General features: G+C 46.1%; 4 protein-coding genes across 7 annotated transcripts; 1 reads left to right on the top strand and 3 right to left on the bottom strand.

Moving 5' to 3' along the window:
- Positions 1-4,923: 4,923 nt before the first annotated feature.
- Positions 4,924-53,169, bottom strand: STK4 (serine/threonine kinase 4). Its single transcript, XM_050907281.1, has 11 exons — positions 53,099-53,169; positions 50,199-50,279; positions 49,211-49,339; positions 47,159-47,273; positions 46,453-46,617; positions 45,876-46,043; positions 45,158-45,295; positions 44,368-44,496; positions 41,877-42,063; positions 28,349-28,506; positions 4,924-8,181 (listed from the first exon to the last, which is right to left on the bottom strand). Exons 1-11 carry the CDS (start codon positions 53,128-53,130, stop codon positions 8,023-8,025), a joined length of 1,461 nt encoding a protein of 486 aa, XP_050763238.1. The 5' UTR covers positions 53,131-53,169; the 3' UTR covers positions 4,924-8,022.
- Positions 53,170-53,387: 218 nt separating this feature from the next.
- On the top strand, positions 53,388-57,737 carry TOMM34 (translocase of outer mitochondrial membrane 34). Its single transcript, XM_050907331.1, has 7 exons — positions 53,388-53,508; positions 53,611-53,710; positions 53,963-54,115; positions 54,782-54,942; positions 55,197-55,341; positions 56,003-56,129; positions 56,659-57,737. Exons 1-7 carry the CDS (start codon positions 53,388-53,390, stop codon positions 56,755-56,757), a joined length of 906 nt encoding a protein of 301 aa, XP_050763288.1. The 3' UTR covers positions 56,758-57,737.
- Positions 57,738-60,399: 2,662 nt separating this feature from the next.
- PABPC1L (poly(A) binding protein cytoplasmic 1 like) lies at positions 60,400-72,437 on the bottom strand. 3 transcript variants are annotated; one of them, XM_050907189.1, is made up of 15 exons: positions 72,244-72,437; positions 71,222-71,415; positions 70,587-70,702; positions 69,669-69,808; positions 68,737-68,831; positions 68,346-68,483; positions 67,708-67,803; positions 66,487-66,753; positions 65,840-65,930; positions 65,419-65,544; positions 63,903-64,042; positions 63,433-63,526; positions 62,389-62,519; positions 61,449-61,538; positions 60,400-60,846 (listed from the first exon to the last, which is right to left on the bottom strand). In XM_050907189.1, exons 1-14 carry the CDS (start codon positions 72,434-72,436, stop codon positions 61,455-61,457), a joined length of 1,905 nt encoding a protein of 634 aa, XP_050763146.1. In that variant the 5' UTR covers position 72,437; the 3' UTR covers positions 60,400-60,846; positions 61,449-61,454. The 3 variants fall into 3 exon arrangements, with proteins under 3 accessions (XP_050763146.1, XP_050763143.1, XP_050763147.1); XM_050907186.1 differs by having other exon boundaries at positions 65,419-65,547; XM_050907190.1 differs by lacking the exons at positions 60,400-60,846; positions 61,449-61,538; positions 62,389-62,519; ... (2 more) ...; positions 65,419-65,544; positions 65,840-65,930 and having other exon boundaries at positions 66,622-66,695.
- Positions 72,438-76,326: 3,889 nt separating this feature from the next.
- YWHAB (tyrosine 3-monooxygenase/tryptophan 5-monooxygenase activation protein beta) lies at positions 76,327-90,840 on the bottom strand. Of its 2 annotated transcripts, none has more exons than XM_050907301.1 (6): positions 90,777-90,840; positions 82,568-82,868; positions 81,435-81,558; positions 80,232-80,395; positions 78,802-78,897; positions 76,327-78,302 (listed from the first exon to the last, which is right to left on the bottom strand). In XM_050907301.1, exons 2-6 carry the CDS (start codon positions 82,859-82,861, stop codon positions 78,246-78,248), a joined length of 735 nt encoding a protein of 244 aa, XP_050763258.1. In that variant the 5' UTR covers positions 82,862-82,868; positions 90,777-90,840; the 3' UTR covers positions 76,327-78,245. The 2 variants fall into 2 exon arrangements, with proteins under 2 accessions (XP_050763258.1, XP_050763260.1); XM_050907303.1 differs by lacking the exon at positions 90,777-90,840 and adding an exon at positions 84,624-84,643.
- Positions 90,841-122,054: the final 31,214 nt, after the last annotated feature.

A 122,054-nucleotide genomic window follows, 5' to 3' on the forward strand; every position in this document is an offset into this window, starting at 1 on the left:
GCAGGAGCAGCCAGGCTGCTCCGGAGTGACTGCAGGTCCCTGTGAGCCAGCTCCAGGCGCCATCTCGGAGCACAGCGGGGCTCCCACCCAGACAGCCCCCACCTCATCCCTGCCCCGGATGGTGGGTGACAGCTAGTCCTCATGCCTGGACCACTGGTGTCATCCTAGCTGGATCATTTTGGATAACCCATCTCCCTGGAGACCCAATGAATGGGGCGTCCCCCGGGGTGCGAGGGAATAGGTTGGAGCCGGCGGGCTCCGGGAAGAGCTGCACAGGGAGCCAGGCGTCGCGGCTGGGAGGGAGGGAAGCGCAGAGCAGCTTTCAGAGGGAGATGAGAGGATCACAACATTAAAAATGCAGGATGATTCCCCAAGCAAAGAGCTTGCCCCATCCAAGCACGGTTCGTTCCTCCATCCCATTCGTTACACACCCAAGAAATCTGGGAAGCAGGCGGGGAGGAGCAGAATTTGCAGAAAAGCACACACTGCTTTTCAGCAACAGCAAGGGACACAAGAGGTGAGCTGCCGGCGTGAGCAAACCCAGCGCTGGGAGCCGAGGAGCAGCAGCCGGCTGTTATTCCCCCTAATAGCCGCTCTTGTTTTAAGAAGCTAATTTTAACCCCAGGCTCGTGGGTCATGTTTTGGACTAAAAGTAGAAAAGTCTCCATTTTAAATGAAAATATAGTTCAAGTAGCAAGCGTTCGTTGCTTAACTTGGTTAAACAACGTTTTAGGAGCGCCTTTGCCAGCAGAAGGCTGGAGGATGGGTGTGCGTGTTCCCTGCGGGCTTCCCAGCCGTTTTGCTTGCAGCTGTGGCTGTTAGCAAGGGCAGGGGATCGGTGCCCGGGATGAGGAGGGAACACAGCACCCTGCAGCTCCGGAGACCCGAGAGGAGCTGGTCCATCACACTGACAGCTGCATTCATCCCCCATTCATCCCTGCTGCTTTCATTAGCTCCAGGTACTAAAGCCAGGGGGGCTGAAGCCCACCCAGACAAATTCAGGCTAGCTCATGCAGGCCAGCAGCTGCTTGAGTACCACAGCTCTGTTTAAATCCCATCTCCTGGCATGGAGAACATCCCCTCGGCTTTAGTGGCCCTAATCACATCCAGCCTCTCCTGCTTTCCTTGCTGCAAAGGCAAAGCTCAGATCGGCTTCCAGCATCCAGCCAGCAAACCACCCGTGACAGGGACTGTGATCATCAGCAGATGAGAGCTATCACTAATTAAGCTACGTTATCACAGGCTGCCTCTGGCCAACACTGCTTGTAGACTTTGAAAAGTTCCGTAGCCCCTTGGGAGGTTTAGAAGAGCCCTAAGGATAGCACCGCACAGCACCAGCCTGCCTAAGGCAATACCTTTGCACCTGCAGAGGGTTTTAAGCCCCCAAGCAGAGGCTGCGCACATGAGGAGCAGCATCCCTAGCCAAGCTGAGCAAGCCCAACGCCAATTTTCTCTCCAGAGAGGAGATACCCCACCAGCGTGTCCGGCTACTTCAAGGGGGTGGCTGCTCTTTGGGAGCTGGCTCTCCTGTTTCAGGGGGTGTAGTTTGTGCTCTGATGCTGCTTGGGCTTTATCCTCCTTTATCCTGAAAGCAGCATAAAAGGCTGAGCTAGCTCCTGATGCTGTAAGTGGCCTCTCTGATGCTCTGAAATGAGGGATGTGTCTCTAGGCTGTTTGTCTGCAGGGGGCTGGCTGGGGAGGGGAAGACTTACTGCGGCTCTCCCTGCATCAAGTACATTCCTCTGGTAGATGTGATAGGATGGGAGGGTTAAAAATAGAGTTTCATCTTTATTTCTTTGAGAGTTTTTCCATTTAAAAAAATAAAAATCCACATGCTGCTAATCTTTCCAAGGCAAAAGCTCCCCTAACTTGGGGGTGAAAAGCAAGGCAGGACCTCCCGTGAGCCCCTCTGCTGCGCTGCAAACGGCGGCTGCCCTCAGAGGGGGGCTGGTGTGCGAGAGCTCCAAGCTCGGGTTTGGGAAAGCCACGAAAGACGTTTTCTTTTTTTAGCCTCGTGTTCTCTGTGAAGACATTAGGAACTGTATGGCTATGAGTAACTGCACTAGGAAAATCCTCCCACTGCTGTGCAGGCAGATCTAGCAGAGCTCGAGTTCTGCAGGGAAGAACTGGGTGCAGCAAGGTGCCCAGCACCAGAGGAGTGGGTGATCACAGCCCACGTTTGCGTTAGCAAGACACTTCTGTGCAGCGATGGGTTGCCAGGACTGGTCTGACTTACTATTTCTAAGGCAAGTAGGAAATTCATGTTCTTTTGCTAATCCCTAATCAGTTTTCCTGAGAGTGACTGCGTTTTCATTTGGTACAGTGGGTAAATCAATTAAACACTTTATCAGGTTATTTCTACAAAAGCTGCTCTCCACGCTCACAAAATGATTGATGAAAGAGTGACTCTCTTGCCTCCAGGGAATGGTGATTAAGGAGTGACCTTATTAAGCTATTTCATGCAGCTGAGAATTAGACAACTCTGCTCAAAGAGACAAAGTAAACTTCATTACTTCTGTTTAAAACTTTTCCTTTGCCAACTTTCAGATCCGTGACTACCCCGAGCGTGCTCTGCACTCGGCTGGTTATCGGAGAACTGGGAGATTTTAAAGGGCTTGATCTGTAGGAAGGAAAGACTCCTCACCAGCAGTGTTTCTGGGATCTCTCCTGCTCGTAGGCTCCTACAGCCCTGCTGATCTCAGCAGAGTTCAGGGAGTCAAAAATCAGAGCTGACTGCTTGAGTATGTACGCGTTAAATCAGCGTTACTCGTAATTCCTGTTATTTGCTGAACTATGTATGGAGACCAGTAAAGACAAACAGTGCTGTAATTCAAATTTTTCTTTACAACATTATGCTAAAACACTTTCTTCTGGTAGTAAGAAAGCCCCAAGGTCTGCATATACTCATGGGTTCACTTTAGCCTTTATCTGAATCATAGCTATTAACTTAGTTGTAGGAAACAAACTCAAGGCTTTCGTTCTAACCATTTGAGATAGCTAAATGAATAGCCTTGAAGATGCGGAATTAAGTTAACCAAATATGCCTAGACAGGTCACACCATTTCAGGAAATGAAAAACACAGGTCAGGCGTGCAGGGGAGCACAGCACCGGTGACGCACGTTCACAGCCAGACCTTGAATCTGATGAGAGCAGCAGAGGGGCAAAACTGCCCTGCGCCTTTGTTTCAAGATCACCCCCTCTACGGTCAACGAGTGATGGTCCAGAGCTTGTGAGCCTCTCGGGACTGAGGAAAGGCCGCCCTACGGCTCAGCCATCCGTTGATTGTGCAGAGGCAGGTCTGCAAGAGGCTGTTCTGCTGCTGTGACCACTCTGGATGGGATTCAGGGACTCTGGGCTCCCTCCGCTTCCAGCGCTATATTGATTTTAATAGTGACAACCTAGAGGGGAGCAGAACAGACTGTGCTTCATAGATGCAACTGAATTGTTTCAAAGTTTTTAAACAAGTTGGCTGTCTTCCTGGACTCTTAAATTAACAGGCAATTAAGTCACTTTCAGTCTGGAAAGAGCTGATAGGTGTTTCCTGGTTTGACACTCTAAAATTTTGCCAGAGTGATTAATGCAATGAAAAATTGTCAACTCCTAAGTCAGGGCTGTCAGCCAACTCTCAAAGCATTTATCTAAAGCACATGCTCAGACTCTTTCGGCCTGTGGACAGGAGGAAATGGGACAAAATGAGGGCATAGGAAAGAGTAGCTGGGCATAATGGACACTGGCACAGCAACACCCATTACCTTAGTACTGACAATTATTATGGGAGGAGGAGAAAAACTGCGGGTGCTATGGGCTTCGTGGAAAGTTGACTTTCCCCCCCCATGGGGGAGAAAAACCTGGCTAAATATCAGCCCCAGCTCGTGGCTACTTGTCAGTGTCGGTTTTATTAGTTATATGCAATTCATATTTGTGCAGCAGGTGCCCTGCTCCCAGCACGAAGGGGTGCACGAGAACTCTCCCCTGGTACGGCTGCAGTGCTGCTGCTGCGCTGGGAGTACAACTCTCCCTTCGTGCTGGGGCTCCGCAATATCCTGGTAACGTTGGTGAGAACATGCAAGAGCTCCAGGCTTTCCCAGTTACGAGAAATGCCCGCAGTCTCCCTCCCTTGATTTCCACGCTCCTTCCTAACATTTAAAAGCTCAGATCTATTTTGATTCTTCCGGGATTGCTAACCAAAGCTGACTCCTGAATGAATTCTGTCTCTGCTTCGGTTAGTCATCCCTTCAGGACAGATTTAGTAACTGCTGAGGGGAACCACGTAGAAGCCAACAGTTCACCGTTGGAAGGCAGCACCCACTCACTGTCAGCTTCATCTTTTTCCGAGCTAGAAAGCTGAAAGTACAGCAAGTCAGCCAGAATTAGGAGAGCGAGCCTCTAGCCTCGCCTGTTGTGTAGGAAGGTGGATAAATTGATACGTACCTAGTCCCAAACCTGACTGCAGGCTCCGGGAAGTCGCTGCAGTGTGAAATAACAGAGCAGGGATAGCAAGTATCTACAGCGGGGTTCACCGTCCCCATCTGCCAGAGCACCCCTTGGGGCAAACCAACCTCCTGTGCGATTGCAGCTCCAGGCTGCCCACGCTCCTCGCTGCGGGGAAACTGCCTGAACTTCCACCCCACTGCCTTCTGAACTGCCACAGAGCCGGCAGCACGCGGACCTGCCCCTGAACTGAAGCAAATCTCTCCCTGAGGTGCAGAATTAGTACCGTTTTAAGGCTAAAGAACTGCCTGTTCAAAAATGTGTATCTGACATGTTTACTGCTTGTGTTTATTAAAGCTTGTATGCTCCTCCAGAATTTTGCATAACATTGGTTGACTAGAGGCACGTCATGTTAAAACTTGTCCTGATAAGCAATAATACACCAGAGTATTTTAATGCATAAACATGAGTCACGACACTGATGCTTTCAGGTATGGACAATTTATTTGCCCCTTTTAACAAATAAGGCAAGATATTTGAGAAAGATCAAACAAAATCTCCTGTATCAAACTCAGAGGAATGCAATAAAAGTTACTATTTCATACATATACAAACTAATGACCGAACACTATTATATACAAACAGCCAGATCTTACAAAATAGCATTTCAAGTCAGCACTTTATGCCAGTGTTGCTAATTTCTTTGTTACAAAAAAGTTAAAGCTACAAACTTCACATTTTTAAGTCTCACATGACTGACATCATCAGTATCTCTGGGTTTTAGAAGCAAAGATAATGGTCTGTCCAGAACACTTTCAGCAATGCAGATGGACCCAAGGAGCACACGAATGCAGCTTCACAATTAAGCAAGCTTTTTGCTTAAAAACTTTGTCAGAACAGCTTTCCCTTATGGTACGAGCCTTGGTCTTAGCCCGGAGGACTCTGAGAAGTAAGAAGGTACTATGCTCCCAGACACTCTACAAAAGGACCAAAAAGGGAATTATTTTCTCTAACAGATTGAAAATCAGTGAAGGAGAAAATAATTCCTCTGCATTAGAGCTCCAAGTGCAAGCAACATCATCAAGTCTCAGCCACCACAAGCATTTAAGAAAGGTTCAAAGACAGTTAAGCCATTGGACCAGTTTTACTTATTTTGGTTCATTTGCTGTATTTTAAGACAATCACATCAGCAAAGCCAAGTATTTCAAGAGTGCTTACATTCAGTTACAGCAGTCACAGGACGCATATTCCGTCAATAAACACCACTCTGTGGTGTTTCACCTAAAACTTGGGTTTTCTAATGCCCTCCAATCACTAGGAAGTTACCTACATAGTGCAGAGGTAAAACTACTCCCAGTAGAATCTGCTTGATCCAAGCCACATGCAAGCAGTGCACAATTTACCATGTCACATATTCATATGTCTATCACACCAGAGGTGTTGGGCCAGATCCATCCAAGTGACTAATACAAGATCCAACACTTGACCAGAGAACTCCCTCCTAAGTTGTGGGAGTTTCTTTGATGCAAAGGACGCTCATGAATATTGCTCATAATAAACACATGATCAGGGCCAAATGTATTGCACAGATTCCAGATGAGCACTGTCTGAGCCCTGATGTTCACACAGCACTTCACTAGACCTCATTAGAGAGTCCAGACTAAGGGATTTCAGTCCGTTAACAACAATGAAGCTTTTAATTACCTGGCTTTCCCAATTCAAAACTTTCCCAATACTTGAGGCTATCAAATAGCTGGTTAGCCCAGGATGTACTCTTACTTCAGCACCCTAGATACACTGCTGACTGCCTCCCTTTTCCCTTGGGGACAGCCGGTTTGCTGACCTCTGAAAGAGCTGTGTTCGCACTGCGTATCAAACTGAGACAAACGATGCAACCAGATCTGCAGAGGGGGTAAAAATGGCTTGGTTCCTTTCACAGCAATGGAGTATACCTGTTAACAGCAGCCAAGAGACTGCTCCAAGGAGGAAAAAAAGAGCCTACGGAGGCGTGAAATGAACACTTCACCTCTGTAGCAGCATTTGATTCAGGAGACACTGCTATTTAGTTTAATTATCTAGGTGATGTACCAAGGCCTATTTCAGAAGAATGACATGGAAACTGTTCCCTCTATCAGAGCAAAATAAAAATAAATCGGCAGAAATACTTGCTCTGTCCAAATATTTCATCATATGCTAGATACATCTAAAACTACATACCTCTGCTGTTACAGCCCACGGGGCAGAGGCATCACTCCGTCTCTGCCCTGCAACTAGGCTCTTTGCTTCTTCTGTTTTAATCTCCACTCTACTGGTGTGAGTTAATTGCACCATCCTCACAGCGATTGTACATGCTGGGGCATTTTCGTTGATTGAGCTATACTGGGCAGGAATGGCAGGGAAATTTAAAGAAAGAACACAAGAGCATCCAGAGGAACTGGAAGAGAAGAGACTGAATCTCTTCCAGTAGGACATCAGTAGTTGTCTTCTCATCTAGATTAACTCTGCCTTTGCTCCACCACCATAAACACATATCTTTGTTAATTCAACAAAGTCTTTACTTTCAGTTCAACTTTTCTCATGTGCTAAACCTTGCAGAAATGTGAAGGATTGTGAAATTAAGTTTTATTCAAGCATCTAAAGATGTAAATCTGAAATGAAGCCTATAAAATATTTCACGAACTGTGGAGATTTTTAAGTCCTCTCAGACACAGCAGAAGTACCTAATTCCTGAGAGAGGTTCACACAACTTCCACCCATTCAAATACTGTTTCCTTTTCCCAGCACTCCACCGTCAGCAGGGTCTCCCTGAAGGACATTTCCAAACAGACAGACGAAGGGGAATCAGATCACCGATTGGCTTTTGGTTTTAAGTCGGTGTGGATTTTAAATTACAGAATGTAATTTCTGATGGAGGCACAACATGCTTTATCTACTCGTATTAATTCATAAAGTACACAAAAAGAGGACAAAACTGAGGTCTTGAAGAAACCACACTTGCTTAAAGCATACAGTGTAAGGCATGGGGCTTATTACAGGCTTTTTAAAAAATGAGATTTAAGTTTCTTTCAAAAGGCTGGAACAGTTTGTACATGTTCTCACCTGCTCTCTTCAGTGACCTAAAACTTATCAGTACCTTAACAGTAGAAAGATAGAGTTAACAGCTTGAAATTGAGTCTGTGCATTCACAAAGAAAAACAAAAACAAATCCCACAAAAGATGCAGCCGTTAAATACCACAATCCGTATTAACTTAAAACAAAATGGACTACTGAAAGTTCAGTTGAAAAGAGAGTAAGCCAACTTTCATTAGCCTATTTCTATCTGTTCCTCTGATTTAAAAACAATCCCTCTAAAACCAGTAACAAAACTCCTTCGGAATAATGTTTTAAATATATGTCTAACGTTAAAACATACCATCAGGATTTTCCACTTAATGGCATTCCTGAGTTCACAAAGGTGCTATGGAAAAATAAATGAGCAGAAGTATTGCCCTCTATTTTGCTAGCGTATTTCAATAGAAATCAATCTGTTTAGTAGTCATAAAAGCAAGGAGCTGATTGTTTGAGGATGGAAGAATATTCTACCAGTGGCTCAGAAGTTCTGCTGCCGCCGCTTCTTGGCTTCAATGGCATCAAGAATCGGCTGCCGCTTTGACTGGTACTTCTGGCGGATTTCTTCAATCTCCTGCTCCATCATGGGGTCCAGGGCTGAGAGCCTCCTCTGAAGTTCATCGACACTCCAAGTCTTTAGCTAGCCGGGAGACAAAAGAAGAACAGACATCGGCATCAGTACAGCCACCATCCACACATCTACAGGGATTCTGCTGCCCATCTGACGGTCACAACGCATCTTCCAGTAGGAGAAGGTGGAAGAGCTCTGCTCCAGACTGCTGCTCTCAGTGAGACTGGCATGAGCCTCAGGATACTGGGCTGCTTTTGCTCATTTTCCAGATACATTACACGCTCTGTTTAGTGACAGCGTGAGTGTATAAAACAACCAGTGAAATGTTTCCCCCCATTGAGTTGTTTTTCTAATGCTTCATTTTGCAGGCTTAGAACAGAAATACTGTATTGAGACAGAACAGAAGCGAAGTTCTCTCCCCCTCCCCTTTCCTTGCAACTAAACTTCCTTCTGCTAAGTGACAAAAGGAGACAGAACAGGAAGAAAAAAAAATCACTGACAAAAGTTGCATTTGAAAAAAAAGCATTTATGTACAATCAGGCTGAACCTCAATCATGGTGACGAAGTCAGACTCCTCTAAGCTAGAAATCCCAGAACACACACAACAGGTCACTTTGGGTCAGCCTCGTACTGACATAATATGCAAGTACAATTTGTATTTTACTGTACATGTGAAGACATCAGGCTCGTCTGGACAAGCTTCCCGTCACTGAAATCCCTATCTGCCTGCCCTTTGTTTAATTGGCTCTCTTGTGTGTGCCAATTTGCTGAGAACTGGCACAGAAAAGTTTTATTCTGTGATTAGAGATGCCAAGTGTGGCCTGGGACAGTCTAGATTGCCCATAGCTACACCCTTTACGTAATATTATAATATTATAACCTGTGGAACAGACAGGATTTTAGGGCAATGTTAAAAAATATGGACACTGGAAATGCTTCAAATGTTCACCTAAGCACCAGACCTTTTCCCATCTGAGCCCAAGTGACCCCCAGAAACACACGGCAGACACTGTTTTACAGCCACTGCAGCAGGATGGGAACGACTGCATCACCTGCTTTCAGTGACCGCCTGCTGCGGATACTAAGAACACACAAAATAATTCGGGGTTTTTTGTGAACAAAGAGGTGTCAATTTTTAGACTTTCAACAAATGTCGTAATTGAGTGACTTATCTTTACTTCACTTAAATGCAAGTGATGCTGCTGTCCTGGTTTAGCTGTTAATTAGTCAGCTATCGTGGTTATTCTTCAAGCCATTTCTGAACAAAAACACAGCATGAAATGCTTGCTGCCTATTACAAGGCAACAACTGAATTACTGGCTGTTTAACGGCAGTTTGCATCGGTCCTTAAAATGTATGTAAATACTAAAATACAGAAATCCTGATCCTTCTTCCTGAGGTGGAAGAGATACCAGTCCCCAAACCACAAAGTCATCTGCTAGCTGATTTCTCACAAGGTCTTTTGACATTCTTTAGCATATTCTGCTAAATAGAATACTTCCTAGTTGCAGTTACAGGATCACGAATCCACTTTAATAATCTAGGCACATGCAAAACAAAACCTTTCTTGCAAGAGTATACAGTCTTTCAGCCTCTCCAATCAGGCAACTGTTCATTAGAAAGACAAAGCACTTCCTCTGCAAAGATATACATTATTTATACACATTAATGCAACTTTACCAGACAGCAGTTTAAGTTGATGCATGGCACCAGTTGCCTTTTCACACTAATTTATTATGGAGCAGGTAATTATTCAACATCCCCTTCCTCACAGTCCAGGGAACTGAACAGTCAAATAAAAATGCAAAAAAGAAGAAAACAATAATTCAAGTACTGAACACATATACTAGGCAGCTATATCAGAGCAAATGGCTGTCAGCTCTCCCAGAGTACCCAGTACTAGCCTACTAAAAGAGTTTTGGAACAGATCTAAAACACCTCGCTCACGGCTTAAGCCAACTATTAGAGGTCAGAAATTGTCCTAGGGCTGCAATCTTCCACGGATGCCCTTTGAGCCTTCTCCACCATCCTCCCGAAGTGCTGGGTGCTGCTTACAGCCAGAAACAAATTGCCAGAGCAGATTTACAGCAATGGTCTCTCCAGACCCCAAGAACATGGCAGTAAGAAGAAAAAACTGCCCTATTAATGTTCTTGAACATGATCTAGCATCATGGGACATCCTCCATGGATACCGACACGCAAAGTCTTTCTCCTAACTGTAAGCAACTGCTTGCCAAGGGACGCAATGGCTTTGACAATTCCTGGGACTGTGTGTTTGTCAGGACAGATGGCTAACAGTATGGGAGATGCTTAGAGTATAGCTGAGTGGGCAAAAGCCTACAGATATATATTAATATGAACAAATCAGGAAGTGGGTTACCTGCACAGACGCGTGATGCAGAACAAAGCTGCTTAAGGAGACTGATCATGGGTTAAACAGAACGGGGATGGTGGGAGAAGGAAGGGAGGCAAGTCGATGCAGTGCAAAAAAATCTAAGAGCACAAAAACGCATCCTGCGCGCAATGCTGTGTGTTGATGAGGATGAGCTAATTACAGAGTTTTCATCTGGAATAATGTCAGCATGGCTGTGAATGCCACGCTACTCCTAAAAGAGGCAGAGAAGCCAAAGGGCAACACTAGTAAAAGGTTCAGAACGTGACTGTTCGCCACAGATGAGCTGATGAGAGACTAACAGGCGTCCGATTACTAATGAGAGCCCAGCACCCACGCAGAGGATGCCTAGCCCTCTGCTCCCACTGTGCTTCAGGCCCGTGACAACACGAGCCCTGGGACCTGGGCTGGGCTATTACTCAGCTTGTCCTTCCACTTGCACAGCCATCTTTAAAAGAAAAAAAAGAGAACTACTTAAAACGCAATGGCCTCCGTTTCACTTGCTGCATGGCATTTCACTGTAAGCCAACGCCACAGACAGACTTTCTCCCAGAAACGAAGTTTTTAAACTCTAGCATATCTTTCTCTGCAGTGGTAGACTCCTGGGATACTGACATTATTCTCTTAGAGAAACGCCAGAAGGAAAATCAGAAAAGAAGGACAAGGACAGAGCATCTCATGACAGACGGTTACTCAGGGTAAAGTCTCAGCGCTGAACAGCTGCAATTAGAGCTGGTTTTAGCCATGGGCTCAGTCCCATTCCTCTCCTCACTTCTCCTCAGCAATTCTTCTGTTGTAAGAAGTCTGTCTGTCTTTGTAAAAGCTATCTATTTTTGTCCACAGTGATCAAATAGCTAAGACAAACTTTTAAAGGAAGGAATCTCATTTCAAATGTAAAGACTGATATAAAATACTTGTTCTAAGGTTGGTCAAACACATCTATCAACAGGGATAGGCAGCAGTGCAGCGAAACTGTTCAAGCAAGGTTGTATGTGCAGAAAGCTAATTTTTAACCATTCGATTAACAGTTGTATTTTTACTCAAGGTTTTGAGAACGATCTTAACTCTGTAAAAATGCCCAACTGAAGACAAACGTCAGAGGTGCAAGTATTCACCTGAAAGCCTCTCACCCACGGCCATGCATGCTGTTCGTTGTTCTTCAGGCTGCAGAGACCACTGACAGCAACATCTTGTTTTAATATGCTGATGATTTCTACTATATAATTCAGAAGGACAGGTATAATTACGTCCTTCAGAAGGACATAACCTACAGCCTTTCCATGCATACGCAGTAATGATGGACAAATCAGGGACAAATTATTTGATATACAATTTCTTCCTCAAGAAGATTTGTAAGCTATTCATGACATCCCTTTGCCAGCATTTCAGACAGGCTTGTGGATAACTACTCTGCTGAACAATGTTCTCCTCAGCAAACTGCTTCTGAGTTGCCATCCTTTCAAATCAGCATTTTAAAAATAGGGGGAAAAAAAAATACCACTTGCATTTGTTACAGTCAGGTAAAGTGTGACTGCAACATGATATTCTACTGAATGTAAATGAATCTAAGCAGCAAAAGGAGAATAAATAAAGGCTCTCTGCAGACATGTTAGACATAGCCACAGGTTCGATATTCAAGGGCACCATGGTCTGAAATTTATACCTATGCAGTCTGTCCTGAGCAAGAAGCAGTCTAAAAACCTGCCACAGTATTTTTAAAGAGACCATGCCAGATTTGTGTTTCACACAAGATCTACTGTAAAACACAAAGCCTAGAGAATTAGCTCAGCCCCTTCCCTGTCCCCAAGGAAACCAAACAAAAACCCCAAACAGTGAAAACTTTTTGAATTAGAAGCTGATGCAAATGATTTATCACAGTTTTCTTGGCACCCATAGTCCATACACTGAAGAGCACCCGTGCCTGGTTTTCCTACAGCAGGGTCTGTAGCTTGACCGGTTTGGGACCTAGCATACTCCTCTGGTCCCTCAATGGCCCTTCAGCAGCACAAGGTCACCACTGACTCGGACCAGTCTGCACTACTGACATAAATACGATGTCATCCAGTAATCCCCGAGTCACTTCAGCTATCATTCTTATCTGCTCCTCTACCAAAACCACTGTCAGCAAAATCCTCTTGCTGCATGAATTACGAGCATCAAACAGAAACGAGCTGTTTCCCAGCAGCTTTCACACATTTCTCCCCCAACAAAGAGTTTCGGCAGAGCACTAACTCACCGGCTGCGCAGGAATCAAAAATATTATCTTGGAGCAAATGAAAAACATGTTTCTCCTGCAACTTTTTTTTTTACTTGCTGACACTGAATCTGATCCCTAGATTTAGCGCAAAGCCTTTTCTTTGCATCTTTGCATTTCATGCTATCTGGGCTTTGTTTTTAAATACTGTCTTAGAAGTTCTGAAGCTTGTGCCAAACATGAACCCTCCATCTCCAGGGAGGGGATGCAGTTGTTCTACCATCATCTTTTAAACATGCAGACATACCCTGACTTCTGGAACAAAATAGGAATATATATGACATTGGTGAGATGGGGTTATTTTCCTCACGGTGAAAGTATTTGAACAGTTTTGCAGAAGGAGGGTATTTTAAAGTCTTAATACTACAGCAAATCCTACAAATAAAATTAGGAAGTTGTTCTCTCCTTCCTTAGCCCTCTAGTCATACCCCTCTACCATAATTTCTGCGAGTCTGAACACTTGTCTTCCACGTGCTCACACAGAGTATTTTCTGAATATCCTCCCACCTTTACCACCAATAGCCTGTGGCTTTTTAGAAAGTAAACACCCAGCTGCACCCATCGGTCTGCCTTTCACCCAAATACTCCAGGTGGCATTTACTGCTCAACATAACTTGATGTCAAACTTTTAAGTCTTAAATAGCCTTTAGAAAAACTGGCTTTCGCAATTATCACTTCAGAAGGGGCAGTGGGAGTTTGAAGACTAAAATACAGAAGTAATAAAATTGCAGCTTCCCACGCTATACAGGGAAATAAAGTCTTAGTGGAAGATATATGAGCTAGATGGAAACTAAAGAAAAAACAAATTAATTGTCTATTTAGCATACCTTTTATTATCTTCCTTTTCTGCCTAGTTTTATGCTGCAATCTAACAGTTCTCGACTGCATGCCCAGTGATCAAAGCCCCCCAAAGAAACTCAAGACATCTTGAATCGTATCAGTAGGGTGCACAACTCTTCATTTACTTGTGTGTATTTAGACAGACAAAATCTAAACATGGCTTGAGAACGGTTTTTATCCAAACCAAGTTATCCAAGCTACGCTAAACATTAAATGCTAAATAGGAATTTGCTGCTAGAGATAATGAAAAATATTACCACTGTAATATAGTAGCAACAGGCTACTTTGGAAAAGCCAAACCAAACCAAAACAACCAACTGGGACTACAACTGTATGGAAGCACATCTGAGCCCCTCACAGGAGGCTATTGATTGTCACACTCGACATCAGAAGCGGCTACGTACCAGAGGTAAACAGAAAAGAATTCCTGCAAATAGTCTATTAAATGTTCAGATGTCCTTTGGGAAGGGAGGCTCTTCATGGAAGAGATTAATTAAACTCTTGCCTCACTTGACCTTGGCTATCAGCAATGCTATCAAGATGCTTCCCTTCCAATAGAACCAAGGGCACACTCGTACTTCCTCTCCAGGATCCTGCAGATCAGTTTGATGCGTATCCACCTCAACTTCTGAACTTTTCTTCTATCACCTCCTCAAGCAGAGTTTTATTTTTGGGAGGCGATCACCCATGGGGTACTACTTGCTGCGACTATTTGTAGCAACCACCTCGGAGTGTAATTCAGCCTGCAGCATGCGAGAGTGCATGGGTGCTACAGAAGACCACGAGCTAGGGAGAGGTGTCAGATCTCAAGGATTCATGAATGTGAGCTCTGACAAGTGTTAAGAATGAGATTATTCTGGAATTAGCCTTCTGTAACTTGAAAGACTGGTTAAACACGGTATCAATTAAATGCTCGTATCAAATATACTCTGAGGGAACAGATTACTGAATAGTACTACGCACTTTTTTTAAACCAGCAAAAAAAGCATTCAATTTCTCTGGCCAAAATTAAATGTAGAGGGTGATTTCTCATGCTAAGCAGTGCTCCAGACTTTAGGTCCTGAAAATGGTGATATAAATTGGTGTTGGAATAGCATGCCATTTTTTTCCTTAGCATTTTTCCTGAAATGCTGGCTCAATACCATTTGGCATACTTTCAATCACTGATCTAAAAATTAAGTGCCTTGTTCTCATTTATGTTTCTAGCATAAGGAGGCCTCAATGTAATGTATGAGCAGGCATTAACTATTTATTCACTCTAAGTTGTCCAATGCAAGGGACACAAGAATCTAAGAATCTACAGGCACTTACCTCCTGCTTCTCATCATGATTGTCAGGTCCCTACAACTTCACAAATCTGTCAAGCAGCCATGCTACAGAGAGGCTACAGTAAATCAGAACACACCCCAGTGCCTACACAAACATTAATTATCTTGATTTCCCCCCCTTTTAGCATTAGCATGTCAGTGACGTTTCTCACTGTTATGAAAGCAGTGGATGAAATGCACTCACTGTGGGATTTCATGCAAGATTAAAAATACAGATATTAATCTTTCAAAGGATTTGAAAAATAAGTCTCAGCAGCACAGGCTTCTGCTTTTAATGCATCTTAATTATTTAGGCAATGTGCTAGCAAAACACATCATGGGCTGCAGCATCCAGCACAAGTCAAAACAGCACTGCGGCTAGAACTTCCCAAAGAAAGTGAACAGGATCTGTGGTCAGTGTACATCTGGAGACAGTTGTTTCAGGCCACCTCATCTGGACAGCAGATGACTTCCCAGAAAGAAGTAACACTCTACTTTCAACTAGATCATCATATGCTCTAGAGGCCAAGTCAACTTAAGTCAGTGCAAGTCAAGCAGCTGAAACAGTTAAAGGAGTTTGTACTCACAACATCACTTTTTGTGGAGGAAAGACAGACACTAACACCCACTCAGCATCTGATCCCTAGCTGAACTGGAAAGAAGTATTTTAATAGAGAGTTGTACCAGACAGAGGAAACCCAGGCCTTCCCAGATGACGTGTTTCGGCTAGCTCTTACTTTCACAAATGTGGAGTTTTATGGCTACTGAAAGTGAAACATCTTACTGCTACAATGCCAGTAAGGATCCTAGCTATTTTCTATGTAGCTCTGCTTATTTGATTAAAATAAAGGTGCATGATACCAGACCATTGTATCTGTACTATTCCTACCGAATTACTGGAAGGCCATGTGTGCCATTCTCCTTCCTGCCCTGCTCCCTGCCAGACACACTGTGAAGATCACATCCAAACTGGAAACTTCTCTCTGTCCTGCATCTGCAGTAAGAACTACTGCCAAGACCTCTCTTTTCAGCTTAGCCTCTTGCTACTTAACAAGGCTTCTTCTCAAGCTGCCACACGATCGTGGCCTGACGGGCTTCTCGGGAAGCTGCCCCTCCACGCGAGGCACTGCTGGTCGCAGCACCAGTACCACTTCACTGACAGAGTCTCACTCCCCAGTGGCTGCCGAGGCCACTGCTCTTCTCTAGCATGAACTGCCATAGTTTTATTACTCAACTATCTCTTATTTCAGGCTGTATTTACACCCATAACATTTGATCCTGCTGATTCAGCAAGGACTTTCCTCAAGCGTACTTTCAGTAGCTAATTCCTGTGACCGCTATGGAAGAGACATACACACATCCTTTAGACACACAACTGCTCCTTCACCAGCTAAGAGGCATCTTTGCTTTGCTTTCTCACCCTCCCCACAGTTTGGAAGTTTCCCCCATTTCTGGAAAGCCTGTAAGAGCCAGGGAGGAGCTTTGCTGTTGGCAAGATGTCAGAAAATTCCCAATACCGAAACCGATTTCAGAGGATTATAGCAAACATCCAGACCTCCCTGGCTACCCAGACATAACTACGCAGCAATTATGCAGAGTGGTTACCCACAGAGCAGAGAAGATTGCACAACTGTGGGAACACCGTAGCCTGCATCAATAATGCTGGCATCTCTGAGTTGCACTTTATTAATCCTTACTGTAATCCTTAAAAGGCTCCAGAAAGTTTTGGTGTTATGGCCAGCACAACCATATAACCTCTGCATACTGTTATTACCCTTAGCATCATACAGAAGTTATATTATGGAAGAAAACCCATCCAAAGCTCTACTCATTGATATGAGTGGTCATAAAAAAAAGAAGTTTTTTTTAAAAAGAGCAATGCATTTTAATTTTCTAAGCTCCAAGATTAAATTTCCTTTTTTAGCTTTAGTATCAATTATGAGTATGAATAACCTTATTCAATTCCAAAATCATCCCAAGTACTGTACACACTTAATCTAAATAAAGGAAATGACAAATTGTGTCAGTATTACTCTGCAGCACTGAACTTCAAGAAGTCCAAACCTTAAAATCCTTTAGGGACTTAGAAAGTGGCTGACTAATCCTGTAACCACAAAGACAAGTTATCTCACTGTTTTTTTTTTTTTTTTTTTTTTTTCTCCCCAGGAACTGAATTAGAAACCAAGGTAAAAGGTGAGCCTGTCTGACCAAAAATTAAAAAAAAAAAAAAGGGGGGGGGGGTGTGGTGTGTGTGACGCAAAAAAGGAGCATCACTTGCTTATAAAAAACACTTGCTTGCCAGAGATTTGATTAAGGAAAAACACAGCAGAGGGTTTTTTCCTTCTCTAAGTGATTATGCTTTAATTTTCTTAAGTAAGAGTACCAAAATACCTCTGGACATGCTAAAATAAATCATGTCATTGGGCTTTGATGATCTGGCTAGCTGCACAACTCAACTGTAAAGTACACAGCTGACCAACACAGGGGTTTTTTTTTGCCTTTTTTAAGAAAAGCAATCTGTCAGAAAATGCTGATTCCTTTAAACCAAATAAAATTTTCTACAAATCTGAGAAGTTTAACTAAATCCTGCTAGGAAGGGGATGTGGGTCTGTAATGGAGCTTCCTTCCAATCCAACATACCCTTTCCTCCTCTCTCCCTTGCTCCTAAGGGCTCTACTCGCTTAAGGATTAACAACCAATTTATTTATTCAGGATCACTTATCCTGAATAAAGCAGAACTCCTGAAGAAGTAGAAGTAAGAATACCTGAAGTAAGAGCGATTCCTTCATACAATATTGCTCAGTGTACTATTACCATGAAACACAAATGTAACTGAAGTGGTAACCAATTAGTTAACACTAAATCAGTATGTGAATACAGTCTTCATTAATAATGTGGAGTGAGAAGTTTGTAACTGGTATATTAGCATCATTAACTTATCTGAAGACTTCATGCACTTAAATCTGCAATGCACAATGAAGGCTTAAGACACATGGTTTCAGCTTCAAAGGCTTAGGACTATATCATCCATGGTAAGTAGCCATTATAGTTTTAAACAGCTTTGGCCTATCTATCTTAACACTTAAGAGTATTAACTTTTATTCAACAAGTGGTTTTAATTTCAGTTTTAGTCTCCCGATTTATTTCTGACTCCAGAAGAGCTGCTGAAGGGGGGTTGTTTCCAGGAAGACCACACCAGTTCCCTACCTCGCGTACCCAAAAGTGAGGCTCATCGCAAACCCCGGTCCAATGCTGCTCTGCCTCTCCTCCTTCACCAAGGGAAAGGAAGCAATAGCCACAATTGAAGGCAAGGAAGACAGGAGAGAGAATTAAAAGCTTTCTGAGGAAAGACTGAATTACAGAGATTTCCAGGGTGTTTTGAAAAAATGAATAGCTGCATGACCATGGGAGAGGCTGTTGTCTTTAAAACCAGGGGCATATGTTTAATATCTCAGAGACAAATTTTTTTTGGACAGTCCCCCAGTGAACTGTCTCCATAAAATCCATGTCGCATGAACCTGCATGCCTCGCCATGCAAAGTTTTCTCAAGTGTTCACTATTACTTGGGCATCTATTTATAATGATCCTGCATGATGGCAAGACACAAAACAAAAAGGAATTAAACACTTAATTTCTGAATAACATTCCTTTCAGACTATATCAGTCTTTATGCATTAAGCTACTCTTTCTCCCTCTTTCCTGAAGGTCAAAGCTTGGGTTCTGAAGCTATCTGGTCACTGAGGTGACTGAAATAAGAGCTAAGGTAAACCTCCCAGGCTACTCTGGCCATTGGAAGCAGCCACAGCCAACTGCAAACTCCATTACCTTCTCTGTATGAGCAAGACCTCAAACATGCCTCACACATGATGAAACCCCCCCTGCAAAGTCTCCTGGTGAGGTAAGCAGGGAGACACCCAGTATTTACACACACCACATAACACTCGCAATAAGCAACATCTAGATTTTTCTGTAGGTTTTATAGTAATACAAGAAGAGAGTGCACAAAGGCAAATGCACCAGGTCCAGAAGTCAGAGCTGAGATAACTTTGCTCCTCCACAGTACATCATTTCAGGCACCTGTCTGGATAAGACCCGGCCCATTGGAAAGTATTCACAGAGGCTTGATGGAGACTTTATCCCCAGGCTTTTCCCTTATGGTCCAGAGACTCTATCCTCCAAGAGGCAATCCAGAGCAGCTATATTAGGCTCCTGATGCAAAGAGTCCCCAAAAGGAGCCCTTTTTGCTACAGATGAGAAAAACCTGGACAAGCTTGTCTTTTTAAGCTACATTACCCTTTACAAACATTTGTACTGACAGATGAGTTGCAAGAAGATTTTAGAAGCATTTCAAATAGATCTCGTTTGAGCAGCAGTGTTCTTTCTTTAAGGGAGATGCTGTGCCAAGAACACACCCAGCCTTGAAAACAGATCTCAAGGCATAACAAGGATCAAACAGGTTTTCTAAAGAATTCAGTATGCTCAGAGATTTTTCCAGCGTCACACCTTCAATTATTAATTCCTCTTCCCTTTCTCCCAAAGCAGAAATGCACATTGCAGCCTGACCTTAAACATACAGCAGTAGTGGAACAAATCCCATGATCAAAGACCCTGGATGAAGTTCTCTTAGTTACTTAGTTCATCCACAAAGCTTTCAGTCCATGTCTCAGCTGATTAAACGCTACAGTAGGAAACGGGCCTCCAAGATAGTCTAGGATGTTGAATTTACAAGTCTGAATACTCTCACATGAAGCTGATTTCAGGTTGCATTATTTCAGTCTCCATTAAGGGCTATGACCTAAGCAATTCAACACAAACAACAGCAACTCATTTTACTTCCCACTCACCGCAAGTTTCATTTAAAAGCCTTATGTCACAGAAGGCCTGCTATATACAAAAATATAGCAAAAATGAAATTTTGACAGCAAGTTGTGGCAGTAAGTGCTTTGCAATCAATGTCAGTATGCACCAAAGTGAAAGCAGGTGGTGAACGATGACCCTGTTACCAAACGGAAGACAGCAGAAATCTATTCTCTTCCACAGCAGATATAAGTCAAGCCACTGAACTATCTTTTTCAATTTCAAACATTGCTAACAAATTTTAAAACCAAATGTGGTATCTTCTGGGTTTTTTTTTTTTTTGTTATTATAAAGGGAATTTAGAAAGGTTTATAAAATCTACATACATAGAGCTTGCTGTAAATCACATCGGTGGTTTGAAGCAGCCATGAATTCCATGAGGTTTGCAGTAAGGTTCAGAGTGTCTTCCTCATGCAAATATTACAGAAGATTCAAGACCACTTAACAAACAATAAAAGAGATAAGCAAGCTGTTCCTGGGCTTATTTTTAAAATGACTGTATGTTTGATTACAAGGTGACAAAATGAACCATTTTTCTGTAATAAAGATGTCACAAGTTAAAAGTATTTGCTGGGAAGAACATACTAAATATGCTGAAAAGGTAATGCTTAAAAGAAACACAAACAATTAGCAGAGCTTTAAAAATTCTTGGCAGATGGCTGAAGGGAAAAAAAAGGAAATCCATTTAAGGGACATCAATGTTATGAATCAAGGCAGGTGACATTTAAAACCAATGAATAAACCATCACAAAACCCTGTCTCTTTTTATAAGTCATACTTCACAGTGGAAATTACATCTAGGTACTACACTTTGCTTCAAGATCTTCCTCAATTAGCAGGAGATCTCATGGGGCTACAATTTCAGGTTTGGAAATTAATAATTGTCTAATCTGGACTGCCTTCTGTTGTCAGAAAAAAATATTCTTTTTATTAGAGTCCGGTCATCTGTCCGTGTCGTCATCCCCCTCCGCCCGCCCCCCTTATGGTCTTAATGCTCTCCCACTGAAAGAAAGCTTTATTTTAGATCCAGCACAGCACAAACAAGTATCTCAAGTTCACTTGTTTCCCAGCTAGGAATCTGCCCTAGTTCCAGAGGACCTAGACAGGGATATCTATCAGCCATCCCAGATCTGACTCAAACTGATGAATGTCCTAGCAAATAAGTTCACTTTACGATCAAAGTAAGACTATTGGAAGAAATCAGTGCCTGAGAAGTAATTTTTATTCCAGCCACTGCTGGGAAAAAGGAGAGTTCATGACAGATGAAGGGAAGAAACTTTTGGACGGAGAAATCCCTGAAGATTCACTCAAAGTGTTTGGTTTAGTCTTGGAAAAAATGTTATTGAAAAAAGTTCTACTTTAACCAAACTTTCTTTTTTCTTCTATGCAAAACTCTACATATTCAAATGACTTTTTGGAACAATCAATCTTCATTCATCACACAAGGGTCAGAGAAACTTGCTCTCTTAGAAAAGAAAGGCTGTATTGCAAGTTTCATAATAATTCAATAAAAGTCTCAAGATTATTTGATTTTCAAATAATCCCATTTAAATGATCTGCAAATGTGCACACACTAATAAAGCTTTTTTTGCTCCTGTCCAAGTAGATAGACTTCAGAAAGGCTATCTTAGTAACCAGCTCGGATTATTCACTTGAGTAATTTGGATGGGAGAAAGGAGGAACAGAAAGATTAGTGTAGAGGCCTCCATCTGACACCTTTACCAAGCTGCTTAAAAGACAGAAGTAAAAAGAAGATAAAGCTCAGAGGATCACAGCAGAGTCAGGAAACACTATAAAATGATAAACTGTAAAAAGTCACACTACAGCAGCTTACCCATATAACGCAAGCACTTTTCTTCTAGCATCTGCCTTATCCATGTACCCTCAGCATGCCTTCTTCCTACTGCTAGAAAAGACCCAAAGACCACTTCCAGCAAAATGAGAGCCAATTATTTAGCCTGCCATTATTTTGGAAGCCTGCAACTGTACAGCAAATACTCCCAAGTTTTTAGTCGATTGAACTTTTAGAAGGACAAAAGGTAGTAAAGCTATAAAACATCAATATTAGATTGCTAATAAATGCTATCCAAATGAATGTTCAGAGAAACCGAAGACATTGAATGTTCCAGGTACTGGTAGACAACAAGCTGTTCACAAGACAAATGACACCTTCACGGACAGAATACAATAAATTAGAGACTCTGGTCATTGTAAAGCAGAATGTGTTTACGGTTATTGATAAGCAATAAATCACCTGCCCTCTAACAGTTCCTCGCTATAAATCACTTCCAATGAAAGAAACAGATGGTTCCAGTACGCAGCCATTCTTCACCACAATCTTGAGCTAGGAGAAGAAGTATACTGTGCTGAGTGACACCCATTTTTAACTGCAGTTGTTCTATAGTGGCGTAGGGGAAGCAGCAGGGTGATGCAAGAGACCTAACACTGTGCACCGTGAGATACCAGCTGCAGCTTTTGCAGATTCACGCCAGGGCCGAGCAGCACACAGAGCTGCAACGTGCATCGGTCATTGCACTTCCCCGGTTTGGGCTCCAGCCTGCAGCGATCCGTTGTGGTTGGCATCCTTACCGCCTGGACCACACCTGATATGCACAAGCAGACGCTGATCTGCAGGCATTGTCAGGCTGGTGTCTACCACCAGACTCAAAAATACAATATGATCCTAATGCGATTTGACTTGCTTTGAAAGAATTAAGCTTTCTATAAACTTTGCAGTAAGAACTTCCATCTCTTGCTATCACACCAATACCTAATTTGTCTAACTAGAAGGAAAAGGATTCACATTCATGATTTCACTGCAAACCAACAGCCATTTGTCCAACTGAACAAGCTGAAGACACCATTAGACTAACACACTTTCCTTCTCTGCTGGTAAAGATACCAGAAATGGTTTTACTTATTCATTTATTTTAAAATCTTTGTTTCCAATGTAATGTTTCAAACTACTAAGTAAAAGCATAGAAATGAGGATGTTAATAAAAACCAGTATATCCCAGATGAGAGCAGCATAATGAAATATTGTCTCAGTAAATAGAAAATTATATTTTCCTTACTACTTCAAGAAAAAGAATTACACCTCCACTCAGATAAGAGGAAGGCTTGCTTTCATTTATGTTATAGTTGTAAAAAAAAAAAAAAAAAGGTCTAAGCAGTAGCTGTTAAAAGCTCTGGCTAGAAGCTGCTTGCAGACAGACACAAAAAATATCACGGTTTCCTATCAAGTAAGTATAAATGGACATACAGTTATTCAAAGTTATTTAAAGGAGGCTGCAGTTGTGATATCAACTCTTGCAGTGCAGATAATTCAAGAACTCCAAAAGATGTGAATATACTTTTAGAAACTGGACTTTATTAAAATTTAAGTGTTTTCCTGATGTTTTGCTTCAACAGTTTGCCAGACTATTGCTTTGTCTCTCATCTGAACAAATTGCAAGTGTGAAATATGTTTCTATTGCTCACTCCTTTGTCCACTGGCTTGGCAAACCATCCAACTCCTACAGCTTCCTGCTCCAAGCAGCCCCTGGCAGGACTCTGTAAGGAAGAGGAACGCTGTCTGGAGCAAGAGCTTCTAGACAAAACCAAAGACCACAGCAAGCGGTCTATAGACACTTTTGAAGCAAAGATACCTCATTTCAAATTAGTGAATTTTAAGGAGCACAATCCACGGAGAAGTCAGGTATCGGCAGCAAACTGTGGACCAAGCACTTTGGAAGTGACAGGCTAGACAACTGGTTACTGGAAAGAGATCTGTAGCTGTGGGATCAAACCCAGCCCTTCCTCCAACTCCTGTAACTCAGCAAAGTCCCTTCTCTGCCCATCTCTGTCTAGCAGATGGTGAGGTGGAGACAAGAACTGTTGCTTGTACATGAGGGCTCTGACTGTGCAGCCCTGACAAAAGTGGCAGCTGATCAGCACCTTCATTCTTCCCCTCAATTACCGGCAATTAACACCTCCTGCTCGTCCTTCCTTCTCGTGCCCTGCAAAAATTTCAGAAGCAACAGTTCTCCTGCTTGCAGGACAGTCTTCCCCAGCAGCAGAGAAACAGACGACACTGTGCACTGAAGAGTGATAAAGTCTGTTTTGGAACTGGAAATCACACCAATCTTTCCTGTCCAAAGAAATTCCCATCAGCAGCCAACGAGACACTTCTCAAAGTGAGCTAAAAAGATGAGCTAGTGCAGAGAATAGCACTCACAGCATGGAAACACAAGACCTGAAACACAGGTTCGCTCACGGCAGACTGAAGCGTGCTGAACCTGTGAACAAAGGCCATGACAACAGCCATCTTCTGCAGTCCTTCCACAGAAAGCTGAGAACTTTGCCACGTCTACTCCTTCTACTTCTGCAAACCTTGACATTCTCAAGGATATACATTAATTTTATTTTTGTAAGGAAAAGAGTTTGGCTCCAAAGGTTTTTTTGCTTCTATGAGAGAACCTGTGAAGGCAGACTCTCTTCATTAAGCCAAGGAGTGAGAAGGAAAGACCCAAACTACGGGCTGTTGATGATTGTAGGAATAGGAAAGGTCTGATTCACCAAGACTTAGCAGATGCAAGCAAATCAAGGTCTTCCCAAAGGAAGCAGGATACTTCTTAGGAAAGAGACATAAACCTTGTTTCTGAATGTCAGCTTCCTTCCCAAAGCTGCAGCAGCAGGATGGAGATTGCCAGTGCAGACGACGACTGCTGATGGTTGCAGCTCTCCACTGAGGTCCTGCAGATGAATGGCAATGCTTTCCTTCAAAAGCTCAGCCATCACCTGGTGTTCTTCCAGTGAAGCACAGATAGCAAGAGCAGATAAAGACAATGTAAAAGTGTCTGTAGCAATTAAGCTCTTGACAGGCTGCCTCACACAGGCCAAGAATGGTCAGCAGATACACAGGTGCTGGAATCAAAAAAGCCTTGGAGCAAACAGCTTCAAGCCCTTGTGTAATGCCTGCGGAAAGACTTGATGTCCTGCAGTACTCTTGCTCTAGTGTCTGTTAAAAGTTCAGGTCCTATTTGGCTCCACATCCAAAATAAACCCCTAGGATACAGCAAAACCTAAACTTTACACTACAGGTATTAAAACAACAGCAGTTGCATCATGATGGCAAAATTCAACGTTGACAGGGGCACTACTGCCACTCACTTTCGCCAGTGAAACCACACTCATGAAATAAAACGGAAAAGGTTTCAGTATTGTCATAGTTACCATAAGCCATGAATGGCTGGAACCTGCTAACTTGCTAACAAAACAGGCTTTCAATAACATGATTAGTGATATAATACACGACATTCATGACTGGATGATCCACAAATATGTGCTACAATAGATTTGGCAAGACTGAAGGCCTGTCAAGCAGGGCCAGAATAAAAAAAAGTGATCCCACTTTAGCCACAAGTGATATTAGAATAGTGACCTGCTCAAAGCAGTTAAAAGGCTTTTAAAATAGGAATAAGCAAAGGGTTTGTTGTGTCTAAGGGCAGGAAACACTGCACAATTGATTTTGCCGTATGTTACAGTACTGCTGAAAGATTAAAGTGAAAAAATGTATGACTGTCTAAACAAATCTTCTAGCATTATTCATTTAAGTCTGTGCAACTGTATGTGACTAATGCTCACTGGCAAAATTAAATTCAACTACAAAAATTTTGAGATCTGATTATGGCAATTAGGAATTCTACACACAACGCAGCCTGCCCATTAACAGCCTACCCCTGCAGCATTTTCATATTAGAGTTTGTTATATTCTTCCTAAAAGTAAGAATTTTTGCCCATAATTAGTATTTTTGTCCCCCATGTTAAATAAATCATAGTGTTCTTGAAAACATTTTTCATAATCAAGCAGGGCTTAAATCTTTAGAGATCCTTGTTCAAACATGAGTGGGGATAAACATTAACACCATCGGGCATTGACTAATCAGTTAATAATAACTTCCACCTCAGAAATCCAAGGCTGGAAATACACTGCTGGAAATACACTGGGTTTATGCCATCTCCAACCACAACCAGGACATAGCCAGAGCATCGCATTTGGGAGGAATGGAGTTCATCACCTTTTAGAACAAGATCTCTGGGTTTTTAGCTCTGCAGTGGATGGGGCTGACTCAATCTAGCCCTTATCTAACATGACATTATCGTTGTGATATAAATAGTGTCTTATTTGCCTACTTCAGAGGAACAATGTTAGTCAAGAAAAGGTCAAATGGTTTTGCCACAGGGAAAAAGAGCAAAAATCTTTTGTAATTTAATATTGCCCCCTTTTTTTGTTTTTTTTGGAAGACAGGAGACTCCAGGTGCTAGTCGCAGAGGAGGGAGAGGAATACAGAAAAGAAGACAAGGCATATTTATCTAGTCTGCAGTAGCACAAAGCAATAATATTTCAATCATTTCTTAAGGCCCAGGAGGAACTAGTATTCACCCAGCATCTCACTGATCTCATGTCTACTTGGAATCCTGCAAACTCTATAGACAAAGTCTGCCCAAACCCGCCTACTTTGACAATGCCGAAATAAGTTATAGCTGCAGGCAAGTCTAGGACAGATGTACTTGATACACCGAATGAATATATTTTTTTCTTATTCCACAATGCTTATTGCATTGATGCTTTCAATTAATAAAACATTAATAAACATGACTTTTACCCACAGGCAGCCATCAAATTGACCCATTTTTAGCCAAATGGGAAAAATACCCAGTTTTAAGTCTTTGAATACATACACAATGTGAGGTTACTGCTACTAACCCTCAGATAAGGGCTATACAAATAGCCATGTGTATTTATTAAGGTTGCTTTCAAGCATTTTTCTTATCCTACAGAAAAGAAAGTAGCTCTGTTACAAAATTTGCATGCAAGACAGGCTGGTATATTCATACTCAGTTGAATAGAGAAATACATACAGCTGGAAGTGAAATTTCTACAAATTACTACATGAAGGTGACCCAAAGCCCAATTTATTGCTAGCTTTTATTGCTTGCTTTTATTGCTTCCAGCACACTGGTAATCTATGCACATGGCAATACTTCAGTACTAATGGAAATCAGTAAACAAGGTCACAAGCGTGTCAAACAGTTGCTTTGCACATTCTAAAAATACTTGTAGGTCCTGTTTGCTAGAACGGCACCGACCTTTCCTTGTGTCATCCGTGCTGTCTGTGCCACTCACTGGGTGTAGCCCGCACCTACAGCTCATGGTATGCAGGGTGCAATACATCCTACTCGGTGGAAATCAGGGTAATTGCTAAACTTGTTATCAACCAAATTAGAAAGTAAAATAATTACAGCAAATTTCCCTGTGGGCCATCTTCTGCAGACTACAAAAGACTTCTAAGATACTCCAAACCAGCCCATCTTTTCTGGGAAATACCACATATTGAAAAATAATTGTTTATCATTAAATTCAGTTACAGCATGTAAGCTGAATGAGATAAACGAAGTATCTGACTCAAGTGGAATTGTGTGTTTGGCCCAGACCGTGTGATAACCTGCAAGCTGCCTGTGTATTTTTGCAAAACATGTTTATACAGTGACTGTAAGCCTTCAGGCTAAACATAACATAGTGCAAAGGGTTACAAGAGAGAGAATGCAGCAGGTCCCCTCAGCTAGTCATCCTTTTCAGTCACAATAAGAAAATCTGAGATGCAGCAGCAAAGACAACAAAATATATGTAACAGCGGTAGTCTATACAATCTGTGTAAAGAGAATGAAAGGCTCCAGCTATTATTCCAGCCTTGAAGTAAAGCATCTCCTCAAGTCGTGACTAGCAGAGGGATTTCGCTTTCCACACTGTTTTGTGAAGGCGGAGTGAATCTCACCAACTACTGAATGCAGCGTGACAACCCGAACCACGGGCAACACAAACAGACATCGTAAGGGCGCACAATGTACTTAGAGCAAAAAGTGCTTGCAGTGAAGTATCATTGAAAGAAAATGCAGTGGAGGGAACAGTGTTCAGCAGAGCATGCATCTTCTGGCATTTTGAACTCAAAGCAGAAATTTTCCATCCTCACAAAAAAAATTAAATCAAATTATGAATAGGAGATCTTTCTTTGGACTTCTGAGAAGTTCCTGAAAATTCTGAGCACGTGAACCTTAGTTAGGAAGACTGAAATTGAGGATTTGAAAGAGAGATGAAGACAAGCTCGATGTTTATATAATAAAACAAAACCCCGCGAATTTCCTTGTTTTTCTCAAGCTTTGGCAATGGTTCTAACACTGTTCTTTGTCAAGCACTACACTTTCAGGATTTGCATTTTCCAACTGCCATCTGGAATTCCTTTTTTTTTTTATTTTAAATGCATAACGGGGAAGTAAAGCAAGATAGCTTGTACCTACATGTCCTCAGGCTTTTTTGTTTGTTTGTTTGCTTTTAAACAAGGAAAGCATACAGATGATGACTGGTTATGATTACCAAGAAATACCTAAAGAAAATTAGTTTTTCAAAATGCCCCATCCAAATGCATTAGCAATTAGAATCTCCTCAAGTTTCCATTAGTCTGTCAAAAAAAGAAACAACATTATAGCAGCTCTGACTGAAACTCTTAAAGATTGTCACATTGATTGAATTTCAAAGTATAGACTTACAAATTCGTAGTCTCCATCCTGTGGCACTTTCCAATCAGATGAATTTTTTGTCTGGCCAGACACATTCTTCCCAAAGCTATTGATTTGATTCTCCTTCTCCTTCTGCTCAAAATATTCAAGGAATGATGGTTTGGCTGGCTGCATCGTTTCATCCCTCCCTGGAAATATTAAAAATAAAAAAACCCAGTTGTTTTGAAAAATATATTTTCGGTTATACAGCCTTATATCATGCCCAAAAATGATTTTATTTTTTTAGCACACACTAAATCACGGAGTACTGCTAAAGTACTTGCTAAAGTACTATTTTTTCAGGAGCTTTTCAATCATAAAACTGACTGTACAGTGAGAAAACTGGAGAAGGGAAGCTTAAAGTCCACCACACAAGTGATTACAATGCTGGAGGCCTTGGCCTCTAGACCTGCAATCCATCCATCAAAGCACGCTACCAGGTAACTGAGCTTCATGCACTGAATGCTAGAACTAAACTGCTACCAACTAGAGAGGCTAGTTTTTCTTCATCCCAGCCAGGTTGCATGCACTGCAAAATATGCAAAGTTCCCAAACTAAACAGCATTGTTTTACAAGCAGAAACTCATCTTTATATTTATGAGTAGAATAGTACAAAAGCCAGGCTTTCAAAGACCACGTCTACCATACAAATATCACATAACTTAAGTAGTAAAGTTCTACATTTCTTGGGTAGAAAGGATTAATTAGTTTGCAAAGCTTCTTTTTTTCTTTTCATAAACAGTCAGTCAGTAAGTTTTCAAGTTTACTGTCCTAGGGGTTTTTTTGTAAGTTAAGTCCTCTGAACACACTTTCTTAGTGGATTACTCGAATAAGCCAGATATATAGATTAACCATTCAATTCTAGACTGCATTTAAGAAACTTGGGGTAATAAGAAATGGGCAAGGGTACAAAGAGAGACAGAGGAGTCAAAATAACCCCCTAAATATGAATACTTTCATTTTTAAGAGCAGGTCTCATAAGCCTCCCAAGCACCATTCTCAATAACAAAGAGTTCACCCGTACTGATGGGAGAAGAAAGGATATAGCCAAGAGCACAAAGCTTTAGCATAACTAGATTTACATTATTCTCATTTGTCTAAATTATTCTTTAGAACAAGCAGAAGTTAAAAGAAAAGGAAGAATGCTGCTGATCCATTAAGAGCAACGAGCTAGTAAAACTAGATTCTCACAGGGTGCCCAGATACGTTGGGTAGTTGGTGGGATTAGGGATACAAGCACTAAAGTATCGCTTCTTCCTTTAGCCGTCACACCATCTGAATCCCTGCTCATGTGATTTAAGTACCATTACATACATATAAATCTAGCAATCCATTCAGCAAACAGGTTTCCATCACTGAAGGAAGAAACACAGGGTCACAAGATCCCAGATCAAAGCAGACCCCCAGTGCTGTCTGGAGAGAGGAAGTGGGCTCCGCGAACGGAAGGCAGCTTCAGCTGTAGGGTGACGACAGCGCAATAAGGAAGTGATGAAGAGTGAGAAGATGAAAACACTGATTCCTAGCACAGACAGCCTAAAAGCTGATACAGGAAGAAAACACAAGATTTAACTTCACAGCAAGTCAAGACCGAGAGACTTTCAGTATCTCCAAAGGAAGATTTCTTTACTAGTGCAACTGGTACAGCATCAGATGCTGCCCAGACTGCTGACACTTAAAACTGGCCTGTCCTCTGAGTTACAGTGCAGCTAATATCTTGTGAAAAATCCCAATCTAAATGAAGAGGCAGGCTTGCACAGCAAACATGCTTTAACAGGGCTGCACCACAAGACCTTGACAGCTGCAAACGCAGCTAAAGACTACTTGCAGCTTAATGCCATTGTGCTGCTCTTTATGATAAAATGCTTCACAAAGATCTGTGAGCATAATGGAAGTAAGCACTGTAACAATACCCAGTAAAATGTTTTTGTTCTGATAAAAAATGGCTCTCTAGACACTGGAGTAGGTTACTCATACTTGAAACATATGTTTTAGGCAATGCAGAAACCATCATTTTCAGAAAGCAGGATTAGGACTAGAGCTAATAGAAAATGGCATCAGAATAGCCTACTTCTGGATGGTGGAAATAAGTTCACTGTCGAATGCCATACATTTGAAATAAATACAATCTGTCAGGCAGGCAATCAACCAAAAGTTTAGAGCTTCAGACAAGCACGCAGGGGTAGAGCCATCCTTTGACGGGTTTGTGGGGTCTGTGTAACGCAGAGACTCTCCTATGAGTTTGTACAGAAGGCAGGCTATCACAAGACAATCCTCACTAAGGACATTCAGCAGTGCTTTCCTCTTGAAAAAATATTAGCTACTCTGGAAACCCATTAAGATTTAATCACCGACTATTATTCTTGCACATAAAATTGCCATCCAGTGATCCAGAACTTCCCTGGCAGACTCTGTCTGATCCTCAGACAAGTGTATGAATTCCTTGGTCAGCTATGAGATACTTTAGGAAGTTATTTGTCTACAGACATGTTAAATACAGAACAAATTTCCGCAAAGTATAAGAAATCTTGGCAGGATATTTGGGTTGTGATACTGAGAGAAGTGTGGTTCTACACAGTCTGAAATGTCATGATGCATTTTGAAAAAGCACTGCATCGTACTGCCTCTCCAGGGGCAGCAAAAAGCTCAAGCATGAACTGAAGTGCTTATACTTTTGCACCATGACAACTGGAGCAAAGACAAATTATTCTACCCCTGGCAGTAGTTCCCCTTTTTTTAAAAACAAAAACCTTATTGTACAGAATTAGATCAAGAAAGACACCTTCAGACAGGCTGCGTGAAGGTCAGTCAGGGAACACGTCTGCAAAGTGGAGAACAGATTTGCTGTTGGGAATAATTACTGAAATACAATAGCAATCCAATTACTGCTAAGTGATAAAACATTTATTTAGAATGAAGTAAATACACCCCTTGTATTCTGCTGCAGTTCAGTCTGTCTGAAGCAGGAGGGAAGTTGTTATGACCAATCGTGGCAATGTTTAACACCAACAAATTTTGTAGAAATAAAGGAATTCCTAACTACCTAGGCTAATCTATACACACCTTACTGACAGCCAGCCTAGGTCTCAGTAATTCAGGCTTCCTAGGAAAAAAAAAGAAAATCTAAATCAAGCTTGTACTCTATGTTTTGAAAACAATTGTTTGCAGCGCAGGAGACTTTGAAAACAAGTGTTTCACTCCAGTGACATTGGCTTATTCAGTTCATTTCTACTTACTTTTTTTTTTAAAAAAAAAAAGACTGTTTGCTCATACCAGAGCTTAATTCAGACTGTCACTTAAAATAATCATGCTCATTTCCCCACACCTTGTATTTTACCAAGAACTGCAATATCTGTAAACAACTAGTAACATCTACTGAACAACAACCTATTGTAGCATCACTGAATTACTGAAAGGCATATCCAAACCCAAGCTTGATTTGATAAAACTTCTGTTTTCATGCAGAAATGAAACAGACAAAGAAGGAAGCACATGAAGTGGTGGTGGTAGTTCATAATCCTGAAGAGTACAACTGGATTTTCAGCCTCACCAGTACAAGTGACCGAAAAAACTGGGGGGCTGCAGCAGAAGGCTGCTGGGACACTGAAGGGGTCTCTGCCGTGCTGAGAGGGTGGGAGGGAAGGGGGTTTGTTCAGCAGGAGAGGCTCTAGCTGCAGTCTCCCACCCCAACAGGCCATCAGAGCCCCGCTCTCCCCAGCAAAAGGATGAGAGGAACTGTCTGAACTGCAGCAAGGGCAACTCGGCTGAACATAAGGAAGAAAGTTTTCACAACAGGGATGGTTGTGCAACGGAGCAGGGCTGGAGCGACTGTGCAAGGCCCTGAGCAACCGGATCTGCCATCGCACTTGGTCCCAGCCACCGCACAGGGAACTGGACTGGGGACCTCCAGAGGTCCCTGCCAAGCCAAGCTCTTCTGCAGCCCACGCTCTTCGCACTCGCTGTCAGACACCGCTAACCTTGCGGTCACCTCAGGCCTTTCAAACACATGCAACCTTTAGTCACCAATTTTAATGTTGGTGACATGTAACACTGCATCTTTATTTAGTGTTGGTTTGGTTTTTGTTTACACTGATTAAAATAGAGATTGCTAACTGACAAACAAAAATGGAAAAAAGATAATATAAAATGAAAAATAGCCGGAATACAGATCTAAGATGTCTGAAATTTTAGTTGCTGCTATGATCTAGTAGGGGTGCATATGCAGCAAGACCAACAGAAACGCTCCTGGAGACAGAAAGACATTATACCAAATCAATCATCATCTCAGCACAACTGCATTTCTTTTTGTCAATCTTGGCACTTAGCAGCAGTGTCATCTTTCCAAAAATGATCTGCTGTTAATTCAACACAGGAATCACACTGCTATATCTTTAAGATTTTGATAACAGGCAGCTGAAGACAAAAATCAATCACTGCTATTTGCAGAAGCAGATGCTGCTGAAAGATGACATCGCACTAAACGTGTCTGTGCCAAAAAGCATTTAACTTCCTAGTCTTATAGGGTTAGACTAAAATATGAACATTTGACAGAAAGTGAGATCACAGCTGTGGCAGAGAAGAGCCTTTTATGAGAAGGTCACCCTGCGGTGACAAGAAAGGGTTCACCATGCATTTATTTTGGAACCTAAAGAGTTGCCTATAAGGATGAGCCACGAGAGGTCCCTGGAGCCATTAACGGTCTACCATTTAGATACGCAGATATCTTTTAGGAGCTGTATTAATTACACAAATGGAACACCACAGCTCTGCTGGAGCCAGTCCAGCTGACTGCAGAATTGCAGGTTTGGGCTAGCTGTACAGAGCCACAGGCGCTGGGAGGACTGCTCATCGTTCAGCCTGCCGTGTGGTGAAGAGCAGAAGCCCTCTGCAGAAAACTCACAAGTGCTCTCTGGTATAAAGTCATGTTTAGAAGAGTATAGGAACATCAGTATTGTTGTGTGTGAGACCAGAAAAAGATGTGAAATTGGTAAGTCCAAAGGTAGAGAATGCTATAAATTGTGAACAACAAATATCCCCTTAGATTTCAATTTTTAAAGCAGCACCATGTTAAGCTTACTACTGGTTTCAGTAATAGTGTTACCCTTTCAGCACTGGAAAGCAAAGTCCAACTGCATCTGGTACCATGCAAGCTGGGACAGTCCTTACCGAAAGCACAAACAGCCCAGACAAGCCAAAAGACGACTGACAGATACAGGCAGGGCACTGCAAGAAGCCAGCGAGGCAACATCAGCAACAGCCAGTGGCCTCAGCATACTGGATCCTCTCCTCTGCCAGGCTACAGCAAGGGCAAGTTTTAAGGAAAAACTTAAACAACAATGTGCTCCCTCCCAAAAAACATCACCTATGTGAATACTTGAGGGAATGGAAGAGGTCAGTCTCAGCGGCTGACTGCAGCATACAGACCTCCTTACATCAAGCAAAAGATGACAAAAAAGGTGTGGAAAGCCTTCAAGCTATTTCTCTTTCCATATGATGCTGCAGAGAAAGTAGAATGATAAAGAAGAAACAGCACAGTCAATTAAATCAGCAAGAGATTTACTTTTTACCCCAGCAGTAAAGAATATCCGTGAAACCAGATCATTCAGTATCATCTAGTCCTAGAAATCAAAGCACTCGTTTTGTTGATTTTGTCAAATTAGCTCTCACAATTGAAAACTTTCAGAAGCTCATGAGCTTCAAAGGACGCCTTCAAAAGGAAAGTGGGATTTACAAAGTCCTTCTATCTGAACAAGCTTGCTGAGTAATGAAACTAGAATTTCTGCTTTTCTCTAAAATTATTCTTCTCTACTCAAACTTGACAGCAGAAGAATCCTTGTTTTATTATTCTTTCCTCTTGAAAGAGATTGCTCTTATCTACCTAGGGTGAATATTCTAGAGTCACAAAGCTTGTCATGAGAGGGAGTAAGATAACCTCAGGAACACACTTTGTGTGCTCTTTACTCAAGTCAGTTTATACAGTTAATACTTAAAATACCTATTCTTGAAGCCATAGTAAGAGATTTCCTCCCTTGTATCACAAAAATTGGAGCTAGAGTTGTGGCTGGGAACAGTCAGATCATGCTACAAATTCATCTACAAAGAAGATAATGTAAATCAACAACAATGAAGTGATCAATTACTACATTAGCAATATCAAACTAAAACGTGGTACTTGGTACACGTATATGTATTGGTCAAGATTTCAGGAGGCTGCAATCTTTAGAAATACAACTGGCCTCAGCTCTGGAGAATACTTGTGTTTAGAAGAATGAGGTGTCAGGAGCAACAAGACCAAAAATTTTTAAGTTGACTCCTGCTAGGAAAGTATCACGAATGCCCTGCACGAAGCCCAGGAAGTTGCACCCCTGTGAGCAGGAGCTCAAAACAGCTCTGCAGAGATGCAGTGAAGAGCACTCCTGTTAACTTTAAAGAAAGCAGATCTATCACTGCCTTTAGTCAGACATAATGCCAGAAAGGACCCACTGGGACAAGCAGCACAGTCTTCTGCTATTATATACAAGATTATATAGTCCCTTTCACAGAGGGATCAAGATCTATTGTAAAGCAATTGGTTTGCTTTGTCCTTGCTGTTGACAGGCTTGCTGTTCTCCTGGAGTTATAAACCCTCTCATTTCCAGTCTGAAGTTTATGGGTAGCCAGTGGATATGCACTTGTTCTTGAGCAAGCCTCAGTCAGCTCTTTGGCTTTCAAACCATCATCCTCTACAATGTTCACCTTCCCTCCTTGCCCTTTTTAAATTCCCCCCCCCCCCTTTTTTTTTTAGTTCTCATATCCAATGTCATCTTTCATTTTAGTGGTCTAAATAAGCATAGATCTTTCACTGACTTCTCACATAACAGGCTTAGTCCCCAGTTGTCTCAGTAAGCTTCTGTCTGCTTTAGATTGAATTATGTAACTTTAAGACTGAAAATGCACACGTATTTAGGATGCACAAAACAGTGCCTGATGATTATGTGCAAGCAACACTTCATTAATATTACATTTCAAATGGAATTGCAGTTTTATTTGCTTCAGGCTATTTCTTAGAGATCACAGATGAACTTTAGCAGCTGGACAGCCTAATTTGTACAGTATGAACAGGACTGAGTCATTTTATGCAGCAGAGCAGAGAGATGCCAATTTATTCAACCAGAGCAAAAAGTGCTCCATCATTAATGAATTCACCCCATGGCAACACAAGCTGAGATTTCCTCACATTAAAAGCAGACCACATAACACTTCATATCTACCGAAGCTTATGAGGACAAGTCTTCCCATAATTATGGCCTATCTCAAACTAAATCAAAGCAGAACATACCTGACAGGTCCTGCTATTAAGAAGGACCATAAAAATCAACACTAGGTATCCTAACTAATCTCTTTTAATGAATATAAGACATCAAAGTCATCTAAGGAGAAGAGTACCAACACTCATCCAAAGCTGTGGCGTATATAATTGAGGACTCTTTCTGAAAGAGGAGGAAATCCTCACAGTAATGAAAGCTGTTTAAGACCAGGTTACCTCCTTTTGGATCTCTTTCACATAAAAACTCAGAAGAGATTATAACTATATAGCAGCTTTCTTCCTCCATCACAAATTTTCAGTGGACACCTTACGTCTTTCACCTCATTAGCTTGAATTGCTAATTTAGTACAGCAAGCACAGTATGTGACACAGGCAGCAAGATGTGAAGGTGCATGAAGGAAGAAGTGAACATTTCATATCCTGCATCATCTGGCTCAGGTGCTGATGAATCTTAACAAGAAACAACCTCATCGACAGGGATGCAGTCTTCAGGTCCAGCACGCTGTGGGTAAACAGCTCCGGCTCCCCAAATGGCATATAACCAAGTAAGCATTTGCTAACACCCTTTCTATTCATAACCTGGAAACTCATTTGCTTATCTAGAGAGAACAGAAAACAACATGGCAATGAACATTTTTTTCCTGAAGCTTGAAAATCTGCTGGTAAAAACAAATTTGGTTTTAAACTTCTGCAATTAAGGAATTTAAAAGTTTATAGAGTTTTCCTCATTCCTGCTCAGGAGGAAGGCTTTCTCCAGGGTTTATTTTGATGCAGTAGGAAGTGAGTTTATTCTTAGAAGAGACAGGTAGGTTACAGTTTGCCTGTACGTGCAAATATATGCATGCGTATGGGACAGAGATATACTTACTAAGTGATTTACTACTACTCTGTCTCTTGGTTGAGTCTCCTGAAACATATTGCCTTCTGTATGCTATTCAGGACTCTATTAGTCATACTTCCCATCTTCCTCAAGACAATGCTTCTGTCCAGAAAAAAAAAATCCCCCTACTTCCTATCCCCAACCATCACAAATGCAGGAGTGCTTAATAATAAAGTGTTAGGAACAGCAAAAATAGCTGTGTTAAACACATATATCTCTCCAATTTCAGTGTCTCTGAAAATATAAATATTAACAGATTTAACTTTGTCTTAGCGTTAAAGCTTTGTCAAATATTCAGGACAACCAAAGGTGGACAAGTATCCAACTGAGATGCCGGACTTAACTTTTCATCATGCTTCAGTCTGCACAGAACCACTACTTCAATTGCTAGCACACTGCACAGAGGTCCAGCAGCCTACCACTATTCAAACAGAAAAAACAAAAGCCACAGCAAAAACCCCACAACAAAATGACAGCATATACAACTCCTCCCATCGCTCAAAAATACTGTCTGCATGTCCGCACAACTTGATATTCTTTTGTTTAAACTGTGCTGGCCGCTGTTTATGTCAAGGTTGCCAGCAAGGCTGCTATTAAGATAAAAGTCAAAATGTAACGCAGCTGGAAGACTTATCTGTGAAGGTTTGTATTCTCCACACCTCAAGTGTGGCAGTACAACGCTGCTTACAGTTCGAGAAGAATTTAATCAATGTAGGTGTTTCTATAAACAGTGTGGTATCGAAATGCATAACGCTAAGAGTGTTTTATGGTCCAATTATGTCTAAATGGACCAATTTATTTTAAACACAGAACTGTACCACTGGACATTAATAACACTAAGTAGTGGGAAGCTGCTACGAAGAGCTATTGTCTACAGAGAAAAGCAGACACAAAACACAGCCAATATCTTTGACGTACACATGATGTAAACCCTGACAAGATGCAGAGCTATTCTCTACCATACCTGCATCAGCTATTTGGATAACATGCATCTACACTTTTTTGGACAACTACTGATACTACACCACCTATAGCTACCTCAGCTACATACCAGTAAAACTTTATTCAATTATAATATTAATGCAATCACATAAACCTTCTGCCATCCATATTCATTCTGTTGTTCATGCTACAGCTTTTACAGTCATTGTTATACAAGAAAAATCACAGGTTAATTAGTGGGGAAAAAAAGTTTCCCAAGTCTTGGCAGTAACACTTCTCTGGTTTAGGTTTAAGTGTCACCCACTGGATGTCTCACAAAGCCACCAAGACTAACAAGCTTACTCTGAATCATTTTTCTAATAGGAAATTGCCAAGTTTGCATCTTAGCTCATTTAATTTGCTAATGAAACCCAATCTCCCCCCAAAAAGGGAAATATCTTTTTAAAAGGACACAACCGTGCTTAGCAGCATCGGCATGGTAAAAGCATAACAAAACCCAAACCACCTCTAACTGTATTATAAGAATGAAGCCTAGAATTTTTTATTTTAAACATTCACAAACTATTAAGAATTTTTACCTGCACATTACATTATCAAGGTAGAGGCAACAGTGGTATTAGAGCTTCTGGTCTACCTCTGCACCAAACGCTCTACTGAATGCGTGCTGCATTAACAAAAACCCCACACCCACAATTCTTCCACCGTCTCCAGATCCCTCATTCATCTTGACCCAAAAACCAGACAGCCCAACTCACACCACTGTTGGCAGTTCTACATTCTCCAGTGTCGTTTTATTTGGTGCTTAAACAAGCAAGAGGCATTTTAACATAGAAAATAGGACAGATTATAGTACTAGACAAACTAGATCCTATTTCACTTGGATCTGATTGTATTGCAGTGTCCAAGGAAGGCAATACATTTATCTGCTTTATTATAAAATTATGTTCTACTCTTTAAATTGAAGAGACAAACTCGTGCCAAGTTTCCACTATCTAAAGACCTACAGCACATAAAGCAGAAAAAGCAAAAAGAGTAAAAAATGCTGCACTGTTTACTAGCAGTATATATTCTCTCATAGAAAAATTGAAAAAAAAAAAATTATTTCAGACATATTAATGGTTCAAAAGTTATTCCAGCTCTCAAGCACAATGGAAATGTCTGTTATTACAAATCATTGTTCATCTATAGTTCTTCAGCTACTTCCAAAGTTTTCCTGGAATAGTTTAACTGCCATTCATAAGTAATCTGTTAGCAATCGATAAGTAAAATATGTCACAGTGCAATTTAGTATCTGCGGTTTCAGGCAATCACTTGAGTGCTTTCAAAATGTGTAACAGAATATCATAGTGACATTTTTAATGCTGCCTGAGTATTTATATTGAGTGCCCAGAAAAAAGCCAAGCAAATGAAAGAATTTAAGCAAACAGAATTACAGCTCAACTGACTACAAAAGAAAACTTCCCCTACAATGTAAAATACTGGAACTTAAGAATGCTTTTCCTCTGAGCCTGCAAAGTCATGAACTGATTTATGCAAGAATCACTTTCAAGGCTATTGGAAGTTGTTTGCTAGAGATTTCTAAGACAATCCTATCTAAAGCGTCATATTTCAATGCACTATAAACTCTTTTTAGATTAAAAAGAAATAAAACCAACCAAAAACTGGTGAAGACACGGAATTAAGTTTTTTAAATTAGGAGTAAGGGCTAGAACACAAGCTCAGAAGCCTGCAGTTAAAAAGCCCAAGACACCTAGGGAAGCTAAATTCTCCTACTAATGCCATGCAAGAAAAATCAGAACTTTTTTGTTGACTTAAAACAGGTTTTATTGCGAGTTGTAACACAAGCTGCCAAATGAAATATAGACATCTTTAAAAATATGAATCAATGAAGCTTCTTCAAACTCAGTAGTTTCCAAACAGCATTATTACATTTATATTTAAGATTACAAAAAGAACTTCCTCCAGAGAGTTCTGCAGCAGGGTGATGAGCTTTACAGTTCAATCAATTTAACTGAATGTTATCAGAACATGAATATGGAAATGGCAAGCTGAAAAGTGGAGCTATAGGCAATTCACATGAAGGGGAAGCTGCTCAAAGACACTGCCTTGCAGTGCATCCAAGAAGCAAACACAAAACTGCTCTGTGCAGCAGCCAGAATTTCAGAATTATGCTACTGGGGAAGGAGGAGAATAAGGCGTTAAGGAAAAGTTAAGTTTTAGTCTGGTACAATCATTTTCATTAACATCAGATTTCTTGGAATCAAGGTACAAGTTATTAAAATGCAGCACAACCTGCAGCAGAGAGTGCTGAGTGCAGCTGGGTTTCACTAGATACTGCTGGGTGAAACCCATCGACGTGAAAGCAGTACCAGTGCCAACCATCACTTGCACCCAGGATCTCAAAATGCTTCCTCCAGAAGGCAGAGCTGCTCAAGCACTTCTGCTGCACACTCAGCTTTGAATACTGTTACACAGCAGCAGTTGAAGAACAGAGTGTTTTTAAGAAGTCTGAAGTCTAAGGGGGGTTTAAAATAAAACCTCGGCTTTCTAGTCACAGAGCTCTAGAGCTCTTAGAGCTTGTTCTGGAGCTCCCTCTTGAGGTTAGATACTACACTGTATTAAAGACACTGCTATATCCTCATAACTGATTTTACTCAAAATGAGAGTATGTCCTTGCAAAAGAGATATTATCAAAGGCATCTCCTCAAACCTCTGTACACTACTTTGTAGTGAGCATCAGATGCTTTTGAGTTACAAGCGCTGCAATCTTAAAAAGATGGTGAGAAGATAAGCACGTGTTAAACACAGGAAGATAAACTGAAGAGGCACTTTACTTGCACACCTTTGGTAGCCAGTGCGGGAGCACCACAGACAGTAAAACCCCTGTTATTGTGAATCATGAAATGGAACCATACACACTGATGATGAGAAACTAACAGTGTTGTCTATTTGTAAAGAAACTGCAACTTCACTAGGTTTATTTAAGGCCGTTAACACGTCCCACTCTTTGGGTGACCTTTTAGCTGCTCTAAGCATCCGTCTCCTTGCTAGAGCTACCTTGTTCCACAAAACCCGAAGGCATTACTCCATCGTCTTTGTTGCCACAAGCTGCTACATGGGCTGACACCTCTGTTTCTTTAATGTGCTGAATCAGTGTTTGCCAAAGTTGGGAAAACTCTTTAAATGGGTTCTGCTGAAACTTCACTCTCAAAACCAGTGTCTTTCCACAAGCTCTAGAGGGCTCCCACATGGAAGAAGCTTTCAACACAGAAATTCCCGAGAAAAGCATTTTTCCAAACTCCTGTTGAGAATTTTTTCCTCTCCCACAATAGCTAAAGGTTCAAAATCAGATGGCCAAGGAAGTCTTTGGAAGCAGTGCAAGAACCAGAAGAATAAGCCTTGCCTATGATGGTCATATTTCACTACTGCTGAGCCCCCCACTTTCCTCAGTCCTTGAACAAACATCCATGCTGGCCAGCTGAGTCATCTACGACTACTTCTGCCTCAATACTGTTGAGGCTACCCAATCAGTGGGAATGGGTTTCTATGAGAATCCATCATTGAGAAAAGATTTTTTCTTCTAGTCATACTTTTCCAGGGAGGCTCTCCCTGCCATTTCTTTAATCAAAGAAACATTTTTAACCCTTTTCCAGCTCAAGCTGTGAGGTCTTCCACAGACTATCAGGGATCAAAGTCACATCATTTCAAATCTTACATCCTATGACAAGGCTTGTAGTTTTAGTAAGCTTTTCAATTTTAGGGCAGAACGGATTTCAACTCGATGTCTCAGAACAGCAACGCACAGTCTACTCATTTGTCCTTAGTGATTAAAGTGACACTAAAGAAACACCCAAGTCTAGAGAGATGCTAGCTCCTCCCACTGCGTGCCTTGCTGTGCTTGAAACGTGCAAGATACTTGTCATTTCGTAAACATAGCCCTTAATTTGATGCATCAGTTCTGAAACAGACTTGTTTTCAGATGCCAGGTTACAGCTAGATCATCTTCTAAAGCAACACAAATTTTTTGATTAACCCTATGCTAGAGTTTCCCTCCTCTGCATTCTGTGAAAAAGACAAAACAGACAAAAAAGAACCAACAAAATCCCCATACTAGCTAGAATCAGATCTTATTTAATCAGCACAGAAGCTTGTGGAAATTGTGCACAACTCATCAGCTATACCAAGTGCAAGACTAAAAAGAATGGCTTGAAACTTGGACCTAGAAAGGGTCTCTCTTCTCTACTGCCAGAGGGCATTGACCTACGAGTTTTAGCTCCCTACAACCAAAGCACATCACAATAAGCTACCAAAAATATCAAAGCAGGTTGGGAATATATCTCATAGCCCACATTAGGTCCTAAGTAATATTCTAGAAGTTAAACATATTTTCTTACTTTTCATGGTGCCCTCCTCCTCTTCCTCTTCTGTGTTTATGACCATTGTACCCAACTGGGATTCCAAGGTGCCATCATGTTCTATCATTGTGTTGGCTCCATCACTCATTGTGTTGACAGCTCTTATGGTACCAGTTTCATCTCCACTCGCCCTCACCATGGTACCCGAATCGGTTTCATCTTCTTCCTGTACAAGGGTGCCGTAAATACATTTTTACTGATGGTGGTGAAGTCCCACGAAGAATGCCTATATTCAAGGACACTGGCAAGTCTTACTAATTCAGAGATTTTCACAAATACACATAGAAGCGACATTTTGTTTTATGCACTTAGTTCTCTCCCTGTCATCTCCAAACAGGTAATGAAAAGTCTTCATACTTTTCTGTCAGCATGATAAATAAGAGAACAGATAAATAATCAGCAGAAGCTTCTCGATGCAAGTTCTATCTCATTTCTGACCTGGTGACCTGTGTGTAAGACTAGATTACAATACTCATTCAGTCATTAGTGTTTCTGTTCATGTTGCCAGCTTTAACCATTGACCTAACCCCCTATCTCAAGTGGTACAGTTCACTGAGGAGTCATTAGTTATTAGACAGCAACAGGTCAAAGCCTGGAGTGCATGTGGCACACTGAAGAAAAACTATCACCCTATTTTTTAGGAGTCTGTCTTTAACATTTAGGTAGTTTTACTTGCTATAAACTTCAGAAGCACTGAAGAAAAATGAACTGCATTTGCAAATCTTTAAAAAGGAATGAAATAAGTTACCACAGTCTAGTCATTTTTTTCAGATGAAAATTATTTCTTATCTTTGCATTTGTTAACAGGTACTAATATTACAGAAGTTTGAATTATTGCTGTCAAGGCTCAAGAGACTGACTCTGTAGGAAAACACAAGCTCCTGAAACAAATACTGGTAGGACAACTTCCTGGCAGACAGTTATGTTAGCCAGAGGTAGTAGTTTCATTAGGTGCTGCGTGCTTCACTAAGTATATATTGTAACTAGGATTTCATGAAGAACAAGGTCAAAATTTCCACAATCTATTTAGTTTCTTGGAAATGTGGACCAGCTACCCAACTACAAGAACAGAAGTCACTTCCTAGGTTTATAGGCGTTTCTAGGCATCTCACCTTGGATGAGATGCTCATGTTTTGTTATAAGGATTAAGTTCACAGTTCTTTATGTGTGACTATGGCTTACTGATCTGTATTCGTGTTAGAGGCAAAACACAGGCCTCGCACATCAAGCTGTAATCCTCCATCTCAATGTTATTGCAAGAAAGAAGTACACCCCTCCACATTCTGGTGTTCCGTGCATTTTAACTGTTTTGTCAAGGGTGTCCATATAATTTACTTCCCAACCTCAAAACCAATAGCAAGAGGAAGAGAAAACTACATGAGATGTTAATGGAGGAAAAGTAATTTTACATGGAGATGAGTGGGTGAGAGGAAGTAATAAATTTGTTAGCTACACATCATTTAACAAAGGACCACAGCAGAAATTTCCACAACACTTGGGAAGTGCTTGGGCACACTTTTCTGCCAGCAGACATGGAGTAGAGAAGCTTCGGAAAAAACACACACTGACGGAGACCACCCAGCTCCACTACATAGACACCATCTCCCAGCAATGTGACTCCAGATCAGTCAGAAATGAAGAGGAGAGGGTAGGGACAATACTCTTACAGTCAACATCATGGCACCATAACCAGTAAAGTTACTTCCACACTGAATAAATAGGCGGTCCTAAACTGGAAAACTAGATGAACAACGTCTTCAGCACAGATAGTGTGGGCCATGCTGTTCAAGTCTAACCTCTGAAAAGGACTGGCATACAATGCCTTTTGTTGCCCATTTCATTTATTCAGGTTGAAGCAGGCAGAGGCTCAAAAACCAGCTTTCAACATGCTTTCCATATTCACATGCTGTAACCACTGAAACAAAGAGCCCGAACTTAAATTCACAGCAATCCCCTGAACACTTGTCATGCCCTCACCTCAGGTTTCTGTCGGTTGCTCTTGTGTAGTAGAAAGTTTCTATAAGGGGGGTTCTAAAGCACACAATAGTAAACAACACAACATACTTATATAATAGTGCATCACAAATGATATTATTATTTTATACTAGGAGAGCAGTCTAAGACCTGAATCTACAATGAAAAATTCTCATTACTGCATAAATAATATAATCCAGCTGGGAAAATGTATCAAGTCTTTTGCATACACTACTTTGTAGACTTACTCAAGCACAGGTCTCGAGCTACACTATAAGCTAAACAGTAAGCCATACATGCTGGCTATCCCACTCAAATATAAAGACTGAGCAGGAACCAGGCATCAGGTTAAGCAGTCATAAAGTAGAAACTCGAGAACTAAGTCAAATCCCCAGGCAATTGGACAAAATATTGCAAAAACAAAAAACAAAGCAGCTAAGCCTTATGAAAGGAGCAAGAGTTTGGACTTTGTACATGGTTAGTATTAAATACTCACTGAATTTTCTTCATCATCTTGATCTAGTTCACGCTGTTGCGCCTCTTGACGTTTCAGCTTGATATCCATTGCTTCATTAATCAAGTCTCGCAGAATTGACACTCCCTTGGCACTTTTAACAAATGGATGCTGAAAAGTATTTTAAAAACAAGTAAGCACTGCATCCGAACCAAGATATAACAGTAAAACACTTACTATGGCCTACTTCCATCAAAATTAAAGTTTAACTCAATACATTACTAAAATAAAAATCCAACACTTCTGTTCAGCACAGGAGGGAGACCTCCCACCCTCCAAACAAGATCGTGCTCCAAAGGCACTACTGCTGGAGACCTTGGGCTCATTCCCCTCCCACAACTCTACTTACTTCTTTCCTTAGCAGCTTAGCTGTCGAGAACCAATTACACAGATCATCACCATGCCTAGGCCACTCTGAGCAATCACTTTCATTTAGCCTCCCCTTTTTAGTGTTTTAAGAGGCAGTTTCTTGGCAGTGCTGATGAGAATTTGAAAGTAAAAAAAAACAAAAAACCCACAACTCCAAAAGCCAAACAAACAAAAAAACAACCCAGAGAAGACAAAAAGATAGGAAGTTGAAGTTAGACAGGTTCTTAGAGAAGAACTGAAAAGCTGAAGTTGAGTGTAAGATTTTTACAATGAGATATTAAAAAGTAAAATCTGTAGTGAGCAGGAGCAGCAAGAAATGAAACCAACATCTCAACAGACACGCAGCACTGCCTACCCTAGCAAGCCTTCTCTAGAGCTTATGTTCTTGTAAGAAAAGACAGACCTGCAGAAGCTGTGTTGCAGTGGCACGCTGCTCCGGGCTCTTAACAAGACACTGTTTGACAAAGTCCGTAAAATTGTCTGACCAGAGCTCTGGTTTCCGGAATGTTGGAGGCGGATTGGTAGGAATCATGAAAATTGCCTGAAAACAGAAGAATATTCCAGATCTCCAAACAAAGTTTAAAGCTTTTCAACAATACAACATAAATACACACAAACATACACTGGTACTAAAGAACTATAGACATTTCAAGTTTGCTGCTTCTGAAGAGTTTGTGCTGATATTATACACAAATTTTCTCAGAGGGATCAAGTAGCAAGAAATCAGACTTTTCTCACGAGGTGCTTACATTCTGTCTGAGCCATTATGTGCCCCAAAAGGTGTGAATCTGCCATTTTTAAGTCTTAAAAATTTGTGCTTGTGTAAAAAAAACAAACAAAAAAATCACTTTGGATAATACAGCTGAAAATATGTTTCTTCACACCCAACACAGGGAGCTTCAGCTATGTCTTAACAGAAGAGGATCATGATTTTCCTTCCCATGGAGATTCTCCTTCTCAGAGACCTGTTTTTCATTTAATCAACAGTACAAAGAACTGACAGAAAACAAATCATTTATTCTAAATTAAAAGCAAGATGGCATGTTGATATGTTATTCAGCCAGCTACAATAGCAAATCCTTTCCATACAGCAATACATTTTAAAAGACCACAGTCCTTACCCTCATAGGATGAATATCTGCATATGGTGGTTTGCCTTCAGCCATTTCTATTGCAGTGATTCCCAGAGACCAGATGTCTGCAACACAATTATACCCAATTTCTTGAATCACTTCTGGAGCCATCCAAAATGGGGTCCCTATAACTGTGTTCCGCTTTGCCATGGTGTCCTGAGAAGAAGAGCAGGATAAAGATCCAGACAATGGCAATTGTATTAGCCACAAACATTCATTAATGAATTATCACCCTAATTATCTTCCACTTGCATGCACACACATTATTAGATTCAGCAAGACTGGGATACAGAGGGCTGCAAAGAGGAATTGAAACGTGCTTACAGAAGTTACAAATATCCTGAAGAAAACAGCAAATGCTACTGCAAACCATTACTTAGGTATAGCGGCTTCCACAGAGGAAGCTGTGCTCTAATGTGTTGCTGTTTTAGTATCTCATTATGTTGATGTAAAGTGCTAAAAACCAGTTTAGAACAATTTCTCAAAGTCTCCACAAGCACATCACACTCGCATGCAAGTTAAAAAGATAAACCGAAGTGCACACAATCATCTTGGTTTTACTTACTGTAAGTTGTCCTGCCACTCCAAAATCTGCAAGTTTCGCATGTCCCTCTGTATTTAGCAATATATTTCCAGCTTTGATGTCCCTGTGTATTTTCCTCATAAAATGCAGGTACTCTAGTCCTTTCAGCGTTGATTGCACTATTGTAGCAATTTCCTCTTCTGTGAGCTAAAGAAAAGAAGAATTACTGCCAACCTATCAGTTGCTGAGATGTAACACCATTGTGTTTCAGTCTGTTTTCCTGAAATTCTCTAATTGCCATTTAATTGCCTTCACTAAAGGTTGCCATACTAATGGGAAATTAGTTAGCGACTTACAGCATTATGTAGTAGAATTAAATTACAACCAGCATACACGTACACACGTACCATATTTCACATACCAAAACCCTTTCTCAACTAGTAATTCTTATCCTGCAATAACCAAAGTAAGGCAAAGTAGAGTCAGTTATTCAGAATCAGCCTGGGTTTTCAGGAAAGCCAACAAACCTAAATCTGCTCCACCAACTCCATTATCCAGATAACCAAAACTCGATCAACGTAATCAGTTTTCTCATTTTCAGAGGAACAAAGGACCCGCATCTCAAGTTTTGGCCAATGGTTGTGTCAGGCATTGAACACAGTGAGAATCATGCCCAAACTACTCAGCTTCCTTGAGCTGCTGGACACCCATATTTCCCATTCATACATTCAAAGGAGAAGGGACGTACAGTTTTATTTCGTAATCGAATAATATCAGACACAGATCCAGCGCCGCAGTATTCCATGACTATCCACAGGTCTGTGTTCTTAAAATAGCTGCCGTAATATTTCACCACATGAGGACTATGAAATGTGAAAAAAGAAGAAGAAAACAAAAGGTCAAATACCAGTAAGCAGCATAACTGAACAAGCAAAATACACTGCAGAGTCCCTAAGTAAGTTTTAGAAATTCAGAGTTGAAGTGCCACTAAAACCCTGATCAAAAGCATTCCAAAACAGTCTGAACTTGCACAGGGCTACTGCAGTCCTGCCAAGCCTCTTCCCCACAGCGGTGCTCATCTGACCCGCCAGTAAGTCAGTTCAGGGAGCTAAACCGTCTGAAAATAAATCCTATAGAAATAAGGAGCGAATAGCCTTCAATCTCGTTTAGCTCCCTGAACCAGGTTACAACAAGGTCAGTGCTGTGGCAAGCAAGGAGGCAGGACAAGGGAATGAGAAACAGACTGTGGCAGTCCCTGGTAAAGCTGCTGCAGAGCATTTGCCACCAAATGGAAACATTAAATAAGGTCCAAAGTTTGCTGGACAACAGCTATAATGTTCATTAAGAGGAATGTTCCCCCACTACCACGTGCACCTACTTGTTTCTACAATTTAGTCCAGGATGTACTTTAGGAATCCAGTACAATCTAAGACTGTCTCTCACAGTCAGCTATCTGGCTGCCCAAAAAGCAAACCACCTAGTAAAGTATATTGGTCAGAATAACCATCTGTCCTCTGGAAAAGGTAAAGCAGAAAACTAACAGAAAGACCGTTCCTGATTTTATAGGAATGGAGCTAAGGAACAAAAGTACACTTAATCTATTCTCTGCTGAATATTTTCTAATGAAAAAATGTAAAACTAGCAAGTCAGTCACACCACACAGCGTCCCTTAACGCTTGCACAGAAAAGATGATGCTCCAGTGATTCACTCCCTCTGCTGTTCGTAACTCTAACATTTCATTTTAGGCCTTACAATGTTAATATTTAATTTTTTTTAAGAAAGAGACACCTAGTAATGCTCCCCAAGTTACACAGTAAGACTTTTCATGAACAAATTCTTTTAAAGTTACATTTTGTTGTCTGCCACCAGTCACCTTCATTTAAAGATAGTGAGAGTGAAGTGCAATAGAGTAAGTGACTGGGACCATAGTTTTATATTGCTAATGTAATTTATTTTAAATGGTTTTCCATGCCTGAAGTCCATCAAAGTAGTGTTTCTTAAGGCTAGATTCATAATACCAGAAGAAATTAGTGTATTTTAAACTTTCAGCCTAGGACACTTTGAGAGGAGGTCTTCTGCACCCATGAGCTTTTCATTAGCTAAGTTAGTACATCATCTTTTCCCATAAGAAACATGCAAAGACAACCCAGAGAGCCAACCATCAGCCCGCAGAGCTGCCAGCAAGTTATTCTGGGGATGCTCAGATCAGCAGACAGCTTGTACCGCACTAGAACCTGCACAGGCAGAAAATGGCCGGGAAGGACAATTCTGCCACCCAAGCAGATGACAGCATGTAGATTATGCACATGCAAGAGCAGTCATGCATTAGTGGCTCTCATCCACGTGCCCCTTAAAAACAAACAAACAAAAAGCCTCTTCCAACAGCTTCCTATGTCCATACCAAAACTTGTTTAGCATTCATTATCCCTTCGGGCACGGGAACTGCTGTTTTAGCACACAATCAAGTTACCACTGTTCAACAAGTGATGGCGCAGGGGGAGAACCACAGTAACTGCTCACACGCTTGGCTCTTTGCTGGCGGCAAGTGCAAGGTTATTCAACTTAGCTTAATGCTCTCTTGTTGCAAGCTAAATTTTTGTTGTCTTACCTTTGCTTGGATTAACACTACCCAAATGGTCAGTTAACATGACTCAGTTGATACGAGGTAACTTGATCGTACAAGTCCAGCCTTTTAAAAAACATTTAAGGCAACATCATGGCTTTTATTTGATTAAATGCCAGATCATAGACAATACTTTTCTTTGCATACCAATAATGAGTTTTGCAGTATACATTTACCTGTCACATTGCTGCATTATGGATATTTCCTTTATAATCTCTTGCAGGTCAGATTCCACAGGAACTTGTTTAATTGCAACAACTTGACCCGTTTCTTTATGAATGGCTTTGAACACACTGCCATAGGAACTATGAAACAAAATATTAAACAAACACTGAATACAATAACATTCTACAAATGCAAATGTTATGGTTTTGCTTTTTGCAAGCGCAGCCATCAGGTAAATAACTAACTATCCTTCTGCTAAAAATATTTTGTATTTTAATGTAAATAATTGGTCCACTAGCTTCTAAACACTATAATAGTACAAATAAGTCACAGCATACCAAGACAGTCAGAAAAGAGCCAACCATCATTACACTGCCCGTAGCTTTGGAATGGCCTTTTACAGAAATCAAACAAATACGATTCTCTCTTTTTCCAGCATACAGTACCAGCTGAGCATCAGTAAGAACTACAGCTCTGGTCAGAGAGGTTTGCTTGTTCTTGTCAGATATCATCTGTCTTATTTCCAGCTTCTTTACTTACAGCAGCCAGGCAGATTTACAAATCAGTTTTTTCAAATGAACTGCTTAAGAAGGCAAAATGTCACTCACCGGGCGTTCCCATGCTACTCTGCCTTACCAAGTGGCAGAATGCAACAGTTCATTTCCACCACGTGGATCTTCCGCAAGAGGTACCAGGGATGAACTACAAAACCTCTTGAGTTCCCACAGAGCCCTATCAACTCCAGATCGGCATTTTTCAACAATGTTTTAGCTCCCTACTGCTGAGCCATAAGCTACTGTTTGGATTAAGATATCTTACTCTTGGGAAACAAATTCTTTAATCTGTTACTAACCAAACATTGTCACTACGTTAGTACATACCTTTGCAGTAACAGGATCATGACAAAAGTGAAAAATCAGAGACCACTGAACACATACTCATTACATAGATTTGTTCTCAGAGAAACGTACATTGGGCACATCGTAACAGAACACATACCCTTCTCCAAGCTTCTCCAATACATCAAATACTTCTTCAGGTTGTTTGGTTAAACTGTCTTCATCCAACTTCTTCAGCTGCCTGTATATGTAAGAACAGAGAAATTATTACATTTAATTTTACAGCAGTTTGGGCTTTGTTGAAACAGAAGAATAAATAGCACCGCTTAAATGTACGCAAGGCTTAGCATGAAGTAAAGCGATTATGAAGTAAGTTTATTTCACCTGACCAGGAGACTGAATATTATTAGCATCCAATAGCAAAAGAGGACTGGGAATTACAGAGAACAGAATTTGATCAGGCACACAAATCTACAGTTCCTCTTGGTGGAAACACACCTCAGGATCTATACACTGGTGGTCAAATCCCAACACAGCACTGCAGAGTCTTGCAGCCATTGAACATATCTGTTAAAGTTCAATATCTTGTACGGAAGGATACGTACTAAGGCCATGCAAAGGGAACATCATCTTCCCTGATGCCTTAGAGTATGTGTGGAATACATTTGTTGGGAGGAAGGAGGCAATACTGATCTCACTTGTACATTTTTAACATCAGAAGTTCAGATCTTGACTCTGTGGGCCTGGACATATACTAGGAAAATTCTATCAGGGGAAAAAAAAAAAAAAAAAAAAGGAAAGGAAACTGGTATCTGATTCTTTAGGATCTTAATGCTGCTTGGTCCATCCCTCTTTTAAATGGATTGCTAATAAAAGTCAGCTGAAATACTTCCTAGGGGAAAACAAACATGCTATGCACTGTGATCCTTCCCTTCACCCTCCTCGCCCCCAGTACAACTTTCAGGGAGATTCCGTACACAACGCAACAAGATCAAACGCATTTGTTTCAGTCCACCTCTACCACACCGGAGAGCAGTTCACCAAGAAATCTCCTGAAATAGCTAAATAGCTAAGGACTACATAAAAAAAAAGTTCTGAAAACAAAGTGTTTTACTGTCAAACAAACAGTATCCAATTGCCCACAAACAAGTGCTCTTTCATTTCCACGCAAACTAAAAAAAAAAAAAAAAAAAAAAAAATCTGAAACAGCAACAACAACAAAACCCCCACAAAAACCACCCAAACAAAAAAAACTCCAAACTCCCCAAACCAGCTCATACAAGTTTTTGAAACACAGAAACTTATTAGTCTTAGAGTTTTCAAAACTTACTGGTCTCACAGCGAGCAGTATTTAAAATGAAACGTGCGTGGTCACCTGCAACTGCAAGTTACTACTGAAAGCTCCTACTGCTGCTGTTAAAGATCACAACTCCAGCCACAGGCACGCTAATTTTGATACTAAATATGTAATTTCCCCCCCCAGTTTCTTCAGAAACAGAGTGAGAAACCACTCATTGATCCCTGGCTATTATGTTTATGTACAAAAGCCATACAGGAGGAGCAGCTCACACATGGAGTACATACAATGGCTTCCTGAAGCAAAGGAAACATTATAAAGAAGCAGACTCAGGAAGTGGTGAAATACTGAAAGTAGTCACTAGCTTCCCTGCAAAGATAAGCGTTAACCAACAGAATGTTACTTGTCCTTGTGAAAATGTGGAGGGAAGAAGGTGTGGAAAGAGGAGAAAAGGGGCGGGGGGGGGAAAGCATCAGTGACCACACAAGCCGCCATTTCCAAGGAGCCCAAAAAGTCGCAATGCAAGAGGCAGATCCTTCTTGCTGAAGTTACGATGATGCCTAAATTCTATTAACAAAAAAAAAAAAAAGCTTTTCACACACCCAAACACAATAACCAGACAACTATTGTGCTTGCATCAAACTACCTCATTTCTGCTACAGTCCAGGAGTGCAATTACTTTGCGCTGTCCAGTTCGTCCAGCACACTCGCTGCTGTCGAAGACACACTCTGCCTTTTTACTGTATGTTTATACAACACGGATATAACAGCAACACAAAACCAATCTCGCCTAAGTTGTTATTCAGATCTAATCTGAATCACCTTCCAGTTAAACACTGGCATAAGCAATTACAGAATAAAAACCGACTTTTTTTTTTTTTAGTAGAAGATACATTGCTGTTTCGTTTAATGAAAAAAAACTATGCCACTGAAGACCAGAGCCAGCAGCTTCCTTTGTTCGCTGCCGACAGCGTTCCCGGGGACCCAGCTGCAAACCACCGATAGTATTTTGACAGACCGACACTTCATTCAAACTGCCGCCGATCCCCAGATGACTCCCTCCGCAGACCTGCTCCGCTGCAGCCTGGCGTTCAGAGATAGGCGGCTCACGGCTTCGTCCGGAGGTCGCCCCGGAACCCCCCGATCAACCGGGCTCGCACCTCGCCGGCGTGACCGGGCCCAGCGCGGGGCGGCGGGCAGGCAGGCAGCCCCCGCGGGGTGCGCCGAGCCTGGGCACGGCACCGGGAGGCTAACAAACCTCCGCAAAACTCACCCGCAGAGAGAGGCGAGGGAAAAGCGAGCTCCTGGGGGCTCCGCCGCTCCACGGGCACGGGTCAGCACAGCCCTCCCCCGGCACGGCCGCGTTAGCCGGTGCGAGCTTCCGCAGCCGCCGGAGCCAGCGCCTTCTCCGCGGGCTCCGCTATTTCAGTTTAAGCCATTCTTCCAGTACCTGCGCTCGGTGCTGTCGCAGCACGGACCTACCGGCGCTGCCCCGTTCGTCCCGGTGCAAAGCGACTAAGGCCAGCGGCCCCGGCACTCCTCCAGCCGCTGCCTGCCAGCTCGGGGCGACGTGCGCTGGCGGGGCCCCGGAGAGGTGAAGGGGCAGGAGCTCAGCGCGGCCGGCTGCCCCGCTCCCGCCGACTCCAGGCCCCGCGCCGACACCCCTCAGGCCCGGGACGCGCCGGCGACACGGCGGCCCAGACGGCCCGGCCGGACCGCAGCACCCCCGGTCCCCACAGGGATACACCCCCCCCTCCACTTACCGGCGCGGGTTCCGCAGCTGCACCGTCTCCATGGCGCTGCGGGGCAGCGGTCGGTCGGTCGGTCGGTCGGTCGGTCGGTCAGCCGGCCGGCCACTCCCTCACCCCTCCATGGCAGCCCGCCGCGCCGCGCCGCCGCTTCCGCCCGCCGCCGGAAGCCAGCGGGGAGCGCCCGCCCCCGCCCTCCCCCGGCCGAGAGGGGCGTGGTCGTACAGGCCCCGCCCCGCCGCCCCGGCGGAAAGGGGCGTGGCCTCCCCGGGCCGGGCCCGGCGCGGGCGGCAGCGGCGGCGCGATGGCGGCGTCGCCCAGCGCCAGCGCCCTGCGTCGGGCCGGCAACGAGGAGTTCCGCCGCGGGCAGTACGGGCCGGCCGCCGCGCTCTACACCCGCGCGCTGGCGCTGCTGGAGGCCGCAGGTACGGCGCGTCCCGGGCTGGGCCGGGCCGGGCCGGGCCGGGCCGGGCCGGGCGGCGGGCGGCTCCCGGCTGAACACCTCTCCCGCTTGTGTCCCGGTGCAGGGGAGGCCGCCGCCGAGGAGCGGAGCGTGCTGCTCGCCAACCGCGCCGCCTGCCACCTCAAGGACGGCGCCTGCCGCCTCTGCGTGGCTGACTGCAGCGGGTGAGCGGCGGCGGGGCTGGGGGTGGCGGGGCCCGAAGGCGCCCGGCGGGGCCGGGGGGGTGCCCGTTCACTTGCTTCCCCACCGTTAGGTTAGGGCGGGAGGCGAGGCCGGGACGGTGACCGCCCCGGAGCGACACCGGCCTGGCCTGGCCACGCCGCGTCCGAGGCCGGGCCGTGACAGGGCTCCGCAGCCCTGCCCGAGGCCGCCCCGGGCTCACGCCATCCCGGGCGGCTCTCTCCCCTCTGTCGCAGCGCCCTCGACCTGGTCCCGTTTGGGATCAAACCCCTCCTGAGGCGGGCCGCGGCCTACGAGGCCCTGGAGAGGTACCAGCTGGCCTACGTGGACTACAAGACCGTGCTGCAGGTGGACTGCTCCATACAGGCGGCACACGACGGCGTCAACAGGTAACGCTACACCGTGCTCTCGGCGGGTGATACCGAAAGGCTTGGCAATACAGCAGCTTGGTTGGCTGCTTCTGCGAGCCTTGCGTTGTTTCTGCAACCGTGTCGGGAGCAAGCTGGGTCCCAAGCACACGAATGAAGCAACCGAGGCCTCTGATGCTTCACGCGAAGCCTGGCCATGCTCCCTTTGTCTGCTAGCACCCTTAGCTCCTTGAGGGGTTGAGGGCTGGGAATGAATTCCCTGGGACTGTTTCTGCTTTGCTCAGTGCTTGGTTTAAAGGAAATAATGAACTACAAGTTCCAGTGCCCTGTCCTTTAAGCCTCCCTATGCTGTAGTAGGTTTACAGGCTGCTGTAGTCCTTTTCTCTTCCTGGAGCTGTCTGCTTCACTGCATCGTTTGTCAGACCGAGGAGTGACATGCACATTTCTTGCTTGCCTGAGCACTGACAGTCCCCGCCCTTGTCCTATGATATTTTTAGCCCTGCTGACATGAAGAAGGTCCTTTCATTAATGTCCTGTCTGTAGAAAGAACTTAGCTTAGATGCATGTAAAGGGGTTAGCAGAGAGATGCTGTCCTCGATACATGAGCCAGGTTAAAAAGTGACCCTGCTGGGTACTGCACGGCCCATCCAGCCAACAGACAGGGTGACCGCCAGCCCTCTCTTCCAGGATGACTAAAGCCTTGCTGGAGAAGGATGGCGTGAACTGGCGCCAGAAGCTCCCGCCAATCCCCAGTGTCCCCGTTTCTGCCCAGACGAGGTGGAGCGTTCCTTCTGCCGGAGCTCCTGGGGCAAATGCTCCTCCTGCAACTGCGCCGCAGGGAGAACCAGGTGAGAGCGGGCCCTTGGGCCGGGCACAGGGCCCTGTAGCTCAGAAGGGTGATGAACAAGACGGCTGCCACGCCTGCTTGGCGTGTCTGCAGCTGGGGCTGAGGCCTGGAGGAACCTGGGCCTGGTTCTGCCACAGCCTTTTTGGTTGATTCTGGATCCTTTGCTGTCTCTGGTATGGGGATGTTTGCTTTCTGAGAGGCTGCGCTGATCTTGTCAGTTTTATAGCGTTCTGTATTCTTTCATGCTGTTTCCAGACCAGACTGCTGCTGGCATAGAGAGAGCTCGAACTCTGAAGGAAGAAGGAAATGAACTTGTAAAGAAAGGAAACCATAAAAAAGCAGTTGAGAAGTACAGTGAGAGTTTAAAGCTCAACCAGGAATGTGCAACTTACACCAACAGGTACTACTCAGCTCTTTGCCCAAGTACTTCTTGGCCCTTTATAAAACCCACCGTGGTGCTTCTGACAGAGCTATCTAATGTTTGCTCCCAAACAAATGAATAAAACAAAAACACCCACACATGTTCGCCCAAAGTGCAGTCTTCCCTGTAGTTTGTATAATGTTCTTTGATCAGGTACTGCAAAAACCCTTGGAGACACTCAGCTTAGGGCTGCTAAGGGATTTCTCCCTTTAATGCTTGTCTGCCAGGACTCTTATTTTGAGTAGTGTCTGCTGCCCCATGAACCATAAATTGCAGGCTGCTATACTTAAAGACTCAAAGTACTTCTAAGGCAATTGCAGCAAGCAGAGCATATTCTGGACTGGTATAGATAGGAACCTGCATCCTTGAAGGGCAGGTTCTTAGCTTTAGAGCAGGTTGCTCTAAAAATCCTCTCTTTTTTTTTTTTTTCCCCTGACTGAAAAACTGTTTCCTTTTTCCCCTCCTTTTAACTGAAACAAACTTGAACTCAAGAAGTAAGATGACATAACATATGAGGATAAATACTGTTTTTGGAGTCCAGCTTTGTGTTGCACTGGGGTTGGCTGAGATCTGCTACGTATGTTGCAGCAGTAGATGCTGCTTTTAGCCAAAGGTCTCTAACCAGGTATCTGTGTTGCAGAGCTCTCTGTTACCTGACTCTGAAGCAATACAAGGAAGCAGTACAGGACTGCACGGAAGCTCTGAGGTTAGATCCTAAAAATGTTAAGGCACTCTACAGACGTGCTCAAGCACTTAAAGAACTGAAGGTAAGTAAGTCAGGAGTTTTTGAATGGTTTTAGGCTAGGACTAGAAGCCTGTTCATGCATGATCAGGGCCAGAGACGCCCTTTAGAACTTGTTTCTGTGCTAGACAACATCTGCCATCAGATAGCTGAGACCTGTATGGATGGAGGGGGGATTTTCTTTCACATCACTATTTGCTGTTTGGATCTCGTGAGTTTCTCAGCATCAGGTCCTGTTTCTAGAGATGCTGAAAGCAGCTACATGTTGTGTTGAGCTTTATCTTTTTGTGTCTGGTGAGAGATTCTGTAGGCAGTACTGGACGACATACTGCATTGGTGTTGGACTCAGAACGCACTTGAGTGATGAAATTGTCTTCTCAGCCCTAGTTCAAGCATGTTTTAGAACAGCTGCATCAATGCCAGTGCTTAAGCGATTATAGAGAGGGAGTCACAGGCTTAGTTGTGTTGCCTTTGCCTCTGTTGCTGGGTAGTAATTCTGCAGCCTCAGACTGCATTTTTAATGCACTAACGCTTAAAAAATATCCTCCTTCTAGGATTACAAATCAAGTATTGCCGATATCAAGAGCTTGTTGAAAACTGAACCAAAGAACACAGCTGCACTGAGATTACTGCAAGAACTGAACAGAGCCTAGGGTAACCAAGCAACAAGGAAAGCTTTGTTATCTACTGCAGAAGAAAGCTTTTTCCCTTCTGATGTTGTTACAGGGACCAATCTTAATGCAGGATCGGTATTGAAATCTATCTTCCACTGCTGCTGAGATGTAACAGGTTCTGTGCCAGCACAATGAATGTTAAGACACACAATTTGTATCAAACTATTATCTGGCTCTAAGATCATTCAAAGTCTTAATGCCCCTCCCCGAGAGGCATATAGGTTAACTTCCCTGGTTGAAGTCAACTTGCCTATAACTATTGGCCTCAGGGACTCTTTCCATGTTGGCTAAGATGCATGTGAAGTGGCTATTCTCATTCTGAAGAGCTACAAACAGATTTTTTTTTTTCTCCTTATTCAGGTGACAGTTTTGCTGCGTTTGTGCTGCTATTACTTAAATAAGGTTGCTGCAGGAACTGCTGCAGTTGCCCTCGCACGACGTACCATTCTTGTAACAGAGGCACAGTTACTTGCACAGGGCCGAGCTTGTTCCCTCTCCCACTTGACGCCTGCTGGCCCTCAGCTGAGTTTCTGCTGCTTAGTGTGGCTGGGCAGATGTTTACAGTAGCAGCTTTCTTTTATTTTTAATTATTCTGCACATTTAAGAAAACAGCAGCAAGTTAAGCCTGCCTTGTTACACTGTGCACTACTTCTTTCAGATTCTGGGTGCTTGGGAATTTTACAATTGTTTTTTGTGTTGTTTTTTGTGTTGTTTTTTAAAAACCACTTTAGCTCATCTGTGCCTTTTGGAGCAGTTGCTACAGGGTGTTACAGGGAGGAGGACATGCAGTAACATCCCAGCTGAGGTCTGGCTCAATACTTCAATGCATGTTTATACTATTTGATCTTCTCCTTATCTGGTATTGATGGCACTGACTTAAAATGGTAAAGAGATATTTGGAGTTATTCTATGAACTGTTAAAACGAGTTCTCATTAAAGCCATGTTTATTTTCACTTTAGAGCTGTGGTTTTTTATGTGATGGATGGTATAGGGGAACTGGAACACTTTTTTTAACCACTTTACTGTATACTGTCCCCCCCTTTTCATCAGAGGACTTCAAGCGCTGCAGTACAGTGCCTTGCTCTGTCAGATAGTGACAGTACATCAGGGTTTCTAAACATTGCTTAGCCTTGCACACTGTGCATGGGTAGAGTGCTTTAACTAGTAAGGCAAGATGCTGGACAACACTAGACCTGAGCCAACTTACAGTACAGACCAGGAGACAGAAGCTAGCCCATAAGTCAGGGTTCAAATATCTTTGTTTCCCACCTTACTTCTCCCCGCAGTAAGTGTTTCAGGCAGGTACCCCACTGAACTGAATTTAGAAAGCAGACAATCCCTCTAATGCCATTAAAGACAAAGACTTCTTACCTTAGCCTGACATTAAGTAGCTTTTTCTAGGTCCCAGGGCTGTACTCCATCAGCTGTAATGGGCCAGGGCTTGAAACAACTCTTCCCTGAGGGGCACAAATGCTCCATTCACTCCACTCCCACTTCCAAGCGCGGCAGCTCCATTGATCCACTGATCGGCAACCAGCACTTGGCCGACCTCTTAGTGAGTAAGTGTGATGGATTTCAGGGTGGGGAAGCACAGGCCAGCAGTACACAGATAAGCAGAGCAAGGTCACAGAATACAGGAGGAAGACCGGCTTCACGTAGTTAAGAGCTATCCTTTTAACAGCCCTGCTGTTATCTGGAGTGGCAGATACCAGCACTGTTCAACTACAATTCATTATAACACCTCTAAGCAGCAGCATTCACCATCTCTTTCCCCTCTCAGCAACAGCAATGCATTTTTGTACCTTATCTCTAAGACTTTCCTCAGCTATACCACCAAGTAGACAAAGATCAAGCACAGCAACAAGACACGCTACTTCAAGCTCAGGGTCACTTCTGCTCCAGTCTCCCCTTCTGTTCCAGCAACGGTGCTGCTGTCCGTGCAGGATGCTTCCCAGGCATGCAAAGGTAGTGCTGTCCACGTGGGCAGCCAGAGAGTGTTTGTCGCAGAGGCACACCTTCATCCACGCCTTTCAAAAGCCACAGCAACTATTCCAGACTGGGGTCTCCAGATCACCTTTGCATTGCTGCTCCTGCCTCAACTCCCTAAAGGCTGAGACTTCCCCGAGGAGTTCAGCCAGAGACCTACTCTGAAAACTTTCCAGTATCCCCCAGTATACATGGGGATCCAAGCTCCAACTTCACCTTTCTGATAAACATTTTAAAGACCCTGGTCCTTGTTTACATCCTTTCTTAGGCTAGTCTGATGTCCCTGTGTTCCTTGGCCCCACTCTGCGTTCCCTCTAGCTTTACAGCTGTCTTCTGCAGCCAAGCCATCGAGCACTGTAGGTGGTGGCACAGGCACATCTGAACTGCCCTGTTACACCTGAAAAAAGGTTGCAGACAAGCTAGCCAACAGCAGAATGAGGTTTACCTGTACGTACAGTTCCATTCCAGCTCCTTATATGCATTACACTTATGCAAATATACATTTTTTTCCTCTAGACACAAAGCATAAAAGCTTCCAGCCAGTTACACTTTGGGAGAAACAACAACTCAGATGAAGGTCCTGTATATTAAGTGGATTAAAGTCCTTTATAAGCATCTCACGGAGAAGGAGATATCTAAATAGTGCACAGTTCAAGCTGAGGCATCTACTATGAGGAAAAGAAATATTTAAGGAGGTCAGAGGAAGAATTGACAAAATAAAGGCAAGAAAAAGGAATGATGAAAAGCCCCAGGGAAGAGTCCCAGCTGAGCAGAGCAGACACCATGCAGGAGCAAATATGTAAGTGATTCTATTAAAATGCTGGAAGGAAAACAAGAGGTAGGAGGGATGACTCAGCAGCGAGCTGAAGTGAGAGTATGATACAGCACAGAAGGAAGATTGAGACGGCAACGCCAGCGCACAAGTAGGACAGAAAGAAGGTGGGTGGTGCTGATGGAGGTGTGCTCCTGTCAGCTCAAGGAAGCAGTCAAGTAAGGTCAATATATTGCCAATCTCAAGTACCAAGGAGCCTCTACTGGTAGGAAATTCCTTTCCTAACTAGGAAGAGCAGAGCATTAAGGCCAGGATGATGACACGCTCTGGGAGAGGCCCAGAGAGCAGAACACAGTAATAATGGGTCCCAGCTACTCCTGCGAGCAGGGAGCATCCCAGTGGGACATGATGTAGTTATGAGTGTTTTCAGGCCCATCAGTGACTCCTTGAAACCAGTGGTCAGGAACACACATTGGAGAAGCAGCTTTTGATTTACAGCTACTCCACAATACCACAAAAGTTGGGTCTTGTGCACCCCAGACATACACACATGGTGTGGTGACCAGCAGAAGGCACTCGATGCCAGTACTCCTGCAGGTGTACAAGGCCCATTACAAAAGGAGAACCACAAGAAGATGATGCCTTTTAAAAGGAAGTTAAAAACAGCTAGCTAGAAAGGATAAAATCCAGGTAGATGGTATGAAATTTGCTTAAAGCCATCCTCCTAGAGAGTCAGAAAGGATCAGGAGAGCCTGTTGGTTGGCAATTTGTTCGTTTAATCCTATACATCCCTTCCTGTCAGCTCTCAGGACTGCCGCCCCACCAGCATCACAAACTTCAAACAGTAATTACAGCAGCCTGACCTAAGTCCATCCCTCCACCTGCGTGAAACAGAGAAAAAGTATTTGCTGTCTTTCTGCAAAGGGAACTAACCCATGCTTTGGGGGTGGAAGCATTAGTTCTTTATTAGTGTCAGCTACAGGAACAAATAAAACTACAGAACCCAATAAATTCACTAAAAATGATGATTCGTCAGCACTTGTCATTTCCTGGGCAACTGAACCAGGCTGGGTTCCACACTACATTTCACAAGATGCTTTCAGTGGTGAGAAGAGAATTAACGTGGGAATTTTTTTTACAGGTGCAGGAGGAAGCAATTCTGCAAGGTTTACAATACACACAAAAAAATAGGATGGGACATTTAAGACAAGCCAGGGTCACTGTACAGGCACGATTCCAAAGCACGGCGGGGTTGCTGCTGCTGTTCTTCAAAGGCAACGTTCTCAGGGCTTGCTTTCAGTCCTGAAGTCTACAAGAAACAAAGAACACACATATGCAATTTTCAACTGCTAGAGGAAGAAATTTTATCCAATCAAGATGAAATTCACCTGAACTTGGATTAAACACACAGTTTCCTTGAGATCACAAGTCAAGAAAATATTACCTTCAAAGGGGTATGTGCAAGTCTAAATTGCTTGTTAATGTGTCTGTCCCAGCCTCAGCAGCAGGGCCAGCTCTCCTGATCAAACCCACACAGGACCGCTAAAATTTTATAGGTTATCTACTGACAAGGTTCTGCAAAAAACACTGGCAAGTCCCAGGAAAGATTGTGCTGGTCCCCACTAGACCTACAGAAAAGCAACGTCCTTTCCTATCTTCCTTTCTGGTTGCACAGTCATTGCCCTTGTCAACATAGAAAAAAAACCACACAGAACCATGCCTCTGCAGTACAATTAAGTCTGGAAAATGGAGGATGTAATTTAAGAAATGGAATACTACAGTCAAAGATACTTACGTTGTTCATCAAGCCTTTCTTGGTCTAGACAAGAAACACAGTTTCAAGAGTCAGAAACCAGAGACCCTGAGCGCACCACGCACACGCCGACACCTGCAACAGCTCCCTGCACCTACCCGGAGTCACTGCAGGAATGCCGCGCCGCTGCTCTTGTGCGACGTCTCGGTAGCCTGGTGCGCTTGGAGAACAGCGACCGCTTCCTCAATCTTACAACAGAGAGCACAAGGGGGGGAGAAGTTGAGTTCCTCCAACATAGGCACACACTGTACAAGATATGCAATATTCCAGGTCCTGGTCTGGCCTCCACATAGACCCACTTCCAAGAGGTAAAGGACTTAAATAATAATAATGATTATAAAAATCCAAGTCTGCAGCTTCTGCAGGAGACTGACCAGCCCAAAGACCTCTTCTGTCTCTTCCCTAGGGAGATGCTGGGGCATCTCTCCTTTTCTATAGGAGTCAGAACTTGCCAGAGAGAAATGAGACTTCTCCGTAGGCGAAGCTGCCTGACACCACCCAGCAGAGCCCAGGCTCCTTCAAAAAAACGTCAATGAAAGGGTAAAAGTGAATCCTGTCTCCAAGGAGCAACAAGGAGATACAGTCAATTCACTGCAACTGTTTTGATGGGAACCAAAAGCTAAATATTCACCAGAATTAAGGAGGAAGCTGAAGAAATGCTGCAGAGAGGCAGCGTTTATCTGGTTTCTATTCTCAGGAAAGAGCATCTCCCTATCTCCTTCTGGGGAGCGACACCCACCCTGCTTTTCCCCCCTCTCACTTCCCAGCCACCTCCAAACCACCCTCACAGCTTGGCCCGTGCTTTCGGGAGCTGCTCCGAAGGCGGGCAGGCATTCAGGCACTGGGTGCCGTGCGATCAACTTGAGGCCCTTTCTGCTCATTTTTCACTTAAAAAAAAAAAAAAAAAAGCAGCTACTTGCTCTTCCCACAGCTGTCAACATCCTTGGCCCATCTTCTGGGCCATGATCACCTTTCCTTGCAGCAGCAGGTAGTTAGCCCTTTGGGATGCGATTTGTTTGGGCACTGAGTGCCTCCTACCTTGGAGCGCAGGGAGTCGGGGGACTCCAGGAGCAGCAGCAGCTCAGAGTTGTCTATCTCCAGCAGCATCCCAGTGATCTTGCCAGCCAGCGAGGGATGCATCGCATGGATCAGAGGGTAGAGGCGCTCACCTGCTCCAAACACCAGGGAGGACATCAGCACTATAGAAGACCTCCAGCATTTTCAAACCCAGTGCAAGCCCTCCTGCCCTCCCAGCTCTGTCCTTTCAACTGAAAAGGGATACAAGGGTGGTGATGGTGGTGGAAAAAAAAATCACTGCTCACAAGCAAATCTACTCCAGCATGTCACAGCAACAGTGTTTGCAGGCAGGGAAGCTGCTGGGCGAAGCCAGACAGCAGCAGGCACCTGCCCTGGGAGCAGGGCAGTGGAACGGCAAGCGCTGCCCATGCCTGCCCAGCAGCATCCATGTGAAGGGGCCTGCTTCTGCAGGAGCAGTTTCCTCCCGGGGAGGGAAGAGCTGGTCTGCGACCTGCTGTGCTTTTGCGGGGCCAAGCCTGCAGCAGGCAGAGCAGGGCAGCCTCCCTGCAGCAGGGTGAGCAATTCCCTCCCATGCCACGGGCACTGGCTGCTCCACCAGCGGGACGCCAGACAGCACCCGAAGCCCAAGGACTGTGCAGCAGAGCTGACTAGCCCCTACGGCCACCAAGCTGTTCAGCAGCACCTGAGAGCAGCAATGCAGGATGGCTCAGAGTTCAGGGGAATCACACATGCCCTGGTGCAGCCTGGCAGGCAGGCACAGGCAGGATGGAGCTCTGCCTCTCCTGCAAAGCTTCACCAGATGCTGTCTCACTGCCAGGCAGCTAATATAGACAGGGAGTGGTTTTGCTGCTTCTATACCCTTCCAACACAGCTCAAATTTATTTATTCATTTATTTTTTTTTAAAAGCAGCATAATACCAGAACAATCCCAAAGGCTTCTCCTAGCAGCTAAGTTTTCCCTGCTGCATGCAAGTCCACATGTCCTCACACGCACGCACAGCCCCACAGCTGGACCTACTCCAGCAGAGCAGCCGCGACACCCACCTATCATTTGCTTCTGCTCCTGAGGAGGGGCTGCTGCAAGCATGGATGCCGTCAGCGGCTCCTGCCCCTGGACATGCACAGCAGGTTCTCCCACCTGGAGAAAAAACAAGAGAAGAGCAGCAATCACAGGCTGGAAGCGATGTGCGAGTTACCTGGCTTGCAGGAATGTGCTGGTCCCCAAACCCAGCGGGGATTTCACCCTTCCGAGATGCTGATGCAGACTCTGGCATTGCCTGTTTGTATCCAAATGCCGGCTTCCAGGAAAGCCGGAGCCAGGCATCACAGCTGCATGGCTACTGGGTCCATAGCCCCAGTTACCCCAGCAGCCCCAGGAAAGGTCCCCATAGTACCAGTCATAAACAGAGCCATGGGGCTGCCTGGGGTCAGCAGTCGCGTTAACCCAGAGCAGGACCAGGACTGACGCACGTTGCGGTGGCCGTGCCGAAGCCGGGAGCCCGCAGAGCGGTTACCTGCGGGGCCACCACGGGTGGCACGTGCCCCATCGGCTGGACGTTCCTGACGGCCGAGGAGTACTTGTACTGCGGGGTGCCCCGCGGCAGGGTGGGCGAGGAGGGCACCCGGGCGCTGACCGTCTGCGTCCCGATGTTGGCTGCAATGGGAACGGAACATTTCTAAGGAGGAGCCCATTAAACTCATGCCTGCACTGGGGAGGCTGAACCCAGAAGGGCAGCATGCTCAACCAGAGGGCCCTGAAAAATCCCCTCATGGGCTCAAAGCAGCCCCCAGGTCAAAGGCAGCTTCCCCGGGACAGGCAGGGCCCTACCATCCTGCCCGCTGGGCTGGCGTGGTCTGATTTTGTGCAGAGGGCAAGAGAGTTGGCAAAGGCACCTACACCTTTTTGTCTCTCCTCCAGAAACGCCTGTCTGCATCAGCAGCCAGAGGACGGGGACAGCACCAAGGGGGGTGGGCTGCAAGAGCAAGTGCCCCTGTCCCGCAGCTCACCCTGGCTCCCCTCCTGCAGGGAAGCAAGGGCAGAGAAACGAGGGGACAAGGACAAAAGGAAAGGGGACTAGCCAAAGACAGCCCTCCTGGTCCCCCTGCTTGCTTCAGCTATAAGACACTCAATGCCAAAGATGACCTTGGGCTAAATTGCATGAAGCTGGGAGGCTTGTAGGTAGACGCTGCCCCACCAGATGGTCCTATGTTTTGGGGGACATCAGACCTTCACCCACTCACCAGGTGGGCAGCTTCCACCCTGCGCTACTTAAGCCTCTCCTCAAAGCCTGTCCACAGAGGAGCCTCAAAGGGGGCTACGCTGCGAGCCCCGGTGCGCATCCTCCTCTTCCTCACTCACACGAAAGGCAGAGGGGTGACGGGACAGACACGGGGCTGAAGCACTCTCTGGGCGAGAAGTGCTCTGGGCACCATGTGCAGGACAGCAGCTCGGTCACCACCCCGCCAGCCCTGCAGGAGCACAGCCACGTCACGCTGGCAAGGTGGAGGGGACACCCCGGGACACAGGGACAGCCCCAGCACAGCCAGGCACTGGGGATGCCAGCAAGGTCTGGTTCTCAGGCCACAGCTCCAAACACCTCCGACATGAGTGTTTTACTGGAGGCTTGGCCTTGGCAGCGGTTCCGCCAGAGCCTGTAAAAACCTCTGCTTCTGCCCAAGAGGTCCTTTCCCAACCTCCACCTCGGTCTGAGCACTAAGCCTAGGGTGCCGTGGCTGCATCATCATCATCTTTAATGAATGTATTCAAGGAGCAACAGCCAACAGGACCAATCTGCATATCAGAGACCTGTCCCATTACCTGAAAGACCACAACCTTCCCCAAAAGTTACACACTTATTTACTACAGACACTGCTCCAGTCTCATCACATCCAAGGACACCATCCGGACTCCTCCACGAGCAATCCCACAAACCGATCCATCTTCGGAGGCAGACCCAAGCTCGCAGCAAGCACCCTTGCCAACGCGCAGCCGCTACGGCAATGTCCGAGCCACGTCCTTCCCCCACTCACCCACTCTCTGGGTCTGGGGGGGCACACGGGGCACCTGGGTGGAGGCCTGTCTCATGGTGCTGATGTTGGACATCAGGCGCCGGGGCGGCGCGGCAGCCCTCAGGATGGGGGTAGCTGCAGGATACGCTGCTGTAGAGATGGAGCATGATTAATAAAGCTTCTTGGTAGCAAAGGCATGGAAGGAGACGTGGAGGGGAGTGACTGTGGCTGGGGAAAGCTCAGGAGCACCTCACCTCTGGGGTCAACCCTAACGTCTCATCCCTCAGTGCCCATCACCATGACCCCCGCACCAAACCCCCGTGCACTTCTCCAGGCAACAGTCCCCCGTGGCTACATGCTTTGTGCTGCTTTTAGAGACCCTCAGTCCCTAACCGAGCCTAGCTCGCACCGAGAGCTCCCAGGGAGAGACAGGCTGACTCACGGGGAGGCCGGGAGGGCTGCGCACTCCAGCGAGTGGCAGGACGGACTGGGACAACTGGGCTGGGGCTGTAGAAGGTAGCTCTGGTTTGTGGCTAGGAAAGGAGAACACATTATCCAAGGTGACTTGGGAGCTGAGCCACATCTAACCCAGAGCATCTCAGTGGCTGCCGCACACAGACAGACAAGCCAAAACCACACCCTGCAGCATGCCAGAGCACTTTAAAGATTGCCGTCCAGTCCTGCTGCCTGCGTGTCCTCCAGCAGCTCCACTTATCTCCTCCCCATGAGCTTTTGCACCTCTGTAACCCTTCTCCCTCCCCTTGTTTCATCAGCAGACTTGTTCTCCATGCTCACACCCTCCCACCAAACTCCTCCTCGGTTCCCTCCTCTGAGGAGCAGTCGGTCAGTAGCCACTAAATCCCCAGCCCGCTGCCTGGGGCACCCGCACCCCACCAGCGTTTTGGTAAGCCCTGCTGCTTACACGGAAGCCTGGTGCTGATCCCATCGGTCCCACTAATCCCACGCCAGCATGCGCCTGGGTCCACACAACCCAAGATATGCTCCTCAGCCTGACTGCCACCCTCCTCCTCCAGCCCAGGGCAAATTCGGGTCCCCGTGCAAGGCTGCCATTTGGGAGCGGGGACTCACCTGGGGAATGGGGGGTAGGAAGTACCCCGGGGGGGGCTGGAAGGAGCCCAGAAGAGGGCCAGGCAGGGCCCTCATGGTGGCTAATCTCTGCATGTACTGGTTGGTCAGGATTGCTTTCCGCTCCTCTTTCCTTTGAGCGAGCGCGACGTAGAGAGGCTTAGTGCTGACGATCCGCCCGTTCATTTCTGTCACGGCCTTGGTAGCCTCTTCTGGGGAGGAAAAACATACAAACCCAAACCCTTTGCTGTGGCCACCCTCTGTCATCACCTAAAATTGGATTAGAATAAGACAGCTAAGTCCACAGATCGCTGCAGCACCCGCGAAGCATGGCACGGCAGGGGGGTACATGGGACCTGCCAGCCACGGGCACCCCATTGCAGCCCCCACGTCCAGGGTGGGACGGATGGGCTTGCGCCCGTGGGGCTCCACAGAGAGGTTCCTCCGGGAAGGGGAGAATTTTCTCAGGCGAAACCAGTAGGTTTGGGAAATGAAGATGGCAGAGTCTGTGCCCGCCCAAGATCTGCAGCCTGTGATCTTCCAGGGGTCTGTGCCCGCCCAAGATCTGCAGCCTGTGATCTTCCAGGGGGTCTGTGCCCCAGCCCTGCAGGACCCACAGGCCAGCAATGCTCCGGTGCTTAATGCCGCAGGAGCCAGCAAGGGCTGGGGATCCGTGGGACACTGTGCCCTGCCCGAGGGCCAGGCAGCATCTGTCCCTGGCAGCTGGCAGGTTACAGGTATCTGACCTTAAAGCCAGACCATCCCTCTGCACTCGTACGCACAGCCTTCAAGAGAAGCATGACACCAGTCTTGGTGGCAAGACTGACACTTTTATGTTTTCCAAAAAGGCAAAACGCCAGCCTGTCACCCAGCTCTCCCCAGAGCGAGGCGGCTTGTGGGTCATTTCCATTTGTATCAGTGTGACATCAGTCCCAAACCACAGAGCAGCTGTGCAATATCCAGAATGATGTGGCTTTAAGGTCCCATACCCTGTACCTCACCGGGGCCAGGTTAACTCGGCAAAGCGACAAAATATTTGCTGAATCAATAAGCTCCTCAGGACAGCGTGGGGTACAAGTGGCATGTCCTTCACACTTGGCTTGAGATACAAGCCATCAGCAGGGAACCATAACTCAACAGGATGATAATCCTGATCCATTTCTAAGGGCTGACCGCACCGGCTGGCTGATCCCAGGAGCCCCAGTGACAGCCCCGGTCCCTCACCTTGGCGCTGGTGATGGTGCCATAGGGAGAGAACTCCTTCCTCAGCCTCTCGTCGTCTATCCCGTCATCCAAGTTCTTCACATACAGGTTGACCCCCTGCAAACAGGCAAGAAAGCAGTGGGCTCACAAAGTTTACAGCAGCTTTTCAAGCTGGATGCTGCTGTCACCAGCAGCTCAGCCAGAGGGTGGGACATCCCACAAACACATCCTCCCCAGAGCTGCTGCAGGACTGGTGACATGGAGAGGAGCCAGGACCGCGTGTGTGCTCCACTCGTAGGCGAGACACCCCAAGTGAAGAGGGCACCCAGACCATCGCTATGAAGCTGCTCCGAGACCTCAGGAAGCCACCTCATTTCCAGACTAACATTTTAACTTCTGGAAAAGAGCAGACCCATTTGTTCACCTCTCAACATCATCCTGGGTTTAGATCTCTCTCCTTTTTCCTGATACTGCTTCCCAGGACACTACCAGGCAGTGACTGGACCCCTGTCCACGTCTTTTTTAATTGCAGAAGAGACCCAGCACACTGATCTGCTCTGGAGAGCCCTGTGCTGTCCCCAAGCCGAGGATGTCCCTGGATGGCCGAGGCACGTCCCTGGTGTAGACCTGCAGGACGGAGCATCCCGCTCTCCCCTTACCTGGTACCTGCTCACTCGCTCCTGCTTGATCTGCTCAAATTTCCGCTTCAGCTCGCTCTGGCGCTCCAGCCGCTTCTGGGCTCGGCCCACATACACCATCCGCCCATTGATCTCCTTCCCGTTCATGTCGGCCACCGCCTGGCAGCGGAGGGAAGGGCTCTGAGCACAGCGGGAAGCCAACGGCCACAGCCCTGTTCTTCACCCACCACCCCAGTCCGGCCCCAGCACGAGCAGAGACCCCCCTGGGTGAGGGCAGGGAAGCAGCTCTGCTCCCCTTTGCCAGGTCCTGCCCATCCAGGCACCCCTGCCAGTGCCAGCACCCGGGCAAGCACGAAGCTGGTGAGGTTCCCCCCCCCCAAAGACAGCAGATGGACAGTGAGGAGCCTCTTGCCTTCTGGGCTTCTTCATGCCTCTCGAAGTTGACAAATCCGAAGCCCTTTGAGCGGCCAGTGTTGTCCATCATGACTTTGACACTTAGTGTCTTTCCTGCAATAGGAAAGGAAAGTATCCGTCTGAAGAAGGGTGCCCACCAAGGGGGTGCTGCCGGCACGCAGCGCCGTGCTTGGGAGCCACCATCAGATGCCAGTACAGCAAGAAGACTGGACAGCCATGGCAGCACGGAAGAGCCGAGCGGGAGGACAGACAGCAGGATCCCCGCTGCGAGGCAGGAACGGGAGGCTGCGTGTGTCAGTGAGGGTCATCGCTCCCACCCTGGATGCTGCTCTCATTGCCCTTGGCTTTTCAGTTTCTCCAGCCAGTGTACTGAGTTCCTTTGGCCAGAATTTCTCATCTCCTTGATATATGAATGCACATATTGTGTTTGTATGAAGGGTATTCACAAATTACCTAAGGTAACACTGGCCAAGCATGGACAGTATGGTCCATGGGTTGGCACAAGACTAAACCCTGTCACAAGAGGCATCCTCCAGTAATGGACTAAACTGAAACGCCTTTTTTGCTTTAAATTCAGACTCAGCATCTCTTATTCCCAGGGCTCCTATAACCAGACAGCACGCTGGTTTCAAGACAATTTAAAAAACTAACAAAACAAAAAACCCCACTATTGTTACCCAAGAAAGTAAAAAACTTTTTTTCAGGAGAGCACCTAATACAAGTTATCCTCCATCATACCAGGAAAGCGCATGTAATGTCCTGACGATTTAAGCCACTGTGGTCCTTTGGTGAGGTGGTGTTTAAGCAAGTCTGATCCCATCACGAGAAGGGGCTCGGTATTCCAGTCAAGCACGCTCCCCAGCTTTCTTTGCAGTTGCCAATTCCAGTTTATCAGACATGAGGATACTTTCCTCCAGCAACTGTACTCACCAAATTTGGAGAATATTTCCCGCAGTCTGTCATCATCCATGTCATCCCCAAAGTTTTTGATGTAGATGTTGGTGAACTCCATCGCCCTAGCCCCAAACTCTGCCTCGCGCTCTTTGCGGGATTTGAAATGGCCAACAAACCTGCAGGAAGCAAGGAAAGGGACATGAAACCCTCCGTGTCCCCTGCAGAGGGAAGATGGACACAGGCACGTCTATCTCGGTACAGGCCAAGAAAGACCCCGTCACCTCAGGCTGTGCTTTGCTCACCCGTAAACCCACCCTGTGTTTCACATCCAGCAACTTCAGAATGTCTCACTCTGCTGTTCCCCTACCCAGACCCCACTTGGCACTACTGAAATGGGGAGAGTGGCAACACAGGGCAGAGCCCCGTGCTGGGGATGTGACCCCAGGAGACCCCAAAAGGCCCCATGGGATGCCACCAAGTGCCAGCTCTCTTCCTCCAAGGTATCCCCAAGCCCCTTGGGCAGCCACTTGCCTCTGCGGAGACAAGGATGTACAGAATAAGGTGATGCAACGTAAGCAGAGAGCTGAAGAACACCAAAACCTCTTCCTGCCCAGATTATCTGATGCTGACAGCTGAGATCGAGGACCAGCCCTGCTTCGTGGGCACTCGTTACACCGCCTCAGCAATAAAACACAGCCCAGGGTTGGACTCCTTCCCCACTGCCAGGAACAACTCCAAACCACTATCACACTTCCACCAGCATCGACCACGAGTGACTCAGTGCCCCGGAGAGCAGCGCAGCCGCTATGCCCAGCAGGGACGGGAAGGGAAGAGGGGAGAAAACAGAGAGCAGCAGGAGGTGGCAGCCCGAACAGGGCAGGCGTTTGCTCCTGAGCATGCACCAAGGCAAGGGAGGAGCAGAGCCGAGGAGCCACTCTCCTCTCTGGCACTTACACCTTCCGGTCGTTGAGCAACATCCCATTCATGGTCTCGATGGCCCGAGTTGCTGCCTCGTGAGTCTCAAAGTGAACAAAGCCGTAGCCACGGGATCCGTTTTCATCACAAACCACCTACAAATGCAGAGCAGGGGCAGGAAGGGGTGGGGGGAAGACACAGACACTGGTTTTCTCTGCATTTGCACACGAGTAAGTCGCAGGAAAACCCACTCTCATTTTCCAGGGGCATTTGTCCTCCCCGGCATCCCGCTCCTGCTGCAGCTGAGCTGTGTTGGGGTGTTGGCAGCAGGTCAGGGAGCCGGGCGAGCCCAGGGCCAGATCCCCGGTGCTTTATATGATGCCCAGGACCTTGTGGCTCACCAAGACCCAAGTGCCATTGATGCACTGAGCTCAGACAGGATAACACACAACGTCTCTGTGCAGGGACTGGGAAGAAGGGGGGCAGGGGGAAAAGTCCCCGTGCCTGGGGGAAACATAGCAGGGCCTTTTGGCTTCAAAGCAGGTGGGAATTTAGAGGAAACTTCATGGGAAGCAAAACGAGAAAGTGAATTTCAGCTGGCTGGAGCACGCTGCCGAGAACGCAGGGCAGCTCTGCAGCAAGCCCTTTCCTGCAGGGCCCACGGGCGCGTGTACCTTGCATGACAGGATGTTTCCGAAGGCGGAGAACGTGTCATACAGGGCTTTGTTATCAATGGAGTCGTCCAGGTTCTTGATGAAGACGTTTCCAACCCCTGACTTCCTGAGCCCAGGGTCCCGCTGGGACCACATGATGCGGATGGGACGGCCTTTGATCACTTCAAAGTTCATGGTGTCCAGGGCTCGCTCAGCTGGCAAAGAAGCAAATACAGGGGGAGAGAGGAGGGTAACAGAGACAGATCCCTTTCACATCCTACAGCAGCTGAGGCAGGCATGGGAAACAGGAATGTTGGTGGACAGGGGCTCATTAACCTAAATGAGACAGGCAGCTCTGCCTCTTTGGGCAGCGGGGCCAGGCAGGGGCGGCTCTCCTCTCCTCTCCTCCCCTCCCCTCCAGCCACACCATTCCTTCCTTTTTATTTTTTTTTCCTCTCCAAAGCATGTCCAACTCCCACGAGATCATCCATTTCACTGCAAGCTCCAGTTTGGCAGATGCCCAACTCATTTACCCAGTAAGGATTTTGGTCTCCAGGGCAACTAACCCAACACCTTCCCACCACCGCTGCCTCGCTCCAGCATGAAACACCTTTCGGTTACAGCACTGTATCACCGCGATGCCTGCCAGGAGAGGGGCCTCGCTTCACACCGTGAGCGAGCGGGCAGCTGGCTACCCTGGGGAAGGGCAGGAGGGGTTTTGGTGCCCTTCTCCAGCAGCTCATGGAGGGAGGTGACCCTTGCAAGTCACCTTCCTCCCCCCAACAAGCCCAAAGCCCAGCTACTGCATCCTCTCCCAGTCCCTAAGAAGAGATGGGAGTGGGATGGGTCACCATCTGAGAGCAGACTGGGATTAGTTACAACCAAAACTCAAGATCAGCAGAATATTGCCCAAGCCCCAACAGCTGATGCATCCATTCAGACAACTGCTCCCCCCCTTTTCCACCGCCTGCCCTTCCGCCTCTTGCGCACCCCAAGCCCCTGTTGCGAGGCAGCTCCTCGGGGCTGCGTTACGGGGAGCGTACCATCCGCAGGCTGCTGGAAGTTTATGTAGGCATAGCCCAGCGATCGGCGCGTGGCAACGTCCCGACAGACTCGGATGGACATGATGGGCCCAGCAGGCGAGAACTTCTCGTAGAGCATGGCTTCGGTCACATCTGGGTGGAGGTCTCCCACGTAGAGAGAGGCCAACGGATAGCCAGGGCCGCTAGCGTTCATGGTCAACCACAAAGCTCAGCTGTGGAGGAAGACAGACCTGAGGCTTCAGGCCAGAGGTTTCGGACCCACGGACCCACGCTGGGGCTGGCCCCACCGCAGCAGTGCGGGTTGTGCCCTTCCCACCAGCAGTGGTAGGACCAGGAATGCCCCAAGGATGCTGCAGTTCCCAGATTTTTCAGGGACTTTTCAATGTTGGTGCAAAAGCCTAGATGGGGCGATCTGCATGCCACAGCCCTCGCACACCCGGGGAGTGGCCAGAGGGACGCAGCACACCACACACCCCGATTTGCTCCTTTTGACACTCAAACCCCAAGAGAAATAAAATGGAGTTTAATTCTTCAGAAGGTAAACAGCCCTTCTCCACCAGAGACTTCCATTTTAATTCCTCCTTAACGGCTCCTTCCAGCCGGCTGCTCAGCCAGAGCCAACCTGAGGAGTACAGGTTTGCTTCGATGCATGGCGCAGCCCTGCCAGGGGATCGGCTTCCCACGAGCAGCCCTGCAGCCAGCGCTCCCACCAACCATCTCCATCTCTAACAAGGCAAACACAGGTTTTTAGCCAGCCCTTCCCAATTTCTCAGCTTGCTGATAAGGCTCCCAAAGCAGGGAAACTGACGCTCAGTCTCTCACCGGTTTTAGTTGGGTATAAAGTTGCGTGTGAAGATGACAGTCACTGCTTGAGACCCCCCCGAGGTACTGCCCGGGGAAAACAGAAATGCAGCTCCTGCCCTCAAAGCTTGTAAGCCCATCTTTGGGGCTCTTACCTTAAAGCTCAAAAGGTCTGAGACACTTGTTAACATACCCTATGGATGCCCAAAATAAATGCACACACATAGGAGAGGTGCATTAAGCAATCCCTCAGCCAAAGGCAAGTCACCACCGAGGGCAGAACACGAAGAAGCTGTTCATCAGCTCCGTGAGACAGCCCTACTCCTCGTGCAACCAAGATGCGCCTCCCAAGGCCCTCACAGCAATGCTGACAGCAAAATAAATACAGGCTGAGAGAGCAAACACAGCATTCCTCTGCAGCTGGCGGGGCAAAGAGCGAGGGAAGGGAGCGAAGAAAGGAGAGGAGGAAGCCAGAGCGGTGAGGGCCAAGCAGAGATCCGGCCCAGGGCGAGGCGGGGGCCGGCAGAGCCGCGGTACAGCCCCGCCACCGCCGGCTGCCGAGCCCCAGCGGCAGGAGCCCCCGCGCCCGGCCAGAGCGAGGGGGCCGGGCACACACAGCCCGCACCGCGCCGGAGACAGGGCGGAGCGGCGGAGCAGCAGCGGAGCCCGCTGCTCGCCCTGCCCGGCCCCGCTCCGCCGGCGCGGGACCACCGGCCACCCCCGCTCCGGGCCCGGCCCGGGAGGACCTCCCCCCCCGCCCCGGCAGTAAACCGCCCTCGCCGGCCCGGAGCTGGGCGGCGGGACCCCGGCCCCGCACTCACGCCGAGCGCTCCGGCGGGCTCGGCTCGCAGCGCAGCACCGCTCCGGCTGCGGCTGCCGGCACCGCCCGCCTCTTCCCGCGGCGGCGCCGGGGGCGGGACGGGCCCCCCCCCGGGCCCTCCCCGCCCTCCGGGCCCTCCCCGCCCTCCGCCAGCTGCGGCCCGGCCCGGCCCGGCCCCTCGCTGCGCCGCCCGGGGCGGGCATGCCGCCGCGGGCAGGGCTGGGCGGCGGTAGCCCCGCGGTAGCCCCCAGCAGCCCCCAGCCCCGCGGAGCTGACGGGTTTAAGGAAAAAGCCGGCAGTTGCATCGCCCGATTTTTGCAAATTGCAGCGAGCGCAGCTGCCTGCGTTTCTGGAGTCTTTTCAACTAAACGGAAGGGTAACGGCGCTGCGTTTTGCCCTTGAACGCTGACAGCACTTGCCAACGCTGCGTGTCCCCCTCACCCGTGTTTCGGAAATCACCTGCAAGTTCTGGTAGGTAATTCCCTGAAGTTAAGAAATCCAGGGAGAAGCTGGTAAGCTATACGCAGCTCAGTACAAACCCCTCACCGTTAGGCACTTACGCACTCCCAAACTCCACAGCAAGCTCCCTCAACACCCAACAGAGACCCACAGGATACAGAACCTGGTCTCTGCCATCACCTTTTGTCTGGATGACACACGAGTGTTGTAAGGTCACCTTCATCCACAGAGATCACCCCGTTATGTGCCAGACATGATGGTACGTGTATGAGCGGTGATGATTTGTCATTAAACAATTTGCTGTGCAGCTGAAATGCCGGATGAAAAAGCACAGGAGCCTAGGGCAGCGGGCAGGGCAGTTCCACCAGCAACTTCCCCAGCACGACTGTGTTTGCAGGGCTGTGCTGGGCCTGAGTCACCAGCACCTCCACGTTTCAGCCAGACCCGTTCCTCAGCCACACGCCCTCCACTTCCATGCTTTCAAGCGGGGAAGCTAGTGCAGCAGGACAAGTGTCTCACGTTGGCTTCAGCTGAACAGGTCTGCTGGATTTCATGAAAAGAGGTGATTCCTCTGCCGCCAGGGCGTCCTTGAACACTGCTCAGGAGACAAGCCAGCCTGCTCCAGGCAGCACACACCACACAGCATCACAGTCCCGCATCTTGAAACTAATCCAAGCGTGGTTGCTCAGCTCCACCCCATCCCGTACTCTCAGCAGGGTCAGCTGCAGCACGGATCAGGAGAAACCTTACCTTCCCAAAAGCCTTCTGGTGGTTTCCCACACTGAACCGCCTCGCCCAGAGGTCAGCCGAGCATCAGTGCCAGGAACGAGAAGCCGCAGCAGCACCAATTAGATCAGTTAAACATGTGGAGTACACCTGGACTCTTATTGTGGCTGGGCTAGCTGGAGTGCCCTTTCCCAAAAAGATAGAATTACTTGAAAAATTAAGATATTCCCTCAACTCATCACTGCTGCAGACCAGTCTCCTAGGCTCATAATTTCCCCCAAAAGAGACAATACGGATGGGAGACATCATCTGAAAGAACTGAGGCAGGACAAGTGCTCTATGAACAGGAGCAGCTAGCAGGACCTGGGATTTTTTCTTCTCAGAGCTGACTGTCATCAGCATGACTCAGATTGGGAGTTAGTGCACACTATAACATCATTTAAGAGCAGGTATGTCCATAAAGGCTGAAGAAAACGACAAAGTAGCAATAATTACAGATATGAACAGAGGGACCACCATTTAAAGCCATGGCACAGGACAGATTAGTGCTCGATCAGCAGCTAGTTAGATTTTGCCCTAATGCCTTTGTAGCAGTCAATCAAGAGAAGCTGAGTGACATTATCCAGGGAGCACAGTTCTGTGTCGCCTCACTGCAGGAGTGAGAGAGGCTCCGAGGGCAGGAAGGACACTTGCTCAGCCCCAACCAACCTGCTCGGCGCTTTTGGGCTGGCTGGTCTCAACTAGCCTGGCTATTGCTATCCACCTCTTCGAGCACTCTTATTTCCATGAAGACACCTCCACTTGCACTGAAATGTGCATTTGCACTCCCAGAATTGCTCTTGCACACCACCAGCTGAGAAGAGTAGAGTTAACCGGCATGTATGCAGGTTCCAGTTCACTAGTGCAGCTGGGTGTGCGAACACACGATTGGCAAGAGGGCCAGCTGAAGAGCTAACCCTGTGTTCAGCAGTGTGCATTTAAAGGATTCCCTGAGGAAAAACCTTTAAAAAAAACCTGTAACCAACAGACTTCTCTCCTGTACAGTGTGTTCAACCATACAATATGCAGTGACTCATGGCAAGTTAAATAGATATTTATAGTTGCATTTCTTTTAAGTCCTGCAATGACAATACATGCTGAGTACGACCTCAACAAAAATGAAGAGAACCAGTGTTCTCTACTACAAATCTGGGAGGGTGTATGGGGGGAGTCTCTCTGCAAAGGGATGAGTAGTTAAGTATTCACACCATTTGGAAACCATGAATCAACTCACACAATCCAAGATCTGTGTATTTAATAGAAGTAAGTGGCGATTTTACTCCCACAAGTTTTTTGCCACTAGTATGGCAAAGATAACAGACACAAACAACTGATAAAATTTTTTTTTATTATTCACTTTTGTATTCTTTTACACTTTCCTGATTATTTTGTGTAAGGTGAAACTAGAACTGTTTAAAAGACATACACAAATCTAGTACATCAATAACCAGGTATTTCTTTTTGCTATACTATTCTCACAACCACGTGTGTGCTAGGCAATATAACCGTCACAGAAGCAAACTTTAGGCAGAATACTGGTCAGTAAAAACAAAGCGAAAAGAGCTACCAGATATACAGACAGGCTCGGTTCCACATTCACTACTGCATTTATCAAGCGCCAAGTATTAACTGCACAATTTGTTCAGCTAGTAGAGGGGAGTTTTAAAATCAGTGCATGAAATTCTCTTCAGCAGACAGATGGACAAACAGATGGATCCTATACCTAAGTGGAATGTGAAGGTAGGGGGATGATACCGCGAGACTGATAGGTGACTATTCCTAATCTTTTCCACTGCATTATTCACACAACTCTTATTAGGTTTTATTTAATGGGACATGTTTGAAACATAGCTGGGTGAGGACGTTTGGAGCTCAAATATTACAAGCGTTACAAATGTGTAGGTCTGCATTCCAGTACACTAAACGGGAAATCCTGAATATTTGAGCCAGATCCTGGTACTACCAAAAAATGGCAGACAAGAGCTGAAGACTGCAACAGCACCGGCAGCTCTCAAACATCCAAGAAAGAAACCTGTCCTCGAGCAGGCTCAGGTCTCACGCACCATCCTGACATCACCCATAATCAAAGAAAGGATGACGCGTATGTGGGAGTCCAAAATTGCTTTAATGGAGTTTAAACAGGTGAGAGGGTCAAGGACAAACAGAGTCCAATGGGAGAAAAATTTCTGTAAAGTGAACTTAAAGATGGCTCAGTGGACTACTTAAGAAGTTTTCAGGTTAAATTCAAAACGGGAATACCATGGAGATTTTGATTCACCTAAGAGTAAAGTAATGCAAAAGTGGCAGACCACTTCATGGTATCATCCAAACTAATAAGGCCATTCAAAAAATTGAATCTTCTCCTATTGCAAGTCCATGGTAGTGAACCAAGAATTCTCACTACTGAAGAATATCTAAGGTATAATTAGGTAAGTTATTGCTGTGGGAAGGGGCTTAGTCATGCGTGTCATATGAGCATGAAAGCACTTTTAGAAGTCAAATCCCAGTTATCTGCCAGTGTAAAGAGTTTGGAAATCAAGCTGCTAACTCCCCCATTACCCTCCTCCCCAACACAAACCCCATCCCCAGAAAGACAGGATTGACAAAGTGAGCTTTTGACTGAAAGCGGTGCCTCAGACTTGGTTACAAATGTCTACAGAGTGTGCCTGTTAAACTAATTCATAGCAGTGTTACTAACTGGAATGCCATACATCGGACTGTTTTCCTTCCATGCCCCAGTGTCACAATAGAATCTCTATAACTTTCTGTACAACTTTACAACAGAATTGTACTTCGACTATTTTGGTGCCAAATTAAGCTCGCCAGAGTTACATAATTGATGTCTACTTTTCTACCAATAAGAGTTTTGTAAAGTCAATTGCAATCACAAAACCCATAATCACAGTGTTCAGTTAAAAATATAAACACGGTAATCATAACTGTAAATGTTGATAATAGGAAAGTTCGGAATGCCATTCTAATAACCGACCTCCGCTTTAAGTACACAAAACACCAACCAACCGTTTTTACCCCACAGACAGTTTTTGCTACGTTGAGGTTGTGAAAGTCGATGTACTATTCTTTTTGCTTGTCGCACAAAGGGATATATGTGTAGGATACAGGGTGACATTGAACATATAGTGAAGCGTGACAGCCATTAGTTCTCTCCCTCCCCAGCATCCCCTTCATCTCCCTGGTTTTCCGACGTCCATAGCTGTAAGAAAATACAAACACATGTTTATACTGAAAGCACGCAGTTAATTACAGTTGTCAGGAAAGGGAAGACAGCACAATTAGCAGTAGCTGTGCAATTTTCTCAGCTAAGAGCAATACAGAACTGAACTTAACAGCAAAGCTAAATAATGAACTAGAAAATGAGTAGAGGAGAACAAGTAAAAAGCCAGCAAAAGTTTTCAAGCTCAACATAAAGCTGGCTGTTGAGAACAGACTTTGTGTTCTCAAACTCCACTCTGTGTTACAAAAAGGCTGAGTTTGTTACAGTGGTTAACAAGTGATTTCTGGTTTAAACAAGCAAGTCTAACTGGTCTGGTTACACAAAGCAGTGCAGTTAAGACGTGCAGTTAATGCCTCAGAAAAGGCTTTTAATGGCACAGAACTACCTAAGTCTTCAGATGTTGAGTCCCACTTAGTGGAGTCCAGCAGCCTAAAGAAGTAACAGCACACAGTGCAGCAGTTTGCCCCGTGATACTTACAGTGAGGTTGTCCCTAAGCAGCTGCATGATCAGAGTGCTGTCTTTGTAAGACTCTTCATTCAGCGTGTCCAGCTCTGCTATCGCTTCATCAAATGCCTAAAAATATGCAAGACAGCACTTTCACACTCCGCGCTCTGAATTCATTTCTGCTTACACAGAGCTCACAAATTCGCCACATTACTATTCAAATTCTGTGACAAAAGCTTCCAGTGTTTTTCTTTTCCACCAAGAGAAGAAATGTAAAACAAAGTGAGCACCAGATCACTAGACAACCAGTGGGAAAACAGAAGTCTTCAGGGGGGTCCAGATTAAAGCCCACAACAACTTAACTACCATGCCAATACCAAGTACTGAAGAGGCAAGCGCACCCTCTGTCATACTGAAGAATGATTCACACAGCTTGAAGTCAGGTTTAACAACAACATTCAAATGCAATACCTTCATTAAAAATGAATGTCTCACTGGTCTAAATTGCAGTAAGAGACAAATGTACCATTAAGTTGATATATATATATTGTACATGAGTAAGTAGGCAAGAAAATGGAAGACAAGGGTTTTTTGATGGTGGGTTGGAAGGTCTCGGATTTCTTTTCAAAACAGCATAGGAAATCAGGTACGTTCCGCTAGAGATTAATAAAGCCATTCTTCCCATCAATCTGTTACACATGAAAGCCCATGCTGCAAGTCTGAGAGCCGAGAGCCATGAATAAGTGCTATTTCTTCATTCAGATTTCAAACAGAAAGAAGCACATTAACTAAAAAACCAGGAACAGCAGCAGCATTTTACACAGCAAAACATCGCTTCTTTTTACAAAGTATTATTGAAGTGCATATTAAGAACACAAAGATTCACCTAATGCCATATTATTCAAGTTACTACCAGACAATTTTCACAGATGCAAAAAGCTCCATTTAGAAGGCTCTAATCCTATTCTAGGGAGAAGGTGAAGACAAAAATGACTAGCTATTTGCTTGGCACAACCCATCACACAAGCTCTTTTTGGTCTCTGGAGAGAGAGGCACACACGCACGCAGATACACCAGGACATTTAGGGCTATGACCATAGTCACAAAGATGACACTTCATGTATTTGCTAAAGTGTTCAAATTTAAATATTTCACTTTAGAAGTCCTAAATTAATCCATGAGTTTTCAAATTTGACACAAGCGCATTCTAAGAGAATTACATGGACATAAGAAGAGGCACTTTGTCTCCCCTTTCACTGGATCAACTGTACTAGCAAATTAGCTTTTCTTAAAGCTAAGCTAGTCTAACTTACCTGAAAATATGCTACGATGACAATAGTTTAATGACAGCATTTTTAAGGAATTTGATATGAAAAAGCATAATCATCTACAAAGTGCTACTGCAACCATGTAATTATCTCCTCGGCTTCCACAAAAATTGGTAATGTGAAGAGTCTGCTTACCGTCTTTGCCAGATTACAGGCTTTTTCAGGAGAATTTAGTATCTCATAGTAGAAGACAGAGAAATTTAGAGCCAAACCAAGTCGAATGGGGTGTGTTGGCTGCATCTCTTTCTTGCTAATTTCAAATGCCTCCTGGTAAGCTTGCTGCGAGTTTGCTACTGTTGCTGCAAGAAGTAATTACAATCATATTAACGCACAGTACATCACTGTACTTCAGGGGGGAAGCTATCACATTCTTGGTCTAGACTATTGTGCCATCAGAAATTCATACAATTACATACGCTTCTTTCAATGTTTTTGGATGTAAAAGCCTACCATTGGCTGAGCTATTAAGACAGAAAAATTTGTTCAGATAAAGCTTTGAGATACAGAAATTAAGTTCAACATTTTAGTAGAGACTTAAAATGAAATTTATTCAAAATAAATTCCAACCAATCTGAATACACACAACCTCTACCTAAGTCAAAGTGTACTGTGATTAAACACTCACTTCCAGCCTAGCTGAAGAAGTAGTAGCTCTGAATAATAAATCCAGACAAATCCATATAGGGAAGAAGAGGTATCTAAACTACATATTTAAACCGAAGAAAACATTTAGCAGGTAGGTCATGAACTTTCTATTTCAGTTTGGGGTTTCAGAGGAAAGACAACAGTCCCTTCCTGGCTAATGGGTAACAATAAGCTCCAGAATGGCATCCAACTAAGTTTGCAAGACATGGACTACATGCGACACTCACCAGGAATTCAGGCACAGTTCAGCATTACTTTCACATTTCAGGATTAATTGGCTTAGGACCCAGTAACCCAATATCCCATATTTGCATGCAGAAAGCTTGCAAACAGTGAAGACTTGCAAACTAATTCATAGTTTAAACAAAAGATGATAGGAACAAAGCATTTTCCATGAGAAAAAACACATTCTCCAGGAAAAGGATTTTACATTGCCAAATATGCTTGAGAATCAGTCACTGAGGTTGGGGCCTGCAAGCAGAATTTGACTGGTTTGATGAACGTCTGTCAATCATTTCTATTAATTTCAGCGAAGTCTTTCTCTAAAAGTGACTTGCACTGCACCCGTCTTCAACACTACAGAGCAGTAGCGAAAAGAAATAAATACTTCATGTTAGGGAAAAAGAACAAAAGTATTTTTATACTTCATTCTGCTCAGCCCCCCATAGAATGAGAGATTTCATCTCTACTTACTTTGCTTATTGTCCCCAGATGCCACCTCTGAGAGGTATCTGTAGTAATCGCCTTTCATTTTCAAATAGAAGACCTTGCTTTCTGGCTGCGTGGCATTGACAATAAGGTATTTATCCAGGAGTTCCTGAGAAAGGAAACATCACTTTTTTTTTTTTTTCCAAGTCATAAAAATAATGTCTGAAACAGCCTTTGTTACAATGGTAAGCAAGAACTGTTAAAACATTAACAATGACTTACGTATACTCATGTGTTAATCACTTTGCCTACTGTTATCTAAACTCAGGAAAAAAGAGAAACTACTTGTAACCTAATCCCTGGAAAGCAGAAAACTTGCTGTGTTGAAACTATCCACAATTCACTCCTACAGAATCTAATGGCTATCAGGGGTTAAGACTGCAAAGATTTTCCTTAAAATATACTGATGCAAACCTATGTCCACAACCAAGCTAATGAAAAGCAGCAGCTTGACATTAGCACACATCTGGTTACTTTTGCTGCCACAAACTTGAATTCTACACAGAGCAGTGAAGTTATCCACAACAAACTGATTTTATCTGCAACTCCAGCTGAAAAGCTGAATAGTGGCACAGTCAGCACATGTGCACTCAGAAAGAGATGTAAAGACTGACAGTACTGACAGCAACTGCTCCTGACTGATCTTTAGCAAACTGAACAGCAATAAAAAGAATCCCTCTCATCTAAGTGAAAGAAATAGCAAAACCAGTTTGGGGGAAGAAGTGCATACCTTCTTCATCCAAAAAAAGGACTAAACAATCCTCAGGACATCAGCATTCATTAACGAAAGGATTTCAATGGTAGGCCTTTTAGCAGGACTCATGCCAGTGCCCCAGATCTAAATTTGTTTTCATGGTGACCCCCAGCCAGCAGCTAGGGGTCTTCAACTTTGCCTTGTTTGCTTTTTTCTATTGAAAAAATAAATGCTTTTTTATAGCAAATTCCCTAAGAAACAAACTAGATGACTTAGGAGCTAGAATTGGACCCAAGTATGTGGCCGTGCAAAATTATTCCCCTGTTAAGGTGCTGCAGTGTCTACAGCACTAGTAAGATTCCTTAAGCCTCTCTGAAGAATGCTGCAGTACTAACTACTGTTATTTTTGCTGTTGGATTATTACCAGAACATCATTGCAGATATCCTGCAATTCAGCCTCAATTTTCTCACGATATTCTCTTCCCATCTGCTGTTTCTTCTCATTCCTCTCTGTTTTCTGTTCAATGCTGGAAATTACACGCCAGGACGAGCGACGGGCACCAACTACATTCTTGTAGGCAACTGACAGTAGATTCCGTTCTTCATTGGACAGTTCATGTCCTTGCTCAGTGACAGCCTTCATAGCAGCAGCCATGTCATCGTAACGCTCAGCCTGTTCAGCCAGTTTGGCTTTCTGTACCAACTCACTTTTATCCATGGCTCTCCTGTAATTAGTGGGGAATAGAAATAGAGAAAAATGTCTCTTGATTGTCTGCACTGTGGAAGTTAATGCTGAAGGGTGAAGCAGAACTCACAGTCACTAATAAGTGGGAAATCTATCAACTCTAATAAAGTAATATGAAGGATTTATTTTTAAAAATTTGACCTTTTGCCAAATATGTATAATTTCTATGTGTAAATGACTAATCACAATCCTGAAAGCATTATGTAAGCATTATTCTTCAAAACGCAGCAAAATTCATATTGGCATTAAGCACAGCACATCAATATGTTCCCTATGTAAATCTCTCCCCTTTCCTATACTGGCCACAGCTCAGCCTGGGAGACACAGCATGTTCTAACCCAGAAACCACCAGTTTTGGTTGGTTTTGGGGTTTGTTTGTTTGTTTGTTTTCCCCCCACTATTATACAACAGCAACTAGTTAGGAGCATTGAAGCACTGGACAGCTCCTCCTGACACTGAATTTTTTTTGCACACTACAGGGTTTAAATAAACCATACCCAGTAAAGCTGTAGTTGTTGGCAACTACAGAAAGTACATTTATACTGTTCTGCCAGAAGACTGGGGTTTTTTATACATGCATCAACATACATATAATGGACAATTCTACACAGCTAGGATGGCTGCAGTCTCAGGTTTTCAAAACCTTTTAAATAACATTGACATTCACAAAACCCGAATGGGATGTGGCCCACATGATGGTCACTACTGCAAAACTAATTGCTTACATGGAAACAACTTGTTTATCATTTCTAATAATGCAGTTTAGCAACTGAAGCCAAGAAAAACACATCACATGACCACAAGGCCCCTGAAGAGCTTAAGCAATGAAAAATGAAGTTAGTAAGGAACGTGTCGGTGAGGCAGCTTGAGTGTTGCTTACTTCTACAAGACAATGCTAATATATAGTTAACTCGGCCATTGGGCTACCAGCCTTAACTACCTAGGGCCAAGTTCAGAGGAGAACTTAAACAAATTTCTTTGCCTTTATCAAAGTAAGTGGACCTCAGTACCTCACAAACTCCCAGACGTCCCAAATTCATCTGTAAAATTTCTCCAGTTGCGTAGGTTCACTTCTGGACAGACACAGAACTCTTATTCTTGTCAGTACTGAGCAATAATGTTCCTCTCCTACTCCCTAGATCCCAATCAGGACTCTCACTGCCCAGATAAGAAGTTTTCAGGCTGAGACCTAGCAGCCTAAAAACAACTTCTAAAAGAACAATAAAAAGCAAACAAGAACAATAAATTTACAATTGTCTTTCATAAGCTTCTGTTCATTAGACAAGCATCTACAGCCCTATTAGAAAGAACCAACAGGCTGAAAGCAATTGCTGTAGCCTTTTTCCTGGCCCTCTCCTTTAAGGATCCCAGTCTGACAGGCTCCTGAGGGAGAATGTCTCGCACACACTGCTTAGTTTGTATTTTAATCAAAGTATCACCTAGCACACTATTATACAGGGAAAGCAGGCCCCTATACTAAATCTTCAACCAGGACAATGAGATGCAGACCCAAATTCCCATCGTGTGTGTGAGCAGTCTCAGAGTTTCCTACTGCCAAGGATGGAGTCCTAACTACAAAATTATTTTGGGATAAGTGTATTCAATCCCTCCAGCTGAAGATACTCCACTTTAGCAAAAAAAAAAAAAAAAAAAAAAAATCACCCAAGATACCAAGTCAAGCATTGTTATTTCACATGAAAGCTCTTGAAGTAAACCAAGCAACTGAATGTCCTACCTGCTATATATTTGCAAGTCACACTCACTCCTGTTTGCGTTTGATCCTTTGTAGATCTAGCCTAATGCATCCATCCATGTAAGGCACTCAGTAAGGATATGTAATGTTAAAATCAGCCTCCCGGAAAGAGACCTCTTGCAGACTTGTAAGTAAACTTGGGCTGCAGTTCAGTTCCATTTCAAATATTGCGTCTAAAATAGTGGATTCTGGCACCTATTAAAAGGTGACACACAGACTTCAGATCAAAGCCCTCAACGAGACAGACTGACTGTGGGTAGCAGTGTGACAAGTTCTTGTAAGGCATGACTAATTTGGCTCTGTCTTTCCCAAGAGGCTTTTACCATGGGGATATGCTATATTGTCATTGGCTTCTGCAGACTTATCAAAAGGATAGCTCCTGAGGACAGAAAGGGATAAGCGGAGTTTATGATGTGAATTTTTCCTCCCTACTCTGAAGTGTATCTTAGTGCTGATACATAACAAGCCTAAGGAAATCATCAGACCATTTACCATTGAGAAAACCCATCCCACTTTTCACTGTTGCGTCTATCAAACCTCGTAATCCATTCCCTTAACTCAGCAAGAAATTTAGACTATGTGCTTAACGCAGGAAGTAATTTGTGAGTGGCATTTCTCTATCCACTCACTAAAATCTGAACGTGTACAAAGTACACCTGAAGAATGCTGTTTGTGTTACAAGAGTCAACTTTAAATAGCAGGACATTTAAACAAAACAGTTTCAGACCAGTTTTAGTTTCCTCACAGTCTGCACAGCTTCTAGAAGCATTTCTATTGCAACTGTCTTATCTTCTCTTCTTCTTATGGAATGTGATTATTATGTAGAAAAAGCCTGCTTCTTGAAGTCCAGAGGCAAGTAGCTCCAACAGAGTTTACATTTTGCCATTGAAAGGTCAGTTTTATCTTTGATCTGCACTTTGCCAATAGTGGTCTAATTTGTAGACAAGTCATCCATGCAGAATTCCGTTTACAAACAATATAGAGTTTAGTTTAGAGATGGCGCAGAGTCTGTTTTATCAAGCTCACTGACATATTTATCTTTAGATGCAAGTCAGTTCACGGCAGTCAATGGGTTCATATAAGGACACATGAAGGAAATCACAGAGGGAACTGCAAGGGCATAAAGACCTACTAGATAAAAGAGATCCAGAAACCAGTTTAACGTATCAATTATACAGGCGAAATAACAGCACAAAGCATTAGAATGTTGTTTCTCATCAAACAACTTTCCTCAGTAATGTAAACAATTTATGCACATCTTAAATGTAACTCAGATTACTGAAGATGGAGTCCCTCAGAACTTCACTGGCTTAGTTTTGACATAAAAATTCAGTATACAGGGGCTTGAGTTGTTTCGTTAATTCATCTTAACATCTGTACTGTTAGTAGGTTTGCTATGAAACACAAAGTATTATTCCATGACATGGATTTAACAGAACTTAAATGCAGTAAGAAAATCATTGCCCACACCAAAATATCTGCAATCAACAGTAAGCCTACCATTATTTCATTCACAGGGTGCTGCATAAAGGAACACTTAAAATCCTTATTTGATTCTCCATTGCTTACCTGGTTAGAAGCTTGGAGAGAGCTTTGCAGAGCTATGCTGGCTTGAGCTCCAAAAGAGGGAAGTGTTTGCCAGAAGGAAAAAAGATACAAGGAAAGGAGTGATGTTTGAAAAGGCAAAGAAGCAACTATCAGTTATAACTGGTCCCTCCCATAGAGGAGATGAAAGCCACACTCTAACAACGGATCAGTGTGCCACAGTCTGAAACAAGCAAAGTCTACAGCTAAAAATACTCCTAGGCCACAAACAGAAGCCATCTCACAAAGGTTACCTGCAGCTAGGAGCAAAACACACAAAGGTGATGAACAGGAGGCCGACAGGAATGATCTATTCTAGCACTAATGAAGCCATGCCATGTCGGCAAGGGGGGAAGGAGGGAAGATGGAAAAAGGAGCAGAGACGTGCAGATCACAGCCATGGAGGAGTCCTGAAAGTTGCCCGTTCTAAGCAGAAGATTCTCACGTTAGATGCATTAATACATTTCAAATTCTTAAGACACTGTCTTCTTAAGAATCTGTCAAACCACAACTTAGTAGCCCTCCAAAAAGAAGCGGCTGGACACTATTTAGAGTAAGGAATGCCAACCACTAGCCAGCAGTCACAGCCAATAGTACCAGCTCCCAGAAATTTGAATCATCCTAAATCCCACACTCAAAATGTAATTTTTTTATTATTATTTTTTTCCTCTATCTCCCATACAGCCTAGAGTTCTTTCAATCTCTCTCACAAATGCAGAATAGCACGTATGGAGGTACTAAAAGTTACAAGTGCTTACTTCCCGCCCCCAGAAAAGCTTTATGCCCGTGTAGACAAGACTCTGAAACATATTACAAAGCATCAAAGGCAGAGGTCAGAACCTGTAGAACACATTAGTTTGTAACTAACTGCCTCGTTACGTTCAGTAGAAGACACAGTAAGAAGGGGATGGTGCGACCATCCTGGGAACAGCACCTGAAGTCCGTACACCCACAGATCTTTCAAGACTGGATGGACACACAGAACTGGAGGTTTACATCTCAGTAACAGCTGAGGAGTAAAACATACAGATAATGTTCTTCAGAAGACTGCAGGAGTTTGAAAACTACATCTTACTGCTCAGCAGTTACTACATCTGCTTCGTAGCCTTTATCGTTTCCAATCTCGATGAGCTGTTTATGACAAAGCCAAAACAGATCAGAAGTCGCTGCGTTTAAAGTCTGCAGAAATCGAATGAAAACTGACACTGAAAAAAATCTGACTTATGTAACATATTGAACTGACAAGACAATACTAATAAGCCTACGTTGGCCTGAAGTCTGCTGCTCTCGATGACCTGTTCTTCTGATGCTAATTAAGTCATTGATTTCTGTGTAATGTTTTTCTCTTTATAGCAAGCACGAGAATCTATCAGACAAACACTTCCACTTTGTAAAAAAAGTTGGTGAGAAAGCAGTGTGGTTACTGGTTTGACATACTGGTCACTAATGAGTCAAGCAGAGACGCAGGTTAAGAGACCTGCATGTTTCACTGTGAGAAATGAATGTAAACCCAGATTTGGTGAAATGGGATGCAATCATACTTCTCAGTCACAAACTTTCTAATTTCATTCAAATTATAACAGGAAAAGCAGCAGACTGGTACAGAATTTGTAGTTCAATCTTCCAACAATAGGTGAACACACCTTATTTGATTTCTGGATGGGCAATTCATTCCAAAATTAAACATTCACATGAGGTAAGTGGTATTCCAAAGTACAGTTCTATAATTACAGAGAGTAAGAGCTTTGGAGATACTATTTCTAAAACAAATGGAAAATCTTTCTCCATAATTCAGGTACACACATGCTGACACAAGTATCTGCGTGAAGTTGATGGCATTCACTGTCAAGCAGACATCGCTCCCAATAGATATTCTTTACAGGAAAGGCATCAACTCTTTAAATGGAGTGCAAGGAACCCTCCTTGCTTTATTGTAGTATTAGGCATTTGATTTTATTAGTTGGGTTTCTCTACTTTGGTTCCCTCAAGGGCTACCATGTATTGTCAAATAACTGATTAGAAAATGAACGTGTCTGGTAAGATCTGAACAGTGAAATCTTCCACAACTGTCAAGAGCTTGGGTATAACAACAAGTTCAGTAAAATACACTGCAAACATAATGAGGGAAAAAGGAAAATGACTTCACAGTTGTGATATTCTTGCTGACCTTGTGTAGCACATAACTTTAGCCTCCTCTGCATCTACTGATTAACCGTATACCCTGGCCTTCAGCTCAAATCTTTATGCAAATGTTCAGATAAAATTAACATTCTATAAAGCCATGCCTAAACCTGCTCTGGCCGTCTTTTGCCATCATTACTCGTTGCTTCCTAAAGCTGACCAGTATAATATTTGAATAAAATGACATTCAATGGTTTTCAATCTCCACAGACAATTACGAAATGTCTATGACAAGTACCAATAGCATGTAGGAATACTGATATTGTATGGACAACTTAAATTTAGTGACAGTAGCCTTGTTCTTCTTAATGTCATTTAAACGAGGGACCACAGGCTGAAAAGCACTGCACTGCTACATACCTATGGCACTTCGCACAGGACAGCTGCAGGTGGAGACAAGGACGCAGTTCCAAAGTACAATATACTTACACAGTAACACCTTTTTGTTCCAACTAGCAGAATTGTTTTTGGCTAGAGTCCAGGTGGAAATAGTGAGTTATCCCAAAAAATCTTCCCCCAGGCATAAAGTTCATGCCAAACTAATGTATTCATCTCACAGGTAAATCACTTCTGTTAATAATAAACTGAGAATATTTACATTACAGGGTGGGGCAAAAAGTGCGGCCATATAAAAGACACACTGCTGTAACGCCTAGTCTTACTGGGATGTATTAGGATACCAGACGGATTAGAGTACTAACTTTTTACCTCATTATTCAAATCCTTATTTACTTAACTCCTCCTCATCCGAGTTTATTCACATGCAGCACAAAAAGCTGCATACTGGCAAAAGCCTGCTTAGAAAAAACAAAAAAGACTCAACATCAAAATAGCAGAGATCAGAACATGCGGTACTGACATAATGAGGTTGAGAAAACTGCACTAGGCCCATCTGTGCAACGAGTCTATCACTTTATTGGTACCAATTTAATAAACTAAATATTATACAGGCTATATTTTTGCAGTCCTTTAAAAGGAAGAGCTAAAAAGGCACTAGCATTCTCACTTGTTTTCTTCTCTAGACCAGTTTATGTCTCATTATTATTTTAAAATAAAAGCAAGCTTTTCTTTTCCTAAAGAAGTATTAAAATTTCTGACTGAGGTGTCCTGCAGCAGTGAATGTGTAAAGACACAAATATTCCTACAGTCACTGAAGTTACAAAACCTTACAAATGTTCTCAAATGCTCTGATATTTCTATGTAGGAATTCACGATGTGCAGTTTGTCTTCCTACCACCAGAAAAGTTATTTTAATTATTAATACGGAATTTAGCTGAAAGCAACCGATTTATATTGTGATCTCTGCATTAGATGCATTTTTGCTCCCATATGCTAACACAGTGACTGTATGCCACTGACATTTGATCATCCCAATTAATATCTGATTAGACATACCTCAAATAAAACCTATGGTTGTTCATTTGGGGTTACCGCCCAGCCTTTCTGCAGAGTGGGGCTGGCTTGAAGCAACCTTCTTTCCCTCTGGAGTCCTTCCTAAACGCATCTCTATTCCCCAATGGACACAAATAATCAGAATTGGAAAACAATAATAATAAAATAATTTTGTTTCCTTCTAAAGCGTTCACGACATTTCCGTGATCACCTTCGGTCCTAGGTGAGCAGACTCATACCAAGCGGCACAGAAACAGCACCTCCCCTCTCACGCCGAGAGGTCCCAGTATTTCGCCTGGGCACTGAGCTCCTGCTTTTGTGAAGCTGCGAGGACGCCCCAGCCCCTCTCCTGGTTTGGGGTCGTGAACGCAAGAGCCTTCGGGAAGAGGAGGGCTGTGACCGACACCGACCCTGGCGTGGAGGGGCTGGCTTTCCTTCCTCCCCCGGCCGCCGGGCAGGGGAGCCCCGCACCGCCGCCGGCCGCTCGGTACAGGTGTGCGCGGCCGGCCTCGCCCTCCGGGGAGCAAGTGACTCACTCAGGGCGGGGCAGGGCCGGGCGCTCGGGGAGGAGGCGGCGCCGCCGCCCGCTCCCCGGAGGCGGCGGCGGCAGCCGAGGGAGGGCCACACCGTTACTCGGAGCGGGCAGGCGGGGGGAGGCAGGACCTGCCGCCCCCCCCCCCCTTCCGCGCGGGGACCCTCCCGCAGCCGCGCCGGAGGCAGCCCCCGCGGCCTGCTGCGGCCTTCGACGCCCCTCCCCGCCGCGGGGCTGCGCCGGCCCGGCCGGCGGGGAGGAGCGGGCCCGGCCAGGCGGGGAGGCGGGGGGCAGGCCGGGGAGGCCTCCCCCGCACGCTCCCGCGGGCGCCAGCGGGGCCGCAGCGGCCCGGCGCGGCCCAACCCCGGCGGCGGGGGAAGGCGAGGGGAGGGGAGGGGAGCCCGGGCGGCGGGCGGGGCCGGCGGGGAGGGGCCCGGGACCCTCACCTGGCGGGGGCGGCGGCACCGCGGCCTGGATCCCGGCGGGCGAGGCGACTCGGAGCGCGGCGGCCGCTCGGCGCACGCACACACACCCTGCGGCGCTGCGGCCCCGCTTCCGGCGCCGCCGACACGCCCCTTCCGGCGCCAGGGGGCGCCACCGCCCCTCCCGCCTCCCCATTGGGCCGGCGGGGCCGCGGCGGCAGGCGCCAGCCGGCGCTCGGTTGCCATAGCGACGGGAGGGGGCTGGAGGGGGGGGCGCGCTCCCGCCCAGGCGCGCGCCGCCGCCACCCCGCGCAGCCCCCGCCGCCGTCCCGCCTCGGGCGGGCCCGGCCCGGCCCCACCGGCCCAGCAGCGCCCACCGTCGCCCAGGGCCCGCTCGGGCAGGCCGGAGGGAGGGCGCCTCTCCTCGGCGCGGCCCAGCGCGGCGCTCCCGCCCCGAGGCGTCGGTGCGCGGCGAGGCCGAGGTGGCCGAGGGCTTGTCGGCCCCCGCCTGCTGCGTAATCCCCCCCCCCCCCCCCGAATAAGGCCGGCGTATCCTGTCACACCTTGGCACCCGTTAGACGGCGAGCTCTTTGTCCCGTTGGAGCTCGTTTCGCGCACGTAGGGCAATGCCCGGCGCGTCTCTGGTCAATGCCGAGCGCAGTCAGGAGGTGGGGTGGGCATCCAGGGGAGGGAGCTGCTCTGGCTGGCAAGTGCAGCAACTTCTTGAGCAACAAGAAGACAGCATTTTGGGTTTATCTTGCCATTTCTCGCTACTGTTCTCTGGCTGAACCTCACGATAAGGGACATCTCCGCAGACCACAGACAGTGGGTGCCATTCTGTGCACCGTCATATAAGTTCACAAATGCTCTGAGTTGCAAGGTCACCTCTAAACACTGTTTTAGTAGTGGCTCCTCCCTACAATTTAAATTGCATGTTTTCGCTGAAAAAACAAGATCCTTATCGGCTAGATAAGTTTTATGCAACTGTAATAAATGACATTTACTAGAGAAATGGCGAGAGAGAGCATTTTTGGGGCATGAGGAAAAGTCTAGCTTGGTCTCCAAGCAGGAATCCAAGGAAAAGAGTTCAACTTTATAATGCATGTAATCCTTTTGGATAAGAAGTGACTGAACACACAACACCTCCCCGCTCCCAAGTCTCAAGTTCATAGCAGCACCACTTGTCAAAGCAGTATTATTGGGGCTGAAAGGCACTCTGTTCAATTACAGTATCCTGGAGCCCAGTTTTCTCTTATACTTTCAGATGCAGTCCTGGTCCCGTCAAAGTCACTCTCAGATTCCTTTTCGGTGATGGAAGGACTTCATTAGTTTCCTGCTTGGTCTCGGTCTGAAGGCTAATTACTTTGGAAAGTCAGGAGGAAAATTACTTGGCACCCGTGAGTTATCTTAAGCTGCAAACACGGATTCAGCTAGATCAGTTATTGTCATGTCTCTCTCTCGTTTTTTTCTTTTCTAGGCGAAACTTGTTTTTTCCCCTGATCTTCTCCATAGCCCCTATATTCCCAGTTTCCATCTGGGCCGTTTCCAGTGTTCTTGCTGAGGCCTTGGGAGTGCTGATTCATGGCAGAATTAATTACTTGTATTCACCACTCCTTTCACGTATATCCGCATATAATACTTGGTTTGTAGAAGTGTACCGCCGACACCTGTTCGTTTAGTGGCCTGCTGTACCTCCCTCAACCTTCTCACCTTGCTGCCTACTCTAGCTCGTCACTGCCCTGCCCATGTTGTCACAGCTCATGCCTCCTACTTCCAGCGAGGTGCACCCAGCTCCCTTCATACTCCTCCTCCAATTTGTCCAGATCAAATCCCAAGCATCGCCTCTGAAGTGCTTGTAATCCATCTTTAGCTGGTATTTTTGGACCGTGCATTCTCCATTGCAACGTCCAGGTAGAGCAGTTCAGCACCGTGTAGTCACAGAGGTGAAAATACCACCCTCTGCTTTTACAGAGCATGCTGCCGCTCCTGCAGCTGGGTCCCTGTTGGGCCAGAGGCCACTGAGAGGCAACTGTGTTAATAATACAGTTCATTCCTCCGTGAGCTCTTCGTACCCTGGGATCTTCCTAGTCCTTGTATGCCTGGTTCGGTGGAAGAGATAAGCAATGCATCCTGCAGTTTCTCCAGGCACAGAAGGGTGAAGGCTGGAACTAACACCAAGCCTCAGCTCTGAAACATGTTGCAACAGCAGCAAGTCTTTCAAAGTGTCACCTTTGAGAGGAGGAAGCGCACATCGGCTTGATGCGGCTCAAAGGATCTGAGACAGGAGATCCAAAACTTTGTGAAAGAACAGCCTTTATCTCAGGGACAGGCTCGATCCACGAATAAACAAGCTCAACGCAGAGACCAACCTGCCTGGCTCTCTGCTAGAAAACACACTGCTCTCTCAGGTTTTCCCAAAGAGACACATTTCAGAGAAATAAGCGTGAAGAATTACGAATCAAATTTAGCTTTAGCAGCTGGTCAGCATTAACCCTGTTGTTGCTCTGCGTGGGGCAGAACGGCTGCGGTGAGAGCACGCTTGTTGGCGTGCTCGTGGTGAGTTGCAGGCAGGCGTAGAGTAAAACCGCAAGGAAGGAAATCACAGGATTCTGCTCCGAAAAAGGAGACAGCCCATGGCCGAGATGGAGTCCCCTCATTCGAGGAGCGGTTCATTACAAGAACTGTGAGCTCTTCCCTGGCTACGTAATAGGCTTCACCTTTAGAAGCAGCCTCTCTGCAGACAGCTGAGGCGTGCAAGGACAGTTTGTTCCTGTGCTTTCACTACAGAGAGAGGATTTCAGTCTTCAAAATGCTTCTCTAGCATTAAGTTTACTTAGCATCAATAATAGTTAAAACAAGCGGAACAACCTCATTGTCAAAGATGGCCTGTTGCCAAACAAGGAGGGCTGGATCCGCTCCCTGTGCAAGCAGCAACACTGGAGTAAGTTGTTCCCAGCAGATGGCACAAGTGCTGGAGCTGCTTCAATTGCTGCTCTCAACAGCGAGGTACCTACCCTCAGGTGTCTGGCTTCTTGCACAAGAACAGTGAACCTGAGATTTGTAGCAAAATACTGTATTTAAATTAGATAAACATTCATTCAGAAATAAAATCCTGGTGAGTTGCTCAATTTTTGTAATTTTTTTCGGTCATTTCTGTTGAAAGCAATAGGTCTCAGATGATGTGGGTACCGGAAGCAAACAGTTGATGGCACTGCGTGATCACTGTCCCTGCAATTGCTGTCTCCCTGGCTACCCAGCAGTCTTTCTCGGAATGAAAAGGGAAGGTGTTACACTTTCATGCTGTAGGAAAAACACTCACAAAATGTAATCGTTACCTACTAAGTATATTTTATTTCTTGATTCTTCTGTTACTCATTTTCCCTATCTTCTACTCTATGTATGAGAGTCTACAGCCTGGACGTTTCAGTTGTTCTAGAGCTGGATCTCACAGATCACTAAATAACATATTAGGTGATGGATCCCAAATGGAATTAGCATAGTGGTTTATGACCGCTATCACAGCTGCCCTGCTGGAACTGATGGCCGGGATGTCCAGCAGAAGTCTGGTCAGTATATTAAGAATTTCATCATTTGTCAGTGCTAGTTGTGGTGCTGCTTTGAATTGCACATGGTGGAGATAAGAAGGCGGCTTGTAAGGAAGCAACACGGAACACAAAAAAGGAAAACAATCAGTATTTTTTTCATTAATATTTCTGCAATAGGAAATAAAAAAGCCCCAAGGGAAGAATTTCTACATTTCACATCTGTCTTGTATTTTCTCTGTACATAAGCTGCTTGTGACATTATAGACAGCTGTGATGAAATTAAAACTAGAATTAGGTTAGTTAGGATTAAATTTACAACCAAACTGGGATCAGGGATAAACCTCTTGCATAGGATAGAGTTAATATTAGCATTATTATTAACTTTAATTAAAGCAAAATTTAAAGCAAAGAGCAGCAGGTTTTCCTCATGGTCCCTGCCAGCTAAATGCTAGACTAAATAATACTTTGTTTGGGCACCTTTCAGTTCTTCCTTCTGTCCAAGGAATGCAAGTGGTTTAGTACAGCTTTTCTATTAAATGCAATTTGGACTGAAGTCAAATGGCTATTTTAATTTGAAGGTGTTTAGAGGTCTGAAGGTGACTTTAGAGAACACAGTTAAGAGCATAATTGCAAAGCAACAAAGCAACATATAAGAAGTAACTGTGGGAGCATGAAAATATAAATGACCTAAATAGTATAAAATATTATGATGGGAAATATGGGTAGAACTAATGTCTTGGATGGGATAGGAATTCAGCTCCAGGAATGCAATTTTGGCAGTAGTGTCCCAAACAGAGAATGCTATTTCTGGGGAAATGCACTGAACTCTGGGTCATGAATTAATCTCAGGTAATTTATGTTCGGCTCATAAATAGTGGCAGTGCAAAAAACAAGCAGAAATGGAACAGAATATATTGCTGTAAATTTTGTAGCTGTTGAGACCTGTAGAGTTGTCGTGTACATCTGATGCCAGGTAATGCCTAAACAAAATTCAAGCCAAGGAACACATGGCAAGCCCTTCAAAGCTGCCAACTCAATGACCTTAAGGAAATCCAGTTTCAAAGCAGCATGTTAAGAGAGGTTTGAAGAGGTAACTTCCCAAACCCTGATCTTTATTTATTAGCTGTTTCTGACAAGCCCTAAAGAAAGGCAAATGTCTTGATATTTCGAAATTGCATGGCAAGCGTTCGTTTTATAGGAAACTCTGATCTTTAGGAAATACCAATACTATTCCATTTCCCGATTTCTCATTCTTTTTCTCTCTTGGTATTTAATACCAGTCTGCTGTGCGAATCTTCCAAGCCAGTGTCAGTTCCAAGGCTTGGCTGCCTGGGGCTCGCAGAGCTCCAGCTTCCTCACAACCAGCTATCTTCCAGGTGCCTTTGAAGTGTGATTTCTGCTAGAAAAGTAGCTATGGAAGAAATATACCTCCATGTTGTAATCAGAGTTAGGTCTGTTAAAATTTTGATAGTGTTTCACTCCTCAACGGGTGCAGGTCAGCTGGACTTCTGCGTGGGGAGATGCAGCCAAAGGAGAAACCTCCATTTGGCAGGAGGATGGATCCCTTTGGGGTCTGGTGAGATCAACTTAGACAAGTCTAGGCCCCTTATGGCAAATATGGGAGAAACCTCCCCCTAATACGCGGAGCGGTGGAGCTCCTTCTTTGGTATAATGCATAGGGGAGCCTGGCATGATGTTTTCTCTGAATGTCTCTGGGGAAAAGCAGCTTCTCTCACAGCAGTATGTATCTGTTTCAGGCCATACTTCAAAGTCCAGCCTGGGCTTTTGGTGTTTGCTTTGCTCCTTTTAAATAGGAACTATCTGAAGGCCTAAAAATCTGAAGCTTAAAGACTATACAAGCTGCCTAGAGCTCTGAAGAGTTTCTTTAAAATTAGAATAAACGCATGAAATATTTAGCCTTCATCCTGTGCAAACCCTGACTTTCAAAAAAGAATTTACAGCATAGGGTGGAGTTTTGTCTGCTCCTAAATAGCACAGCAATTTCCCTCCTTCCATTTCTGCCCCAAATCTCAAATTCTGGTGTGCGGTGAATCAATTGCAGAAGAGGAGATGACCGTTCCTTCGCCTCCCCACGCAAATGACTCTCAAAAACGTCATTTTTCTCCGAGAATTCAGAGTGAGAGCTCTGAAGTAGCACATCTCCAACTGGATATCTGTTCTTTATTCTGGTTTGTGGTTCAAGGTGTCTTTTTTCTTAATAAGCACCTACCATGAGACCATTAATAGTTTAACAGTCCACAGCTTCCAAGGAAATGCTTACTAGCAGTCAGAGAAGGAAAATAATTCAGAGGATGGCATAGGCCTGATAAAAGGATTAATAAATCACAGCACCGAGAGCTGTGAGTTCAGTTTTGTCTGACACTGGCACTAAGGATTATTTCATATATTCAGTGCTCTTAATTGCTTTTTCTCCCCAGAAGTTCCGTGTGCAGCTCTGGGACACACTTTCTAGAGCTTTCCCAAACAAACTGAATTGGATTTCTTCCTAATTTATATTTAAACTCTGATCCTTACAGCAGACTCTTGTATTTGAGGTATACTGATTGGACTGATAAACAGAGAGGGTATGGGGTGACACCTTCTCCCACTTCCATCATGGCAAAAGTAGAATATTTTTGCAGAATAAAACTGCGAACAATTCCAACCTAGCTCTGCTATCCCACTTTTCTTGGAATTGTTCCATCAGTTTCTCTGAAAATGAACGTCTGTTTTTACTCCTGCCACCTGCTATTTCCATATGAAAAAGCTGTTTTGTTATAATGAAGGTACCATTTCTCCCAAGGGCAAACTAAGGACATTTCATCACACTGATCTTCCTGAAATTTCAGTAACCAAATTCAATATGTTACTACATTTCATCTACTTTTTCACAAAGCTGTAAAGCCTTTCAGGGAAATCTCAAGTTCTGTCTGTGAGTATTTACAAAACAAAATGTCATCTCCCTGCCGAACTGCAAGACAGTCTGATCTGGCAAAACAAAAAAGAGACTCCAAAACCAAGATTCACTTTAGCTTTGAGGCTTATCTAGTGACAAACATTTGGAAACCAGGGTATGATTTCCAAGCACAGGCCGTATTTTTATCCCAGGCACAAGTGAAGAACACTGTGACCAAAAAGTTTCTTCATGGCAACCTCTTGATGTGAGCAACGGTGGACAGTTGAGGTGGCCTGAGGTTTGTCTTCTGTGCAAGTCAGCTTTTTGCAGATTCACTTGTGCTTGTTCAGAAACAATTTAAACTGCCCTTTGACTCCAGGAGAAGCTCTCCAAATGAGTCGTCTTTGACACCCACCTTTTAATGAAACCCTTAACATCATGAGCAGTGTTCTCCCAACAGTGTGGGTCAGTCCCACTTTCCAGGAGGAGAGCAAGAAAAAGGTCAGTGGGCTGATCATGGGCCACCTGAGTTTCCTCAGCAGGATTCCTAGGCAAGAGTCAGGGAAAATTGATCCTCCTCTTAGCGTTTGTATAGATGAAAAGAAATATAACCCATCAGAGCGTGTACTCTGGAGAACACAGGACACCCAGGAGTTTAATACGCTGTTAGTTTGATGTTGTGGGCCTGGGTGCACCGCAGGAGGTACCCAGCTGGCTGCCCAAAGGCTTCGGCATGGGTAAGAGCGGGTGGGTCTGCTGTGGGTCATCTGCTGGACTTTCAGCTATGCCTCAGGTCACCTTTTCAGAGCAGTGCGCACACAAACATGAAATCAGAAATGATTGCCCCAGTTACATAGCTCCTTTCAGTGCTGTATCATTTCTCCTGGTAGCCTGGCATTCCCTTTGGCTGAGATATACGCTTTCCTCTGCCCAGGGTTAATAGGTATCATCAGGGATGAAAAGGAATAGGCTGCATTGAAGGCTGAAGAGAAGACATAGCTGAATTTTTGCTCAAATTCCCAGAAAGCCACCAACTGTCACCAGATCTCTGGCCAGAATGCTACAGCTGATCTGAGACTATCCAGGTTCAGAAAAACACGCTAGGAGTGTTTCTTCTTTTTTGACTCCTCTAGGTTCTTGCCTAAGGTGAATCCTGCAGGAATAAGGATTGGGGCCCACAACAGCCTGAGGCTTTCTTGAAAATCCCAACTGAGACTTCCCTATTCATATTCAAGATCTACCTGGTTCTGCAAAACATCTTTATTTCAGGCCTGATTCATTCATCGAATACTCACAGATCAGCCAAAGGCCAGGACAGTACATGGGAATGTGTTAATGCGTTTACCCTCGGATGGCCAAAACATTATCTAATTATCTATGTTAATGCCAGCTGCCTTGGAACACAAAAAGCCCTTAATAAAGAAGCAACTGTAGTAAAGAAACGATGAAATGAAAATAGCAGAAGATGGCTCCCCAAGCTGGGTGAGTTTGAGATGCAAAGAGATAACAACACCATCACAAAGACATACCTAAACATTTTGCAAACATAAATGTATCAAGGGATGAATTCATCTGTAGTTGTAGCCCCAGGAACCGAGACAGAGTGTGTCTTTTTGTTTTAAATCCGTTTTCTGCCAGATTTCTTGCAGGAAGCATTGCAAAACGGCCGTAAGCCCTGGAATTGCAAGTGCTAGCAGCCACTAGATGTCCCAGAGCTGCGCTCAAACCTGCAACCCATCAGCTGCAGACAGAGGAAAGGCAAACTCAGCGGTGCAGGAGAGAGTACCTTTTAGCAGACTAGCTGATTTGGCTGGAAAACAGGGATGAGCTTTTGAGTACATATGCCCTTCTTTAGGCCTTGTGTGGTATTGTAGCTGTGATGGTGTGAGGAAATAAGGAATCTGGACAGATGGATCTGAAGAAGAGCTTCTACATCCCAAAGTTGGTCTTGCTGCATTTATTATTGCCTTAAACCGGGGTACAGCAACACTGCTACCACAACAGAAAGCAAAGTGAGATGGGAAAGCCAACATTTCAGCATTAATAAGCTCCTCAGAATAACAATATGGAAGAGCAGAAGGAAGACAAGTATTTCTGCTCTTGTCAAGCTGGTGTAACCATGTAATCTGCGTGTGGTGGGTCATATAAAGGTGCAATGTCAAGTTGCTTTTCTTTTCCTGTTCCTCATTTGTGGCTTTGCTCAGCAAGCTGCAATGATGCAAGTTTCTATACACGCATACGCTGTTCTGTGCCCACTGTTTCTCCCTTCATTTAATCGCTTTGCCATAATGTTCAGAAGGTTTTGTGATCCTGCATGCAACCCAGGAGAAAGTTGCGAGCAGCTCACTAAGAAGAAAGAAAGAGAAAATGGCCCAAGCATGGCTCGTGGTCCTTCCACACAAAAGTGTTTTAGAAACAAACACCTTTCCAACATCCTGATACCCACAGGGCCTCCCTCAGCCCACGTTTAACCTCCTCTACATCTCCCATTGTTGGCAGGCTCTTCTCCTCTGAACAATCTTTATGATTGACCATATCTCTGCTTGTATGAAGCCTTCTGCTATTCTGGAGTATTGTGTTAGGGCTCCCATATTTCTCTTCTCCATTTTTTCCTGCACATGGGCTATGCCGTTGCACGATACATCTGATACAACCCAAGCAAAATGGCTTTGCTAGACATGCACAGTGCGTCAGTACTGAGTGAGCACAGCAGGTCCTTCCTTTTTGGGGTCTGCCTGACAGGCTGCACACGTGCCCTGGGACTGCTCTGAATGTACCCCTAACACATGGTTGGGATTTTGGGGTGCTCAGAAACCCTGGGAAAGAAGCCTCAAAAGCCCACTGCTCTGCTTCCTGCTCTAAGTACACTCCTACACATAAACACTGATTTTTGTCTGATTATTAGGGAAACCAAGAAGGCTGTGGTCCTGTGGCATACCCGAATCTGCCTCTTCCCTGGATCTTCTGGACTCACTTGCCACTCAGTTGCTATTTCTTCTCTGTCAGAGCAGTAATTCAATAACCCATACCAGGAACCAGCCAACACGTCCAATAAGGGAACAGAAGCAATTTAATGTGATTCATGATCAGTCACAACCAAGCAACAAAGCTAATTTTTTGGCATTCATTCCTGGGAGTAAGGATTCAAGAAAAAAACATATTCTTGATTAGATTCGAAGAAAGTAGAGGAGTCTGCAACCTCCTCACAGGCAGAAAGGAAGGCAAATGAATCCAGGACATCATTCTTTGTAAGTGACCCACTGCACTGCTGAATGAGGGGGGAGAAAGGGTCGTGTCCTAGCACTGCGGTGCTGCCACTTGCCTCCTCCAAACTATTCCTGCCAGAAGGTGTAAAAAATTTCAGGAGACAAGGCTGGATGTGATAGTATAAGGTTCTTGAAGTACTCTGATCTCTTGCTTCCTTCCCCTTGAATACATCAGCTACTAAGCAGGGTGAGATAGAAATGGCTGTCTACAGGGGTTTTGGAGGCAGGAAGGTTGCACGGGGGCATCTGCTCTCCGTTCTGGTGCAGAATGGGTGGTGTCATTTGTGCTCGGCAGCTCCTGAGGATGAATGAGAGAGGACTAATGAGAACATCAGGAAGAAACCATCTATTAATGCTTCCCTTGGTAGGAAAATCCATCGTGTCCTTCTCCTGTTCTTTCTACCTTACTTACAACTCAGTGACACTGGGTGACATTTTTTAGCTTAGTCATTTTATCAAGCCTGTGAGATAAATCACTGCCTAGTGAGGGAAATGAGCTCAGCAACATTTATAACAGTGTGGGGTCTCATGAAATCTTAATTTAATGACCTTTGAGTAAGAATAGAGGCAAATCTACACCACTGTCAGGGGACCATATCCTGTCCCGCCTGGGAAATGGACTCAATCAAATCCTGTCATTTGCATCTCTGGCTGTTCTGAGCCTGTACTGCAAATGGGCCCAGGTCTCAAATGGTCCTTTCTTTTAGTCTAATGAAAGTGCACAGAGAGCTCATTTCTGCAGCGAAAGCTACAGACAGAGGGATAAAGCCTTTGTCCCAGGGTGCAGGCAGTGCTGGTGAAAGAGCCGTCAGTAGTCAGGACTGCCAGGCACAGGCTTTTAGCTGGATGCTGTAATGCCATCTAAAAGCAGGCAGGGAGAGGACCAGGACGGGCTGCAGTCTTGCTCTTCTGCAGCTTGTCTGTGACCGTAGGAGCCACAAAACAGGACCTGTTGCAGCACTAGCAAACCACATTCATCCGACAAAACTGTCATTTTGCCCCTCGGTCCTGGGGAAGACCCATGGTAGGCAGGAAGGCAGCCAAGCCTCCAGCCATGCATGACGTGACAGCCCCCTCACAGTGCCTACGAACCTCCCGTGGGCACGTATAGCGCTGCGGTTAATGGCATTAACCCAGGCAATAATTGTAATAGATCAGGACAATGTCCTGGGAACCGCACCCCAAAAGCCCAGCAATGACAAGTTTACACTGCAGCTGCACAGATCTTGTAGCCAGAAGGTAGCGAGACAAAGCGCAGTGTGGGTTCTTGAGCAGGTGAGCTCAGACTGCCCAGGCTGTTACACTCTTCTAGTCTTCAGAGGACTGGTGTTACTATCCTTTGTAATATGTTGCTTTGATGCTTCTTTATATGCCCACTTTTTCTTTATATGGCCATACCTCTGTGGTCTTCTCTGCACGTGTATCTAAATAATGGAAGAAATCAGAAGAAACACCGAGGAAGCTGTGATGCCACCATTCCCATGATCATCATTATTTGTCATATCTACTATCAGTTATGGCTTGCTTTTGCTGGGTTTTATCCAAAAACATGGGAATAAGATATTCCTCCCCAGAGGGAACACACAGTGCAGTTTAGGGTGAGATGCAGCAGATGGGGTGGTCCAGACTGGCAGGGGACCATCGTGCCCTGTTCGGTTGCGTGGCTTTTGCTGTGATGCCAGATTTCTCTGGTCCTGGGCAGAAGGCAGCCCCACCGACCAACGAGCCTCTCGCCTGCGAGGAAGCAAAGATAAAGCGTTTGATGCCGGCTCTGCCTGGTGACAGGGACAGGAGCGCTCCTCAGAAGTGGAGAGCTGGCTTTGCCAGAAAGCTGAACTCCTGGGTGGTGGGACACGGCTGTCAGGAAGCCTGGCCAAATGTCTCAGAGAGCTTGTGACGTGGCACTGCCTCGCCATCGCACGCACACCATCTGCCACCAGCCGTCCCCAAGCACAGCCTGAATGCAGAGCTGCTCTGCAAAGCAAGGCTGCAAATTAGCTCCGTGAGAAGGAGGCTGGTAACGAATGCCACCCCACGCAGGGGTACCGAGTCAGTCTGTGAAATGTGGCAGGCAAACCGCACAGCATCCTGCAAGCGCCGGGCCCCGAGCGTCTCCCACGGTTGAAGCCAAGGGCTGCTCGGTCTGCCCGGCACCCAGCACGCAGCATTCACGCAACTGCCATCTCCGTGGGGCAAAACGGCTTCATCTTCTGTGGCTTTCTCACTGCCAAAGGTTTGAAGAAACCTCCAAAAAGAGAGGAGGCAGCCAGGGCTGCGCTCTGGCTCACAGTAACGTGATTAACTCTGTGCTGCATTGGTGTGGTGGAGCACGTGCATGTGTGACCCCTCACACCCTGGTTAGCTCAAGCAGGTTTGGAGCACGACCCTCCTGCCAGCAAGGGGTCTATCAAACTGCTGATTCCTCTGCCGACCTTGCTCATCTTCTGCAGCCCAGACAACCCCTCGTTGCCCCATGAGACGCTGCAGGGCTGAGTCTGCCTTCCATCCACAACATGGCCAGGAAATACACACCGGTCCCTCCCACGGGTGCACAAGAAAACTTGGAATTGGTGTTTGTTTTCTATAGGGCCAGTCACCCGCATGTGGTCTGTTGCCTTCTTTACTGCCCAGTACAGCTCCCCTGGAGCTAGAGGAATTTGCCGTTTTAAGAGGAAACAATTATTGATGAACACTAAGGGTGTCACAGATTTTACTCTCCCCCACCCTCTCCCTTTCCTCTCCCAATTTTCTTACTGTTGGAGACAGCCATCTGCTCTGCCTGCCCCAGGGCTCAGCCCTTGGGATAATAATATCTCCAAGCAGTCCCGAGCACAGGGAAGCCGTGAGCCAGTGGAGTCTGCAAGCACCAGGATGAGGAAGCCTCATGGGAACGGAGTGAGAAAATAGCAGGCCCAGCCTAATCATCCTCTTGGAGCACTCCCATCGCTTGGGAAGCTGAGACCGGCAGCGGAGAGAAGCTGCTCTGGGTTATCACTGCTGCACACGGAGCAAACCTGCGCCAGGCATCTTTCTGGATTCCCAGGCTGCTTGGCACCTGTCTGCCACCCAGCTCAAATTCAGAGACTTTGCAAAAAAAGAATGCCAATCTTATGAAATGCCTACTAGTGAGTTCCTTCCCAGGAAGGAAAACGTGGCTTTATAATGCAGCTTTTATTCTCTAGTGTTTTACAGTAATGCGCTGCAGCCCGACAGCACCGTGACAACTTCAGCAATGCCCGGAGCTGTGCTGCAGTCAGCAGAACCTGGACAGAAGGAGCTGGCAGCTGTAGGGTTGCCCCTTGCCTGTCCCTCTGCAAACTGGGACTCAAGCGCAGCTGCATGAGGCCAACATACTGCATTGCTTTGTGTGCACACCACAAAGCAGAAGGCATTGAGCCCCAGGACTCTTCTTATCAAGAGGCTGGAATGTCAAGTCCAGCCTGGCTGGCAAAATCAATTCCTTCCTGTCCGAAGGCAGGGTGAGCTTAACAGGCTCTGCAGCGGTCAGGTAGCACAAGCAAAGGTGGCTTTTTGCAGTGCAGGGTTGAGTTCCACCATCCAGGGCTTTTCCCTCTACCCTCAGGAATCAGGACTGTGGTCCACTTTTTTTCTAAGAACTTACTTCTTTCTTCCTGCAGTGCTGCAAGCCTTTAGCTAATGAGACATCCCCGCTCTAGAAACCCTGAAGAAGAAAGCAAATTGTTGCCAACTTTCTGCGAGGTTCCTTTATAGGGAGTCCAATAAAGCACAAGAATAGATCTGATCTGCTAGAAAGTAGGACTTTTTCCTCCCTAGAGCTTGTTCTTATTGCTGTGGAGCAAGCTGCAGCACGATGATCCACCCGCGCCCAGGAGCGTGGTGGAAACAAGCCCAGAGGCAAGTGGAGGATCCCCAGCTCTGGCTCAGTGGTGGCCTGCTACAGCAGAGCTCCTGGAGTGCAGGCAAAGGGCTCGATGCTGCTGCTCTGTTCATGATCTCCTGGTGGGTTTTAAAGCAGGGCAGACATACATTAATTCCATTTCTCTTACCCTCCTGCCAACAGTTAACCTAAACAGAAAGGAAGTTTACAGCAAACAAGAAGAGGTGACATGGTGTGAGCCACAAAGAGCCTTTTAAAGAGGGACCTGGGAGGCTGGGAGCTTTCTCAGCTAATAATCCAGGCTGAATGGAGTCCTACTGAGGTGGGGATGGGGATAGCGCCGCAGCTCCACACCTGTACAGGGCACTGTGTCCAGCCCCGGTGGTCCTACAGCCCACCTGGGCTCCCTGGGGAAGGCATCTACATAATCCCGTGTTTACAAAATGCCCACTTAGTGCTGGAGCTGGACACAGTGGGGTGACTGCCTTTGCCAGGGAAATACGCTCGCTCGGGGTGACAGGCTGCCCGCAGCACTGCACAGGCGTGTAGGACAGGAAATCAAGGAGAACAAATATCCTGTTCAAATACCAGAGGACAGCGTGTAATTACCTGAGCTGGGAGCCAGCCAGGACTCCAGGAGTAATACTGCTGCAAGAGCAAAAGAGCTGAAAAGCGGGAGGGACAGAGGGATGGGGGAGGTGGGTACCGAAGAGCCACGCAAAGGCTTTGACTCCTTTTTAGGAAGGCAATAGCACAGCATCTCTGCACTGTGCCCCTCGCTGGGGCTTTGATCCAGCATGGATGGAGAGAGAGACGTGGTCCCCAGCATGCCCCCCGCATCGTATCTTCCCCAGCCGCCCCGCTGCCTTCCTGCCCTGTGGAGCTGGGGTGTCTGCCCAAGGCACACTACAGCCCCGGTACTCCTCGTACCATCCCTCACCACTCTGACCCAGCCATCGCCTCTCTTGCTAGAGTCCACAAGCTCTGCTGGCCTCTTTGCACTGGGCCATTTTATACCCCGTGCCAGTCGCAAGGGAGGTTTTTGCAGCCACACCTGAACGCTGCTAGAATGGCACATAAGGACTTGAGCCCAAACCAGCCCCAGAACCTGGTGAGGAAGATGTAGATGGGTTGGAGCAATGCACCACAAAATACTTTGGGGACAGAGCAGGGAGTCGTAGCCTTCAGCTGGTGGTAAGAACCCACTGTCACGGGACCAGCACTGGGAAAACAGTGCCAAGGGCTGTGGTGCTTGCAGAGATCGACCCACAGCGGTTTCAGCCTCACATCTGTGACCTTCCTCAGAGCTGGATGAAACCCGCTGGATTCAGACTTCTCCAGACGCTTCAGGGCTGTCAAGCACCAGGTCAGGCTGTGCTCTTTAACTCAATAGCTGGAAGCTGTGGGCTTGATGCTGGGCTGATGTGTGCATCAGGCAAGTGGCACTGCCGGTCTCTAAACCAGGACGAAAACCTTCGTGCTTTCTGAGGGAGGCAGTGCTGGAGTCTTTGCTGAGGAGCCTTGTCAAATTGGGCCAAGCCCTCCTGGCTCAATTTTGTGCCCGTATTGAAGGAATCTGATGCGCACAGGATGATGATCTGCCATTTTCTCAGGACTCTGCTGGGTTCCCTTGGCTGGCTCATGCCGGGCTTTGGTCCCCCAATCTCTACTGACGGCAGCTTGATTGTTGAAAGAGCAGCAGTTACATGGCTGGGGAGTTGGACCTAGAAGCAGCCCCAGGCGTCAGCCTCGTGGGGCTGACCTGGTATGACTGACAGCGAAGTGCCATCAGCCTGGTGGACCAGGCTTCTTCACGAAGGAGACCCTCACCCCACAGAGCCTGGTCCCACCACCTGTAGATGCTTTTCCAAAGAGCTCATTCTGCTTGGTGCTGCTGGACCTGATCTACAACTCCCTTGGCCCAGTGGAGCCGCTGGCTTTGGCTGAGACCAGAGCCCTGGCTGGCAGTGCCTGGGGCAGGCGGGCAACTGGCTGGCTTTAGGGGATGTGTGTTAGGATCCAGGACTTACTATCAGCCCTGAACTTCTCTGTCTCCCTTGGGATCTTGCAGCTGGTGTTGAACTGATTCAAAGGCCAACCCAGTCTCGGGAGCTGTGTTTCGGTGTCCTCTGGAGCGCCGGGCTATGCAGTTCCCTCTGCAGAGAAGTGAGCAGCCGCCACCATCTCCTCCTTCCCATCCATATCGCTGCGTATCCTATCACGCTTTTCAAGAACAATTTTTCTCCTTAACCACCAGCCCCAAGTTTCAAAGTTAATTGGGGCTGGTGAGGTATAAATAGACGCTGGACCAGATGGAAACTCTGTCGTGATTTATAGCTAGCTGAGCCATCACATGTTCCACTTGTACTCTGAGCAAGGGCACTATTAATTATGACACTGCCCAGGCAGATCGCATGGGAAGTTACAACAATGATATTCAAGCTGAGGACTTAAATATAACCAGGCTGTGACGTTTTGCTGAGTGAGCAAGACGCAGAGAGGACCTGCCTGTTGCAGTGGCACAGTTTTCAGGGCGTTTCTCCAGCGAGCCCCAGGGAAGCAGGTGTGTTGGAGAGCTTTGGATGGACAAAACCAATGTAGCTGGTCCTTTGCAGTGACTGTTCCTCCTGCTTTTGTCCAAAGTGCAATAAAGCCAAGGGATATTTTCTGTGTGCTGAGGCTTTGTTTTCTTACTGTTCCCCAGCAGCTGCTTTGAGAAGAGCCCATGTTACAGGCACCCTCTCGCTGATGCAGACAAAACCTCCTGCCCCAAACAGTGAATTAGGATTGAGCTTCACCCACAAGGCTTCTCTTACAGTAATTTCCCATCCCTGTGCCTCTGCCTGGGGCCCCAGCAATGTGCTTCTGGGTCCTGCAACTGTCCTCAGAGGAAGAAAAAGGCTCCTGTATGAGACCCCAGGAAAGGGAGGACTGGGATAAAGTAGCAGAAGATGAGGGAGGCCAAGCCCTGACTGCGGCCAGCCTCTCTTGCCAGCTACCCTCACTGCACAAGGCAAACTAAGCCCTGGGAAGGGAGCACTGTGGGTTCCTGGCCTGACGAAGCCCATAAAAAAAAAAAAAGGTGGTGTGAGCATCCCATCCCACAAGCCCTGCATCCTTCACTCTGCAGCTCCAGCTGGATGTGGAGCACCAGTCCCCGCACCAGTCTGGAGCGCATGCGTCGCCCCGAGGGGCTACAGTCCAGGCTGACAAGAGCAGAGGAGAGGGACGGCTCCTTATCGGTGATTCCAGGGGGGATATAAGGATCAAAGGACTTGCCGAAGGTCATCTGGGAGAGTCTGGCGCTGCACCAGGTCTCCTGAGTTTCAGGCCTCTTTTCATCACTGCCTGTTTCTCCTTGTAGCCCACACTTAAAACATCTATTCAGTTATCCATTGTGAATTGGGATTTTGCTAATTACTGGAAGAAAATGAAGCCCAGAGCGGGGGGGGTGACTATTCCTACTTTTCCCCAAGTCCTTTCTGTCTGAGGAACAGATTCCCCATCATTTATGAAGCAGTCAGTTCAAGAACAGTTTGCAGATGTCCTGATTTTTCTGGGACCTGCTGCTCAGTGGTAAAATGAGAACATGAGCCACAGCCGCCTCTTGCTTTTAGAAAGCATCGACCTCTTGCATTCCCTGCACTGCGTAGCTTTCAAAATACATACAAGTGTCACACAGTACTGTCAGATACAAAGAAATCTTTACAAAAGCTTCCTTGGGAACTCTTTGCATCACAAACCGAGTAAGATGTGCAATTACAGATCCATGATTTAAGAACTTAAAACCCAGCTAAGCTCGATAGAAGGTATCAGACTTACAAACAATATGTAGGGAGAACTTAATCTTGCAGAGACTGCAGTTATTTGAGGGGAGAGATTATCTTTGGGATTAAGAGCCAAATTACTGCACAAGTTTTTATTAAATCTTTATATTTTCAGCCATACCTTATTATAGCTGTTTTGGGACAGGAGCTTGGTTTTATGATGGGCATAAATCCTGAAAAATAGTTTGGATTCTCTGAAACAGGCAAAACATGAACAAAATGGATTTGGACCTTATCATCTGGGCTGCTGACTACTTAAAGCTCACACACGAGCATTTCATTAAGGCATGCGATTTTCCAGAAAGCACCAAAAGGAGACAAAAAATATCTAATGTCCCTAGTATTCCTAAAAACCCAAAGAAGCCCTGAGCACATACACACCCCCCTTGCTGGGAACCCTCCCTTTCCACCTGCACTCATGCTGGGAAGCGCGTGTCTGAGCATCCCTATTTTGAACTGATCTCAGTATTAGCGCGCCGCAGAAACATTCACTCGGGGAAGCAACTTCCTCATTATCTTAGAGCTCAAGGGCCCAAAGCCCAGCTCATCCTGTGGGATGCCGAGTGGGCATTAATGCGCTCTGCAGGGCTCTGCCTGTGCCCGGATGGCCGCAGCCCCGGCTGGACACAGGCGGTGGCTTTGCGGCAGCTGGGGGAGGTGGGGAGCAGGGGGCTCGGGGGCTGCCAGGGACTCATGCCTGTGGCTGGGTCCGCAGATATCTATCTTCCACCTGACAAATTAATCCAAACACACTGACATCATGTCTTGGTGTGCAACGGACATATCTGTGCAAGAGGAATGTTTGATTTAGAGTTAGCATCATCGCTGTAGCGGAGAAGGCAGGAGCTGGGGCAAACGCTTTTCCCCCTTGATGTCTCAGATTTAGGTGGCTTTATGCAGCTGGCAGCCGACTCCGGGACTGGGAGCTGAGCTCAGAGCCGAATGGAGCCGGTTGTCCCCAGCAACAGCGCGCATCCCTCTCCTGCTGTGTGACGGGTAATGTCATGTTATTAGAACAGCACTGCCTGCAAAAATACTTAGGGAAGCAAAAACGAGTGTCCCTGGCTTGATGCAGGCAGTGCTGGCCCCTGTGTCCCCATGCAGCAGCTCCCTGCAGCTTGTCCTTCGTGCCAGTCACCTGGGTGTGAGTGCTCGTCTTGCTGGATGATGTTTAACAAACCTGTTCATGTCTCTGTACCTCTGTAAGTGGGGTGACAAATGCAAAGTGCTTTGAGATCCTCTGTGGGAAATAACTCACTCCTATCGCCAGACCTGAGCACGTGAGCATCATTTTATCTACCAGGAATGCAGGTCTGTGCCAGGTGAACATGGATATGGATCGCACGTCATTGAATGAACCACGGAGGCCAGGAGTTGGGAGAAGGAAGGAGCAGCCTGGGACAGGGAGCAAAATACTAAGCACACACTGAGGTGTTTGTGGGTCAGATCCATGGCACCAGAAACACTTCAGCCTCAGCTGTGAAGAAATGCATTTGCCGCCGTTCAGGCTCCCCGCTAGTCTAGTTGCCGGCCAAGGAGCAAAGCTGCTCCAGAGCTCGTGTGGCAGCTGGTGCTTGGTGCGGCGGGGGGAGGAGGGCTGTGTCTCTGCGCCGGAGCCGTGTCACCTTCCCATGGGCACGGCTCCCATGCAGGCTGGTGCTCGGCACCGCCACGGCTGACACAGCGGCAGAAGAAATGTTCTGTTCCCTGTCATCTCTCGCTGCTGTGCTGCTGCCTCACCCGCTGCTCTTTAATGGGTCACTCTCCCGGCTCCGTTTGCTGCTTTGCCCTTTCCAGCCCAGTGCAATTGCTTTATTCCTGCTGGGATTCACATGGTTTCCTAAAGTGGGTCAATCTGGGCAATTCCAGTTGTGCCAGGTTCCAAAGACCTTTTCCCCTTTGCACTTTCCATCAGGAGAGGCCGAGGAAAAGCCGGGGCAGCAGTGTGCACTGACCTGACATGAGTACCAGGGAGCTGCACTTGCTGAGAGCATCACGGGCACCGTGGAAATATCGTTATTCGAGGAGTAATGTGATAACATATTGCTATGAAAGTGCCCTCCTTGTCCTGCTTGTCACTGTGCCTGTGGTCACCTGCCACTACGGACTGATCCAGGCAAAGTCCCCTTTCTGTCAAACAGCTTGGCAAACGCTGGCTGCTACTGCCAGGCCAGCCGGGCTCGCCTGCAGCATCCTTCCAGGGCCAGCACCGTCCACCCTGCCCACTGCCCGCTGCTCTGCCCGGGCAGCAGGAAGGCAACGGGCAGGGAAATATTCAGCTAGTTCAGGGCTGGCTTCTTATTAGAGAGAAGCCTGATTCTCTTGGCAGGATGAGCATTTCTAATTTATGGTGACAGAGGGAAGTAATTTGATGTTTTCTGGCGACCGTGCTCTTCTATCAGGCTAAATTTAATCCCCGTTGTACGGAGCACTGGCTCTGCATGGAGGGAGCTGCCGGATGAGGCTCCCCATCGGGAAATGGCCCCACCAAGGCTGCAGCCAGGCTTTCCATCAGGACACAGCAGGCTCGGTGCTAGCTCCCATGTACCCAGCGCTGTTTCCCCGGCACTGCAATATGACCTCCGCAGGGACGCAGCACTGGACCACCTTGCGCACCTCGCTGACACCCCCTGCTCCCCATGCCCTCCCGGGAGGGAAAACCAGCTGTGCACACTGCTGTGCCCTCTGGGCTTTGCACGTAAGTTCTGCCACAGCACACACCTTGCACAAGCCCTAGGTCAGCAGCAGACAAGGAAAAGCGAGGGCCCTTCCCTCCAGCACTTTTGCCGGGGCAGCACCATCCCCGCTGCAGGGCTCCTTCCCCCTCCCCAAGCCACCAGCTCCTTCCCCAGTGACCCCAGCTCACTCCCACTGCGGTTGCTGCCATTCTGGGTGATTAATTCAGTGTGAGTAATTTTGGAGCAGATGATCTCATTCACGTGGTTCCTGCTATTTCTCCGGCAGAGTGGAGGGAAGGGGGAGAGAGGAGAGGAGAGGAGAGGAGAGGAGAGGAGAGGAGAGGAGAGGGGAGGGGAGGAGGGAGAGGGAGGGGAGGAGGGAGAGGAGAGGAGAGGAGAGGAGAGGGGGGGGGGGGGGGGGGGGGGGGGGGGGGGGGGGGGGGGGGGGGGGGGGGGGGGGGGGGGGAGGGGAGGGGAGGGGGGGAGGGGAGGGGAGGGGAGCGGAGCGGAGAGGAGAGGAGAGGAGGAAGGGAACACGATGTCCATGAGAGCCGTCCCTCTGTGCATGCTCGGGAAGCCCGGCACCAGCCTGCAGACCACTTAGTGCTACAGGCAGAGCAGAAGGAAATTTGCTGGCAAATTGGTTTCTCTCAATAGAGGGCAATTTAATCATTTAGGCTGATAAGGGCTCAATTATAGCTTTGCAACAAGGCCAGTGTTTGGGGCAGCAAGTGGCTGCCATGGCTGAGAAGCAGCCTTCCTTGCTGGGCTCCTGGGGGGCTGGGGAAGGCCCCCGATGTGGGACGTGGCACTGGATGGCTGAGCCATTGGGGACTGCCAAGCTCTGCCCTTGCCAGGGGTCGGGGAGGCTTTGTGAGGGGCTGCAGGGACCCACTGCAGTCCGCCTCCTTGCCAATGGGAAACTCCAGTGGATTTAGCACCCTCTGACTGCCTGCTAAGAGAGTTGGAGACATTAAAGAAATCTGTGGGCCCGTGTTTGGAGGGACAGGACCTGCATAGAGGCGGCTGCTCCGTTGTGGGTCCCTGGGTGATGGGACAGCCGTCAGCCAGGAGAGCGAGGATGGCAGTGCTGCCCTGTCCCAGGCTGCACCGCGAAGAAACTGGAGCAAACCCTATGAAATGAGATGAGATTAACAATGCAGCTGAATTATTCTAAGCTAATAAAGTACCCGGTCCAGATGGCTCCCACTATGAATACTATTAAAGAGAAAAACTCAGGGTAAAGTTAGGAGATTTGAGGCTAACACTTTTAATTCATGTGCAGAAGATGCTCTGTGGGGTGGGGAACAGCCTCCTGCTCCCTGGCTGCCTCCAGGGGCAGAGATTTGGTGCTTTCTTGCAGCCCTGGAGAGAGGAGTATGTGCTCCTTCTCACCCAATTTCTGCTGTCTTTCCCTCGGAAAGCCATGCTGGCCGCTCTTGTTGCCTCCTGGCAGCACCAGGTTTGGAGCCATGGAGGTACTTTCCTGGCACATGCGTGCCCACGCAAACCCCAGCTGCTTGGGATCCATTTGGCAGAATTATTTCCTATCCCTGAGAGCGGTCTGAGCCCCCAGACACCTCCGTGCTGGCCCTCTCCTGCTGTCTCATGGGAGCCCACACTCCCATGCCGCACATGGGAGCAGGCAACGTGAGTTTGCTCGTGAATTTTGGTGCCTGAAATAAGCCGTAAGCAGCGATGAGACCTGCGCTGTGTTTGCCTTGAGAAGGGCTGAGCTGCAGCCCCAGACGCAGAGGGGCTCAGCGGGAGGCTGCATTTAAGGGCTAGCTGCAAACCGCAGCATGCCAGGTAATGTTTATCCCTCTCTCACCCTGGGAAATGGATGCCAGAGGCAGTAAGTGAGATACTGCTGCAGAGCTGGGGTAGACACAGCGCTGAGCTGCGCGGGAGGGAGCGGGGCAGTGCTAACCAGGGTTCAAAGTGCCTGGGATACCCATGCCATGCAGAGGAGAGTGACAGCTCATGACATGGGCTTGACACCAGCCAGAGCAGCTCAGGACAGGGAAGCAGAGCAGGCAGGACCCAGCAGGCGCTTAGAGGCACAGAATTTCCTACCCACCGTGGTGTTTGGCTGAGGATGGACATTTAAAGCACATCCTTATTCCAACAGGGAGAGGGAGAAACTATGGCAGGGAGAAAAGAGCTGGTTTTGCTTTGTCTGCAGTGACTGGGGCAATAGATGGCTGGTGTGTTTAGTTTTTGAATTACCCTGATGAGATGTATAAGCTTGTTATTTGTTTTAATTAATGTGAAGGAAGCTGTCAGAGTGCCAGAAAGTGGCGAGAGAGGAGGAGCAGGGAGGGGAGATGGGGACATTTGGAATTGAAGCATCCTATTAATATCCCCGCTGTTGTATGAAAGGTCATTAATGAACCAAAGAAAAATGAGCGGGGAGGGAAACAAGGGAACCGAACCCCTCTCTCTGCCTCCTGTCACCTGTGTTGCCACCAGGACACCTTCCAAGCGCTCCTGAAGCCCTGCTGCCCCTTGTCACGTGCCTTTCTCTGCCGTCTTTCATCTGCCGGGGGGAGCCACACTCCCATCGGTGCTGGGAGGGTTTCAGGGAAGATGAGAGCTGGTGCCTCACAACACTGACACGAGGCTGCTCAAAACTGCACCCATCTGCTGACATCCAGAGCAATGTCACCTGCCTTTGCCCCAGGACCTCACCTGGACACAGCCTTGTGCCTGCAGCACCGTGGTGAGCTGCAAGGCTTGGCCTCTGCTGCAAATCTTCTGCTGAAGGCATCGAAACGCCAGCCCTGGAGTGATGTTTGACAGGGAGAGGTGCTGCAACAGGCAGTAAAACCTCACTCGGTTTATTTATCTCATTTTTTCTGCTCTTTTGGAGGTTAACGTGACCAGTGTGTGTTCCCAGCCCCGCGCTGAAGCTGTGCTTGCCCAGGAATTGATTTGCCACGCTTGAGATGGAAGAAAACAAAGATTAAATTTAAGCTATTTGTTCAGTATCTCAGTTACGCAATTGGACATCATAGATTAGGGAAGGTGACCTCCTGTAGCACAGGGGGGATTTACTGACATGTTCGAGCAAATATTACACTTCCTAGCATCCAGCACAGCTCAGGATGAAGGAGAAAAGGCTACCAGCCCGGCTGCCCTGCCCGCCTGCACTGCCTCCCTGCGCAGGTGCCTAAACCCTGGTGATCTCTGTCTTCCCCCAGAGCCTCAGACTGGAGGACCCAGGATCTCCAAAGCAGGGGCCAGCCTTGCTTCCTCCAGCAAGGAGGAGAGGGAGAAAAGGAAAGGAAAGAAAGATGAATGGGAGGGGATCTCGGCCACCTGCTAAGCATGACCAGCCCCGGGAGATGGAGGATTTTGTTCTGGGCACCATCTCTCACACTCCTGGCTCCCGAGAGCTTTGTGGTGTTGGTGGAGCCAAGGCTTTGGGCTCTTGCTTGCTGCAGGGAGGCTCCCCGGGGCCAGGGCTAGTCGAGGGCTGTGGCAGTGGGCAGGGGGCAGACAGAGGAGAGGATGCAACACTACAGACCATGGGAAGGTTCATTTGCTCAGGAGGCCATTAATGGACCAGCAATTTAAAATTTAAATCTTATGTGCTTAAAAAAGAAAAGAAGGGAAAGAAGCCGGGCAAGGACTGGTGTTTGCATTGCAAACTGTCACTGTCTCTGTTTGTGAAAGGGCTTTTGACTGACAGCAAAGTTTGTCAGAGGCATCTGACGTCAGAGCTCTGCGCAGCGAGGTGTCGGAGTGACAGCTTTCCAATGGCAACAGCAGCATCAGCCACCTCTGGGTAGCTCTGAGCTCTCCTCCTCCTCCTCCTCGCCAGCGTTTCAGCACAGACGAGCAGGCTGCCCCAACACCGACCTGCCTGCTGCCCGTGAAACGCCTGGGTGGAGGAGGAAGGGAAAGATGCTTTCATGCTTACTGGATGCCACATGGCTACGGAGCTGTTGTACCCCCGTGATGGAGACATCCTGACACAGACAGGGCAATGTGCCCAGAGCCACCTCCCACTCCCTGCAGCCCTGACCTCCCACTGGGCCGTGACAGCAGCTCGGCTCAGCCTGCAGCCCTGGAGGGGAGCGCTGGAGGGGAGCTGGGCTGCTCACAGGAGCGGTGCAGCAGAGCAGACTCCAGCCTGGCACCTCCCCAGGCACAATGCAAACCCCTTGCACTCCTCCAAACTTCACCCGGGGATTTTTCCCAACAAAGTGCTCCACAGCCCCTTCTCTGCCTTCAGAAAATTCATGAATGTGCTAAGCACCAGACTGCAACACTAACCACCTCCTGGGCCTTCCTCCTCTTCTTGCTTGCTTTTGTGCCACCTCTGACACGACCTGGACGAAGCAAGAGCTCTGCCTGAAGCAAACCAGGCAAATCAGCAGAGATTAAACCAGTTATTGCATGCTTTTACAATGAAACAATATAGTAGCTCTGGCAGTGGCAAGGCCAGGGCAGGGCTGAGGACAGAGGAGGAGGCTGGGGCAAAGGCAGCACGAATGGCTCGTGTTTGCTCTCTTGATGTGAGATCTTGCAAATGAAAATGATTCGCCAGGAGAGCATCTGTTCCTCAGGCAGGGGCTGTACCACTGCAGGCATCCTCCAGAGGCATTGCTGGCCCTTTGTGCAAATAAATAAATCAATAAAAGCAGTGGCTACAGCGAGGGATTTGGCCGTCCAGGCTTGGAAACACCTGAGCCATCTGGGATAATCGCCCTGTGGCCATGGACGGATGGGTTTTCTGAGCCCTGAGACACCTGCTTGCCACTGAAGTGGTTTAGTCCATCTGTTTAATGCTGTGCTAGCTGCAAAATTGTTTCTCTGCTTTGGCTTTAAATGATGAATTGTTGCCTGAAAGATTATCCTTTGTTTATCTATCTTTGTTCCAGTGACCTCCTTTGCTGCCTCTCCTCTCACCTCCGCTCGGGCGCTGCAGGAGCAAGGGCATAGGGAGCAGGAGACACGATCATTCCCAGCCCTGAATATCAGACTGCTGTTCTTTCCTCCAAGCCATCCTGTCCCCAGCTGAAACCCTGCCTCCGTCCTGCTCACGGCTTCTCCAAAACACAGAGCAGGGCCTGGCACTCCTGAGACTAGAAAGGAGCACGAGAAATACCTAATAGCTGGAATGAGAAAGGTGGGGAGGAGAAGGACCAACCTCCACCTCTCACCCCCTTCTTCCCTTCACCTCCTGCCTCTAATCTCCTCCACTTCCATGGAGAGAGCTTGGGGCTGCTCTCTGTGCTTGCACAGGAAGGTCTGTGTGTGCTCAGGGACGGGGCTGTGGAGGCATCACCCTTCTGTCGAGGGCCAGAGGGACGTCCTGGGATGGAGGGACACACGGATGCTCCACCCTGGCTTGGCTCAGGCAAACTCCAGTGGGACTGAGCCAGGCTTCTGGCACGCTCGGCTGCTCCTGGCAGGGCTGGGCGCCAGACGAGAAGAGCTGGGCTTGGAACTGGCTGCGTGACCCTGCGTGGGTGCTCCCCGCTTCACTCCAGCACCCTGAGCCCCAGCACTGCGGGCACCTGAATGCCCTCAGGGTGAGGCCACCTCTGTGGCCCGGCTCAAATGATTTCCTCTGTTTTCCCTGTGTCCAACAGAATGGTTTCTAGAGGAGGAATTTGCCAGCTTGATTTGCGGTTTAGATAATTTCCCTTAGAAAAATCCTTGGGTCGTAACTCTTTTAGAAGGGCCAAATATTTTCTCTCTGAAATTTGGTATGGCTTGCTGCTCTGTCGATGCAGGTGTGAAACTGTTAAACATCCTAAGCCAGCTGGGTCTCCGACCCTAAATCAATAGCAGCAGCGACCTCAAGCCCCAAAACCACCTGTGAGAAGCTCCCATTTCATTTGGGTGTTTCTGAGAACTGGAGCTCGAAGTCCTCTCCGTTCCCTGACAACACGGACCAACCACTTGGGAACCAGGTTTTCATGCAGATGAATTCGTGGAGGAAACGGAGCCATTACAAAAACGAGCTGAATCTCACTGAGGAAGCTTTGCAGCATGAGCCCAGCTCAGCACAAGAGCCAGAATAAAGCAATATGAAGTGACAGAATGGATTAATCTGTAATTTGGTTAGAGCTGGGGTGGGAAATCTGCAGAAGGTCGCAGTGACACTAAACAAGTGTCTTGTATTAAACCCAGCCGAAGTTTTCATGTCTCAGTAAAAGAGCTGGAGCATCTATAACTAGTAGCAGGTTATTTTTGGCATCCCAACCTATTTTGTAGCTCCCAGGAGGACAAAACCGCTTCTCTTTGACTTTGCAAAGCCTGGATTTCTTTTTGTGTCTGCAGGATGCTGGTATCTGCATTTAAATTCTTCTGCCACTGCCTGTCTTAACAAAAACTCACAGGTCCAGGCAATTACTGTTCTTGCTTGCTTTGCACAGAGCAAAGAGCCCACAACCTAGATGAGGGCTGCGTTGTTCAAGCTGCTGTTCAAAATAACAATGCAAAAGGGTGTCGCAGCCCTAAAAAGCCTAAATTCTCAGCAGACGTGGCGGTCTGAGGGGTCACTCTGTTATTGCCTTCTTACAGGTCACTGGGCCACAGACATTTGCTGGAGGTCACTTGGAAAGTCAGCACCAGAGCCTGGTACGAGAGCCTGGCCATCAGTGGTTTCCACGGACCCATCATCAGACAGGTTTCCATGACTCTCCCTCTTCCTTAGCATGTCCCTCCCGAGCCTCGGCTGCACCCACACCATGTTCCCACACTTCCTAAGGCTGTTTGTCAGATGGGTGCCAGATCTCCAGTTCTGCATCGCACTGTGTGACATCTGGTCTGCCTTCCCTCCCGCTTCTCCCAAATGAAGATAGCCGGAACAATATTTAGTCCAGCATACACGGACCCATCAAAATCAAAGTACTTCACAAAATTGACTGCATTTCACTGGAATTTTGTTTTGAAAAGAAACAAACGAACAAAAAGATCTGGCAGCATCGAAACATCTTGTTTCAGCGTTTTCAGGAGAAAGAAAACCTTCCTGTTCTATTCTGAAAAGGCTTTTCACTGCTGAGATTGTTTCAGAAAATAGCTAAATCAAGCAGAAAGCAAATTAAAAAATCAAAGTCTTTTGGAGATGGATCCAGTTTCCAGATTTTTCTCTGACTGGCAGCCAAGGGGGGCAGTGCCACTCCGGGCATCCCACCCGGTACAGCGCTGGTACAGCACTGCTCACCTCTGGCTCCCTGTGTCTTCATGGCAGGAACAGCAGAAGAGCAGGGAGGTGATCCAGGGCTAGCTAAAACCTGGGAAAAATAGGCAAAATCAGGGAAATGCTGCTATCTGTGAGGAGATGCTCCTCCTCTCACCAAGGACCAACCTCCAGAATAAAGTTGTGCACCGAAGAGGGACAGAGAGGACTCGTGATGTGGCAAGACCAGATGTCTCAGAGATGTTCAGACAACCCCTGCCCCTGTCTCCTGCATGAGGAAGAACCGGGCAGGTTCTTCCATCGCATCAAGGCACATAAAACCCACGGCATGTACCCAGGGACAGGAGGGCTCCCGCACTGCCCGTGCCAGGGCCCCATCCCAGCAAGGTGGGGACAACAGAGCTGAGTGCTGCAGCACCCTGAGGCTCCCCCAGCACCCAGGCAATGGGAGCAAACCCCACAGGGCTGGAGTACAGCTCACAGGGTGCACAGGTTTCTGCTGCAAGGTTCATTATAGGAGAGTTTTCAGGGAATTCAGGGCTCTGTGCTTAAGCCTGGTCTTCAGTTACCCAAACATCTTATCTCTTCATATGTCAGTATTTCACATTTCCTTCAAACACTTGGATGTATAAGTCCACTCTAACTCTCACTGGCGTTACGGAAAGTGGCCTTGTTAGGGAATAGAGCCCCTGGCACAGGGGAGCTGGGCAGATGCCTGCAGGGCCATCAGCTTGGCACTGAGCAAAGTGTGTACGGCAGGAGCACCTCCTCCAGAGTCCATCCAGGCCTCCAGCATTGAGTGTATTTTGCCGTGAAAAGCAAAAATAAGCAACTGCTGCAGTAAGTGATCTGCCCCAGGGCAGCAATGCATCTGCTGGAGAAAGAGCTCTTCTGTGCTCAAGCTAAAACTGGAGCAGTCAGTGGTGCAGGGGTGTTGCATGGGAACCAGAGCGCAGTCAATGCACCAGCCCTGGGAAACACAAGATTTCCTGGGGTTGAGTGGCGTGGGGCACATCTCTGTCAGAGCTGACACATACGATCTTGACACATACAAGTTTAATTAGGCACTTTGTTCATGAAAAAATGAAAGTGGATGTGAGCCACTGGATCCCCACAGTGAGCTGGTACAAATGCTGAGGAGCATGTCACCAGTCCACTAAGACCTTGGGCAGACGCTGCTGGATAAACAAAATTCCTGCCTCCTTTAGTGATGTGAATTTCAGACAGGCAGAAGGGAGAGAAACAAACACGGCGTTTACAAAACTAAAAAAAACCCCTAAATCTGAACCTGCAGGATGGGGATTGTACTGTCCACCCAGTCCGCAAGGGATCCAAAGAACAGCTGGTACAATACGTGCTAATGCATAATCAGTGGTGAATACCTCCTTCCCATATTTCTACATCCCCCACAATTTTATCGAAATAAACTAAAAGCAATTCTTGGATCTTGTAAGACAAGGTAGTTATCTCTACAGCCAGCCAGCAGCAGATTTATTGACCTCTAAGATGCATTCAAACCATATTTTCTTTCATATGACAAGTGTCCTATTTTATTAAAGCAGTTTTTCAGCAGTCCTGAATCACTGCTACAACTCCATTTTGTCAAAAGCAAACTGAAGATGTTTTCCACTAGAGTCAAGGAAATTGAACACAGTACCTTTGTGAAATGGGGAACATCAAGCCTGTAATGGTAAGAATTGAAGTAAAAAAAGGGCAGGTTTTCAGGCAATAATGATAAACACTTCAATAGTTGAACCTGAAAGTGAGGGAGTCTTTTTGGCAGCAAAAGTAAAAAAATATGGTAAACTGTTTTTACAGTACTTTCACTGAGTATTTGAATGAGTGGGCCTAATATTTTGAAGATTGGAAGCAATTTGGATGAACTTGAAGAATTCTCCTTGGCAAAAAGTGTGAAACCCAGTCTGAATTGCATTAGGAATGTTGACAACAACGCCCTCAAAAAGATTGACAGAGGTGAATGATTTGATGAGTTTGCAAATGTAAAAAAAAGTTGAAATTAAATGTGAAGATAAGACTGGTGAGATAAGAAATGGACTGATATATTCAAGTACTTGGTGTGAAATATAGTCTCTGTAAAAACATGAAAACATTATCTAGGTTTTTACTGGTACTACCAGAACCAATGTATCTTTATAGATAGGTGATAAGAAATATAATAGCTCTGAGACTACTAAAGCAATCAATGTAAAAATATATCTCCAAGATATGCTTGTAGTGAATTTTATCCTATGCTTCTTTAATTTTAAACTTTCAGAAGATACACATTCTTCCCAGTACAAAATCCCTTACATTTCCTCCTATAGTTTTCTATCCTTAGGGAATTAAGAGAGGAGTTACACCACTTGAAAGAGCAGTCTGTTGATGGCATATATAGATAAGGCATTTTGAAAGGTAGAGCACATTATTTTTGGTTTTAGGACGGGTTATGTCAGAAGACAGAAGAGAGCTGTGAAGCCAAATGTGAGCTTGCTGGTGAAGACTACAGCAGGTTATTGAGATCTCTGTTTATTTTCAAGTTGATACAATGTTTTAGGGTATTATGATAAAACTTGTGTTATCACTTGGTTGATCATAACTGGTCTTGCCTTCAGTTTGTAGTTACACAGTTTGAGTCACAGCTTCAAATTGTTCGTCTTGTACAGTCTTCTATAAACAATCTGTTAGGGGCTTCTTATGTAACATTATTCCTCTCAAGTTCAGCAAAAAATGCTGCATCGTGAAAAATGTGCATAATGTATAACAAATTTAGCCCCTTTGGTAACCGCAGACAAGTGAATCTTCCTTTCATTTTGGAACACGATTATCGCAGCCTAGAGGAAGGAGGGAGGGAAAAGGCAAGGCAAAACAAGAAAAAGGGTAAAAACAGCCTTTGTGGCAGTACCATAAAAACACAAACACATTTTACCAAACTATTGCTGGCTTTTGAGATGAAGTAAAAGCATTTTTCCCTTTCTCCATTGGCTTCTAGGTTCTTGCCCCGCACTGCAGGACACAAAAGCCCTTTTTGGCTCAGACCAGCCTCAGCACAGGCGCAGGCGCAGGATGGCAACAATTTGAAGTATCCTCAAGTGCTTGCAGTGATTTCTCCCTCCAAGATGCAACTTTGCTGTAGCCGCTATGTTGCATCACCTCTCATTCTATAAATCTGTCAATGTCTATCTAAGCCCGGAGCAAATCCATTTGCTACAACTTTTACAAGTACTAAAGCCCATCTGTAGGAAGCCATGCACAGGATTATTTCTGTTCTCTTCTTATTACAGACTCAGCAGACTCATTTAAAAAAGATACTTCACAAACCTGTTGCCTCCCAGGCTGAGAGCATGTGTGCAAGGCGGCTGGTAGTCTGAAAGCCACCGACTTCAGCAGCATCAATGACCCCAATGTGCCACTCCTGCGGAGGGAGCAGAAATGCCGAGATGAGGCATGCTGCAGTGAGGAACATTTCGTCCACATGATTATATGTTCTGGCAACTAAAGGACCCAAATCCTAACATTAAATCTAAATTAAATTACCATTCACTGAGCTGCTGAGAGGTATCTGCTCTAAGGGAGGGTTTATGCCACAGACTGCAGCAAAACCCAGACAAAATCAGCTCCCAGTTAGCTCGAGCGCCAGCAGCACCCAGTTGCTGCAGGACAGAGCTCACAGAGTTCACGTGCCCTTATGTGCTGGGTTTCTTGGCCTCCCGACGAGGGGCTGAGCTGCCCAAGCCCTGTAAAGCTGGCTTGGTGCCTTGGGGCTGCCCAGGGCACGGGGTGGTCCCCGCTCCGGGATGCTTCCCGGGGGTGGCTGGGAGGTGCTCTGCACTGAGGGCTGCCGAACTCCAGCACGTGGGGGCAGCTCACGGACGCATCCTTAGCTAAAAAGCTAGATTCACATTTTCAAACTCAGAAGCTAGTATTGGAAAGATGAGATGTCTGTTTTCTGTATTCCTTCCAGGAAATGGTCTAGTTGCACGGGTAGCAGAACTTCCCAGTCTTGCCACTGAATATTGACGTTACAACAGTATTTAAACATTTACTCTCCTTTCACACACACAAACATATGCCC

Source organism: Gymnogyps californianus, chromosome 17 (assembly GCF_018139145.2).
Source record: "Gymnogyps californianus isolate 813 chromosome 17, ASM1813914v2, whole genome shotgun sequence".
NCBI lineage: Eukaryota > Metazoa > Chordata > Aves > Accipitriformes > Cathartidae > Gymnogyps > Gymnogyps californianus.

Bases quoted from the DNA above. Each gene is read 5' to 3' on its own strand.
- YWHAB (XM_050907301.1), bottom strand. From the start codon at position 82,861: ATGGATAAAAGTGAGTTGGTACAGAAAGCCAAACTGGCTGAACAGGCT. The intron at 78,898-80,231 runs GTAAGCAGACTC...GCATATTTTTAG, and splicing joins CCTGTAATCTGGCAAAGACG to GCATTTGATGAAGCGATAGC. The intron at 78,303-78,801 runs GTAAGTATCACG...ATTTTCTTACAG, and splicing joins TGCTTAGGGACAACCTCACT to CTATGGACGTCGGAAAACCA.
- TOMM34 (XM_050907331.1), top strand. From the start codon at position 53,388: ATGGCGGCGTCGCCCAGCGCCAGCGCCCTGCGTCGGGCCGGCAACGAG. The intron at 54,943-55,196 runs GTGAGAGCGGGC...TGCTGTTTCCAG, and splicing joins TGCGCCGCAGGGAGAACCAG to ACCAGACTGCTGCTGGCATA. The intron at 55,342-56,002 runs GTACTACTCAGC...TCTGTGTTGCAG, and splicing joins TGTGCAACTTACACCAACAG to AGCTCTCTGTTACCTGACTC.
- PABPC1L (XM_050907186.1), bottom strand. From the start codon at position 72,436: ATGAACGCTAGCGGCCCTGGCTATCCGTTGGCCTCTCTCTACGTGGGA. The intron at 68,484-68,736 runs GCAAGAGGCTCC...CTCCGCTGCCAG, and splicing joins GGCATGAAGAAGCCCAGAAG to GCGGTGGCCGACATGAACGG. The intron at 63,527-63,902 runs GTAACCGCTCTG...TTTTTTCTCCAG, and splicing joins CACCCGTGGTGGCCCCGCAG to GTGGGAGAACCTGCTGTGCA.
- STK4 (XM_050907281.1), bottom strand. From the start codon at position 53,130: ATGGAGACGGTGCAGCTGCGGAACCCGCGCCG. The intron at 49,340-50,198 runs GTATGTGTTCTG...TTTGTTTCATAG, and splicing joins TTGGAGAAGCTTGGAGAAGG to TTCCTATGGCAGTGTGTTCA. The intron at 46,044-46,452 runs GTAAGTAAAACC...TCTTCTTCTCAG, and splicing joins GAGTGGCAGGACAACTTACA to GACACCATGGCAAAGCGGAA.